Source organism: Pithys albifrons, chromosome 4, assembly GCF_047495875.1.
Source record: "Pithys albifrons albifrons isolate INPA30051 chromosome 4, PitAlb_v1, whole genome shotgun sequence".
Classification (NCBI taxonomy): Eukaryota; Metazoa; Chordata; class Aves; order Passeriformes; family Thamnophilidae; genus Pithys; species Pithys albifrons.
The window spans coordinates 55997575-56130273 of record NC_092461.1 but is presented as its reverse complement, the minus strand read 5'-3'; the positions used below and the strand labels follow the sequence as shown (position 1 = coordinate 56130273).

At 40.3% G+C, this 132699-nt stretch overlaps 7 protein-coding genes across 10 annotated transcripts; 3 read left to right on the top strand and 4 right to left on the bottom strand.

Moving 5' to 3' along the window:
* Positions 1-7432: 7432 nt before the first annotated feature.
* Positions 7433-24760, bottom strand: LOC139670922 (ATPase family AAA domain-containing protein 2-like). Its single transcript, XM_071553071.1, has 14 exons — positions 24692-24760; positions 23066-23175; positions 21299-21473; positions 20574-20662; positions 20099-20258; positions 18611-18701; positions 18146-18443; positions 16249-16354; positions 14768-14951; positions 13122-13307; positions 11238-11373; positions 10880-11004; positions 8535-8663; positions 7433-8332 (listed from the first exon to the last, which is right to left on the bottom strand). The coding sequence occupies exons 8-14, from the start codon at positions 16302-16304 to the stop codon at positions 8240-8242; spliced, it is 909 nt and encodes a 302-aa protein (XP_071409172.1). The 5' UTR covers positions 16305-16354; positions 18146-18443; positions 18611-18701; positions 20099-20258; positions 20574-20662; positions 21299-21473; positions 23066-23175; positions 24692-24760; the 3' UTR covers positions 7433-8239.
* Positions 23249-24634, bottom strand: LOC139671426 (endogenous retrovirus group K member 8 Gag polyprotein-like). The gene has a single exon (XM_071554251.1). It carries the CDS (start codon positions 24632-24634, stop codon positions 23249-23251), a length of 1386 nt encoding a protein of 461 aa, XP_071410352.1.
* Positions 24761-34432: 9672 nt separating the features above from the next.
* On the bottom strand, positions 34433-41418 carry SLC7A13 (solute carrier family 7 member 13). The gene is made up of 4 exons (XM_071553070.1): positions 40612-41418; positions 38030-38161; positions 35993-36357; positions 34433-35255 (listed from the first exon to the last, which is right to left on the bottom strand). Exons 1-4 carry the CDS (start codon positions 41333-41335, stop codon positions 35010-35012), a joined length of 1467 nt encoding a protein of 488 aa, XP_071409171.1. The 5' UTR covers positions 41336-41418; the 3' UTR covers positions 34433-35009.
* Positions 41419-46406: 4988 nt separating this feature from the next.
* On the top strand, positions 46407-65748 carry LRRCC1 (leucine rich repeat and coiled-coil centrosomal protein 1). 2 transcript variants are annotated; one of them, XM_071554256.1, is made up of 19 exons: positions 46407-46557; positions 46702-46841; positions 47203-47268; positions 47947-48114; positions 50042-50211; positions 50312-50521; positions 51324-51523; positions 52262-52448; positions 52782-52930; positions 54054-54258; positions 55277-55416; positions 56650-56851; positions 57862-58047; positions 59235-59409; positions 60133-60296; positions 61532-61740; positions 61934-62071; positions 64729-64864; positions 65446-65748. In XM_071554256.1, exons 1-19 carry the CDS (start codon positions 46508-46510, stop codon positions 65566-65568), a joined length of 3018 nt encoding a protein of 1005 aa, XP_071410357.1. In that variant the 5' UTR covers positions 46407-46507; the 3' UTR covers positions 65569-65748. The 2 variants fall into 2 exon arrangements, with proteins under 2 accessions (XP_071410357.1, XP_071410356.1); XM_071554255.1 differs by having other exon boundaries at positions 46636-46841.
* A 4549-nt stretch (positions 65749-70297) lies between these two features.
* Positions 70298-84477, top strand: E2F5 (E2F transcription factor 5). Its single transcript, XM_071554252.1, has 9 exons — positions 70298-70507; positions 76188-76297; positions 76512-76675; positions 77940-77981; positions 79763-79827; positions 80807-81071; positions 81776-81976; positions 82391-82435; positions 83742-84477. The coding sequence occupies exons 1-9, from the start codon at positions 70382-70384 to the stop codon at positions 83849-83851; spliced, it is 1128 nt and encodes a 375-aa protein (XP_071410353.1). The 5' UTR covers positions 70298-70381; the 3' UTR covers positions 83852-84477.
* RBIS (ribosomal biogenesis factor) lies at positions 82448-90629 on the bottom strand. Its single transcript, XM_071554254.1, has 3 exons — positions 90486-90629; positions 85940-86056; positions 82448-84602 (listed from the first exon to the last, which is right to left on the bottom strand). Exons 1-3 carry the CDS (start codon positions 90600-90602, stop codon positions 84534-84536), a joined length of 303 nt encoding a protein of 100 aa, XP_071410355.1. The 5' UTR covers positions 90603-90629; the 3' UTR covers positions 82448-84533.
* Positions 90630-91378: 749 nt separating this feature from the next.
* LOC139671424 (carbonic anhydrase 13-like) lies at positions 91379-110424 on the top strand. Of its 3 annotated transcripts, XM_071554248.1 has the most exons (8): positions 91379-91497; positions 96502-96558; positions 97652-97849; positions 100634-100752; positions 103991-104086; positions 105198-105260; positions 106149-106304; positions 108390-110424. In XM_071554248.1, exons 1-8 carry the CDS (start codon positions 91467-91469, stop codon positions 108501-108503), a joined length of 834 nt encoding a protein of 277 aa, XP_071410349.1. In that variant the 5' UTR covers positions 91379-91466; the 3' UTR covers positions 108504-110424. The 3 variants fall into 3 exon arrangements, with proteins under 3 accessions (XP_071410349.1, XP_071410350.1, XP_071410351.1); XM_071554249.1 differs by lacking the exon at positions 96502-96558; XM_071554250.1 differs by lacking the exons at positions 91379-91497; positions 96502-96558 and having other exon boundaries at positions 97779-99584; positions 100634-104086.
* The last annotated feature ends 22275 nt before the right edge of the window (positions 110425-132699 follow it).

Here is a 132699-nt window from a genome sequence, read left to right as displayed (position 1 = left end):
ATAGTCCTGCAAGAATCAGACCGGGAACTGTTTGCATTTACATGAGGAGTGCAGTATACCTTTGCTCAACTTCCCCAGGGATATCAGTATTCAGCCACCCTCATTCATTATACTCTAGCTCAAGAATTGGCCCAAACTGCCCCAGAAGAGGAGGGCAAGATTTACCAACATAGTGATGACATGCTAACTGGTTGCCTAGAGGTGGAGGTGGTGGACCAGACTCAGACGAAAAAAATTGCTCATTGGGAGAGTTTGGAACTCAAAATCCGGACTGAGAAGGTTCAGCTCCCCTCCTTCAAGGCAGAATTCTTAGACATTTGGTGGAAAAGCAGGACAACTAGGCGTTCCCGCCAAGACATGTACCACCCTGCATCAGATCAGGACCATTTTTCTGCTAGAAAATGAAGGAATTGCAACATGCGGTGGAACTATTACTGTTTTGGAGAAAACACATTCCCAACCTTTACGTTAAAGTAAACAATTTTCGGCAGAGAGAAAGGACTTCACCAACAAGCTTATGAAGTTTATAGTGAAGACCTTTTATTACACAAAGCACACAGTTTATATAGGGTTAGGACTACAGCTTATTGGCTAAAAGAGTTAACACACCACCACACCAGATACTTCAATTGGTTAAAACCTATCTCTCACAAGTCCCATGTTTATATTATTTCATCCAGGCTGTTTCCGTGCACCTGCAGAGTCCTGTGAATTCCTACTAAGTGAATTCTTGGGGAGTAGCCTCCTCCCTATCAGCCAGCAGCAGCTGAGCTCTTTGCTGCTTCTGACTGATAGCTGAGTCTCACAGGGTTTTCTATAGATCTGAATTGCTCACTTTTGATTTTACTGTACAACATTATGTAATTGTCCATTCCCTATATGATCTGACAAGGAAAAAGGATGTTTGGGATTGGACAGAAGTCCAAGAAGAGGCATTGAAATTACTTATCTTTGAAGCTGGGGTATACCAAGCTCTAGGGCCCAAACATCCCACAGACCTCTTGCACATGGAATGGGGTTTTGCCATCCGTGGGTTATCAATTTATATGTATCAACAGAAACCCAGAGGGCCTACATGACCTACTGAATTCTATACTCAAAGCTTCAAAGACAGAGAAAAATCATGTTCAGCTCGAGAAAAGGAGCTATTTGCACTAAGCATAGCTTTGCAGGAGGCAGAAAATTAAATGCCAATCCACTGTGCTGAGAGGCCCCTTTAAGGTGCTTAAAGCAGTGACAGTGAGTACTTCAGCCCCTCTGGAGCTGGCACAACATGAAACTGCCAGAAAGTGATATGCTCAGACAGAACACCAGTGTCACGCCTGCAATGTCAAAAAAGGCCCACCAAAAGACCTTCCAATACCAGAAGTACTAAACATTGACCCTGATGTATTCCCTGTACATTCGTCCATAGAAAGAGCTCCCTTAAGTAACTCCCAGAAGAAAAATGTATGGTTTACTTACAACTCCTTCAAAGGAGAAGGTAAGATACAGAAATATTGAGCAGTTACTCTGCATGTTGACTCCAGGGATAGGATAACCACAAAGTGGAGAAGGACTGCCCAGGTGGAGAAACTTATAGCAGTTTGAAGTGCTATAAAGAATGAAGCCAAGCACATTGACTCCCAGTATGTCTATACTGATTTATATGTAGTCTTTATGCACAGAATGGTTCCCTTTCTGTGAGCAAAATGAACGGAAAGTGAATCGACTACTCACGTGGCAAAAGGATAAGTAGGAGGAAATCTTGAAGACTGATTGAAAAAGACCACATAGGTGAGGTGGGTTGCTGCACATCAAAAGGGGGATAACACAGCCAACTTCTTAATAATCAAGTAAACTCTCTTGTCTTGCTGTGGCAATTATCCCACATAAGGAAGAAAAGGATAGTCTCCCCTTGTTAACAGAGTCAGGAGATAAGTGGGAGACACTACTGGAATGGTTCCATGTGACATAAGGCCACTCTGGAACAAAAGATTTGCTAAGGGAAGCCCACAGCAGGGGTTGGCCAGTGACTCCAGAACTCTGTACTCCAACCATTTCAGCATGCAGTCAGTGCCACTGACGCCTGGGCCACTAGCCCATGCAGAATCCACCCTTTAACCTAAAGAATAAGACAGGCCTTTGGGAAACATGGCAAATTCATTATAGTGGTCCTTTTAAGAAATCCAAGGGGAAGCAATATGTTTTGGTATGAGTGGAGGTTGTATCTGGACTAACCCAAGCAGAAGCCCTTAGTGGACCCATAGGCAAACCAACATTTCGGAGACTTGTTTCAGCCAAGAAGAATTTATAACAATCACCACTCCTGCTTCTGGCTTGTGACAGACTCTCAACATAATTTTCACTGGTTTAAGCTTTACTCTAACTGCATTATCTTAAACAGCAGTGAAATGATGTGGAAGCCCATGGTGGCATACTTTGGTGGCAATGATTTGAATAAAGAGAAGGAATCACTTCTCTACCACTAAATACATTGAAAGAAAAGAGTGACTCCCAGCTTTGTCTCTTGTCAAGTCGAACAGGCAAAAAATTGTGGAGATTTAACAGGCCAACCATGTCATCCAGTGCCTTTGGAGGGATCCTTTCTCCACCTCCTCCAACCCTTAATAAATAATTTTTGTAGGAGGCATCAGTTGCCAGCAATACAAAATCAAGCCTGGCCCCTTTTACAGGACCTCATCAAAACTTCAAGGGTGCCACTGCTGATGGAGATGAGAATAAAGGCTAGGAACCAGCCTTGGCAAGTGTTTCTGAAAACCACAGAACTGAAAAGCAGGTGCAGGCTGGAGGGTGAGGCACTTTATAAAGGGAGACCTCCACTGTCTGGCACTCCCAGGGAAGTAGCCTTAGGACTGACCCGTGAGCATGCATAGGGCCATCAGAGCCACACCAAATCTTTCTGTTCCACCCTCTTCTCCAAAATATTCTGTACACAGAGACAGGGATTGGGTGATGCAAAGTGAAGACAGCTTTTTTATCAGAGGCTGTGCCCTGCATGGCAGTAGAAGTGGCAGCTCCCTTAGCAACAGATTTCCATTTACATTACAGCAATGAGGCAGTGTGATGAACCTGCAACAGGCACTTAAGGGCCTAAAGGGGTACCAAACTCTAGAAAAAAGGAAAGTTCAGGCAAAATAGCTGCCCAATTCCTACTCAGGCTGCTGAAACAGTAAAAGAAGTGATGGTAGATAAAGGGCTCATTCCTGCTTCCTAGTTGTATCAATTGGTGTGTTTGTGTCACAGGATCTGTTTTTTCTGAGACTCCTCCACTGTCATGCAGCACCCTTGTTTTGGGAACACATGCTTGAAAACTCACATTGTTTATCCAGAAAAGCAGATTACAGCACCTACTGATGGCATGAGAATGTGTGAGAACAGTGGCAGAGTACTAAATACTGCAGTAGTAACTGGGAGACTTCGGTGCACAAGGAGATTGGAAAGAAGAGATGTTATGTGCAAGTATCAGTAAGAAAAAAGCAGAAAAGTCTCCAAAAATACATTAAGGAAAACTTTCAACAGACAAACCCGGGTGTTAAAAGACATTACTGCAACAGATTAATTTTAAACAATGTCATTTGGTTTGCTACAGTATAAAGGGATAAATGCTCCTTTTTCATATATAAAAATATTTTAGGAGATGTATTTTTGTAAATTTAATGATAAAGTTTTAGAAACTTGAGAAAAAATTTCTCAAAGAACCTTAAAGGATTAAAATGTAGGCAGGATGTTCTTAAATGCATTAAGAGTTATGTGAAATGCAAGTTCAAACAAGACCCTACCATCTTACATATGATTTATGGCAGAGATGTATAGCTTGTGAGGTAATTCAACTGAGCTGGACGACAGGGACAAAGAGCAGAATGCAGCACCCATAATCCAGGAGGAAACGGTTAGTGACCTGCTACACCACCTAAGATATCCATAAGTCTATGGGCTCCAATGAGATCCACCCAAGGGTACTGAGGGAGCTGGCAGAACTTGCCAAGCCACTTTCAATCATGTACTGGCAGTCCTGGTTAACTGGAGAGGTCCCAGTTGACTGGAAGCTGGCAAATGTAACATCCACCTACAGGAAGGGTCAGAGAGAGGATCCCAGAAGCTACAGACCTGTTAGTCTGACTCTGGTGCTGGGGAAGGTCATGGAGCAAATCATCACACAGCACACATAAGGCATTCACAGGATCAGGCCCAGTCAGTAGGGGTTTATGAAAGGCAGGTCCTGCTTTGATCAACCTCAACTTTTATGAAGTGACCCAATTGGTGGATGAAGGAAAGGCTGTGGGTGTTGTCTACCTGGACATTAGTAAAATCTTTTAACACTGCCTCCCACAGCACTCTTCTGGAGAAACTGCTTGCTCATGGCTTAGACTAAGAAAGTAAAACAGCTATCTTTAAGCTGATTCCATGATTCTTTGCAAGGAAAAATAAAAACAAAACACAACCCCAAGGCCTTCTTCTTTAGCAGTCTTGAAAGTAGTAGGAAAATATATAAAACTAATCCATACAACTGGAACTCCTGAAAGAGCTCTCCTGGAGGGAACCAGTGAGAGACAAGACTCACTGCAAGGCAGGGCTTCGCTGAAGAGCAGACCACTTCTGAGTTGGGTATGGCCTGCCTTTATTTGCCACAGAAATGCAGGACAGCCTGCAGAGAAGAGCCTGACTTGGAAGGTGCAGAGAAAAGTTTTAGCTTTTGGCAGCTACATTAAAAACACAGAACTCAAAGTGAAATGAATCAGTTATTGACTTAGTGACTCTGAGATGCTGGAAGCACAGGCTACTTGACACCCTTTACAGTCATATTTACTTTTTTACTAGAGCAGATCAAGATTATAAAAAGCTTAAGAAACACTTTCACCAGGTTAGGTTATCCACTTTAATTAATTACATGAGTCCCAGTTTCTAAACATTTTGGTTTTAAACCATTCGAAGTAGTACACGTGACTAAGGAGTATTTCACAAGCACTTTAAGCCAGCTAGAATGCACTCAGAATCACATATATTTTGTGCTGAGCACTGGTTTTTATGCATTTTTGTCATCAAATGGCAAGCACTTTCTCTGTGACCATTATCGCAAATAAAGCAAAGCAGTCTCCAAGTTAATCTTCATAAGATAACTTTTCAGATAAGAAACTGAATCAAAATAAACGGGGAAGGGAAAGACAACCCACCAAACCATGAGGCGATGCAGGAGGTTTATGTTCCCAGGGCTGCAGGTGCCCCAAGTGCTCCCAGCACGCTGCCACATTCCCCGAGCAGCAGCACCGACTAGAGTGGGGGCGGCCGCGACAACGCCGCGGGAGCTCACCCCAACACTCCATTCTCCCTGCTTTTCTCCCTCCACGGGACACCGAGCATCGGTGCGGGGACACAGCTTTCCCAGCACCTCCCAACAGCTCCCAAAGGCTCCCGGCCGGCACCGGCACCCCCAGCCGACGGCTCCACCGCCGCCTCCCCGGGCTCACAGCCCGGCGGCTCCCGCCGGGCCGGGGCTGCCCCGACCCCGACCCGCCACTCACCACCCCGGCGGCTCTCCTGGCACCGCTGGATCCCGCGGCTCTGGCGCGGCCGGGGCGCACCCGGAGAACGTCCAGATGCGGCGGCTACTGAGAGGGGGGCGCCTCCAAACGCGCGAACTCGGAGCTGGAGCCCCGGAGGTCGCCGGCAGTGCTGCCCACCCTGTGCCACCCTGTTCGCGCCCGCACCGCCCGCAACTCCTGCTCTGGGAAGGGCCGGGGGCGGGGACGGGGCAGGCGAGTGTCCCCACCCAGGCCCGGGAGGCGACGGGGCAGCAGGAATCGCAGCGGGAGTGCTGGTCTGTCTTACTCCTGACCTTTCAGCTCGCTTCTCTTCATTAGAAATTAAGTTAGAGGTAGAAATTAAGTAGTTACCGTGTCTTACAGTGACAGATTCTTACAGAATCAATACCCTTTAGAAGATTTTCATGCTGTTTTCATGAAAACACTGTTATTCCAAAACGCTTTCTTTCACCCAGTGTGCAAGAGGCCGATCCACTCACAGAGTCAAGGTATTTATTTGCAGTTCTGTGTAGAAAAGCATGGGGTACATAGTAAATCCACAAAGCCAGCATACTGACTATCATAACTTTTCACTAGTTTTAGCAAAGGCACATTCATTGGCTCCAAATTCCATAGTCCTCCAATTAATTAGTATCCTATTGGTGAAATGATTCTATCACTTCCTCACTAATTAGCCAAGATGCTCAACCTTCTTTTGTGCTGGTGCCCTTTTCAGATGGTGCCTTCCTTTCTTCAGATAGTGCCTTTCTTGAGCCAGTGAGCACGATCTGCTACTGTCAGAATGACCCTTTACCTAGTTTGAAAAGTTGGCCTTATTTTGTTCCTTACAATCTGGTGTTATCTTAGTCATTTCACCGTGTTGCTGGTTCTGTCTGGTTTCAGTTAGGGACTTAAAGAAGTTTCTTTCTTCTATTCTTTTTTTCTCTATCTGCTGTAATTACTGAGACATTATAAATAAAGCTTATCTATTGGGGAGCCATATATGAACCTAAGAGTATGTCAAGTATGCCAGAGTCAAGTATCACAGCCAATAGAAGGCTGCAATCTCTTTCTTCATGTTCTAATAAAAAAAAAAAAAGATAAATTAGGAGTCAGTGTGAATATAAGCTTAAGAACTCTCTTTATTTCTTCATCAAAGAATCAGGAATATACACATACATGCAATTGTTGGTAATATTTAGCCAATAATTGTGCTACCACCATCACAATGACTGACTACATCCACTAGTTTCAAACACATCCTTAGGCATACCAAATAGTTAGGCTAGAGAGACTGCAGGGATCTGTATCAAAGAACGATGGATCTCTATCAACAGTGCTTCGAACAGTGAGAAAGAAGACAGTTCCTGAATAGCCACAATTGAAAGCTGGAACTGTTCTGTTCTGCATTCTCAGTAAGTGCTTGTTAAAGTCTCTGTCTTCCTATGGTAGAGGTTGCTCCTGACTGACTCACATCACCACTGCGAATAGAAGGTACTTTTTTGTTTAAGCTTAAGGCAGAATAAGAAAACAAACAAAGAAATCAAATCCAATCACAAAAGCTGACAAGCCCTGATATAACACAAACAAATCCCTTCTTGTGCTAAAACGCATCAATATGCTAGATGAGAGAAGGGTGCATTTTTCAGGAATGGTCTCCTTGAATCCAAATAATTCTCAGTGCTTCACAGTCATAACAGACCATCCGTTCTAACTCTTTATCAAACATGAAAGCAGAGATCAAGATGACAAGGGCCAAAAAGAAGAGGCTACCTCTTTTTTTTTTAAGGCAGACTGAGAGACATGAAGAATTTCATCTATTCTCAGGCAAAAGCATCTGAAAGACAAATGGATTCAAGGATGCTGAAGACAGACCATCCAACCTATCTAAATCAACTTAATACTGAGAATGCATGACTGGGACCATGGATGGCTGTGGAAGATTTCTGCCAGGTTCTGACAACTCAGAAATCCTCTCTTACAGGAAGAGATTAGAGAGTTGGACTCTCTAATCAAAACGTCATAGGCAGAAAGCTCCCCCCATGTCAAATTAAAGATACTTGAGTGATGTGAGTTAAAAAGAAAGTCTGATGAGACTGGAGAAAAGTCTCAAATTCTTGTAAGGTTTCATACTTAATTTTTTTTCAAAAATGGAATGACAACTATGCAAATGTTACCATGGGTGACTGCCTGCAAGGGGAGAAAGTGGCAGACTAAGAAAAAAACCCCTCCTTTTTGCAGCCCTCCACCCCTAAAAAGGTCCTGGAGAAGACAGACTGACATTCATTGCTTTGAGAGACCTGTGTGGGTGGACCCATTGTCTTCAAGCCTTTTCCTGCTGAAACTGCCAACAATATTAAGCTGTTAGAGAGCATCCAAAGGAGGGCAACAAAGATGGTGAAGGGCCTTGAGGGGAAGCTGGATGAGGAGCAGCTGAGGGCACTTGGTCTGTTCAGCTTGGAGGAGATTGAGGGGAGACGTTGTAGTCAACAACTTCCTTGCAAGGGGAAGAGGAAGGGCAGGCACTGATCTCTTCTCGGTGGTGACCAGTGACAGAACCAGAGGGAATGGCCTGAAGCTGTGTCAGGGGAGGTTTAGGTTGGATATTAGAAAAAGATTCTTCACCCAGAGAGTGGTTGGGCACTGGAACAGGCTCCCCAGGCAAGTGGTCACAGCACCAAGCCTGTCGGAGTTCAAGAAGCATTTGGATGATACTCTCAGGCACATGCTGTGACTCCTGGGGTTGGTTCTGTGCAGGGCCAGGAGTTGGACTTGATGATCCCTGTGGGTCTCTTCCAATTCATCGTATTCTGTCAATTATGCCAAATACAACAACAGTTTTGCAATATGGATAAAAGCCTTTCAGACTAAAATGAAAAAGTCTTGTGGCACAGGCAACTAAGTAGTAAAGATGAATGTTAAATAAGCATAATGTACATGCTGCACAAGGCATAATACACACACACACAAAACAGTGTGTAACATAAAGAGCTATAAGACAAAATAATTTACCATCACTAATTCAGTTTTGTCGGCATCATCTCGATGTTGGTAATTGCACCGGCTAAGGACAGAATATAGTTTTGCCATGCTTGATATACTGGCATTCTCAGTTGCCATGACGATAGAATCCAACAGTTCCTGAAGAAAAATGCGGAAATTACAGTTTAGAGTAGCACAAGATATATCCTACTTTTTTATATTGTTAAATAAAAGTGGCACTTCAGAGAACTGATTAAATATCTCATAAGATTTAACTGGAGAAAATGGTTCATTTTTCACACTTTGGAGAAAAGGAAGGCTTAAGTTTAGACAATATTTTCTTATTCATCATTCTATGATGTCAATAATCATAATTGTCAATAAACTGCCTCCAGAACAGGGAACAACACAATCACTTTGTCATAGAATAGCTGACACAGAAAAGCCATGACTGCATTTTGTCAGAAATACCATACAGGGCCCTGGAAAATGTGTCTTGAAGCCAGGCTACAGATCTTCCAGATACAGCTGTGCCAGCTGGAAATGGAAACATCCTTAGTGCTCACCTTTACCCATTAGACTGTGTAATGTATACTGTGCCTAACATTTTTCAACTCAAGAGTGGATAATCTAGCAGAATGGTTCTGTGCAGCAAACTACCAGTCTCTCATACAGTGCCTTCTGTTAGCAAAGATGTGAATGCGATAATCTCTGAGAAACCAACACTAAGCATGCCAGCAGCAGCACTGCTGGGGCTATTCAGTAGCTCTGTGTTGTGTGAGGCTGCAAAGATGTAGCTTAAGGGAGCAGCCACACTAAATGAAAACATTACTGCCTTAAACTGCTTGCATTAACTTGGCCACTCTCAGGTATCTGGCACAAGATTGGAGTAGTCCCCTAAACCTTGTTCTATACAAAAACCACGCAGTGTGGTTTCAGCTGCTGCAGACACAAAAGTTGGGATCTGACAGAGGTCTGTGGCCAACATCCCAAGTGAAACTATTTCTAATTGCTGCTACATAGGTCACTGCTCTTCTATTTATTCATCAAGTTCTACTCATATTACCAAGCAAATAACCAAAAAATCCAGCAGCCAAACAAACAAACAAAAAAAAACAAATAAACCCAAACAAATAATTAAAAAATGTACTTCATTACAAAACCAAACAGCTATAAGAGGTTCTTTGATCTCATTAACTTCAGGTAAGTTCCAAAGAGCTTCTCTGGTACAAGCAGGAAGTTCCAATGACACCCATGTTAAGGAAACAAGTTTTCTAAAAGGACACGTTTCATGACTGTAGCTCTCTCCTCACAGCAGAAAAGTATATATAAGCTGAAACATCTATAAGTGCTCTACCACAGGGTTTTCCTCAGTGGGCAATAAGTTCACCTATGTGGCTTCTCTCTGAACACAGGCAGACACAAACAACAAAACCTCCTTAGGACACCAGCCTTAAAAAGTTAGTTTCACCTCTACAAATTAGGTCACAGCTTAAAATGTGACAGAAATTGTGTGAACAATCCCCTTCACCAAAGGGGATTCCACTCTTGTCACATGCTCCCAACACAGAGGAAGCATCCGAATAATACTCCCCTTCTCAGGCAAGTAAACAGCAGCCCATTCTGCTTTGACCAACCTCCAGGACTTCAGCCTAGCAATTTCCCAAATGATTGTCACGGAGATACACCCTGAAGGTCAGGTCCTTCTTCCACGCTCTCCAGTTCATGCAAAGGAACCTCTTTTACCCCCTTCATCTGGGCCCATTTTTGACCCTTTCTCCAACTCTAGCCTAGGATAGAAACTTCTCTGTTAGAGGGGACTGGAAAAACTTTATGACACTGTAATTGCATGAATGCAAAATTCTAACACTGGATTTTGAAAGAATTTTGGAAAAGCAGGTAATAATATTTTATCCAGGATGAGCTTTTGGTCAACCTGCTAACTTCAGGTTTAAAGCTGGAACTGCTAAAAATCAAGGTCCTTGTCCAGTTCCTAATAAATGAAAACATGCAAACAGCAAAACAAAAAAACCCTCCCCCCAATACATCTTAAAAACTGGTAAGACATGAATAATCAGCAGTACTAGCAGGTTGTCAGTGAGCTATTTTAAACTTTAACAAGTCATTTTTCATTAAAAATTAGGAAGTGAACCCAGTCCTCTAAAATACAATTAACACAAAACCAAGAGAAGCAGTCTACACCAGCTGTGGAAACAAGTCATAGTCCATTGCAGGTTGGATTACCTCACAAGCTGTATATCTCTCCCATAAATTATTTGAATTGGCATTGGTTAACAACCAACTTAATTTACAACTGTACAGGTAGAAAGAAAAATATCTTATGCCAGTATTAAAAAAATTGAAATTAGACTTACTTTGAGCTCAGAGAAATCCACAAACACTCCTCGTGAGCGAATTTTCATTGCTTTGCTGTAACATACTTGTGGTTGTTCATCCACCTGAGAGCATCTTGCATGAGACACACAGGGTACCCGTGAACCTGGAATGACACAGATTTCTTAAGTCAGGATTTCTCTTTATCTGGAGTACAGTATCAGTGACTATCCTGTACCTGGAATAGAATACCTCTCTTTAATTACAGACAAAATTTTTATTCAATTGATGGTATTCAAACACAAGCACATGAAAAATGATAGAAAATTATCACCAAAGCAACTACCGAATTGGCTGTTAACTTACAGTAGCAAAGTTTTATTTGTAGAATATCCTCACCTGTATTGGGTTTTGATGCAGGAGGTTCAGCAGCTTGCTTCATTATCAAATCCTCAAAAAACCCTCTTCTTTCAGCACAGGTAGGTGGGGGAATTTTGAAAACTTCTTCATAATTATTACTAAACAAAGCTTTTATCTAGAACATGAGAGAAAAAGCCATTTCAGATATAAAGTCACACAATTTTTGTTTTCTATTTCAAAAAGATGAGTACCTTTGTATATTAAGCTGAATACTCATCTGGATAAGACAAGCTATGAAAACTTAACATCCTGATCGTAAAAGACTAGATTTTCATAGCATCACAAATTAAAATACCTTGTCTAAGGAAACTTCTAGAGTTTAAGCTCCATGAAAAAAAGTGTATGATAAACCAGGGAAAAAGAGGTGACATTCATGTCCTAGTTCAGCAGGAGGGGCCAGCTAAGCCTGTGTGGGGGTGATCAAAGCTGTGTATTCTACCCCCTCTATTCATTCCCCAAGGTCAATGGGCCATTAGCAGCAACTGCCCAGGGAGCCATTATCACCTTCACACCCAGCCTGAGTTGGGCGGAGCTGCTAATGGGCCATCAACAGCTCAACACCCCCTGGCTCCCAGAGTTAATCACCCATTGTGTGAGTCCCTGCCCAGGGGGAGGGACTGGGTGCTCCCTGAGGGTACATAAGTGGTGGGTAAGAAGACCTTGGGAACCTCTCGTCGGATCCAGAGGAGCAGCAGCAGGACCTTGACAGGAGGAGATCACCGCTCTCGCCCAGACCACAGCCCTCGCCTGCACCAACAGGTTATTTCTTTTCCTTTTGCTCTGGACTTGGGGGAACCACATGGGTCTCAGCACAAGGGCAAACAAACCCCCTTGGGTTTGTGCCCCAGGACACTGGGTTATACTGCTGGGGTTTTGTGAGTTGAAAGCAATTTCCCTTGTGTGTCAGTGTTGTTATTGTAATATTATTATTAAATTTTAGCTCTGACTTATCATCTCTCTTGTGGTGAGTTCATTTCCCCTGCTGGTTCACCTTTAAACCAGCACAATTCACTACCCCCAAGGCTGCTTATTTTGTATTTACCTACCTTGCTGTCCTTTAACTTGAATCATTATGGTAGCTACAGAGGGCAGGCAAGGCTCAGCAGACAAGTGCCAGCTTTTTGGTAAGGTGGAGGGTTTTGGGTTTGGTTGTTTGTTTGTTTTTTTTTAATTTAAAAAGCATTTCTTTGCATCATGAAAGCTTCTGTTACTGAGACAAAATAATCAGAGCAGCATATTCACATTTTGAACACCTTCCTTTTATGCACACTCTCTGATGTCTTGAAAGCTCAGTATGTCCTTTTAATGACTTTTGTTAAGAAATAAAGCTAAAAATTGATTTCCAAGTTACTTAAACAGAATTTGGAGCTTAACTTTTTAATTTGTAAAGTTTTCACCTAGATGAAGAAAGACATTGAATTTTTTATTAAATAATTTCAATTTGAAATTACAGTCCATCAGTAACAGTGTGGCCTCCACCTTTTTTTAGTAAAAGTACCTTCCAGTTTTTCAATAAAAATGTTTTCAGAAAAACAATTTTTCTAGCTACCTTTCAAACACACTAAGGACACACCTAACCATCTTGAAACCACTGAAATTGTTGTTGGAAGTAAATCTATACATCTGTCAAATAAGCACATGTGTGAGAAGCAAGAAAAAGTTGATCAAAGTCAATCTCTTCACTCAGAAGACACTTTAGACAAATACTTTCAGCATCATTTTGTCTAAGCAAATGTTATACTGGGTTCTGGGTGTCTGAGTAATAACATTATGAATTTAAGAGCAGCACAGTATGCCAATTTTTCAATTCTAAATGAACAAAAAACTGAGTAATAAAGGAAGAAAAGTGTTGACAAGAAATACCCCTTCTGGGAGATCTTCATGTTGCACATCAGATGTTGCAAGGAGCAAAACTGGAGCAAATGCTGGAATGTGATTCAGCAGTCCTGTAATACCAGCTTTCAGAGTAGGTCCAACCGCCTCCCACCACAAAGGGATTTGTGGGATATAAATGATACTTGGTACTGTTCTTTGAGCTTCTCGTATCAGCTGGTAAAATGAAAGCTTGGATGAGAAAGCTACATCATGTGGAACAGGTCACTAAATAACTACATATCAGCCAAACTATCTTATGAAATAAGACTGCATAAACCAAGACATCTAGAGAAACCAATCAAGAGCGACCTAAATATCTGTCTCATTTCAAGATTCCTTAGGTGTAAGATAACTTCTAAAGAACCTCAGAACTCAGCCAATGTGGTGGTGTGCCTGAAAAAATTGGAGTAAGCCTTCAGCAAGCTGTATTAGACTGGAGAAATTGCTACCCAGCTGTGATTGCACTCTTTTCTATTCAGAGCGGGCACATACCCGTGTTAGGCTGGAGGACAGTTTGAACAAAGACCTATACAAAAAGGTGAGGGCTGACACAATAAAAGAAGGCTGGTTACAACTCATAATTTCAGGCTTATTTTACACGAGCTGACCAGTCCTTAGGTTGCTTAAAGAGATAAATCACTCGCAGCCTTTCATTACCAAAGGGTTCACCAAGCCAAATGATGTGCCTTGGAAGATAACAAGCCACTGCCTAGATATGGCACCTCAGTCACACAAGAAGACATGCATCTACTGCTTGAGAGAGGTGGCAACAGTCCTTTCACATGCAGATTTCTCCATGAACCCTTTCAGACTGACAATATTCAGGGAGTTCCCGTCACAAGATGAGAAGGAAGCACGTGGTGTGTCTAGGCAGTGACTACACTAGGAAGTTATAGGACCACAAATGCAACCATGATATAACAAAAAAGGAATTGTTCCTCCCATGTGACAAATGAGTATCTAGTCATGTAATGTGTTTATGCTGACTTGTATAGGTCTCAAATGCTGTTGCGAAAGGTCAAAATATTTTAATACAGTGAAGCCAAACAATGAAATCAATTTCCTGCTTAAAGGTAAAATTTAAAACAGCACTGATCTGCTTGTATTTCATTTTTTTAGTTAAGTAAAACACAATTTACAAATCTAAGTGTTCCATGAATTTTAACGTTTATTGCACGTGCCACGGCAGTACAAGCTGTATATGTATATGTAAAAAAAGAAACCTTTTCCCTGAGACCTTGGCTGCCTACAAATGTAATAAAAAAGAAGGCTACAAAAGGTGCATGACACACCATCAAGCTGATGTAGAGCCATCTACTGGGAGCACAGAGACTTAAGAAGCAATGAAAAATTTCTGGGTCCCACTGAGATGAGCATGATTTCTTGCCACAAAGTGGGATTTATTAGCAGCACATGCCATCTTCCCAAGCTGCTAGCAACATCCTCCCTGTTTTGTTTCAAACGTAAAACACAAGGACATAAATATCCTTATGCAGTGTCATTCCATCTACAAGAAAAGTGGATTTTCAGACACAATTAAACATAGCAGCACATTCAAATCAGGCCACCTCCATTAACAGTGGATTTTGCTCACTTCACTAGTTTATATAGAGTTCACAAAACCTATGAGATACCTGTGAACACGTTTCTTCCTGTGATGTGCTGCTAACAAACAAGTTTGAGAGGTCTAGCGTATAAGTTGGAAACTTTTCCAGGGTATGTATTACTGCAGATGCCAAATCAGAACCTTGCCCCGATCCTGGCTCTTCAACTATTAAGAACCGTGGCCTGAAAGATGTTGGCTGGTAAGGAGGATTACTACAACAATAAGAAGAAAGCAAGTTTAAAAATGAATGATGATGATGCACAAGTTTTTTTCCCATACACCTTTTTTTTTTTTGGAAATATGCTCCATGACCCCCCATAGGCTGGTCTGTGATTAGGAAGACTATCAAAGCCTATTTTCTCAAAAACTGGTACCATTCCTCAGCTAAGAAATCCTGCCAGTCCCTAGCATGTCTGCTATTCCTTCTGCTGGGTTAAGTAACAGCTCTTAAATTCCACAGGTGTCTGTCCAGCCAAATACAAACACAACAACTGGTCAGTAACCTGATGCAGAATAGAATAACAACTCTCTCAGCACAAACCAATCTGAGTTTCTTCATAGTTCATATGCAATCATCTTCAACATGTTTTTAGTTTAAATAACTGTGAGATCTCTACACCTGCCAAGTTTAGCTGAAACTTTGCCATAGTTCCTGGAGATGGTGAGAAGGAAGGAGCAAAAGAACATTTCTATGAAACACATTAGCTGTATCTGAAGAATCACATGATTTTATTGGTTAAATTATAGCACTACACTAAATATAAAGTTTATTTTATTCAGTCATTCTAATGGTTTCATCTTTGACTTGTGTATTAATTTCATAGTAGTCTAGCTTTACTAGCAAGAAACACGCTTGTGAAGATGTTTGTGTGTTTTTCTGCCACAATACTGTTGTACCTTTTCTTGCTGAAGTCAAAGATCCTAGAGACCTAACCAAACTTTGCAGGTCACATTTTCTGAACAGCACAGCAATAGAAAGGGAGAAAAATAACTGACAATGATTATTTTTTCAACTGTTGTCTCATCAAAAAAATAACAAAAACTCAGTAGGGTAAAGGTACAAAAGGCAGATGTTGCTTAAACTTTTCTCACAGTGGTTTAATAAACCATTTTTGGTTTTTATACATAATTCACAACTGGTTCAACAATCTTGGAAGGTACAATAGCAAAAGATGGCTACACAAGTTCAAAGAGGTTTTATAAGCTAAAAGGACAGACTGCACATTTTTTGGGTCTTGAGTCCTTCATGGAATACCATGGACTAAACCAACATGTTCTAATAGTCTGTGGACCAGTTTGACTTGGGAAATGAAGTCTGGGTCATTCAGTTTAATGGGTCAGGGCACTGTACTCAGAACCTTGGTACCCAGTTGGATCTTCATGCTTACTTCTTGGAAATATTGGTTACCCACACACACACTCTTAACTCCATCTAGCATCCCTCACACAAAAACAGTTTACAGACCTAGCCATCTCAAAAATGTAGCCATAAAGGGGACAAACATGTACCTGATAAAAGTGTGTAATTCTGCCCTTTTGCTTTTAGACATTTTATGAGTTGGCATCTTTCCAGAGACTGATGATGATTCTTCAACATTGTTAATCACATCATTTCCTAAAATAGGATTTAAAGACAGGAGAAATTTGTTAACTAGTTCATATCTTGCTCTTACATTAATACACCTTTGAAATTGGTGCTGGAAATCATTTCTCTTGTATTTTGTCATTTGGATGCCATTTTCTGAAGATTTCGTTCCACCACAGGTTGAAGGAGATTGCACAAGTCTATACAAAGCTGTCCTACGTCCCCTGATTTGAATTAGGTATTATCTCTCAGTTGACAAAAACTTGTGATATTTTTTCTTACAATAATCAGGAACAACTTCTATAGATCCTAGACACCAGAAAAACCCTTCTCCCCTCACTTAAGCATTTATTTACTACATTAGTAATAATATTGACTACATCAGTGGACAAGATCAATGACATCAGATGTCATTTATATCTAGACCTCTCTAAAGCTTTTGACCTCATCCCACACAACATCATTCTCTCTAAATTGATGACTGATAAATTTGATGAGTGGACTGTTAGATGGATAAGGGAGAGGTTGATGGTCACATCCGGAGAGTAGTGGTCAATGGCTCAGAGCCCTAGTGCACATCAGTGACAAGTGGTGTCCCTCAGAGGTCTGTTTTGGAACCAATGTCTCTTAGTAATGACACTGACGAAGGGATCAAGTGCAGCCTCAGTAAATGTGCAGATGAAAGCTCAGTAGTGTAATTGACACACCTGAAGGATGGGATGCCATCCAGAGGGACCTGGACACTCCTTAGAAGTGGACCCATGGGAACCTCTGAGGTTTAATAAGACCAAGTGCAAGGTGCTGCACCTGGGTTGGGGCAACCTCAGGCTGATACAGGCTGGGGGATGAACTGATCATGAGCACCCCTGCCAAGAACTTGGGGGTGCTGGTGGATGAAAGGCTGGACATGAGCTGGCAATGTGCACATGCAGCCCAGAAAACCAATCATGTTAAGGGTTGCATCAAAAGCACTATGGCCAGCAGGTCAAGGGAGATGATTCTGCACCTCTACTTTTCTCTGATGAGACCCTATCTGGAGTGCTGCACCCAGCTCTGGAGTTCCCAGCACTAGAAGGATATTGACCTGTTGGAGCAAGTCTGAAGAAGAGCCACCAAGATGATTAGAGGGATGGGTTACCTCTCCTATGAGGAAAGGCTGGGAGAATTTGGTTTGTTCAGCCTGGAAAAGAAAAGGCTTAGGGGTGACCTAATTTTGGTTTTCCTGTAGCTGAAGCAAGCCTACAAGAAAGATGGAGAGAGACTTCTTACGAGAGCATGTAAGTGACAGGACAAGGGGGAATGGATTCCAACTAAAATACAGTAGGTGTAAATTAGATACTAGGAAAAAATTCTTTACTGTAAAGGTGGAGAGGCACTGGAACAGGCTGCCCAGATTAGATGTCCTGTCCCTGAAAGGGTTCAAGGCTAAGCTGGATGAAGCTCTGAGCAACCTGGTCTAGTGAAAGGTGTCCCTGTTCATGGCAGGTGGGTTGGAGCTAGATGATCTTTAAAGTCCCTTCCAGTGCAGGCCATTCTATGATTCTATGATTTGGAAAGAAGTGCCTCATGTGTGAAACCTTAGATCCATCTCTGAAATTATAAATGTGATGTTAAGTATTGTGAGAAATAAGGGGCTCTAGCGGAGAATGCCATAGTTGTCTACTGTATATTGTGAGTCATTGACAGGTCCCATTCTGCAATGTGCACATGTAAAGTACAAAATTTTACTGTCATTACGGCTGAGAGGTTTTTATGTTGATTGCACAAATCAGAAGTTTTTGCTTTGGCAGAATTTTAAACAAGTAGATGTGACTGTTATACCTTGGTCCTTTTTCAGTGCAAGCTCTGCATGGGGAAATGCTCTCTGCAAGGCTTGTAAATTTCTTTTCTAACAGTGGCTTTGAAATAGGTGGTAGTGCTCGTCCAGGTAAAGTCCCGGCTCTCTGTGAAGCTGGAACAATCTTCTGCATGGCCATAGCAAAATCGTGTGCTGTTACTTTTACTGAAGTGGCATCTATCCTCAGTCTCTTGTCACTTTCACGGATCTGAGGATAGCAGCAGCACAAAGCACAGAGGCCAGCTTCGACACATAAGGCGCTAATATCAGCACCACAGTATCCTGAGAAACAAAACAAGAATCACGTGTTATGGAAATATATGTGCATCGGTTGAAAACTGTCTGGGTCACAACAACCCCATGCAGCCCTACAGGCTGGGAGAAGAGTGGCTGGAAAAAGGAAAAGGACCTGCCCAAAGGACAAGGACCTACACTGTTTTCAAACTCACCAACATGTTTCTCAGCCAGTTCTTCAAGTAAGTTGTCCAATGGCTGCAGGATCCAGCCTCATGTGTGAATTCTGAAAATCTCTTTTCTTGCCTGGTAATAAAATGGTTGCATTTTTAGTTTGCCCTATGTTTTTTCTTAGAAAAACAACCACAACACAAAATCCCCAAACAAATATTTTTCTTATCTGCTAAACTTCTAAGTGTTTTAAAGGTCAATTATTAATGCACTCGCTGCTTCTTCAAGCAGAAAATTTAGTAATTCTCCAATTTTTACATTAAACTCTTCCTGAGGGATGCAGAGAAATAAAAGGCATGTACATCTTCCACAAAAAGACAAAAGAGTTTTCACAAGTATGAGACCTAATGCTGCCAAAGAAAAACTTGTAGTAAAAGCCTTATCTACAAATAGAGATTTTGTGCCAAAGAAAATTCTCTCAAATTTAGCAAAATTTCACTGTGAAGGTCTCATTAGTTCACCAAATTTGCTTTTCTTCTAGTTCATTCAATGAAAAATAGTTCTAGTACTCCATTTCAAATTGCTATGGTTACTACAACAAATCAAAATTATGGCTCAAACCACTATCACTCATCCAGAAAATTTCAAGCATCCCCTGTCTTCATCTCTGATCTTAGCAAGACTTTCATTGAAGTATTTCCTGATAACCCAATTAATTATGGTAGATTTCTAGAATTCTTCCACAGTAGGGAATTGTATATTAGATCTGTTTCATGGCACCTCATCTCCTGTTCCTGAGAGCAGATAAAAATTGGATATAAATGTTTAGTGCACATTTACTAGCTCTCAATCCAATAAGCCTTTTATTGTTTCTCCAAAAAGTGCTAAGGAGTATCAGTAATAGCCAGACAAAACACCACAAATTCACGGTTCTGGTTTTGCACATTATCTCCCTCCCAGCCTATCCCACCCAAAATATTTTTTTGTTGCTATAAAACCATTTTTTCCATTGTTTAGCTATTGCAATGAACTGGAAGCTTCCCAAGCCTTGCACCTGTGCAGTGTGCTTCACCTGTTAGTCCCAGTCCCTGTTAATAAGTACCAGTAAGAATGTCAGACCCAACACACCTAATTTGCTCCAGCACCAGCCCTGATCAAAGTTTTTGCTACCAAAAAGGAATTCTTGTGTTCACAGCACTTCTTTCACCTTCAAGATGCTACAGCAGTACTTTAAAATTAACTCTACATGCATCCTTTCTAAAACATTTTGATGATTAGCAGCATGCAATTTTCTTTTCTGGTCACAGTGAAACCAAAACTAATTAGAGAAATACCTACTTGTTGAAATCATATTATTCATATATATTCAGTACAAGGTCTGCCCTCCACAGTACAATGCAATTTCTCCAGATAGCCCTCTTTTGTCCAAGCTGTACATTACTGATGGAGACTTGCACTGCTCTGAAATGCTGCCTTGCTAGACGGGTTTGGACTTTGACACATAAGCATTAAGGTGGAGCTGAAGTTCTGACCTCTTTGTTTGGCATGTTGAAATGGAATTCTCGCTCAAAGCGTCCGGGTCTTCGTAAAGCAGCATCTATAAAATCCAGTCTATTGGTGGCTCCAATAACCACAACCTCTCCTCTGCTGGCTACACCATCCATAAGTGCCAGAAGTGTCCCCACAACAGAGCTAACAAAAGAATATAATTTTCATTCACCAGTTTAGTAAATTTTCTTCAGTTCCACATAACCCTCTTCACTGATCTCTCAAAATGGGCAAGCCTTTATTGATGAGATGCTGTTAAGACATAACACAGACCTTCTGTGGATATCAAGCTTAGCAAATTTTTTTTGATCATTGTTCTTTAAAAATTGTCTGAAATTCAGTAGCACTGAATTACTAGTTTTGAGGATAAATGAATGAACCACATCAAGTTAAATAGGTTGCAGTCTTCTTTTCACAAAGATCAAGCAGCTTTCTACATAAATACAAAATGAGTCCTACCTATGAACTTGGTCTTGTTTACTGGACCGTACAGGAGCAAGAGCATCAATATCATCAAAGAAAATAATTGAAGGTCGCTTCTCGTAGGTCTACGATGAAAATGCAGGAATATTGACATCAAGAAAACAGCACCATTTAAAAGAGAAAATGCATGAAAAACATTATGACTGGAAAGGCACTGGAACTAGATTTTTCAGACTAGCATCAGGGACTCCTTACTAATTGAGCTAATGGAGTAAAGTGGCACGAGTAACAGAAGACAGCAGCCTATGTCAACCCACTGAGACCGGGTGACAGAAAACAAATCATACCTGTAGTTTTTACATCTATTTGGCAACCACCAAGAACAGAGACAGGACTAACTCAGTTACACGTCCTGGAAGCAACCTTCCATTACCAATTTAAATGAACATGCTTTCAAGCCTACATCTGTTTCCCTCTGGTCTATTGTCACCATCTTTTGCTTCTTAAAACCTTTTCCGTGATTGTTTGTGATGTGAGTTATGATGGAGGTTACTTTGAGTGTGGTGATGGTGGTGATTTTCTTATTTTCTTTACTATTCTTTTACAATATTACCTCAAGATTTCAAACCCCTAAAAACCCACTGAAAAAGGGTTCCATTTCAGTGGAAAGATTTGACAAAACACAAGAATGAATGAGTTCTTCTCAACCAGAGAAAAGTAGTTACAACTCGGACAGAACACGTGGCACGTTTCAATCTTACCTGCTCAAACAATAAACGAAGCTCTCGTTCAGATTCTCCTATCCATTTACTCATGCAGTCGGCAGCACTTCTTGCAAAAAAGGTTACTTTCCTTTTACCTCTACTCCATTCATTAGCAAGTGCAGGAGCAACCAGTGTCTTTCCAGTCCCTGGTGGACCACAGAAGAGACAGCCTCTACAATTTGAAAAAAAAAGTCATGAAACAAAAGAATATCATAGGAAAGTACATATTACAACCACCATCCCTAAAATACGCAACTCTGCTCTCCTAAACTAAACACTTAATGAATAAGAGAGAAGTAACAACTGAACTGCATGAAAAAAGTCGTGTTCCTATGTAATTCTACAAGGCAGCAAACAAAATGAATAAAGAAGTTCATGGAGATGTACAAAACTTTGAGAAAAGATAGTAGCATTCTAGAAGGATACTTCCAAAACTTCTGACAAACCAGCAGATGTGGAGACAAAAAGAACAACTTCCAACATAAAATCTGAGACTGGGCTAACTTAGGAATCACCAGTTCATTTTTCAATGATACACTGCATATTCATTCTTGTTTTCATAAATAAAGTAAACTAAAAATAAACGGTGGAGGAACTGGACTCCACACAATCTATGACATTCATAGTGAAGACATTTTATTACACATAGCACACAGTTTATATAGGATTAGGACTACAGTTTATTGGCTAAAAGAGTTACACACCACCATGCCAGATTCTTCAGTTGGTTAAAACCCATATCTCACAAGTCCCATGTTTATATTATTTCATCCTGGCTATTTTTGTGCACCTGCAGAGTCTTGTGAATTCCTACTATGTGAATTCTTGGGGAGTAACCCTCCTCCCTAACAGCCAGCAGCAGCTGAGTTCCTTGCTGCTTCTGGCTGATAGCTGAGTCTCACAGGGTTTTTCTATAGATCTGAATTGCTCACTTTTGATTTTGCTGTAACAACAAATAAAAGACAAGATTTGAGAGTAAAGCATTTACTTCTCCCCTAAAAAGCATTAGGTTACTGGATCTGATCTCCCTTTTCTGGTGACAAAGGAAGAGAAAGTAGTCTAAAACTGGGAAGGTATTCTGCATTTCTGCATTCCCATCAACTAGAAAAGTCAATGCACTGCTGCTTCAAAAAGAATTTCAATGAATAATGAAGGAAAACAGATTTTCTTTCAATGTTTGTAATACTTTTAAAGTTACTGAAAGCAAAGAATTTAAGGTCAAATTTTGCTGACCAAGAATATATAAAGGTCACAAATCTCTAATAACTTAATTTTGTAACGCAGAACTCGCTTAGCTGTGTAAGAAGTAGACAGATTCTTGTTTTAGCCCAAGTACAAAAAACACTGCAAGTTTCGAGTTGCAAATCCTATCAAATGTAAAACTGATATTTGAGCACTTGAAAATAAAGAAGAGTTGGTGGGAGAGAGAACTGGACTTCCACTAACAAACTACAGTTTACTACCAGTAGATAGTTCTTTCCTGCTTACAAACTAGTCAAGTCTACTTGTACATAGGACTGTAAAGAAAAAATCTCCAACTCTGCCTTTTAAAGGTAAGAGACTTTTAGAGTCTTGCCACACAGTAAATCTTTGAGCCTACGTATGTGCTGTATTCTATCAGTGTTTTAAAAACTTTTTACTCATGCTAAAAGTCTCCATCAACACAACTCAATTTTGAGACATGAAAACATATTGATACCTCAGTTGAATAGTCTCCTGAAAAGAGATGAATTCTAACTTACAGCTTTAAATGATGTCTGTTACCTGGGAAGTTTGAGTTTCATTATCTCGAAAACATCAGGAGAAAGCAACGGCCAAATGATCATCTTTCCTGAAATGTGCTCAGAAAGACCACCCACATCATCAAATATTACCTAAAGATCAAGCAAACAGAACACATTTTATATGTTAAAGAAAGCTGCAATCTTGATAAGATCCTATCAGAAATTAGATGTCAGCACAAAGGAAGCATTCATGGCAATTTTCAGCGAACCTCATAAAAGGTTCGTCTGGCTCTTGGCAAAATGAGGTAAATGGTGGCGTCACTTGAGAAGCCTCAGCAATAGACTGCAATGCTTTAAAAGCCAGATTCTTAGTAGTGAGCAAGTCCTGTGGGTCTATTTTTACTTGTTCAGCATTAAACGCCCGTTTTCCAATCCCAAAAAGTATTTCGATTGTATCCGGAACTGTTCTGTTTGTGCTACCTGACGTCTCGTGAGCATACTTGCGGACATTGGCATGCCATGTATCTAAAAACATGGTTATCTCCATATTATTTAAAAGTGTCCTGGCCAAGTCCTTCAAGTCATTTGGTGTAAATGTAAAGGCTTGTAAAAGAGCACCAATAACACCCAGAGCATATGCAGAAGACAGGCCGTACTCTGTCACTGCCTTTTTTGCATCTTTAATTAGAGGAATCAGTAAAAGCTCCCATTGTGGGTTATCGGCACGGTCATAAAATACTGTAAAAGCTTGCACTGCTTGCAGATCACTAAGATCTTTAGCTTGTACGGCAGCACGTTGCATACGAGAAAGGCGAGGCGGTTGATGACAAACCACAGACAGATCTGTGGTGTTATGCGTGTCTTTAAATGAAGGATTAAACAGATTGTTTGGCGATAGGCCGGTAGGCTTCTGGTTTGGGCCTAGTCCATGGGCGCCGCCATCTTGGGCTGGATGTTGACAAAGGGAGGGGGCGGGGCCACCGTGGGAAAGAGGAAGTTGGGTGCGGCTTAAGGGCTCACAGGGACTGCCCACCACAGAGATCGGCTCCTCCCCTTTTGACACCACACCCAGAGGGTGGGCATCAGCTGCCTCCTCCCCCTTCCCCCAACCTCCATTTTGTGGTGGTCCTTCACCACGCTCTCCGTCGCCATCTTGTGGGGAACCAACACGTGCACGTGGAGAGGCCCCAACGGCGGCTGTCACCGTGCTAGCAATAATTCCAGGGTTCGCCGGTGGATATATGGAGGGGGGCCCCTGAAATCGCGACGCAGGTACCGCGCTTCGACCGCAACTCCCTGCACTACTCTGTCCTGGGGCCCCCTGGATCCCTGCGGCCTGGTCTGCTTCTAGGATCAAGTGAATCAGTGACCATGCTATTAAGGCATGCAAGGCCTGTTTGCTGTTTCTGTTAGCCGCCGCCCTTAATTTTCGGCCTAAACAGTCCCACTCCGTTGTAGTAAGATGAAACGGCAGGGAGTAGTCCTCTTTAGACATATATTTCATTAGCGATTTTACTGCTGCCTTGTCCACTTTACGGTTAGCGTGAGTTAGCAGGGACTTCAGGCGGCGGTAAGTCTCTTTTTCTCTCTTAGAGAGAATTTTCCCCATTTTTAATAAATGAAATAAGGGTGATAGGGAGCAAGGTCTGCTTGGAGGGCTACCTACCCAGGGTAAAGGTAGGCTGAGGGTCAGTCCTTCGGTCCCACGTCGAAACAACGAGGGATTGCCAGCCGATAGCTGAAGAAATGCCGAGGTGCTCTGCCCGATCGCTTCCTCCGAGGTCCACTGATGACCGAGGGACTCACCCGTCCCGCGGCTTATGCTGCTTCGGCGTAGTGGATACCACCACCGCGTTGGGCGTCAATTATCAGCGGATTGTAAATGACCACTGATACGGTGGAGAGGTTTCTGCTTCCAGGAGCAAGGCTAGGAAAGTGGCAAGCAGGGCTCCCCTAGGATCAGGCCCCTTAGAAGCGAGGGATGGCTCCTCCCGCCCCCGGCCCGGCAACTGCCCCGAACGGAACAAGTCCGCACTTGCCAGGAGTCCACGAGGAAAAGCCCCGTTTAATGCTGCGCGCTGGCTTATAAGGAGAGCATGGGAATTCCCCGGATGTAGGCGGGGAAGAGGGGCGGAGACGGGGCGCAGTAACGCACTTCATTGGGTGCATGCAAACGAAGGGAAGGAGGGAGGGGAGGAGCGGCAAAAGGACCAATGGGAGAATGAGGTGGGCGGGGAAATTCTACTGTAGGGCTTCCGGCACTCCGAGGCAGGGACACCTCCCACCCGGGATCCAGCAGCGCCTCGTAGGCAGCCCTGCCGGCAACTACCCCCATGGCCGGGTTGGGCCAGGACAGGGGGCTGCGACCCAGAGGGTTTTGTGGGAAGAGGAAACTTGGATAAGGAAAGACCACGGGAAAAATAACCAGGGTAGCCACATTAATGGTACAACATTCAAACTGGGGAAACATCAATATAGGGTGTGAACTTATTAAAGTCCTTATAAATCTCTCGCAGAGCTTCCATATTCCGGGAGCCGGGTTCCTGGACTTCGGCGTCCTCGTCTATCCATCTCTTGTAGTATTTTTGCCACTGTGTAAACCCCAGGTCTCCTCCGACATATATTAATCTCTACGTACCATCAGTCTAAAAAACTTTGGCCCTATTATTCAGTCGTGACTGACAACACTAATGAGAAAGGTGAACTATAACTAACCATGCACCGACCTTTTAGGTTTTTTACATGAATCTCTCTGACAGGTGAAGGATGGTTGGAAGAAGTTGGCATGTATTTAATCTCATCTGTTGAAAGCAAAAAGTTTAGGATAATGTTACAAAAAAGTTTCAGAGAAAGCAGGATGGTCGAAAAGGCAAAAAATGGGACATGTATTACCCATCTGTAAGTTCAGGGACAGTTTCAAGGAGGGGGAGGTTGGGTGGTTTGAAAGTGAAAAATCACACACCTGGTTTTAAGGAGAACTGAAACCCACAGGAGTAAGATTATAAAGTCTCTATAATTGCTGTTCTTTCAAGGATACATAGCTAATGTTTTTATTGATAAAAAAACTCAAAGATGCCAAACAGCAAAAAACAAAAAAAAAAAGGACAAAAAAGGAAAAAAAATTGAATGTGTACAGGACGCATGCATTTAATAAACTTTACTGGCAGAATGAAAGAAGGAAGTGTAAAGAAAAGTTGTGCGCATGTCTTTTCATTTTAAAAAAAGAAAAACTCTCACTTCTATGCAAGAAATTAGTGCTCAAGAGAAATTGTGCCTATAACCTACTGCATTGGGTTTAGCTGGGGTGAAGTTCATTTCCCGACAGCAGCCCTCACAGTGCTGTGCTTTTCACAGGTAGTGAGAAAGGTGTTGAGAACACACTAGTGTTTTGACCACTGTTGAGCAGTGATCCCACAGCATCAGCACTGTTTGTCCAACCATCTGCCCCCTCATCAGTAGGCTGGCAAGATCTTGGGAGGGGACACAGCTAGGTCAGCTGACCCAAACTAACAAAAGGGATATTCCATACCATACGGATCAGCTCAGATATAAAACCTAAGAAGAGAAAGAGGAAGGTGGGGCATTTGTTATTTACAGTATTTGCCTTCTGGAGCCACCACTACATGTACTGAGGCCCTGCTTCTTGGGAAGTGGATGGGCTTTGCTTGCTGATAGGATGTAGAAAATGAAATCTTTTCCTCTTTGCTTGTGAGCATTTCCTTTACTAAACTGCCTTATATCAATCTACAGGTTGTCTGTCTTCCATCTTTTCTCTGCCCTTTCTAGCTGAAAAGTGGCATCCACCTAATGCCAACCCAGCCCACCCAGACCTACTTCCAATACAGCTTGATAGTGCTCAACAGCTTTTCTCTTTCGAGTGGAGCGACACAGACCATCACCTTCCTTTGCTTCACATCCTGATGAAACCACTGCACATCAACATAATGTTAAACTGTGTAAGTAATGTTTCAAATGATGATATATTCAAAACACACTATATGACATGTATTCCTACTGTTCACAGCCTTTTATCTTGTGTAAGCATTTTGGAAAAACATGGATTTTTTTTCTGTGAATACTTGTTATGAGTTTACTACAGTACAGCTCTAGAGCCTATGGCTTGTAATGTCAGTAGCAACATAGATTTTTTTAATAGGTGAAAAATAACCAGTAGTTCAGCCCATCTCAATTGTTTAAGACAAGGCTTTTGGCCAGAACATAATCAGGAAAATTCAAAATAGAACTAGCCTACAATGATACCTGGATTGTCAGCTTCTTCTGTGTTAATTCTTCCCATATTGAGGCTTTCCTAATTAAAAGAAACAAAAAAGATTTGTCACAAATATGCAAAAAACCTGTAGGAATATATTTAGTGCTTGTATAGTAATGTTATCAAGGCACTCCATGCAGACAAATATTAAATTAAGGCACAGGAGGAGAAAATAGGAACATCACTCTGGCATATAGGATTAATAACAAGCATTTCTGCTCTAAAATAGGGTTTAGTACATGTGATAGTTACATTTAACCAGATACAAGACAGAGAGTATCAATTAATACCAGGTAAATAATCCAAGAGTTTAGTAGAACAAAGGACAAAGCAATCCTAGCAGACAAAAAAAGTCATCCCGGCATTTGGGAGAGGATATAAAAAGTACTATGGACAATTTTGGTTTCATTAAAAAAACAATCAAACAAACAAACAAACTCCCCACAAACCCAAAACAAAAACCAAACCACAAAAGAATTCAGATCTTAAAAAAAAACCCCTAAACACTAAACCAGAAACAAAACTATCAAAGCAGACTATGAAGATGTTAAAAAACAAAGCACCTATCATCAGAAGGGCAGTGAACTAATTTAGTTTACTAGAGCAAAACTAAGTTAGAGAGAATATGGTTGCTGTCTATCATTTTAAGGAGTTCCTCTTGAGACAAAGGACCACTTGGGCTCACAGGCAAGACTGGCACAAGAACAAGCACAGATAAATCAGGTATCAGTGAATTCAATTATTAATAAGATTTGAAGTGAAAACCTAAGCCCTGAAACAGTTGTTTGTAAGCAGAGTCCATTCAAAAGTTGTCAGGCAATTCAGAAAGCGTAGTGTAAGACCTATTGCAGCATAACACTGAATATCTTCTGAAGAAGGTATTTCTTCAATCCTTAGAGTGTTGGGTGGCATAACTGTAAGAAGTTAAATTATAATTGGAGAGCAAAAATAGTTTTCTAGACTACACTATGCTTTGCAAGACGTTTGTTCAGCTAAATTAATATTACAACCAAATAATTTCTCTGTGTAAAATACCATGCTCATCTTCTCCCTGTCATCCATGTTTTGCAATACTGCTTCTGCAGTACTAAGATACAAAGTTAACATGTAAGAGCAAAGATAGGCAAGTACAAAAAAACCCATTGAAACCAGCACACATGATCAGTATGACATATCAATATAGGGTGCACAAAGCAAGAGTCATTGACTGTTAGCAAAGTTTTTCAACCTACTTAAAAATTAGGTCAAATGTTGACTTCTTTATAGAGAAATTTAAGAACAAGCAATTGAGCATTTACAACCATACACTGTTTTCAGGTTTATTTTTCCCTCCTGCTGAACACAGTAAAAAAAAAATCCCATTACCAGGAAAAAGAAAATAATTCTGAGGATAATAAGAAGAAAACAGAAATAAATTATGGAAGTTTTTCATAGTACTTATCTGCATGAGAGCATGAAGTCATTTTTTTAGTTCACAGGCTTCTTCAGACACCAGGTTGCTTATTCTTCTCTTAACTGGAATTAAGGTCTTGTGCCAATTTTCTATGACTACATATGCTAGAAAAAGCATCTCACTGCTGTTACACTTTGCAAACCTTTCTGAAAACAATGTCAATTTGGGCTTCACAAAGAGAATTAAGTCATGGAGACAGACAGAAACACTAGAACTGCTTCACTTTGCCTTTATTCAGCTTTCTGACATAACTTGACCAGGCATTAGAAAATTATTCATAAGCATGAGAGAAAATTTAATCAAACATGCAGACACTTCTGATGCCAAGAAAAGTGATTTTGAGGGCAAGTTAAATCTACTGAAAGTGACAACATAAAGTGATTGGTTTTGTTCACAAGCAGCAGCCCACACGTAAAAGATGCTCCTGAAGATCTCTCTGCAACTGGCAACCCAAAAATGAAGATACTAGTGGCCAATTTAAGCACTACCTGTGCCCAAATTTTTTACACATGAAGCACCTGCCAAATCCCCACTTTGGCACACACTCTGACCTGGAAGGCTTAAACAGCCACAAGCACCTGTTTAAAAAAAATGCTCAGGTTCCCGAACTTGTTATGAAGTGCAAAGACCTGCACTTTATATTTGTCAGCACATTAATAATGACTACAGAACATACCCATGCAGGCAGAATGACAGAGCGGGACCCTATGTGACCAACTGCAATGGAGTGTTTACAGAGAATCTATGGGGTTGCTTGGCAACACCCCCTCTCCAGAGTTCCAGGCTTGACCACACCCAACCCTGATTGGACTCTACTATGGAGGCCACCTGCAGCCCACCACTTCACAATCACAGAATCACGGAGTGGTTTGGGCTGAAAGGGACTGTTAAAGATCATTTGATTCCAACTCCTCTGTCATGTGCAGGGACACCTTTTGCTTGACCAGGTTGCTCAAAGGCTTATCAAACCTGCCTTTAAACACTTCCCGAGATGGGGCATCTACAACTTCTCTGGCCAACCTGTTCCAGTGCCTCACCACCCTCACAGTAAAGACCTGTTGTATGTGTAGTGGTACGTAGGGGAGTCTCAGCCTAACTTAGCTCTTGCTGCTGGGAACAACAATATCTTTTTCTGTTGTCAAAAGAAGCAGAAAGTCCCTAGCCAATATTATGCATATAGTCTTGCTAATAAGGCTCATTTTAGTAGCTTTGCAAGATGATGAAAAATCCTAGTCTCTTATAAGTTTGCCAAACAAAATGGATTGATTTGTAGTTGTGTAACTACTTAGTCGAAGTCTGAAGCTTTGGTGGACCTGAAAATCCCATTTTCTTCATCCTTTAATCAACCTATATTACAGAAAATATAACGTGAAACTAGTCTGATAAGATTATTTTCCATGAACACAAATGAACTGGCATTAATTCTGCTACTTGCTTTTAATTCTTTATTAATTCAGTTTCATATTATTTGTTCCATTATTTTTCCAAGGATTTATGTGACACTAACAAGTTTATAATGTCTAGGGTCATGTCTTTCATTCTTTTTAAATACTGGCATGTTACCTTTCTTTTGCACTGCTGAAATTTCCCCTGTGTAGCATGAGCTACTGAAAAACAACATTAATAGTCAACTCTTCAACAGTGCCTTTAAACCTGTAGGATACAGGCTATCCAACATCCTAATTTAAAAAGGTTTCATTTCCTGTTCATAAGCAGCATAGAAACAGCTTCAGAGTTCCTGAAGGACATATATCTCTTACCTCTCCAAATCAAGCCAGTAAGAACTGGAAATGCTCAGGGTCCCCCATTGCTTACAATAAGTCATAGAGGGCAATGGCAAGAATAATTTCTAACTGTGATCCAGAAGAGGTCACAAGCAAATACTCATTGACCTGTAAGTTGTTAAAACACAATTGTTTCTGTTTTAGCAGATGTGGAAACTGAGATGTGGGGAACCTTAGCAACACCCACAGAGCATATATCAGATGAGAGAGTACAAGTCAGAAGGTCTTAGCTCTTCAGGCCTAACAGCTATATGCAGCTTCTCATATACCCTCCCCTGCGTAACACAGAAGTTCCAACCAAAAATCACCACATCAAAGTACAAACAAAAATGTACAATTGTTCATTATTAGTTGGTTATCTTTTTACTGGAATCACAGTGAACACTAACTATGAGAAGGGAAGTGAATCAATTCTTTGCTGGTGTTTTTTTTTGCTTCTGTACAATTGCTGAGTTTTGTCTCAGAGTGATTTCTTTTTTTTGCTAAAGCAGTTCAGCACACATGGAGTTAACATGATATATAACTACAAATAATTTTTAAAATAAGACTGATTATCATTTGATATTTTGTTTTGTCTTTTTAAGGAGGTAAAGGACAAAAACACCCCAGATGATGCAGACATACATAAAAATAATGTGTTAGAAATCTATAAAGACAGCTAGGGAGGCTACATGTCAAAATGGGCCACTACAGCATTGAAAAAAAATTATCTACATTCTATTTTTATTTTTTGTAAGGTTGAACTGAAACATGCACATATGCATGAGCTTAAAAGAATTATGAAGTCAAAGTTAAAAAAATAAAAAATTAAATGAATGTCTGATATAGTCTAATACTAAAACAGGCACCCTTCTATATAGCATTTTCCAAGACATATTCAAGCAGGAAAGCAACTGAGACCAACTAATGTCACTGAAAAAAGCTATAATGCTGAAATATTGAATTTGTCTTGGTCAGAGTAGCCAATATGAGTTATAAAATTGAATTCTGTTCTTTTATGCTTATTGCTTGGAAATTTGGCAAAATCCAGAAACAATAAGAAATCTTTATAAATTTAATAATGTATTTGCTTCTTTGTGCTTTAGCATTCTAAAACACTCAGGCAAAAGTGAGGCTCCATTAAGAGAATATCAGTGACTCCCATTTAGAAGATCAGCAATACTATTTCTGAGATTGTTTTATAATGCTAATTCAGCTCAGCTATGTGAGTCCCTTTCCAAACAGTGGGTCATTTAATAAGAACTCTTGGATCTGGGAACAAGTCAACAGTTTGTGTTGAAGAAGATGCTAAATGTGAGCTAGCCAATCCCTCATTTGCTGTAGAAGTGGAATTTGTTGTAGTGAATGAGGTAGCACTTGCAGAATGGTTTCTGGATTTAGGAATTTGAGTATTGAAGAATTAAAACTTCTTTTTCGCTATAAAATTCCAAGGCCATACTGGAATATTTTAAACCATAATTTTTAAAAAAATTGTTATTAATTGTTTTCTTCATTTTCTATACCAAATTTTAAATCCTTCCAGCTTGATTTGTGGAATTTTAAAATCCCATCGTTGTAATTTAACATTTAATAGACCGCAGCTCTTAAAAGAATTGCAACTACACACAGTCAGAAGTTGAGCTATAGGATACCTGCTATTCATCTAAACCAAAGTGACTGTGATAATTTGTCCTTCTTTCCTCTTTTACTATTCTTCAACTTAATTCCAGGGGACTATAGGCAGTCTGAACTTATTAACTACTAGAAAAATTCAGGTCCAAGGTACCCCATCTTAGGCATCCAAAGTTAGTGAGCAATTCTGGCCATACTTCCTTGTTTCCACCCAAAAGATGGAAAGAATGAAAACTGAAATCTGTATATAGCATCTGAGTAGCCATATAAGATTTATGTTCACTGATTCCTTGGCTCTTTGTTCTGCTTCCTAATATAAAGAAACATCCATAGTTGGACCTGGATCTCCATCAGTCATTCTCCGTCCAGGGGTTTGATGTGAATTGATGGATTTCAGGGAACATCACAAAATGCACTTGTGCAACCTACATATGAGCTTAACTTTCTTTTGGCAAGCAAAGATGATAGCACTGTCTCAGCTTATGAGAGTAAAGACAAATCAGTAGTTGTTTGTGAGATGCACAGGTGCTGTCATGAGAAACACTGTAGAAGAATCTATAGGAAGTTACAATGTCTGTCAAGAGCAGCATCTGAGCAGAGAGTGATAAAGTGCAAGGTCGTGTGTTTAAATGAGAGGAAACTTATTAGTGAATTATCTGTGCACCATCCATTCTATCCAATAAATGAGGTAAGGGTATATAAAATGTTCTCATCTTCACTGATCCTTTGACAATAACCATGTACATGCCTGTTTATGTGCCATTTCCTAGATTTTCATTAAAAGCAAAACTATCTACTTCACATTACAAAAAGATACATAGATGCAATGTATTTCACATTACATTTCAATGGAACTTTTGAGTTCCCTAATTTGTTGAAGCTGCTAAAAGACTAAATTCAAAGTTTGTATCATTAACTGATTCTTGCTCTGATTACCAAGCATACCCTGATATATGTAATCACTAGGTACCCAGCTTATTATGGAATTGAAGCGTAGATACACTGACAAGAAATTACATAGAAATAATATATTCCTCCTCATGCTTGCTTTTCCTAACCATCTGGTCTAAAACACAATGTTATTGTTACATATGCTTTTTTTTTATCTTATGACTTTGGGTTTTCATTTACATATAAAATATGGGTTTAAATAAATGACTTGATCAAGCTCAGTTGAAAATCTGTGGTACTCTCATACCTGCACTTAGAAATCACTGATGGGTGTTTTGGTCACAGTACAATCCTTCCTTCCTTTTACAATTCAGTTCTTAAAATATTACTTCTATAAAGTTTTGATGAGTCTCATGATTTCTAAATTTAAATAGTAAGAAAAATGTTTTTCCAATAGCACTATTGAATGAAATTATTCATTGATTCCTGTCTTGTTCTCAGCAGAATTTAGTCTCCAGCTCACTTGTATTCACCACACTCCTCACTTGCACAGACTTTTCTTCCTACAGCATTTTTAAAAGCATAAATTTTCCTTCAAATTTCATTCTATGTACATCACCATCTGTAAGAAAAACCACTTTCTTCATGCACTTGTTTTCATTTGGGGCTTCATTCCAGTGCAATGTGAAACCCTCTTAAACCCTTGGTTGTTTCCCAGCCTTTATTGATGTGTGCTCCATGATTTGCGTAGCTATGAATAAAGTCTTTATCCATTATTCTTACCTCTAAAATTTTGGTGTATCAGGGAATCAAATATTCTGACAAGAATTTTTTCATTCTACTGTGCTGTAAAACTGTTTCACTAATACAACATCAGCAGACCAGAGTACCACGGTATTAGAGAGATATCAGGCTGGGGCCATCTACTGGTTGTGTGGCTGATCTTTTATTGACAGATTTGAAAAAACACTTTACATATGTAATTCTATTGTAATTATAAAATAGCAACATAGATTAACCACCTAAGTACATCATGTTCCTTGTGTACAGGTTAGTTTTTAATTTTAAAAATTCAGTGAACTTACTATGGCCCAAATATCAATAGAAAAAAGAATTCATTTATCTTGCTTTCATAATCATAATAAAAATGAAGGGGAGGAGGCCTAGAAAAGCTCTTACTTCTGAGTAACACCAAAGAGAAAGCAAGGAATAAAGTAATATTAATGTTAAGATGTAAGCAATTTAGTAATCCATATATCTTTAGTTTTATTGCTGTGAGAAAGAGGACAAATAATTATCATTGCCTTACCTGAAGCTTTGTAAGATTTCACCGTGAATTTTTATTTCTTGTTTTAAAGTAGCTAGATGTACCATTAATAAAAAATATCGCAGTCAATCTTATGATGTTCTTCAAAGGTTTTTATTAAAAATAAATCCTGAAGAAAAAAAAATTGAGGAACAGAAGAATAAAGCCTTTAAAACTGGAGGTTCTAATAAATGAGCTACTGAAAACTAGGAATAATCCATACAATTTAGTTTAGAGTCCAAAAGTATATTTATATGATGCTGTTAAGTATGTATTTCCTTATTTATTGTGTGACAACATTGATAATTATTTGTGCTGTAACTGAGTCTTATTTCTATTATGGCAAAACTATGTGCAACTTTTAAGTGTGTTTTCAGGAGCAAGAGAGAGCATTTTACAGATCTTCCAAGTTTGAGATCTTTTGCACCTAATATGGATATACACAGACACACAGAAATATATACATATTAACTTATGCTGATGCCCGTACATATATATGTGTGCATGTATATACACATATACATGCATGTATGTATATATGAATGCAATATATGGATAGTCATGTATATATGTATGTATCTGTACATGCATGCACCCCTATTATAGCACATCCAACATCTAACTTGTCCTGTGTTGGCTCTTAGTTGTGCTAGTATTAAACATTTGCTGTTATTCACATTTGCCCTCAGCAGATCCATGAGCAGGAGAGACTTCTAACAGGAGCTGTAAGTGGCAAGTAATTTTATCAAGAAATGCAAAATGCAATTTAAAATGTATAAAAGGCAGATAAACAATAACACTTCCCAGCATAAACAGGAAAGCGTAAACATATTGCAGATTTGGAGACCAGACTATGGGAGCTAAAACTAAGAAGAAAGACATTGCCACCATCACAAATGGAACTGGTAGAAACACCTGCAAGAGAAAGAAAAAAAAAACTGGTTTAGGAAATAAACTGACTGACTGTGATTTCACACCTCGTTCATAACAATAACAATGCATTCTTAGCCACAGTAGAGTACTACGCTGCTACAAACTCACCGAGAACAAGAGTCATCTGACCTCAAACTGCCTACAAGATAAGCATCGTTTCTAAAATATTTGTTCAGGCTCCCTCTATCCTCAAGGGGGAGATATAGGCAGTACCTGAAATCCATTTATCAACATGATATTACGTGTTTCTAAAAGACATTCAGGGCTGTGTGCCTAGAAGAAGGCTTCACAATGAACATACACTTCTAACCCAGCTTTCTGACTGCTAGATTGAGAGGAAATTCAACCTATCTTTGATGTCTGTGATTGTGTCAGGAAAGATGAGAGTAGAGATCAAGGTTTAATTAACGGTGAATAGTCAGGTAGGGTCCTACACTGCTCCACACTCGTATAGTTTCACATTTGCACATCTCCCCCATTCTGCATATAACCATCACCTGTCTTCATATAACTTCTGAAAGTTCTCTGAGGCAGAGGCCAACTGTTTGTTTCACTTCCTTTTACAGTGAAGCAAAGCTTTTGAATAAGGCTCTAAGCATTGAGATAATTATTTGTATTTTTAAAACTATCCCTTTTGACTTGCACTTTGTCTGAAACTTTTGCATGCTACCCATGATTCAAAAAAATTCTGTAAAAATATTTTGCTTAGGTCCATTTACTTTGTATGGTCGATGTAGATGAGGTTCCCGGTATCGAAGTACAATCAGGCTTGCACAAGTCAACCCAATCATAAGCCAGGCAGAAAATCCAAAGTAATTTGTTAACGTAATAAGATCAGAGGGGATGATAAAAATGGAAGCAATGGTGGTTGAAAAAATCATGGCTGGTGCTGGAGTACAGGAGTGGACATTAAGCATGGATATTAAAACAGGTAAATGTCCTGATTGACTTCCAGCGTAGCTTAATCGACCTAGTGTGAACATGCTGCTGTTGAGGGCACCAAATATTGAGACAGCCACAGAGAGAGGAATGATCCAGGAAACAGAGGGGATCACTCGATCAGCCCAAGTGACAGCCACAGCAACTGCAAGAAAGCAAAGTATCAGTATAGCACAGGTACCATGTTCTGAGTCACTGACAGACTCAACAGAAACAAAACTTAAAATACAAGAAACACCTATATTTATTGGTAATGCCTGTCATTTTTTGTTACAGTAGTCAAACAGTAATCTAATCCTAAGGGCTTCTACTTCATGAGCTAAAAATTTCCCAGGGGATGATAGCAAGGAGTGCTGCCTGCCAAAGCCAGCCAGGTAAACCTGCTGGGGCCAATACCACAGTAATGAACTACCCAGTAGGAGCAAGCTGCACCTCACTGCCTTGCATCACAAAAGCACACGCATGGACAAGGAAAGAAAATTAACACCTTAGTCCCCAGCATGACCATGGTGGTGACATTATCTACTGTTACAGCAAAACCGTCAACAGGAGCACAAGTACATGCAAAAATGGGTCAGCAAATGTTCTGTTAATGAGATTTTGCTTTGGGTAGAACTAAGAAGTGTGAAATATTATTACTGAACAGAAGATACTCAATATTACCTGAAAATTAGCTATAGCGAATATTGAGTGAGAACTAATATTTAGTGGATCTATAACCAAATGCCATGAGGAACACAGAACTTGCAGGGATGTGCACAGCATAGGAAATTATTAGAGATGGGGAAAACAGCACCCCTGTCCCCCACAAAAAGAAAAAAAATGTAATGAAAGAAAAAGAACCACAGCAATACATAGCAATGTTTGGAAAAGAGCTATAATTTCAAGGCTATCTCCTCAGCTGGCACAGATAAACACAATTCCCCTGGTATGTACGAGCTGGTTATGCCAGCTGGGTAGCTGCTATTTGTGGATAGTCTGATATTTGCTGCTTCTTTCCTTGTAGGATAGATCTGCAAAAGTATCCATCTCTCCCAGCAGATAACCTGACAATGGCTGAACCATAACACCAGGTTGCTGAAATGACAGCTGCACCGCTTCCATTTATGTTACTGTGCCGTTTTCACAAGAAAAAAATAATTGATCTATACCAATGAGGTATGTTTTTTGTCATGCCTGTAGGCAAAGTCTGACGGCTCAGTCTCATTACAGAGGGATTTAGAAGGTGCTGTTTGGACAATAAAGGAGAAATACAGCTCCCCTTGGGCTTATTCATGAACAGCTTATTGGTACAGGATCTGAGAAATGCTTTACATACACTGGACTTTTGTATAGGCTCTTCTAAGGAATCATAATATTTATCATTAATAACCCCCAAACACATACTCAAAATGGCTACATTTCTGTGTCCATAGTCTTTTCTATATCACTGACATGTTACACTTGTCTACCTCCTAAATAGTAATGGCTTTAACTTGAGACACCATGATACAGGGAAAGAAGGAGACAAGAAAAATAAAGGTTGTCACTACACTTGGGACCTTTCACCTGGTTTTCCAGGTTTTAATAGACTTCTGATTTCATTTTTAGTCAGGGCAGATATAAGCCAACATTTTCAACATCTAATAAACTCTGTCTGCATTCAGTCCAACTTGTGTGATACAGTAAAATTAAAGAAGAATTCTCTGTTAAAAAAAGAATGAACCCAAACTTCTGGACTGTGAAGTTAGGTGAGCAGAAGTGACCCAGTACATTAACATCAGATGGGTATGCTAATGGACCATGACTTGTTAATTAAAAAATTATGATATTCATACCTGAGGAGACAATTTCCTTAGGCGTGAGGACAGTCAGATATGAGATGTTCACCAGCAAATAAAACACAATTACTGCAGGAACAGCAGTCATCACAGTTAAGGGGATATTTCTACTGGGGTTTTTCATCTCTTCTGAAAAATACAATTTAAAAAGACAAAGCAAGCTGTGTAGCTTCAGTGAGTATATTTCAGTGGTGAATCTGTGCAGAACTTGACAAGACTGATACCAAAGTTCTGTCCCAATCCCTAATCACATCTACTAAATGATGCTACCTGTGAAGTCCTACAGTTGTTCTCAAGTAGGTTACTATCAAAGATTCCTAAATAATTTATTTTTATTTAGCTACTTTTTAACTATTTTGCAAGGATGGATGAATGAACAGCTGATTAAAAAATTACAAAAGGACTGATAGTTTCTCTTTGACTTAAATAAGAACATATTTGACTTGCATTAGAAAATTGATTTGGTAAGAAATTCTCAAGTAGCCTTACTAAAATCATTACCTTAAATATACCTTAAAGTCAGATTATTTATTCTGACATTGCCTCATGAGTTCTAACCTGAAACTTTCTGTATGTATTTGCCTATTCCTAATCAAAACCTTTTTCATTGCCCTTATATCAGGAAACACAGAAAAAGTAAAAGACTGATGCTATAGACAGAAGAGCAATAATGCAATGGCTTTAAAAGGGGCCACTTCCAGCTGGATTCCGACGATTATTACCTTTTCTAGGGCAAAGTTGGTGGATGAAAACTGTTTAGTGCTAAGCCTGATAGCTTAGAACTACTCTTATCAAATAAGAAAAAAACTCCAAATTATGCCAGTGAACAATTCAGTCATTGGCACACATTCCTGAGCATGTGATAGTCCCAACAAAAGATGGAGCTGGTTTCCAGAGGCCTAATAAGTCATCCTCATCTCAATCAAAAAGGGTCTTTTTCATCTCTTCCGCTTTTCCCCTCGCTCTGTCTCCTCTTCCCACTTCCCGTGGCATTTACAGAGTATCTCCTGAGTATTACCAGTCAATAACTCACAAGAGGGAAGAAAAGCCAACTATGTAGCTTCCTTAAGCTCTTTTCAGAACATAGAAATCCCTTTCCTCTCTCAAATACGATTTCTACCTTCTGCCCAGAACATCAGCCTTGAGCCTGTCCCAGCACTGGCTGTAGTGCACAGAGTCAAGACTGAAGGAACACAACAGTGGAACTCAGATACTGACTATCAGAGAATTTTGGATTTATTTCAAATTTAAGAAATACACTTGGTAATTTTGAGCCCAGAAGATGACAATTACCAAAAATGCCAATTTAAATTTATCTTTTCATTTGTTTCTTTGCTCATTACAATCCTGCCATCCAGCTGGTACCTGATGCTTTAGCTGAAGCTCACAGAAATGAAGTTATTGATAAAGAATAAGAAACTCAGTTCAATTCAGAACTATTGCATGGGTTACATCTGCCTAAACATCTGTGCGGCCGACTGTATGGTAGTTATTAGTACTACTAACCAATCAGAAAATAAATTACTAATAGTCATGTATTTTCTCAAGGTTACAAAGCTAAGTGCTTGTCTTCAAGAAATCCCTAAGATTTCAAAACTATACTTTCCTTATTTATATCACCTTTTTTTTATTCCAGAATATTTTTAATGCTGGAATACATGTATTGTAATGATAACAGCAAGTTTTTTAAATATTAACCAAACTTTCACATTGTTCTCACCATTGAACTTTGTATTATGCATTTAACACATGCATTTTACTTAATGTTTTACATGGTAGACGTCGATGGATACATATGTTTAAAGATATAAGAGCAATATCCACTTGCTTACAACATAATTCCATAAATCTGATCATACTATAAAACACTTAATTTTCTTGTGACATGAATAACTAAGATCATGAACATCATCTCTGTGGCTTTCATGAAAAACTACTCTAATTAATGCCACATGTCATCAGACACAGAATAGAGTAAGTAAATAGTTATTCAAAAACAGTTTGAATGTTTAAAATTGAGTACAAGTTCTACAAAAGTAAAGATCCCTTTCTTTAGATCTCTCTTCATCTTCTGTGCAAAACTACAATATCCCAAGAAAATATGTCCCATAATATTTCTATATTTTACCAAAATTCATAATTAATTTGTCCATATACAAACCAGCTGGATAACATCAGAGAAGGCACAGATATTTAAATAGAAATATCTGCGTACTCATAGTTTGGCATGGATAACTTAACCCTTTCCTAAAAATGTACTGACACAGACACTGAGAAAGACAAAATGCAAATTTTTCATGTATGAAAAGTTATATTTATGTATGAGATTTTAAATTAACTATTTTGATTTCTCTTGTACTCCTCTGGAAATGCCAGTTTGATTCTGGAGACTGTACAAAAAGCAGGAAACTCCCTTAGAGGGGGACACCATCTCTTCTGCCAACCCCAACAACACAGAACTTGCTTAAAACATGTGAGACCCATATAGTCTTGAAGGAGAGACAAGTTCTACCAAGACAAGCTGAGGAACACAAGAATGACACCTGCAGAACAAAATCTGAAGAAGAGGAGTGAGATACCTGCCATATAATTGAGGGACCACCAGCCTCCATATGCGTACAGTCCTTGGAAGAAGGCTTCGGCAACCTGTGAGGCGTTGGGGATCTCTGAGCTGAACATGTCTTCAAACCTGGCCAGACTCTCCTTTTGCCTTGCAACAAGGAGAACAATGCCACCGACAGCAATTACAGACAAGGCTATCATTTTCAGCAGAGTGAAAACTGTCTGCATCCATGTAGCCATTTTGACGCTGCAGCCATTCAAAATCCCCAGGAACCAGAGAACAGCCAGGGCCAAGCATTTTTTCAGCACTTCTGGTGGAGGGCAAATGCCATAGAAGGGTTGGGTGGCGTATTCAGCAAACAACAAGGCTCGAGCAGCGTTCGATGCTGGCTTGGTAAATGTTGATGTCCAAATAAACACAAAGGCAGGGAGGGATCCAAGACCTCTTTTAATATGGCTGTATTCGCCTCCAGCAAAGGGCAGAGAGGTTCCCAGTTCGGCATAGCAGAGGGAACCCATCAGAGAAACCAGCCCGGATGCAGTCCAGATTATTAGTGCGAAGCCAACATTGAGCAAGGAATGCTTTAACACCCCTGTGGGAGACACAAAGATCCCTGCCCCAACAATTGATCCTATAATAAAACTTACCCCCTCAAAATAACCTATATTTCTTTTGAGTTGTATCTTGGCTTTTTCTTTTCTTCGCACATCTTTGGAATCATCACTTTCTCTTTTCCCCATTTTATTATGGTTTCTCACAGCAGATTTCACTTTGTTGTTAGCAGTCTGTCATGGCCCTACTTGCTAGTGAAATGTTATGGAACGCTTGGCTTAATCATTCAGAAAAGAGAGCATACTTTGGGTTTTGGTGTCTTCTGTGTGATGATTAACCAAATACTTCAAGAAACACTGGCAAATCATGTACATGTTGGTTTAATGTGTACTACAGAAATTATTAAAGTCTGCAGGTATTTTTAAAGAATATAGCATAAAAATTATGCAGAGCAAGTACTCATTTCTCAGCTGATTTTCATCAACAGATTTCTGTTTCTTTTATGTGTCTCTTCAGAGACAACTGTGAGAGGTGGGTAAAAGTGACTTCTACATCAGACCTAGGGAAAGAGGTAGGATATGGCAGCATGAAGATGGAAATCAGCCCTCCTTATGTTATTGACAGTGACACGGGCATTAGTTGAACAGCTTAGCACCATTTTTCTATCATCCATCCATAAAATGCACAGTGATAACCAGTGATTATCAGTATTTTTTGCCAAACCCCATCATTCACTGGGTATATGGAGCTTGTTTATATTTCACTCATTAAACACTGCACTAGAAAGAAAATTACCAGTTTATTCCCAGTTTTCTCTTGAGTGCTATTACAACCCAACCCAGAGGCAAATCCTGCAAAGTGTAATCTCTTTCTCTCCCTTATACATTTTTAAGTGTTATTTTTTATGCTTTAATATTGCTGTATTACTATAGATGATAACAACCAAATGGCTTGAAACTTTAGAAACAAGTTTTCCTTTGAAATAAAATTGTTCTAAAATAAGCCCTACATGTGTCTATATACACATATGATGGTAATCCAGGTTCTTGTTAACAAATCCCTTGGGGTGGATTAGAGTGAAATGACACTGAATTGTCAGTGTTTTTAAGTGGGATAATCCTTTTTATTATGCCAGTGTCCTTCCTTAAGTGATGACTCAGCTGTGAAAACCCCACTGTGGAGCACTGAAGACATTCACACCTAGCCTGGCCTATTCATCCTAGATGACAGACCATAATGTAACATGAATGATGATGATGTAATAGACAGCTGTAATGTGTCAGTGACTCATGGCATGTAGCCTGACACCATAACTTGTAAAACTCCGCAGCCCAGGGTAGATGCTAGTTGTTCCCACCTGAGCTTGAGTATATATAACTTGATATATAATCTTTGAGTTTGGTGGGTTTCTCCCACCCCCAACGGTCCCTTGACAGGACTACTATTATAAGACAAATCAGTATTACACTAAATCGCAGATTAAAGTACAGATGCAATTGATTTGGTGACGCTATGCATCCTAAAGTATATTAATTTCTAGTACAACAAAGATATTTCCAAAATATCCCAAGCAGCAGATTAAGGATTCTTTACTTCTGACAAAGCTGCCTGATTTCAGACAACCTGTGTTTTCTGCCTGCCTAAGGAAAATAGGATCCCTCAGTTTGCTCCACAGGGTGTTTGTTGGCTGCAAAGAACCACACCTGAAATGCTTCTATACCAACACAGGCAGCATGAAGAACTAGCAAGAGAAGCTCAAAGCTTTTGCCCAGTCCCAAAGATTTGACATCACTGGCATAAGTGACACGTGGTGTGATGAGTCCTGTGACTAGAGTGTCCTGTTGGATGGTTACAGGCTCTTCAGGAGGGATAAGCAGGGCAGGTGAGGTGGGAGGGTAGTGCTGTATCTAATGGAAGTACTGGACTGCATGGAGCTTACAGTTGGCAATGGCACATTTGAGAACCTCTGGGTAAGATCTAAGGGACAAACAAATCATGTGGATGTCATTGTGAGAGGAGAGTCTGCTATAGACCACCTCACCAGGACAATGATGCTGATGAAATATCCTTCAAGGACATAAGGGGCACCTCCAAATCAACTGCCTTTGTCCTTATGGGAGACTTCAATTTGCTGGACATTACTGGGAATACCACACAGCTGGCACAGGTCCAGAAGATTCCTAAAAGACCTGGATGGTAACTTCATGGTCCAGGGACTAAGGGAGCCAACTAGGAAGGATGTCCTCCTTGACTTGTTGCTTGTTAACAGAGAGAGTCTCATGAGTGAAGAGTGATTGGTGGCCATCTTGGCCACAGCAACCACAAAGCAATTGAGTTCAAAACCTCTGCATGACAGGAGGAAAAGGGTCAGCAAAACTTCAGCCCTGGACATGAGGAGAGCATACTTTAGGCTGCTCAGGAAATTAGTAAGTAGGGTCCCCTGGTAAGATGCTTTTAACGGACTGGGGTTTATCAGTGCTGGTCACTCTTTAAACATCACTTCCTAAAGGGCACAGGAGCAGGCAATTCCAAATGCTGGAAGTGAAGCAGACAAAGCAGAAAGCTGACTTGGCTGAGCAGGGATCCTCTTTTGGAGGTAAGGCAAAAAAGGAAGGTGTATGCCCAATGGAAGCAAGGGCAAGGTGACATGGCAGGAATATAGAGATGCTGCTTGCTGCTGTAGGCAGAAAATTCATGTAGCCAAAGCTCAGCTGGAGTTGAAGCTGGACAGTATTGTGGGGAACAATAAAAAGACTTCTTTTACATACATTAATAGCAAAAGGCAGTACAGAAAATACATTAGCCCATTACAGGATGCAGATGGTCACCTCACAAACAGGGACATAGACAAGGCAGAAGTGTTTAATTCTTTCTTGCCTCTATCTTCAACATGAATGACAGGCTAAAGGGGATCTCAGCACTATGGCTGTGAGAATTATAAACTCCCAGCTGATCCTAAACTTGTGTGGAATATGCTGCTTCAACTAGATCTCTATAAGTCCATGTGGCCTCATGGGATTCATGAGAGAATACTCCAAGAACTGCCTGAAGTAATTGTTAAGGCCTCTCTCAATGATTTTTGAAAAGTCTTGGAAACCTGAAGAGGTCTCAGTTGATTGGAAGCTGGCTAATGTTGTCCCAGTTTTCAAGAACGACAGAAGGATGACCCAGAAAACTACAGGCTGTCAGTCTCACTTCTGTGAGTGGTAAAATTATGAAGAAGATTATCCTCAGAGGTATTGAAAAACATCTGAAAGATGATGCAGCCATTGGTCACAACCAGCATGGTTTCATGAAGGGGAAGTCCTGCTTGTCAAATCTAATTTGCTTTTATGACAAGGTAAGACACCTAGTGGATCAAGGGAAGCTAGATGATGTAATCTGTTTGGATTTCAATAAAGCTTTTGGTACTGCCTCTCACAGGATCCTTCTGGACAACACAGCTGGATAAACATATCATGTAGTGGGGGAGCAATTGGCTCATGGGTGAGGCACAAAGAGTGACAGTGAATGGGGTAACATCAGGCTGTCATTAGTCACCAGTGGGGTTCCACAGGTTTCCATCTTTCGCCCAGTGCTCTTAAACATCTTCATAAATAACTAGGATGCAGAACTTGAAGGGATGCTGAGCAAGTTTGCCAGTGATACTAAATTGGGAGAAGCTGTTGACTCCCTTGAAGGTAGGAAGGCCCTGCAGAGAGACCTCGACAAATTAGAGAGATGGTCAATCACCAACCATATGAAGTTTAACAAGGAAAAGTGCCAAACTCTGCACTGGGGACGGGGCAACCCTGGTTGTGTCTATAGACTGGGGAATGAGAGGCTGGAAAGCAGCACTGCAGAAAGGGAGCTGGGTGACTTGGTCGATGGCAAGTCGAATATGAGTCAGCAGTGCCCCGACAGCCTGGAGGGCCAACCCTGTCCTGGGCTGTATCAGGCCCCATCGCCAGCTGGTAGGAGATGAGCAAGATTCCTCAGTTTTGGCCAGCAGAACATCCCAGCAGCTCAACAGAGTACTGGGATTTTTCTGCTGTTCAGCAAAGGTCACATCATGCACAAATATTGATGTGGGAGCCCCAGAGTTCAGCACATTGACCCTATGCAGGAAGGCCCATGGGTAAGTACTGAACCAAAGCTCCAAGGGTTGCCAGGGCTTCAGTGCATTAGGAAATGCCTCTTCTTCAGAGTCAATCAGTGGCTCCAGATGAGGCCAGGCCAGGCCCAGCCTGCCTGAGACAGTGGCAAGATCTGAGCTTTGAGTGGACTAAAGTGGTGGCCAGAAGGTCCAGGCCTGTCCTGGGGAGCATCAGGCAAAGCATCCCCAGCTGGTTGAGGGAGGGGATTGTCCTGCTCTGCTCTGCACCGAGGCAGCCTCACCTTGAATATTGTGTGCAGTTTTGGGCACTACAATATAAGAAAGGTATTAAGCTATTGGAGAGTGTCCAAAGATGGTGAAGGGCCTTGAGGGGAAGCACATGAGGAGCAGCTGAAGGCATTTGGTCTGTTCAGCCTGGAGGAAACTGAGGGGATACTGCCTTGAAGTTACAATTACCTTGTGAGGGGAAGGGGGCAGGCACTAATCTCTTCTCTGTGGTAATCAGTGACTGGAGTGAGGGAATAACATGACGTTGTGTCAGGAGATGTTTAGGTTGGGTATCAGAAAGAAGTTCTTCACCCAGAGGGTGGTTGGGCACTGGAACAGGCTCCCTGGGGAAGTGGTCACAGCACCAAGCCTGGCAGAGCTCAAGATGCATTGGGATGATGCTCTCAGGCACATGGTCTGACTCTTGAGGATGGTCCTGTGCAGGGCTAAGAGTTGGACTCCATGATCCTTGTGGGACCCTTCCAACTCAAACAGTTTATTTTGTGATTCTGTCATTCTGTTAAACTCTTAATACTGTGTGAGCTCTAAAAAAACAAAGCTCCCAAACGTCCCGCCGAGAATTCAAAGCAGTCCAGTCTACAGACACAGCCGCGTCGCTGTGGGCGACCCGCAGGGGCAGGAGGCGGCAGGAGGAGGGAAGGAGGCAGCAGGAAGGGGCAGGAAGCGGCAGGAAGCGGCGGGAAGGGGCAGGAGGCGGCAGGAAGGGGCAGGAGGCGGCAGGAAGCAGCAGGAAGGGTGGGAGGCCGCAGGAACGGGCAGGAAGCTTCAGGGGTCTCGGCGGCCGCGCTGCGCGGGCTCCGGGTGGGCCGCCTCCCCCTGTGACCGCGCCTACTGGGGCAGGGAGCGGGAAAGCGGCGGGGAAAGCCCGCGGGGAAAGCGGTGCCCTGAGGCGATCGTGTCCCGGCCGTAAGGCGGGGAGCGTTGCCGTGGGAGGAAAGTTTGCAGCGAGGTGCGGTCTGCGCGGGGGCCCGGCGGCATGGCGGGGGTCGGCGGCGAGCTCAGCCTCATGGATAGGGGCGTTCAGAGGTGAGCGAGGAGCGGGCCGGAGGGTGAGGGGTCCGGGAGCGGAGCTGCCCGCCTGACGGCAGCGCCTCTCCTACGCAGCCTGCGGGATGTGCCCCTGCGCTCCGACCTGCACACGCTCAACGCCCACTCCAACCGCATCGCCAGGATCGAGGGGCTCGGCCACCTCCGGAACCTGCAGCACCTGGATCTGTCCGCGAACCAGATCCGCCGCATCGAGGGGCTCAGTGCCCTAGCCAACCTGCGCACCCTGAGCTTAGCCTGTAACCTGATAACCAAAGTGGAGGGTCTGCAATGTTCATTTCTGCCCATTTAGCAACTACTGAACGTTTTCTGAGAGTTGTCTTAAAGTTTGCTTCTGAAATGTTTGCATAAAATTAAGGTTATACAAAGTTAGTATGGGTTACTAACCATATTATAATGTAGATTTAAATATATATATATATACAGTCTTTGTAATCTTCATCATAAAAAATCCTGTAATTTAGAAGGAAAGCCTGATTTTTATTTTATCATTACAGTTTAATATACTCATATATTGTCATAATTTGTTGTTACTATTTTGTAAGGTTCACTTTGCAAGCTTTGATGAAAACAGAGCATTTTTCTGAAAATCTTCTGTTTCTAATTTTTCCTCATTTTGTTTAGGATTGGAAAAGCTCTTTAATTTAACTGTGCTGAACTTGGCATATAATCGTATACATGATCTCTCTGGTAAGTTACTTTGCCAAGTGCAGTAAAGTCCAAAGCATTTGTCTAACTTTAATTTTGAAATGTATTTTGAGAAGTTTCTAGTACTGAAAGCGCTAATTTACCGAATAATTCTAATAAAAGTGGCAATTGTTATTACTCTCAGCTTTCAGGTTTCTAACACCAAGGATTGTTCTAGACTGGAATTTATTCTCTTGTGTTTGGCAAGGCCAAACTTGTTCAGCAGGTAGCACAGTAAACATTTCAAACTTATTTCCAAAAATGCAACTTATGGAAGTTCTTATCTATGTCTGTTGAAATGGTCAATTGTTGCTTGTAAGATTTTATGCTACAGAATCAAGAGAATTTGTAATAGAAAATTAAAACAAACATTGGTAACAACTTTGTTAGTGAACTGAGTTACAAATTGAAACTTCAAGGAAAATGTATATTTTTGCATGTTTTTTAACAGTCAGAAACTAATGTATTTCTTTAAGGTTAGCTCTCATAACTTGCTTAAGTGTTGTACTCTGGTAGAGTACCATAGCTAATTAACATATATAGGCAAGATATGGAACAAGTGTTGTTCTGTCATTTCTGACTGAATATGTTTCAACAAGATGCCATTTGTTCTAAATCTCATAGTCCAGGACTGGAGCAGAAAACATTACTTTGTGCTTGTTTTTTTTTCTCAAATTTCAGGACTTCGATCCCTTCATGGAACCAGACATAAGATTAGCCACATTGAGCTTCACAGCAACTGTATAAGCAATGTTGTTCACTTACTTCAGTGCACAAAGGGGCTGCACTGTTTGTCGAATCTCACACTGGAAAAAAATGGAAAAGCCAATCCAGTTTGTCATACAGCAGGTATGGATCTCATGTTAGGTGGAATTTTGTGCTCATTAGGTTAGTGATTTCCTTTAAGCTATTAGCCGTGTTATGAAGCTTGCAAATTTATTCATAAGCCTGCAAAATCTAAATTCTGTCAAAATTAATTAATTTTTCCCTGGAAAAAATCTTTTTTTTTTTCGCTCAGCGTATTCTCAAAATTGTAACATGTTGTATGGTTCAATAAGACTCAGCATTTTCACTCATTAATCCAGAGGAGAGCCGCCAAAATTAGAGGAATGGAGCACCTCTTTTATGAGGAAAGGCTGAGAATAGGGATTGTTCAGCCTGGACAAGAGAAGGATTTGGGGTGACCTAATTGGGACCTTCCAGTACCGGAAGGGAGACTACAAGAAAGATGGAGAGACACTCTTCCCAAAGGCTTATAGTGACAAGACAGGTGGGAATAGCTTCAAACTGAGAGTTACATTTAGGTTAGATATTAGGAAGAAATTCTTTATGGTGAGTGTGATGAGACACTGGGACAGTGTGCCCAGAGAAGTTGTGGATGCCTCATCCCTGGAAGTGTTCAAGGCTAGGTTGGATGGGGCCCTGAGCAACCTGGTCTAGTGGATGGTCTCCCTGACCCTGACCATGGTAGGGGCATTGGGAACTGGATGATCTTTTAAGGTCCCCTCCAACCCAACCCGTTCTATGAGTCTACGGTACTATTTTAGGTTAAGGTGGGAGAGTGATGGAAACAGAAAGTGTTGCAGAAGTAGGAGGAAATGAGTATTAATATTATAAAGTGGGTAGGTGGAGAATTCAAAGAAAATACGTTGAGATATTGAACTACATAGAAAGGGAGCAGACACGGGAAATAGTCTGCTACTTAGAGACCACAAGTGAAACATCAGTAGCACAATTAGCTTGTCCTTTTCTTCTCACAGCTTTGGTTAACAGCGACAGACTCTAGGAAACTCTGCAGTAATTGGCCTTTGTATCTAAATAGTAGGCAGCATGGAGACTTGTTGGAGACTGCATGTGGATACATCACTTTCAGTTGGGTTGCTTATGCTATTTAAATGTTACACCCTGTTTTCAAGCAAGTTAATGTAGCATCAGATGTATGAGAGGGGGAAATGTACAGAAAGGTAGAAGCAGAGGATTGATACTTCTGGGGAAGCTCAAAGATAATTTCATTGCGAAGAGTAGAACACTAGGAGTAAAACAATAATGTAAAATAGCAGCTATATCATGAGCATGTAACTGATACAGGTGTGATATGTGTACAGTTAGAAAGACACCTCAGAGGTAATTGAGGAAAGCCAAAAAAGGTTTTGAGTCATATTTTCAAAAGCAAGTGTTTTACAACTGCATTCTGGCACTATAAAACAGTAACAGAAGTATTAAAGGTATCTGGATAACTTAGAAAATTCTACTAGTTTTCTTCAGCAAGTATTTACACACCTCTTCATATGTCTGGTGTGACTTACTTTCAAGACTGCAGTGTTCAGAGTCCCAAACTCTTATTAACTCAAAGAAAGTTAACTTCAGTGCTTCACAGTTTCATAATGTCTTATTTCATTCACTGACAAAGAAGTTATCTAAGCTCTTTTAGAACTTGCCTTTCCGTTACATTTGTCTGTCCTTCCATTTGGTACAACTGTGTTGGTGCAGTAGGCCGATATGAAAAGGTTGTCTGTGCAACTGCAGTGTGCTGATGGTTGTTGGGAAGTCCCAAAGCTGACCAGGACAGGCAGGCAGCTTCCCAGTTAATTTAATTTTGTAATGCTGTCTGTTGAATGCCATGGGTGAGGAAAGGTGAGACAATTGTAGATAACTCACTACCTTTTTTTCTTATGTTAAAAATGCAGTGAATCATTTAAGATGCCAGGGTACCTGAAATACACCAGACATCTCCTTAGGAGATTGATTTCAATTTACATGTGGTCTTTTTGTCAAGGTTATAGAGAAACTGTTCTTCAGTCGTTGCCCCAGTTAACAGCTCTGGATGGAAGAAGTATTTCTGGTGAACCAGCGGACCCGGAAGAAGAAAACTGTTCAGATTTGCAGTGCTCAGAAGATGTGTTGGGCTCTTTGGTTTCATCTGGGTGCCCCTCATCCAGAGATCAGGTGCCATAGTTTGTGTGTATGGATTTTAAAATTGACACATTGTATTTTTATATTGTATGCAACTCATTAATGCTACAGGGGTTGTCTTTCCTTCTGACAGAAAAATGTCGTCTTACCACTGGTGACACCACATATCGACCAGGCATTGGCTCATTTTCATCAGCGTACAAGAATACAAGTACAGGGTGCCACCAGCTCCTCCACAGAGCTTGTCTCATCTTCAGAACCAGAGAAGACCACACTTGATAAATTATATAGTGAGATGAGGATTAAAAGAATTGAAGATCAGATTTCACAGATACTGCAAAAGGTGAATTTCTTTTCTGTGATTGCACAGAAAGTTTTGTTTGTTAAATGAGGTGTACCTTTCTGATGAGACAGAAGTCTTCTGGAACTGTCTGGGGTATTTCTGCTGGTATGGGCTGACTATGCTAATGTGTTCTTAATCATTTTGAGAAGCTGGGAATAAAATAAAAACAAGTCTTTAAAACTGTTTGAATTCTGAAAACTTTCATACTGAATAAAAACCACAGTGTATAGAACTAGCAGAGCTATGTGATCATGTTATATTAGAAAATATTTTGTTTTTTACCTTGAAGTCATCAATATAGTAACTGAACCAGAGTAAAACATAAAATGCACCAGAATACTTGGATTATACAGTCAGTGAAAATTAATTTCACCAATAAGTCAACTTGATCTGATATATTTATCAATTATATTGTTTTGTTAACATAGGTAACATACAAGTTTGTTGTGTTTGTCTTGTAACAGTTGGTGGTGTTTGAAAGGCTTTTTTGGTTTTAAGTGCTGTATTTGTTTTATATTTTTCAACAACCTTTTATGCCTAAGGATTTTACCAAACTTTAGGAATTTCAAAAGGATACACCTACATGTTCTCGAGCACGTTGGGTTTATTTTATCTTTAAAACAATGAAATATTTTAGCAAGGAGGGAAGGCATTGTAAAAGTAAAAAATTGGAAGCAATTATTTACTTTTCTCTTAAAGTTATTTTGTGTGAACTTTTTTAAAAATAGCACCTGAATAAGTGTTAGAAATTAGACAAATAGAAATGGTAAAATTTATAGATAAAATTTTTATCTCTTCTTAGGTATCTGACAGCTCAAGACAGGAAGCTCCAAGTACTCTCAAAGCTAAGAGAGACACAGATCCAACTTCGGAGAGTGAAAATGAGAGTGGAAAAGAGAACAACAGAAAGGTCACGAAAAGAAGCAAGATCCCTACTCACCAGAGAACTTCCTTATCTTCTAAGTGTCATGCGAGTCATCTTAAGAACAAAGTAACTGACAGGTATCCTGATGTTTGCCATATAAAGCCAAAATCAATTAATATGAATAGTCAGAGTGAATGTAGTACTTGAAACATTTTCTAAAAGTGGTAGGTTGGGTAAATTAGCGCTGTCATTAATGCGCTGAAAATGAGTAGCTACTGAGATTTCATTCTGTCATTTCTCTGTGTGAGCAGTTTCTGTCTTTAGGTAAGAAAGAAATTGAACTGAAGATTCTAAAACAAACACTTTCAGAATTCTAACAGCTTATATTTCCATCTTTGTTTTAAACTGTGGTGACCGAAGAATTCTCCACAGACAGAACTGAGTTGTTAAAAATAAAAATGCTGTCAGAACAATGGTCAAGAACTGTCCATATTTTCTGATGAAGCTGAAGATGCCATAGTGATTTATTTGATTTATGTAGTAAATATCAGGAGTGATGAGTAGAAGAAGATACAATTTGGAATATATTAGTTTAGTCAGCCACTGCAGCTCTACAGCTACTCTCTTTCTTCAGAATTGTTTCATATCCATGTGATCATAAGATGTATTTCAGATAGCATAAACTATTTCAGATACCATTTTACAGCTGAACGTTTGAATTTAGCTGTTTCTGCTATGGCCTGCTTGCAAATTATTTTCTGCATGATTTTGAATTCAGCTTTTGCACTGAACTGTAAAATTTCATCCTATAAAAGTGTCTGAATCCCTTAAACTCTGCATATTCTTAAACATAGCTTGATGTCCTGCTAATACAGGGAAAAGAAGAAGAGTTCCTCAAAGTGTCCAAACTCCAATCAAAGAGACTCTCATGTTAATTCATCATCAGATAATCAAGACTTGAAAGTAGTGGGAAGAAAAGCTGAAATACTAACTGGTAGACAGAGCAATATAGAAAAAGTAGAAGAAAGTAATTCAAATCCCACAGAGGAATCAACATACCGAGTAGGTTTTGCATCATTTCAAGTTAAATATGACTATGTCTTCACCTGAAGCCAAGTATATGTCTCCAGGTCAGGGTACAATTGGAGGTGACAAAAACAATTGTGTGTAGATAGCATGAAAAGTAGTGGTCCTCTTGTAGTATCAACTGGGAGAGGATTTATTTTGTTTCATTTTTATAGGAGTTTTTGGCCTGGTCACTTGCCCTTTGCTCTGTCATCCATGAATTTCAGAAAGATGGAAGGGTCTTGTTCTACAGTTATAAATATTGTTTGTCATTTTTGGCTATGCTTGAATGTTTCCTACTAAGTTGATACTTACCACATTTTTGTTAAGGCACTGATTCAAGAACTGGATCAGGAGAAAGAAAGGAGGTGGAAAGCAGAGCAAGCAGAGAAGAAATTATTAGAGCATGTCAAAGAGCTACAGCAGCATGCAAAAGAAGAAAAGAATATTCAGAGTATGGCTGTATACACTACAGACAGGTACGGAAACAGTGCTATAAGAGGTTTTGGGGGGTTTTTTAATTCACAAAAATTTTCAATTTGTAGGCTTAAGAAATGAGAGCAGCTTTAAATAAAATACTTTGAAAATAAGACATCAAGAAGAAGTGCCATAATTTCTTTCAGTATTACCTAATGAAAATCCTTTCTGCAGCTTTATTTCTTTTCTTATCTTAGAACAGTATCAGTATGTCACTTAGTTCCATTTCCAGACATTATTTTCCCAACAGTCTGTATCATAACTGTACTTTCAGTTCAAGCTCTAGTAGTGGTCTCATATCATGCTTTCACCTTCTGTTTCCCAATCCCTCTTTCCCTCTATACCTACAGCGATCTTTGTGTTTTTCCTGCTGTGTCCTGGAACAAAGGCGTTTCTGGCCCACAGGCAGTACGTTGTGTGGGGCAGGCCTAGCGCATCTTCATCCTTGTGTAAGTTCTGAGCAGCAGCTTTTTTTATATAAAATCTCCCCTTTTAACAAAGCATTGTTTGTCATCAGGTATTTCTGGAGTTATCTGCTCTACTTGTCTTTTTCTTAACTGCATTTTATTTATCAAAGATGCATTGTCTTTCTTGTAAGAAAGAAATAAGCCAGGTACTTCCTGAGTTACCATCCATGACTGCCTTGGATCCTTTCCCCTTTTTCCCTTTTTGCTTTAGGTTCATTTCCCACCTTTACCCGTTACCTTTTTGTACAAGAAGCTTATTATGTTCCTTTTCTGTTGAGATAGATCTTCTATAAAAAATATTAAAATATTTAAGAATATTTCAGAGTTTGGTAAAGGTAATTATTAAACTGATACTATACATTCAACTTTTGTATAAAGCAAAATGATACTGGAATGTCATTTCCTAAAAGATCTATCTGTGAGGTTGTCTCCAGCACAGGTTTTTTGAAACGAAGCTCTACATAGTAATGCTACACATAACTTCAGTAATAGTTTGCATGTTTTTAAACGGTTTTACATGATGGCTGCAAGTAGTAAAACTCAGTAAAGAACAAGATATGGTGCTACAAGAGCTACTAATGGTTTTTTCCTCAATGTATTTGGCATCCAACTAAATACTAAAATGTTTACAATATAATTTTATGGCATGCATTTTTAGGCTAAAGGAATTGATATTGAAAGAGAGAGATGACAAAGCAAGACTGGAAGCAGATGTCCAACAGTTGAAAGGTGAAACTGAAAAACTTACTAATGAATTAAATCAGGCAAGAAATAAAGAAGCAGAACACCATAAGGCCATGCAAGCTTTAGAAGAAACACTGTCTAAGATGGAGATGCAGAGATTGCAGCAACGAGCAATTGAGGTAATATTTTTCAAGAGCAAATAGAACAATGGCAACAGGGTGGCTACTATAGTTCTGGATACAAAGAAACAGTAGATTTTACAAGTTTTAAGTCTGAGTTTTCCACAATAATAATAGCTAATAACAGGTATCCAGTTTAATTGTCAATTAATGTATTTTATAAACAGAAGTATGTCATGTGATGCAGTCTTAAGATAAAGGAGAACAAGTCCTATGTACTTAACACTGTGAGCTGGATATTTTCTGAAAATATGCAGTAACAAAGACAAGGCTTTTTTAAAAATCAATAAAGATCTTACTACTGGGATGGAAACCTGGTTCTGTTTGTTTTGCTGATCTAAACAATTAAATGCTTTTAATTGCAACCAGAACAAAACAGTAATTGCTGAGAACTTACTTTAAATATTCTCATTGTTTTGGGTGGGGTTTTTTTTGTTTTGTTGGGTGGGATTTTTGGTGGGTATTTTTACATCTAGAGAACATAATGATGTTTTTGTTGTTGGAGGTACTTTGTTCAGTGTACAAATGCAGAAGATCAAGATGCTGGACCAGATATGCCACTACTTCTGTCTGAGAAGTTAATTGCTGAATTTTCAGTGTCCTATATCTATTCCTTTTGGTTTTTTATATTCCTATATTAGCCCATTCCTGTGTCACTGAACATACAGAAACTGAATTCTAACACATCCATCCTGAAAAGTCTCTCAGCCTATAGTGTGATGCTCTAGGAGCTGGTGTTGCTCAAAGGAATGAGAATCTGGGCACTCCCTGACAGCAAACTGCAAGTGCCCATTCATTTTTTGTGTTGTAGTAAGTTAAGACTTCATTTTAAACATTTATCTTAAATTTCTTCAAGTGATACAAAATATACTAAGAAAAAAAAATAAAACCAAACCCAACAAAAACAAACAACAAAACCCCTAAAAAGGACCTGTGCCTTTGTATTCCAGGCTAAGGCATAAAGACTAGATTGCAGCTTGAAGAAAATCTTGTTCTTGTCTTTATGAATTCCACACAGATGAAACAGGTGCAAGAAGCAGAGCTTAAAGCATCAGCAAATGAAAGAGAAGTACAGTTACTTAGAATATCCTTCCGACAACAGAAGGAGAAGGTAAAACAACTACATGAACTTCTTGTATTAAGAGAGCAAGAGCAAAGGTATGGGGTCATCTATTTTCTTTACATAAGTTAATAGAGATGCTAGTATTGCAAACGTATTTTGTTTGGATTTGGTTTGTGGCTTGGGTTTTTTTTTAATTAATGTGAGAGAGAGTCTTTGTTAAAATTTAAATGTCTTCCCACACATTTTCCTGCTTATTTAAGAATATCTTTGTGTCTCATACATTTCTGACTCATAAGTCCATGGAGGCAACTTCCATTTGATAGGTTCTCATCATGTTATATGGCTGAACTCTTTATTTGAAATACTTGATCTGTAATCCAGGAAAAACCAGATAAAAACAAAATTTTATCTGAATTAGCATCTGAACAACTGCATGTAATAACAATAACACAAAGTATTGCAAAAAATAAGTCACCTTCTACAATATATTGCTTGTGGGTGTGTGGGTGAGTTACTTGCCTGGCTGTTTTCCTCTCTGAAAATTTCCCTTTTTTTCAGAATACTTGAGCCTAAGTTCTATACTCTTCATCTAATACAATAAACTATTTGTATAAACTAAAGCAGTAAGTACCCTGTGGGATAGTAGTCTGTGAAAAAGGTTATTAATAAAAAAAGCTGGCTAAATTTTCCAAGGGCAATTGTATTCAGATACCAAGATAGTTGCATGTTTAGATGGGAAGAATCTGATAGCTGTGCTTTGAGGACTTCCAATAATTATCTCATAAATCTCCAAAAGATGTAATGTGAAGGAGAGTGGATAAGTTTTTTTGCTTTAAAACCAATGAACAGAGTTGGCTGGAAGTCCAGGGTACTTTTGCTTCAGCATTCTCCTTTTAGGTCCCTGTTGCTGCTGCTTTTCAGGTTTTGGGTCTGAGTGAGAAGCCACAGTTGCTGGTTGGGTGATGGTTAAGAGAATGACTGCAGAAGAGGGTGCCTGGCTGTACAGGGCATTTCTCTGATTCCAATGTCACTTCCAGATGTTTGTTAACAGGAAAGGAAACAAGTACTAACTAACAGCAAAAAAGCAATTGAATAATTTCTACAAAAATTGAATTAAAAAATAAGGATATTCCTTTGGGTATTTTATCAGTAGTCAACAGAATTTTCCTCAAGGGAGGGTCTTTGTCATAGAATTCTGTGAGATTAAGGAATTTGTCCCATTTATTATGGAATTCATTATCCTTGTTCAGTAACACCAAGGAAATGAATTAAAACAGCAGCGCGAGATACTGCAGTTTGTATCTCAAGTGTGTGTTTGATAACTTCAGGAAAGAACTTGAAAAACGAGTTGCTTTAAATGGACCTGAATTTCAAGATGCTTTGTCAAAAGAACTGGCTAAAGAGGAGCAGAGGCACAAAGAGTGTGTTAAAGAATTTCAGGAGAAAATTAGCATGTCATATCAGAAGTACAGAGAGTTAGAAGAGGAATTTCGTTTAGCTCTAACTATTGAAGCAAAACGGTTTAAAGAGGTAAGACTTAATCTTTCATCTCATGCTAGGTCAGGGTTGTAGTTCTCTTAAATGTGCTTGGGTTTGGGGCATATTTTTGGGCGTTTCTTTTATTGATGCTTTGTTGAGTGGGTTTTTTTCATCTTTATGGTCTTTTCTTCAAGGATTCATGCAAAATGCTGGTAGTAGGCTTTGAAATATCAATGATTAGAACATCAACAGCAAATGCCAAGTCAGCACTCAAAAAACACAGCGTTTTTGTTCATATGTAGAAGTTAATCAAAAGAAACTAGGAAAAACCTTCTGTCTGATGTTACAAATTTCTTTTAAAGTATGTTGAGATTCTATTAGACTATATTCAATTACAGTAAAAATGCATAGGTTTTGACAAGGTTCTAGTTACATATATACTACTGAAGTTACTAGTGAACTTCCTTACTGTTCAACTTTTCAAAATAGAATTTTGGATAAGAATTTTGAAATCAAAATTCAAAACTTGCATACTAAACTTCTAAGAGAACTTATTTCTGTGGAGAGTATTTACATTATTTTACATGTTAAATAAAATACTGAATACTTCACCTTCACTTTGGTTTTCTCCACTTTAAATCAGTTTTAAATAGATGGGAAAAGAGCGGAAAGAAAAGACAGGTTTTACCCTTCAAATCTTTCTGTTGCAAGAAAAATAAAAAATTGAATTAACTTTAACTCCTTTCAAAATTTTAATGACAATCTTAGCATTGAGATGAAATCAAGGCATTATTTTCAGTTCTCAAGCTGTGGTTTTTCTGCTCTGCTTCCCATCTGCCCATGTATTTTTTTGTGTTGTTTTTTGTTTGGTTTGGTTTGGATTTTTGTTTGGTTGGGGTTTTGTTTTTGTTTTTCTTTTGTTGTGTTTGGTGTTTGTTTTGTTGTTTGGGATTTTTTGTTACAAATTTGTAGCTGGTAGAACTGGTTTCAAGTTAAAGTGCGACCAACAAACCAGTAGAAAACCAGTTTCAAATACTCAGTTTTGTCTTATAAAACTTTAGGTAAAAGAGGGTTTTGAAAATAGTTCTGCTGATCTAGTTAAATATAAACAAGGCCTCTTTGAGTCTGAACAAAGGGAAAAAGATATGGCAAGTCTGATCCAAGATCTGACAAGTATGGTGGAAGAACAGAAGGCAAAGATTGCAGAATTAACAAAATCAAATGAAGAAGCTACAGCAAACCTAAAGGTACTTGTTTCAAAGCATTTCAACTACATATATATTTTTTGTAATATTTAATCTATAAATAGTGATTCCATATCAGGTTGATTGACTAAAAGACATGTTTCACATTGCACTAAAACCCAATAGTACCCCACATCAGCCTTTATTCTTGCAACTTGCACTTCTGTTTCTAACAGACCCTGTTCCCTAGATAGAAAAGGACTAGTCTAGACTCATTTGTCTTCAAAAGTGCACTCCTTGCCTAGTGAGCACTAGCTGTTTGTATATAATCAGGTGGTCAGTCAAAACTACAAAACCTACATTACTATCCCCAACCTCTTGTAAATTCCAAGGCATGTGTTGATCAGTGTATGTGAAGTAAAAACTAAATTGAACAAAAAATGCAGTGTAGTTATTAGCAGCTTAATATCTCCTACTTGCATAACATTAGCAGTATTATTCATTATCTACTTACTGTTGAATTTTAATGTTAAATACTGTGGGCACAGTTGCTTTATGGTAACATTCTACTACTATTCTATTACCCCTAAATAATTTTTTAAAATCCCAGGAACATAACTTTTAAACAGATGTATGATCTAGTCCATGTATGTATCCAGTTCATGTTTGTGCTAAAACTTGGATGCAGAACAGTCCCTACACTGTTGTTTCTACTCTCCTCTCTCCACATTGCCGTTGGGGAGTCCAAACATTGTGTTGCTATACAGAATAGGATTCTGCCAGTCAGTGATGCTGCTAAAAACAAGACTGAAAAATACCTATATTAAATAGTAATATATAAAACAAAAGGTAGCCTGTATATATGAAGATAAGTCTTTATCATTGGAAATGAAAGTTTATCCCAGTTCTGTTTCGTTCTGATTTGGTTTTTAACATCTCTGCTTTCTCTTTTGCTTTTTTTGACCTGTGAGTTTGTAATTCTAAACAAGGTTTTTATAATTGCACTGATAATTTAGGGTGGTTATTTAGAAATCAGCTTTACAGTTTTCTGGGATTGAAGTACGTCTACTTGAAGAAAATTTGTATTTTGTAAGTGGGAAGAGATGCAAATAGAACCCTGAATGCAAGCAGAATATTTTTCAGTTAACTTAGTTTGCTGTATTTAAGTATAACCTTCCTAGCCACTTAGTACTGATTTGAAATTTGTTTTAAGGGATCTCATTGTCTTTTTCTAATGTTTATTCATAAAGTGTCGAACTGAAGAACTTGAAACTGTGATTAAGGAGGACAAACAGAAGGCCGCCCAAGTTGAACTTCTAAAAAAGGAAAATGGAAAACTTATTTCTCAGCTGACAGCCCAGGAATCTGTGATTGATGGGTTAAAAATGGAAAGAAAAATATGGGGACAGGAGTTGGCACAACAAGGTAAAATAGTATTTTTTTCTTTGGCAGAAAAATGGTGGTGCTCAATGTCTTACCTTTCAAATAAACATTCCAGTAGAGCTGTGATCATGACAGGGTCTCTGGATGCCTTCCTGATCTTATCCAGTTGTGAAATTGATGTGCAAAAACATATCCTGTAGTGCATGGGTCAATACAGGATCTGTAACAGCAGTTGTGGGAGTCAGTTGCGAATGCAGCTTATCTATTTCCTGAAAATGTCAAAATACCATAATGTTGTACAAAGAGCTTTTAAATATACAACTAGGAAAACAAGGATTTGTAAATAGAGTTACATAATTGTACTTGTCTATCAGGTAAGTCTAATGTAAAAATTGCAGTATATATCTTTTAAAAGTATTAAATATCGGGGGCGGAGGAGCAAAAACTTTGGCATTTTTCATTTTTCTCTACCCATGTGAGTCAGCATCACCTTGTGGGTTGAGATTGGCTGGGTCTGTAAGAACTACTGTTGACTTTTTTCAGAGAAGTTTTCAAAGGATAAAACAGACCTTCAGTTTTACACTTCCACCTAAGTGTTACCTGCCTAGAGATTAAATCCCTACAGTGTTTCCAGTGGACAAAATAGTCAATAGTTTGGTTTCTAAAGTGGTTCTTACCTTCACCTCCACCCCATTTGCCAACATTCTATATCATGAAGTCATCTGTAAAATGAGTCCTGTAGTGTGAATGTCCTGTTTTGCCTAGGAGCTCTTCTTGCTCAGGATCGGGGAAAACTGGAGGCGAAAATTGAAGTTTTAACAAATGAGATTGAGACATTAAAAAAGCAAAAGGAACAGGACAGTGATACCATAAGAATTAAAAACAAAACACTGGATGATCAGACAGAAACAATTAGGAGATTAAAAGAAGTAAGTGCCATATCTGACAATTTCTGTGCTTAACTTTCACTGCAAGTCTTAATTTTAGCTATTGTTTAGCCTGGAGAAGAGGAGGCTCAGAGGTGACCTCATCACTGTCTATAACTACCTGAAGGGAAGTTCTAGCCAGGTGGGGGCTGGTCTCTTCTCCCAGACACTCAGCAATAGGACAAGGGGGCACGGGCTCAAGCTCTGCCAGGGGAAATTTAAGTTGGAGATCAGAAAAAAATTCTTTGCAGAGAGAGTGGTCAGGCATTGGAATGGGCTGCCCAGAGAGGTGGTGGATTCACCATCCCTAGAGATTTTTAAACGCAGATTGGACGTGGCGCTGAGTGCCATGATCTGGTAAATGGACTGGAGTTGGACCAAGGGTTGGACTAGATGATCTCGGAGGTCTTTTCCAACCCAATTGATTCTATGATTCTATGATTCTATTGTAAAGGCTGTAATGAAAGCTGGGTCTGCACTCCTCATTTACCAACTCAGAAATGACAAACAGGCTATCAGTGGCAATTGATTTCATTGAGGGCAAAAGAGGGCTTTTTATTAAATTGATGTACAGAGATGCTACTTTGAATCTCTCATTGAACTATATTTATGTACAGACTTTCTTCTCTCTGACTTGCTTCAGGTTAGTCTTGAAAATTATTTTGAGAGGTGTAACTCGGCATAATTCTTACTGAATAAAGGAAAACAATTTTAAATCTTTGCTTCATGTTTATTTTACAATGTAAATGTTTTTTCCTTTATTCTGTTTTTGTAAATCAATATTTTGGCAGCAGAGGTACTATGTTTTTTTCTATTCATTCCATTCATTCATTTAGAGACGTAAGACTTGAGCTTATTAATCAAAATTTATAACATGTTATGTTAGTCAGAGTTAGATGCATTACTCACTGTTACAGAATGTGAACTCAGTGACTTATGTAGAATAGGTTGTTCAAAAGAAAAGGTTGTTCAACTGTTATGTAGAATAAAAACTCAAAATAACTTTTTTTGTAACTTGCTTTCAATTTCATATTTGTTTTGGTGATTTTTTCTTATTATGACTTTTTTCAGATGAAGTTTGATTAACTGGCTATCACTTTACTAAGTGGTTTTCATTACATTAGAAGAGTGAACTTTCACATGTTCTTTTCCGCTTTATTCCACCATAGACTAAATAAATACTCTTAAATAATAAAGTTAAGGGTGTTTATGTGTTCTAAAATATTTACCTTCTAAAGGGCTTACAAGAAAAAGATAAACAAATCAGAAAACACCATGAAGAAAATCGGGAAGCTCAGAAATTGTTTCATGGAAAGTTGGATGAAAAAGCTGCTGAATGTGAAAAGCTAAAAGAAAAATTAGAAAGACAGCTTGAAAGAAAAGAGGAATTAAAGCAACTGCTAGAAGAAAAGGAAGTAGAACTTGATGACATTAAGAATGCACACAGGTGATACACTCAAGTCACAATAATTCTTTCCAGTTGTACGCAATGCTGCTCTGAAGTTATTCTATGTTTAGTGAGTATGTTCTTGCTATTAAAACCCACAGAAATGAGGAAAAATGGAAGCGTGAAAAACTTTTTCTGCCCCCCTAAGGGGTGGTATTTGTATTCATTGTAAATATTTGCATTTTATTTTCAGTGCACTGAAAAAGAGGTGGCAAGGTAAAGGAGAGATACTAAGCCAGCTGGAGGTGCAAGTTAAACAAATGAAGGAAAACTTTGATATCAAAGAGAAGAAGCTGATTGAAGAGAGAAACAGAAGTCTTGAAACTCAAAGGTGAACACCTTAATAGTTTGTGACTGCTCAGTTACTATAGAGTTTCACTGTTAGTAAGTATACAAAAAGGTTTGATTATATGGCAAAATAATTCTTAAGACTTTTTTAGTACTTGGTGAGGCCAGTTACAAACTCTGTATTCTCGCTATACAGGTGACGTACTTAATGGAATTGGCATTCACTTACAGCATTCATCATTTAAACTTAGCTCTGTTTCCATTTTCTTTGAAAATAACTGGAGACTACACTTGTTCCTCCCTATTACATCCATTCCACTACAATGCTTTTGGTTTACCTCTGTGAGTAAACTCCATGTCACTTAATGACAGGGACTCTTCTACAGAAATCACATTTGCTGGCTGGAGTTGTGCAGTGAAGATGTTTGTGCACATGAGTCACAGCCGGTATTAGGTTTCTTTGAGCATGAACCTCTCAGCTCTCTAGCTCATGACCATGATTTGTTCCTAGCTCATGGAACAAATTGGTTGCAAATCAGAGATCAAGCCAAGCAACTGTGGGTGGTGCACAAGGAAGGGCACAGTGCTTTCACATATGTCTGTGCGGGATAAAGTAAAAATACCTCATGCACTGTGTAGGAAATGGAGGACAGATCCTCAATACTTGCCACAAGAATATTAATAAATCATGGAATTTTTTAGGATGGAAAAGGCCTTTAAGATCTATCATATCCAACCATTAACCCAGCACTGCAAAGTCCATTACTGAACTATGTCCCTAAGTGCCACATTTACAACTCTCAAATACCTCCAGGGATGGTGAATCAACTACTTAGCAGGACAGGCTCTTCCAGTGCTTGACAACCCACTCATTGAAGCAATTTTTCAATATATCAAATCTAAACCTTCCCTGGCACAACTTGTGGCCATTTCTTCTTGTCCTGTCACTTGTTACCTGGGAGAAGAGACTGACCCCCACCCTCATTTAGGTTGTTGTAGAGAGTGATAAGGTTCTCCTGAGCCTATTTCTTACCAGACAAAACAACTCCAGCTCCCTCAGCGCATCCTCCTAAGACTTGTGCTCCAGACCCTTCAACAACTCTGCTGCCCTTCTATGGACTCATTCCAGCACTTCAGTCTGTCTTGAAGTGAGGGACCCAGAACTGGACACAGTACTTGAAGTGTGGCCTCACCAGTGCCGAGTACAGGGGGACAATCACTGCCCTGGTCCTGCTGGCCACACTTTCTGATACAGGCCAGGATGCCATTGGCCTTGTCCTCCTGGGCACACTGCTGGCTCATGTTTGGCTGTTGACCAGCATTCCCAGGTCCTTTTCCAATGGGCAGCTTTTCAGCCAGTCTGCCCCAGTTCTGTAGTGCTGCCTGGGGTTGTGTTCTAAATGTAGGATCTGGCACTTGACATTGCTGAACCTCACAAAATTGGCCTTGGCCCATCAATCCAACCTGACCCGATCCCCCTGAAGAGCCTTCCTGCCCTCCATCAGATCAACATTCCTGCCCAACTTGTTGCCTGTTAATTAATTAATTACTGTTTGAGTCTGTGACAAATGGACTAAGTTACCTGTCATTCTCTTCCCTTGAAAGTAGCAACAGATTTTTAATTTTCTTGTTCCTCTTGTACTGTCAACTTTTTTGATGAATTAATAGTGAAATATGAGGTGATACAGAAAAAGGTACTCATAATCCAGAAAATTATTTCATATGCTTCTAGTATGATGGAGAAGTGTGCTATTCTGCTGCATGTAATAAGCTTAGATTCTTAATATGATTTTTCCTTTATTCTTTGGACCCCTTCTCATGTTTTTGTTTCTTCCTCACACCTATTCTTGAGAAAATACCAGCTAGTTAATAGACTGCATAAAATAAATTTATATTTATTTAGCAGTGATAACCATGTTGTTACTGAAGGAATAAGTTAGTATGACTACAGTTTTTTGCTTTACGTTTTAAATTAAACACTTTGATTAATTATACTTTAGCTACTATTTTAAGGAAAATTATCTGATTAATAAATGCAGGAAAATACCTTGATGGTCAAGTTTGATTTTAAAACAGCCAACAAACCAACAACAAACAAATAAACAAAAAATCCCCAACCAAAACCAACCTCCTCAATTAGTCAATAATACTGGGTTTTGGAACTGTTGGAAAATCAATAGTGAAACTGAAATTTTTTCGAAATAATTCTGGTTTGTGTCAAATATTTGTTGTAAATTAATTCTGTAGTAGAATAATTTGCTTTGCTTTTTGTTCATATGTATTTTAGAATCACTTCTTAAAAGGAGAATTTGCTTGGAGTCAAGAAAATGCTTCACTACTGTGAAGCGCTTTTCTGACACAGGCTCACAGGCCATTTACAAGGTCATACAGTTGAGTCGTTCACTTCTTGGAAAGCAAAAACATAATCAGTAGATGCTTGAGAACAGGTGGAGTTCTTATGCATGTTGACAGTAGCAAGCAATCTTCATATTCTTTGCTAGTGATTAAATGCTTCTGCTAAGAGGAATGCCAGAAGCTCTAAACACATAAAACTAGAACATGTACTTGAGAAAATGACATCTTCTAATGCTGATGTTGGTATAATCATGCCTATGTTTTTAAAATCAAAGGCAGAACTGGACAAAGCAAATTACTTCTGTTGTTTGCAGGAGTGTGATTTTTTTTTTAAATCATTTTTAGGATTGCTGTGGAAAAGCTTCATGAAATGGATAATGCGTGTAGGAAAAAACTTGAGTCAATGTTGGCAGCACATCAGGAAGAACTACTGCAGCTGGCAAATGAAAAGGAAAAACAAATTGAAGCAGCAAATGAAAAAGTAATTCTAATACTAAATGTATATATTTATTGTATTTTTATTTTTATTCTACAGCCACTACAACAGTACCTCTCAGGCTGATCTCTGAATGGAAGCAGCCCTGGTTTAGTACTCAATTTTTGCACAGCAAGAAAATCTCTGAAATTGTGCCATTGTGAAGTTTTTTTTTCCAGCAAAGTTAAGCTCCATGCTATATAGCTGTTATGAATCAATAGCTAAACATTTCCTTACCTACACAGGCAAGAGTAATAAGGATTATGCTAGATAATCCATTTAACTCACCTCTGCCAGTGTTAACAGCTACTATTGCTGTCATATACTGTGTTATTTCTTGGCATGACAACTGGTGCTTTTTCTCCATAAGTTTTCTGGGTTTGATACATTACTTGCTATCTCCTAGAAGGTTAATACTTTTTTTAAAGCAAAATTCTGCTACTGCATCCAAAGTCAAGAGTACCGGGTTGCATATTTAAACATAAGCATGTAACTCTTGCATTGCTTATCAGTGTTAAAAATTGCCAAGATTATACGGCTTTAGGTGTACTAAGAAAAGCAAGAATTGTATTTGATCTCTGTTTCAGGTTTACGCTGTTGAAGAAGAAATGCGGGAGCTTCTGCAGGAAATGGCAAACAATAAAAAAGCCATGGAAAAAAAAATACGAGTACTTACACATGCACTGAATTATATTCAACAAGATCTTTGAAGATTATTTATATTTACACTAAAAATGTGTATTACATAAGCTTAAGCAATCTCATACACTACAATGCACTTTTCCTTGTTTTCTAGAGAATTAAATCTTTGTTGTATATTTTGATGGTTGAGGGATCAGACATAAATGTCTTTATGTTATTTTCATAATAAATAGTAATTTCTAACCTTTTGTTATCTTTAACTGCTGTCAAAATGGATCAAGACAGGTACAGATGAAAAGCATCATATGAAATTAGGAGTTTGCATGTTCAATAAGAGAAAAGAAAGTTGGAAAGTTCTAAGCCAAGAGCTTGAAGCTTTACTCCACTGGGATAAAGATTCTTCTAATGAGAGGTCCAAGAATGTTGAATCATAGAATGGCTTTGGTTGGAAGGGAGCCTAAAGACCATCTAGTTCTAACCCCCCTGCCATGGACAGGGACACCTTCCAATACATCAGCTTGCTCAGAACCCCATCCAACCTGGCCTGGAACACTTCCAGAGATGGGGCATCCACAACTTCTCTGGGCAACCTGTTCCAGTGCCTCATCACCCTCACAGTGAGGAATTTTTTTCTAAAATCTAATCTAAACCTACTGTCAGTTTAAAACCATTCTCCCTTCTCCTGTCACTACATGAGAAATGGACTTCTCTCCATCTTTCTTGTACCTATAAACATGTTTAATCTGCCACTGTTGAAGAATTCATTACTATTGCAACTTAGAGTGGCTCTCTGGCAGCATAGTTTGGTTATCTTGATAGCAATAGCCTTCCTACCAGGCTTTTGAAAGATAAGAGATAACTGAAACGAATCATAGAATCGATTGGGTTGGAAAAGACCTCCGAGATCATCAAGTCCAACCCTTGGTCCAACTCCAGTCCATTTACGAGATCATGGCACTCAGCGCCACGTCCAATCTGCATTTAAAAATCTCTAGGGATGGTGAATCCACCACCTCTCTGGGCAGCCCATTCCAATGCCTGAGCACTCTCTCTGGAAAGAATTGTTTTCTGATCTCCAACTTAAATTTCCCCTGGCAGAGCTTAAGCCTGTGCCCCCTTGTCCTATTGCTGAGTGCCTGGGAGAAGAGACCAACCCCCACCTGGCTAGAACTTCCCTTCAGGTAGTTATAGACAGTGATGAGGTCACCTCTGAGCCTCCTCTTCTCCAGGCTAAACAACCCCAGCTCCCTCAGCCTCTTCCCATAGGGCTTGTGCTCCAGTCCCTTTACCAGCCTTGTTGCTCTTCTCTGGACTCACTCCAGCACCTCAATATCCTTTCTGAACTGAGGGGCCCAAAACTGAACACAGTATTCAAGGTGAGGCCTCACCAATGCAGAGTACAGGGGAAGGATCACTTCCCTGGTCCTGCTGGCCATGCTATTTTTGATCCAGGCCAGGATCCCATTGGCCTTCTTGGCCACCTGGGCACACTGTTGGCTCATGTTAAGCTTCCTGTCAATTAGTACCCCAAGGTCCCTTTCTGCCTGGCTGCTCTCCAGCCACTCTGTGCCCAGCCTGTAGCGCTGCAGGAGGCTGTTGTGGCCAAAGTGCAGGACCCGGCACTTGGCCTTATTGAACTTCATCCCATTGAAATCAGCCCATCTCTCAAGTCTATCCAGATCCCTCTGCTGAGCCCTCCTGCCTTCCAGCTGGTCGACACTCCCGCCCAACTTGGTGTCATCTGCAAATTTGCTGATGATGGACTCAATCCCTTCATCTAAATTATCAATAAAGATGTTAAACAGGACTGGACCCAACACAGACCCCTGGGGAACACCACTAGTGACTGGCCACCAGCTGGATGCAGCTCCATTCACCAGCACTCTCTGGGCCCCACCCTCCAGTCAGCTCCTAATCCAGGAGAGGGTACACTGTCCAAGCCATGGGCTACCAGCTTTTCCAGGAGTATATTATGGGAGACAGTGTCAAAGGCCTTGCTGAAGTCCAGATAGACCACATCCACAGCATTCCCCTCGATCATAAGATAGGCCCTATGTTAATATATTGTTTTATTTCTTTCATATTGGAGGCTTTGCCATCTCCACTGTACTCAGGCATTTCCTGCATTTGCTTGTTCTCAGCAGATCCTAAACTGTTACTGAATTACACTGTACTCAGAAGCATATCATGCTGCACTAGTAAATAAAACATGAGTAGTAAAATCGGGTACTGGTTGTTACACCAGGTGGAGCTATTCCTTCCCACCTTGCACCTCACAGTAGCTGAAGCAGAGTCCTGTTGCTCCAACAACTTTACCATCAACTCATTCAGGCATTTTTGTGCCCAGCGGCTTCTTAAAGGTAAAAGGTCCTGGCCTTTGGCTCTGTGAAGCTCACTGGCCTTCTTATCAATGTGTTAATGAAAGCTTGTTGTGTGAACCAGAGCTTGATACCAGCTGCCTCTTGTTATGGTTATGAGGTGCAGCCTAAGTGTGGGATGTAACAAAGGCCTTGAAAACATGGGCACAAGTTGAAGCAGAGGCCCCAGCAGCAAAAAATGTGCTGATGGGTCAATGACTGGTCTTTCGCAAAGCATAATTTTGAGAGCTTCAAAGAGACTGTATTTGTTTTAAGAATGGAAGCAACAGCAGCAAAACAAAATAAAAGGCCGCCCAACAACTGAAGGAGGTGCCTGCAACAGCTTGGGAAAAAACCTCCACTCCATTTCATAGTGTTACAGGTGGAGGGCTGGGAATTGTCCAGAGATTATAAAAGGGTAAAATTCCAAATTTGTAGGAGGGAACAGAAAGACACATGCTTCAGCTCTGGTTCCTTGAATCCAGAGTTCCCACACCTGACCCATGAGAGCACCAAGAACAAGCCATCAGCACTGACAGGGAGGTGTCTGCACTGTGGTAATTCCAGGTAGAATAGGTACTTCTAAGGTAGGATAGAACTGTTGAGGACTGTTTGCTTGGAATCTGTGCCATTGGTTGATAATATGTAAACATTAATACATAGTGGCAATGGTTAGCAAGGTGTAGAACCAACGCTAATTAACCAATGTTAGTCTAGTAAATTTTGCTGTTAAGTTTAAAATGAGCTTTATTTATTATTCTAGAAGAATCCTGGTGATCACAATTCCATGAGACAAATATATCAGTTGTCTAAAGGCAGAAGAAAATTACTTCTTATTCTTGTGCTCTATACACTCCTTCAAAAACCACAGTATTTGAGGAAATACTCATCTGGAAAACTGTTCTATAGTATTCTCATGCATAACAGTGGTACAGAAAAGGTGCACCACTTGAGAGTGCTTTTCTGTCATATTTATTGAGTACTTCCTTCGGCATTTTTTTTTGCTTATTATTTGACAAAGCTATACTTTGGGTGAAGTAATTGAGTAATTGGAATGCACCAGGAAATTGCAAGAACTCTTACGCTGATTCAATGTATTAATATCTCTGAGTTTTTACTCCAAAATTTTTGTTCTGAAACTTGTTTTCTGACTTCATCATAGGGAGTTGTTACAGTTTTTAATGTAAATTCTTTCTATTCCTTGTTCTTTGCTCAGGAAGCTCATACTGCAGTACTTGGGTATGTGCACATGTTAGTACTGCCTGGAATATTTGCTTTTCTTGTGGCTAACTCTGGCATCGTTTCCCTCTTTAATCCTACATGGCTCCCTTAGATCTTTTAAATAAGTGTTTAAATGACTTCTACCTTCAAAACGTTAAAATAATAAAAATGTGGTGCAGGTGAAAGTGTGCCAAATTTACCCATTCATAAGGATAAATTTCAACCTGACATTACTGAAAGGTATAAATAATAAATAAATAAATAAAATATAAACAAAATGTGAGCTCTGACCTTGTCAGATGCAAGGCATACTCTTTTGCTTTAATCAGAACAATTTAAAATTGATTCCATTATTAGATTTTGGTTTCATTCCGTGACAAGATAATGGATCTGTTTTTATCACTATTGAGTATGAAATCTGTTAGGAAATTCCTGTTACTCGATATTAAGAGGGTCTGTGATCCCAGGTCCAGAGAGAATATGTAAATAACTGCTTGCTCCTATACATACTTATACTGCCCTGCACAGTGCAGGGCCCGTGTGACACGGTGTGACGTGCTCCGCTGCCTCCCATGATGTGATGGCACCTGAAGGTGTTTTCCCGGCAGCATTTCGTCCTAGAAGAGCATCCCTTGAATTCTTATGCAGCGTGGACCTTAAGGCTTCTCTACTTTTATTCGATGGTAACTGAAGGAAAGAGCTGTACCTGCAGGAAGGTTAATGCCGAGTGTATTTAGACAACAGCGTGAGGGACGGGGTCAGCATCCGAAATTCCAGTGCCTCTAGCCAGACCATCAGCGCGTTGTGCCTGACCTCGGCAGATGTGAGCACATAGTTTACAATTAACCTAAGTGCTGTTCTATCAAATGCAAGCGGTGCCATGAGTGACAAGGAGCTATCGTGTCGGGGAGCATGGGGCACTCGAGCCGGCCGCCGACGTCCCGGCCCGTCCTGAGGCGTTCTCCGGGCCTGAGCTACCCGTCCTGGCGGGGCCCAGCCCGGCCTGGCCCACGCCAGCCAAGTGCCCTTTCCGTCCCGCGGGGCCGCCCGTCCTGCCCCGCCTCCCGTCCTGCCCCAGCTCCTCCGGCTGCAGGTGGGCGGTCTGTGCGGCGGGGCGGGCCCGGTCCAGCCCGATCCCCGAGGTCCGTCCTTCCCCCCCCGCTGCCCAAACACGCCGCTGTCCCGGCAACGGCGGCGGCGTCACTTCCTGCGGCGCCGCCCCCGCCGCGGCCGCGCTGTGCCCGGGGCCGCCCTCGCAGCTCGGGCCGTTGCGGCGGAGGCGACACGTGGCCCCGCGGGCGGCATGGCCGCGGCGGCCGAGGCGGCGGGCGGCGGCAGCGGCCGCCACGAGAAGAGCCTAGGGCTGCTGACCACCAAGTTCGTGTCGCTGCTGCAGGAGGCCAAGGACGGCGTGCTGGACTTGAAAGCGGTGCGAGGGCAGGGGGGACGCGCCAGGGCCCCGCCGTGCTGCGGGGAGGGCGGCGCTGCACAGCGCGGGGGCCGGGCCGGGCCGTCCGCGCCCCCCGCACCGCCCGCCCGAGGCGGCGGGAGCCTGGCGGGGGCTGACAGACGCCGCGCTCGGCTAGGATACGCGATCCGGCGCTTTATAAAGAGTATAATGGGTACCATGCATTAAATATAACTTATTGAGGATGTTTTTACTGTGTCCAGTTCTCGGCTCCTCAGTACAAGAAAGACAAGGAGATACTGGAAAAGGTCCAGCGGAGAGCCACAAGGGTGATGAGGGGTCTGGAGCATCTCTCCTACGAGGAGAGACTGCAGGAGCTGGGCTTGTTCAGTCTAGAGAAGAGAAGACCTGAGAGTGAATCTCAGTAATGCATATAAATCATTTCAAAGGCAGGTGCTAAAAGGATGGTGCTATATACTCTTTTCAGTGGTGCCCGGAAACAGGACAAGGAGTAATGGCCATAAACTAAAAGACAAGTAGCTTTACCTCAGCATGAGGAAGAACTTCTTTACACTGAAGGTGTCGGAGCACTGGAACAGGCTGCCTAGGGAGGTTGTGGAGTCTCCCTCTATGGAGACATTCAAAACCCACTCGGATACATTCCTGCATAACCTGCTCTAGGTGACCCTTTTTGGGAGTTGGATTGGATCATCTCCAGAGGTCCCTTCGGACCCTAAGGATTCTGTGATTTTTTTTTAACTGCCCTACATTGCTCCCTGCACTGACTCAGTGTACAGGTTGCTGTTTAAACCTTTCTCACTTGCCCCCTTGATGTCACCTTAGCAAGAGAAAACCATGTTGAAAATCACACCATCACCTTCTTAGTACTTTTTATTACATAAGCATGAAAGATGCTGAATTGGCAGGGTGGGGGAGCAAATTCTCATCACCCACCTGTGCAGCCAGACCACCACCTCCAAGCCGTGAGGGTGTTGGGCTGCAGTGGCTGGAGCAGCTCCCCAGTGATGCCCTGGGACCACTTCACCTTGACAGGCCCTCATGCTGGGAGGTCATTCTATTGCAGGAGGGATCCTTGGCTCTGTATCCTGGTTGCCAGGTCCCTGGAGTGTGCTGTCACACTGGCCCTCTGGGCTATTAGGCTGTCGGGGTGTGCTGTGCGTTTGAGGCAAAGGTGCATAAACCTGACTGGTTAAGTTCGTCAGCAAACTGCTGAGTTTAGCAAAGTGCAGTAAGAGACTGGCTTGGTGCTTTGGTTACTTGAAGTCCTTTCTGGAAAACTGGCCTATTGGTTGATTACTTTTAATGGGCCCTGGGAAGTGAAAGATGTTCTTGGAGGTTTTTTGTGTGTGTCTGTTCAGAGGGGAAGCACTTTAGTGATGTTACTGTGGCTAGTGAGACTTCAGAGTGAATAGAGAAGGACACTTTTAGGTTTTATATTCCTCCTTTAGTTATGCTTGGTCTGTATAAGTTGATTAGCTTCTTAGTATTTCAACTGCATCTTTCTTAAGCAAAAATTGAACTAAGCTGTCCACATCTCAGGATTGTTGTGCCTCTTACTGTATTGTCTTTCATGTTATGAGAAGTGTTCCAGGTCAGTCTGAAAAGCAAAACACACTCAGTTTCTAAGACATCAGGCCAAAAATCTTGGGCTTAAAGTTCTAAAGAGGATTGATTTAAACAGTAGAAGTTGGGCTGTGTAGTGGGATGGAACAATGTTTCTTGTTCCCTTTAGCGAGAGCGAGAATAGAAGGATTGATGGCCAGGGAAAAGTAAGTGCCCACGGCAGCCAGTCACAGACATTTGTGGTCAAGACCTGCTGGATACTGGTTTCTGAATTACAGGTTACACTTCACTGGAAATAAATACTAACTGGTGGTACTTTCAAAAACAGTAACAAGTTTTCTCATAAATAAGCCACATAGCTAAGGAAAAATTAAAATCAGCATGCATGTGTGTGTTATGTCGGTGTGCTCAGGGAACTGAAGAACAGGGCAGACTTGAAATGGAACAGAGCCTTTCAAGAAATGATTCACACAGTGAACACCTTCAGGTATCTCCCTGTTGACAGATACTGACCATCTGATGTTGTGCTGCTGATAAGTATTTTTGTAGCAAAACTAGCACTAGGAAGAAAATACAATCTGGAAACAAGTGTACTTCCAGCTATGTAATGTACCAGTTGAGGTGGATAATCTGTTTCTGGGACATTTTCTGGTCATCTTTTAGTACATCTATAATTATAATTTAGTGGCCTGTAAGAGGACGCTTTGGAAATGTTTTGGTGCTGGACGCTTCTCTGGTAACATCTGACAAATTTTGGAAGTGAGAATTTTCTTTAGTCAAAGTTTGAATTTTACAATATTTACTTTAAAATCAAACAGCTATTCTAAAATAATGACATAATTGTCACTGAATAACCCTGTATAAAAAATCTAGTTATGGGATTAAGTTTAAAACTTTAAGGGATGAGGAAGAAGGGAAAGAAAACAAAGTTCCTATTGCAGCAACCCATGAATTGCAGGGAAGAGAGAAAAAGAGCAAGATGAGTGAATAAGAGATAAATCACCTGAAATGAAGCCCAAAATATTGTGCATTCATTCGCTTCATAGCATAAAATTGCTTCTGCCTTGATTTCTTTAATGGGCTTTGTTTCGAGCAGAATGCCATCCCTGCAGTAGTATGATGGTTAAACAGTGCTTCTCATCATCAGTGCGAAACATCAGGTTACTCTAAGATCTACTTCTTAGAAGTGTATTGGTCAGGTGCAAATAACAACTGCCTTACACTTACCCTACTCCACAGAGGAAGAAAGAGCTTATCTGTTAGATTTTACATTCCTTTAACTTTTATACATGCAATCATATTTTACATACAGGGTGACATGAACACCGTTCAGTTGAAAACTCCCACCAAACTGTTGACAGCTCTCTTGCGGAGAAAATGTTGTCGTCTGCTAGGGGCATAGTTCAGAAGCTGCAGGACCTCTCCTTTGACACATGCTTTGTTAAGTTTCTCAGTAATCACTGCGCCACGGTGCTCAGTGGAATTCCTCTGCTAACGCATGGAGTTTGCAGCAGATGATTCGCAGCTGATGATTCACGCTGCCTTTTGTCAGCTCCCAGGATGCCAAGGAGTTATTTCTTGTCACAGGCTGAGAAATTACGAGTTTTGACTGTTTTTGACAACTGGAGATTTATCTCTTTTAATTACTGAAGTCATTAGTGTGTGGTTTGTGTGGAAGACTGAACTTAATTTCTGACCCATGTACATACCAGAAGGGGTTACTTTAAAACTGTTAGAATGTCAGTGAAGGAGGAATTTTTACATTGTTTTCTAGAATATCTGTGAAACACCCCATAAAATTTTTAGCAGATCATTAGTTAGATTCCGGGGCCAGCACCAGAAAGATAGTGAATGTCTGGATTAGACTTCCCAGTTTGGGAACTGGCCCCAACTTCTTTGTTGGAATTCTTGTTGTAAGTACTTGAATTTTGTAGCAGTGATTGAGTTATATACAGGTCTAGTGAGGCCAAATACATATGTAACTGTGCCATTCATTTTCCTGTTAAATGAACCCCTATCCTGTGGTTCTGGAGCTTGGTTTGCAGCAGTGGTGAATTTCTGTTGCTAGTGTTAATGGGAGCTGTGCTTTGAGCATACAAAATGCAATAGCATTTAGTATAGAACAATTACTCCAACTTTCAAACATCTGAAATTGGGTATTTAAAATTAGTGACTTTTTTAAAAGCCTTAAGCTTTGGTATTGTAGCTAAAAATTTATGTACATTGGTATCTTTTACTACCAGTGCATCTTGAAAATACTTTAAGATTAGTAAAGCATTTATATTTTGTAGACAGGCCTTTGGGAAAATCTCAAGAGGTAATGAAATCTGTTTCCAAAACAGTTTCTTCATTGTTCAAACTATGAGAGGTAGACTGAGTCCTCAGTCAGTATGTAGAGCAATAGGAAAAGAGCAGAAAGTTGAGTAGCAGCTGTTTAAGGGTGCATTGTTCATTTGTTACACTAAGTAATGTAAACAGCTTCTAAAAATTGTGCCTCTGAAGACTGTGAGATGTGATGTATGAGGTGCTGATTAAATATTGTGCAGGTGGCATCAGTTTTGTCACTTGTTAGGTTTTTAAGGTTCTCTTGCAGTCCTTGGAAGCAGCATGTATGTATACAGCAAAAATAGCAGGTTAAGATAGCAGGAACGTGCCTGCTGATACAAGTGATTGAAGAGCCCATTTCCTTGGAGAGAACTACACTATGCACTTTTTATGTATTTGCACATATTTTGTTTGTTAGATAAGAAAAGATTTTAACAGACTGCTGCAGAAGATCATATGAAAGGTAAATGTTGCTATGGTATCAGCAGAAGCATTGTTTAGAGGGTACATCACTGTCAAGGAGAAGGAGCAATGTTTATACTTCATGGCTATAAGAGGTTTTTTAAAAATCTCTATTCTCTCATTTTGTCCTTTCAATTTTACTTCAGAAAAAAATGAAAATTGTACTACTAAGCAAATGGATTTGGTTTTCCTTCCTATTTGTGGTTGTCTCACAAACATACATACTTACAGAAAAACATTAATTTAATAGATGCTGTCAAAACTGAAATAAATCATTATGTTCCTATAGTGGAAATTAGTTTACCTTATGCATTAGTTCAAATTTGCGATGCAGAAGTCTTCGCCACCTATCCTTCTCTTTATTATTCTTCTCTTTTAATTTGTTTAATACATATAATCCCTTGTAATAATTGTATTTAAGTGTCCGGAGTAGCTAGAGTCAGACTCCTCTTTGCTAATATTCTTTGAACTTGAGCTGCTTTTCAGCATCAAAGAGCTGAGGGTGTGGAAGGCACAACTAGCTCAAGTTTGCTTACTTTATCTCACCTCTTTGCGTCAGGTACATAAAAGTCACCACGGAGAGAGCTAAGGCATGAAGCAGAGTTTCCTCTGCCTGACACTGCGTCGCTCTGAGTGCTGAGCTGTGACAGCCCTCAGACGCTCTGCACAGACAGCTGTGTGTGAGCAGGACATCCCCGTGAGCTCTGCCAGGGTCCCTGTGCCTTTGAAACTGCTCATGGTGCTCAGTGTGACAGAATCAGTGAGTGCTTGTACACTGTGAGGTGGATTTGTGCAAGGACAATGCTGCCTTGAAGTACTGCAGCTCTCCTTCAGCCCCTTTTGTGAAATTACACCCCTGTGGTTTTGTATCACAGCACCATTGAAGCTAAACAAAAGCTTCAGTACTTTCAGTGTCAGCAGAAGGGATGGTAAACTTAGTATGTCCTTGGCTTCAAAGGCTTGCCCCACTGCAGGGTGTTGCTTTCTGCCTTCCCTACTTTTTCCTACATTCCGGATCGGGCATTGCAAACTCCTCCATGCAGCTGAAGAGCACGTGCTCCAGATACTGAACATGGTCTTGGCAACCCATGTGAACATCCTCTCCTGTCAAGGAGTGGCCTCCTGGCCTTGAGCAAAGTGACTTCTCTGTGTGCTTTGTAGCACTGTCTGCAGTTGCTGAACTTCAGAATTCATGATGGACTATCTGGCTCTTGAAGAGTGGAACCTTCTCCCTTCAGAAAGATACTAGTTGGCATTTTTCCACCGGAGTGGCTTAACTGTCTTTTCCTATATCATGCAAGTTGCTGATACTTCCTTATTCTCTTGACAGGCTGCAGATACGCTTGCTGTGAGGCAGAAGAGAAGGATCTATGATATCACTAATGTTTTGGAGGGGATTGATCTCATTGAGAAGAAGTCAAAAAACAGCATTCAGTGGAAGTAAGCCATGTCAATTCTGCAAAATTTTCACATGCTCAAGAGGAACAGAAATTGCCACTTACTACTTCTAACTAGATATGACACCATAAATGCTCATTTCCTTCATATTGAATATTAGTAGATTTTTAAAATGTTGAAAATGGTCTTAAGAAATTATTGCGTGTTTGCTTTAGATTTTCACTTTTGGTTTCATGAACCCTTGTACCTTTTTAAGAGGAGTAGGTGCTGGCTGCAATACAAAAGAAGTCATAGACAGGCTGAGGTATCTGGAAGCTGAAATTGAAGATCTAGAGCTAAAAGAGAAAGAATTGGACCAGCAGAAACTGTGGCTTCAGCAAAGTATCAAGAACGTCATGGATGATTCTACAAACCACCAATATCCTTTTAAATTAATTGTGTGCATCTTGAAACTAGAATTAAAGCAACAGTTAAAGAGTAGGTAATGGAGAAAGCATAGTTCATTTTATCCAGAAGCAAGGTAAGGCAAATATTTTTTCAGGTTTTTCTTCAACTAAAGATATAAATCTCATTTACATGACGTTTTAGCTTCTGTGACTGTGATTGTTAACATGACAATAATTTAGCATATATGTGTATATATGTATGGCAGTATTTTTTAAGACTATAGAATAATCCTGGTGTCTTACTTTAAATGAATTGTATTCCCCCCATTCACTTAAGAGTTGGACTCCATGATCCTGAGGGGTCTCTTCCAACTCAGAACATTCTGTAATAGTCTTACTGCTTTCCAGCACTTGAATTTATACTTTGTTACCACAGCTTTACATGAATCTTTTTTGTATTGCTGTGTTCTCTTGAAAAGACTAAGCTATCACCCAAAGATAAATGGAGTAGACAATGTCCTGAAACCGGAAACAAACCTCCTGCGTATAAATACCCCGTGAGCAGGGTTCCAACTGCATTGCTCGTCAGTGTGTGTTTAGCTGTCTTGCCAGATATTGAACAAAACAGACACCTGAGAGTGGGAGCAGGAAACTGCCCTTCTTATCTGTAACACCAGTGATAAGTATTGAAACATTAATGGAGTTGCTATACAGAAACTGTTTCTGTAAAATGGGTTTTGTAGCAAAGGAGATTGAGGGTAAGTGTTAGGAGAAACTTTGCTTTGGTAGAGCTAGCATTGGAATTGACCTCTCAGGGAGGTTAATTATCCATCATTGGAGGTTTTCCAGAAGAGAGGAGGCAAACATCTGTCTGGAACGTCTGAACAGTGGGTCCTGCGTTGAGGCAGAGGAATGGAATGCTAGATGAACTCTGAAGTTCCCTCTAGCAGTACTTTTATGTGGTTATAGGAAGTCCTGATACATACTTGAATTCTGTAGTGTCAGTGAGCTAAATGGTGTTCTTCAAAACAGGATTTTACATGTTCTACCTTTTAGGATCTTTTCTTATCCATGCAAGCTACACAACGTTTTTTTTTCCTTTTTGTATTTTCTTTTAAAAATAGGAAAATTGTGTCTTTTAAAGAAAAAACCTGTATTTGCACTGTCCATTCTGAAAACCAAAATGATGCCTTGATTACACCTCTATTTAGGCTCAGTTTGGACAAACTTCTTTTAAAGGACAACCCATACTAGTTTTATATTGCTTTAAGAAATATGTTCCTTGACATAAATTACATTTTCATATGTCACCCATGAAGATATCTGCAACTGCTTCAATGGTAAGTTGCTGCTGCTAGGCTGTATTTCTAAAGTGAGGGATTTTCTGATGTTCCTCATGAGAAAGGACTTGCTAACTAACCTGCTTTATCCTTTCAAGGATTTGGAATTTTGAAGTACTCAGTAGCGATCAGTTCTAGGTAGATGTTTCAATGTTCATGACTGCTCAAGTTCTGGCATCTCTAGTTGTAGTTACAGATTGTACAGAATGGAAGCTCAGCTGGAATCCTGGTTTTGGATGCCTTTTTTGGTTTTCATACGTCGCAGCTGCTTGCCTTGGACCATTAATGGAACCAGAGACGTGACGTGTTGGTCCAGCCCACCAAAAGAGCCAGGCAGATCCATATTTCATAGTTTTCCTGGTGGCAGCTATGGCTAGAGTTCCTGATGATGCTGTATAAATGGAGCCAGCTTAAGTTCAGTGTTGGGGCTGCTAAGTTAAAAAGTTTGAAGATTGCCAAGAATTGATGGCAGAGGTTACTTCCCTTGACATCCTTTTCTGATGCTGGGGTACCCAGGGGAAGATGGTTGTTCAGCCTCCAGTTAGGCTCAGGACCATCTTTTCTTTGCCACAAGAAAGACTGCTTTTTAATATAAATGCAAGATTAGGAAACTACTTCACAGTTGAACAAAAATGAGCTGTAACTAAAAAGAGCTGGTCGTTATAAAATGTGGAGGCACCTGGTATGGCACTCAGATAGTACTTCAATTAAGTGTCTTGTAGGATGAGACACAAGTGTTATTTTGAACGAGTTATGGACAAAGGGAAAATGATGTGCAGGAAAGGCAAGTGACTTGCAGTGTTGTGTCAGTGCTCTGGAAGTAATTGTGATCCCCTGACTTTAACACATTTTAATGTGCATAGTAAGCTACAGGTGAGTTTGGTAGCCAGCTGTTAATGTCCCAGTTATATGTACTGCAGAACCATGTGCTAAGATATTGGAAGTGCTGGCTCTGAAGATGATCCCATTAATCCCTGTTAAATCTGTAGTACCACCATTTGTCAAAGTTACAAAGAGAGCTAGACTAGAGAGCTGGTTTAGGTGAAGTAAGTCATATGAGGAGTGGCTGAAGGAGCTGGGGTTTAGCCTGGAGAAAAGGAGGCTTGGGGGAGATCTTATCACTCCCTATGACTACCTGAAAGGTGGGGGTTGGCCTCTTCTCCCAGGCTACAAGGGGAGACATAGCCTCAAGCTGTGTCAGGTGAGGGTCAGGTTGGGCATCAGGCAGAATTTCTTCATGGGAGGATTGTTAAGCATTGGAATGGACTGACCAGGGATGTGGTGGAGTCACCATCCCTGGAAGTGTTCAAGAAATGACTGGACATGGCACTTAGTGCTACGGTCTAGTTGAAAAGATAGATGGTGGTCAGTCAGAGGTTGGACTTGATCTTGGAGGTCTTTTCCAAACTAAATGATTCTTTGATTCTGTGAAAAAAATGTACTTAAATATTGTCACCTTACATTACATACACAGTTAAATATTTTCACCTTATGTTACATACACAGTTAGAATACAAACAGGAAAAGGAAATAGTTGTACTGCTGTGAGAAAAGGTTTTTGCAACTATGATCTAAATATTGGAATTCTGTGATTTATATTATGCATTACAATTGGATCTTACAGGGACTATGCAAGTCTTACCACAAGTTTATATATGCTAAATTATGCAGTATTTTAAGTAGTCTTGGAGAATTACATATCTCTCATTTGAGTGGATACCATATAAGACTTAAGAAAACTATGCACACTTAACCTTTCTTAAAAATTGCTCTTTAATCAGGAGATACACTTCTGGCAATTCAAGCACCTTATGGTACACAGTTAGAAGTACCTAGACCTGAAATGGTACGTACTGGTTTCTTGTTTACCTAAGGATTCTAGAGGGATAGTGGAAAAGAAGAGCTGTGTTAGAGTGGAGGATTTATCTCTATCCATGTGCAAGAGGAGGTGGGGGAAAGGATTAGGATTGTTTCAGTTGAGAAGGGAGAGGCTGGATGGGAAAAAAGTGGGTTTTGTACACCTAGATGTTAACTCTGCTTTCTATTACAACCAAGATACACTAGTGGGGCTTTTTACTGTTTCTTCTGTCTTGCTTTTAAATGTTGCAGTTTTCCAAATTATGCATAATTGTCATGAATTCCCTTGAGAACTCATTGACAGTGACTTTCATCTGTCAAGTTTCTCCCTTATTGTTAAAATGGATCTTTTATGAAAAATCCTTTTTGATTTAGTTGTAAGTTTGGTTTAGAATTAGTTCATGTAGTCTCATGTTAGTAGAGTAGATAGAAAACCAGACTGCCATCCTGCTTTAGCCAAAAGGCTTAAATAGGAAAGATTAAAGTAGGAGGCCAAATTATTTTCCTCTGTCCCCATCTGTGGTAGTTTTAGGCCTAAAACTACTATATCATCTTAAGCTTTTTTTTTTTTTTTTGCTGTTGCAGTCCTCGGTTTTAAATAGTGTTTACATAGTTGGGAGAGAGCATTTGTATGAAGCATGATAGCCACTGTGCTTGTAGAAGGCTGAAATTCATCCTAGAAGTTTCACCAGCTATTTTTAGTGAGGCTAAGCACAGTCTAATACTGTAAAAGCATCCATAATTAGAGCCATGAAGCTGATCAGTGGTACCATCTTTGTCCACCTCTGCTGAAATCAGTTCAGGCAATGATAAGGTTCTCTGCAAGACCCAAGTTAGCAGCTGTGATTTTGGGCTTTGGTTTTTTCCTTTTTGTTGAGGACTAAAACAGCTAATCTTAGTCTTCATCACCTTGTAACAGTTTCAAGTTGTCAAGGAACAGTAACTTTCATAATACACTACCTTTACAGGGACAGAATGGACAGAAGAAATACCAGATCAATCTTAAAAGTAGTTCAGGACCTATCCATGTGCTCCTTATAAATAAAGAATCAAGCTCCTCCAAGCCCACGGTGTTTCCGGTTCCTCCGCCTGATGACCTTGCACAGCCCCCATCTCAACATCCAGCTCCAGTGACTCCACTTAAACCCACTACAGCAACCCAAAATCCACCAGAACATGACCTGAACCAAGGACAAGAGTTACCGCAAACACCAGTTGCAGACACGCCATCAGGTGGATCCAGGGTTTTTCTTACCTCCAGTGGGTTGGGGAGGAACGCAACTGGAGGGAAAGAAGAAACTGTTAGGAAAGGTGGTAGGCAAACGAAGGTTCAAGAATTTGCACAGCATAGCAGCTGTCTGTTGACAGACTACTCCAAGGGCTTACCAACACCTCTAAGGAGGTTGCAGAGACTCCTCTTCCTCTCCTGTGTGGTGAAACACATGCTTCCCTCATAGCTTGTACTGAACAGGTTTTGGATGTAATCCTGGTAATTATTTTGAGCTGCTTCTCCAGAATGCAGTATGGAGCAAAATTGCAAACCTCTGACAGAGAATATGATTTGAATGTGTACTTTTTAACAAGACCGATAATACAGGCACCAGTTCCAGCTCTTGTGCCTCATGGTCACTTACCTTGTTCCATACACAGTGAGTGACTGCCTGAATATCAGGTATTTTTTTCATAATAGTAGGGTAATGGAAAAGATTTAAGAAAATTGTATTACAACTGCATTTCTGAAGAGTCCTGATTAACTTTTATTTATAACCTTTAATTAATGAACAACTAATTAAATTGTGCCTGTGAACTCTGGAAGGTGCTGTACCTCATCGATGTTCTCATGCTGGCCATGTTCTCAAAAGACAAAGCTGGGTGCAGATGCTGGTTCCAGGTCTCCTCCGTAGCAGACTCCGTAACACACCTTTCTGTCTATGCAGATGGCAGCGTGCAGCGGGACAGCGCAGCCCCCACAGCCCCTTACGCCACCATTCCAGAGCCGGTGCTGTACCCCGGCCTTTCAGGAGACGGTGCTCAAGCCTCAGCCAGCTCCAGTGACTACCAGGGCTTGTTGCCTCTGGATGTCAACTGTATTCTCAAGCCAAACTCATTTGACATCGCAAAGATGGAGGAGCCTACAGGTAGGAAGCAGTAGTTCCTGTTTCAATGTTTATACTGGCTTCCTGAGCACTTCTTTGTGACTGATGAGATATGCAGAGGAAGTGACAGGCCTCTGTTCATCTCCAAGTGAAGGCACTGAGCTAGCTCTGAGTAGCAAACTCCCTTTGAGCAAATGAGTTTCTCAGCCACTGAATAAGCTTCATGTTGTATATGGTTCTAAGAGATCAGTGGGAGAAGCGTACTGGGGGAGGGGGGGGAACTGAGGGATACAAAGATAAATATATTTACATGTACATGGCATGCTATCTCTGCAGCTCCTACACTGCATGAGCCATACTGTACTTTGCAGTTCAGTGTTTTAATGCAGACAATATGTGTTGACTTCCATAAACAAACATTAAAAAAAACCCCACATGTGCTCCTGTCTTTTACAGGAAATATCAGTGGGGATATTATTGATGAACTCATGTCTTCTGATGGTAAGTATTTAGCACCTTTTCTAATAATCACAAGTAGCAGTGTGTTTTTTGTGTGAACAACACTTAGGAGGCATCTCTTATATCTGATAAAAGTCAGTATGAAACTTTTTTCCCCTGTGTTACCTCCTCTGTCATTCTTGTCTTTGCTCCCCTTTCTATTCCCTGCAACAGTTTAACAGTGAAAATATGAAAACCTTAATCCAACAAGCACGTACATGCATGAATAACCCATCTGTACGTAATTCAGGAACAAAGAAAACACAGGCTGATGACTAGTGTGTTGCCTTAAAAAAAGTCAAAAAAATCTTGTTTAATTCTGTTCTGCCTAAGGCTTCCTGCAGGTGGTTAAATAAGTATTTCACAACAAAGTTACATACCTGTGTGGAGACTGATACATGGCCAGCTGTGGTACACTAACACACCAAACCCTACCCATTTCTGCTCTTGCACCTCAGTGGCCATAAGACTGCAGCACTGAATCACAGCTACTAAATTCATGTGTTCTCTGCCTTTCTGCTCAGTCTCTCTGAAGGGCCAGGCAAAGAGGTGAACTCAGCTGGTGTTGTTCTTTTGCCCTGTGCTCTCTAAGCAGCCTAATATCTGTCCTTTGAGCAGACAACCTCGGGGCTCATCCAGAAAGACATATGTAATTAATTGTAAGATACAAGGGGCAAGATGGGAGTCTGTGAATAAGTCAATACATGGGTAACATGGAAACAGTCTCCACTTCTAGTGCTGGTATAGCGTGCCCAGCTCATCTATGCTATGTTAGAGTTCCTACAGTGCAGCATGAGGGCCAAGGCTTCTCTTCTTGCATTCCTCCTACAAAGACAGCTTCAAGTCCATGCTTGAAATGCACTACACAGACAAGCTGTTAGCCTCCCTTTCCACTCTGTAAAACAGGGATAATGGTAACTTCCTTATTAATGTGAAGGCAGATCTGTGCAATATTATAATGAGACAAAGGAATATAAATATAAGTTATGGCTTTCTGATGAAAGTTTTCAAAAGCTGCTCAGGAGATCCTTTGCTGCAGGAGAAATTAACTCCATATTCCACAGCTGCCGCTCTGTTCCAGCAAACTCACTTAAAGTACCAAGTAAAAAATGGTAGATAGGTCACTGCCATAGTTTGAAAGCACTACAGATATTCACGGTATGTATCCTAGTGTGCTTGTGAGATTATCAAAACTATTTTAATTATTAAGACTAACCTTGATACTGGTAATAACAAACATACTGAATGACGAGATAGGTCTGATATTCCCAAAGTATTTAATTTAAACTAAACTATTCCTGCTTTACAGTTTTTCCTCTCTTACGACTCTCTCCTACTCCCGGAGATGACTACAACTTTAACCTGGATGATAATGAAGGAGTCTGTGATCTCTTTGATGTGCAGATACTAAATTATTAGATATTGTGTCAACCAGACTACTTATCTACCTCTAACTATAACATTCTAGACTTCTTCATAACCTAAGTATTTGAATAATGAATGTATAACTTCTTAGTTCACTGACTCTGGGAGTGTATTTCCTTTTACTTCCATTAACTACTTCACAAAACAAATTCAAGAACAAGAAAAAAGGGCTCATCAAAAATTCTGCTACTTTTTCACCTGAGTGTTCTCTGTGTAATCCAATTATTTGGAGCTTTCTTTAGTAAGAAAAGTGAAAATACCTTATAGCCTTCTGATCATTTTGTAAAAAAATGATTAGGCTTCTTGCTAACAGTTAACAGCATTTTCTTTGAAGCTTTACTGCCAAGAAGCTTTCTATGTTCTTTTTTAATCTTTCAAACAATTTTGAAGATTTCACTGCCAAGTTGAAAAGTGAAGGGTATCAACTTGTCTTACGCTAAACTGTTTCAGTGAACCAATTTTGTGAAGTGCCTTCTGTTTTAGCACTTTATGTTTCTCACACTGACTTCTGACATTCCACTTTCCTAGATGATAGGAAAGGTCTGTTTTGTAGTTTGTATTAAAGTGTGCCAATACTTGTATATTAACAAGATTTTTTTTAATAAAATTCTGCAAACAAAGCCATCAGTATTTGCGATCTTTCATTTCTTTCAATCCCTTCATTGTCCATTTTGCATTACAATTGAGATAATAGGTTTGTAGCAGCATCCACGTTTGCTGGTTCCTCTTCCAAATTTGTGGAAACCTGATAAAAAACAAGTTTCAGTTTAAAGTAGAAAGCAATTTCTTTTTACTCTTCTTTAAAATAACCCAAACTAATAAATACCCATTGTCTAGAAGATTAGTTTATCTTCTATATGTTTAATTTTGGCTAATTTTGCAGTCATAGTTCAGTAATTTGGAGGGGTTTCAGGATTCACTGAACTTGACAGGTACGGTGATAATGCTTTACACTGTAGGAGAAAGACAAAGTGTTCATACAGTAATACAACATACATGACCCAACTGAGACAGGCTCAGCTTTTAGTTCAGAACTGCTCTCAACATTTTTGCAACTTTGGAGAAAATACTATTACAGCCTGAGGGATCTAATTCAGCATTGTCATGTACAGCCCTACTAGCACAGAGGCAGAAGTCAAGTCTGAATTCTTGGAGAAATAAATAAGCCAGCAGGGACAGGGTTGCTGGCACCAACTGCCTTAAAATCTTTGCTCAGCCTCGTCCTGTGCTTGCAGCACTGTCACTTATGTTTCATTTTCCCCTCAACCTCTCGTTAAGGTATTTGACACTGGTTTTATTGCTCCCAGCCACACAGAAACTTGATCACCTCAGGCACAGTAAGGAACACTGAACTCATGTCCACTCCTTTGTCCCTCAACAGCCAGGATGGATTCATCTGTACCCCATCCTGGCCCGCCACTTTCTGTCTCCCTGAAACTGTGCCCAGAGCATCAGAAGGAGTCAGCATAAAGAGTTTATATGGAGGAACTTGTCAGGAATTAAACTCTGAACTAATTCTTATGCAAGACTGCACATAGCTCTGTATAAAAAACTAGACTGTGGCACAGGAAATACTGTCTTGAACCTTAAGCACTGAGGCAAAACCTAGTACAGAAATTGCTGATTTAGGTGGTGGTACTTCTGATGAGGGAATATGAAGCCTTAGGAATCAGGAACAGAGAGAGGCAGAGCTGTTTGTTTCAAAGCACTGTCAGGTGCTTCAGGTAGGAACAGCCAGGTTCATCTCTCTCTGTTCATGGGGAGACCTAAGTCTCAAATCAAGGAGCTGGAACTAACTTTAAAGAAATCAATCAAAAACCAGCTAGAATGTAATTTAAAAATACATTTTGGAAGTGTGCTTCAGCTTGGCTGCCCACCCTCTTCTCTCTCTGCTTTAGAAGTTATGTAGCACTAGAACATGCTAACCAAGTTTCAGCATTACTGCACAAATGAGAATACTAAAACTGAGTTTACACCTTTAAAGTAATTGCAGGAATTGCCTGCAGTCTTAGAGCCATGATATAATGCTTTAAATGTGCACATTCCTTTCATTCCCCTCAGATTTTTACAGAGGGAGATTACCTGGTGACTCTTCTGAGGTTCTGCTGTGGTGCCTTTCGATAGCTGCTGTACTTCTTTCTGAACTTCAGCAAATGCTTTATTTATTGCATTAACTTTTTCAGCATTTTTAATGTTTATCTGTGAGGGAAAAAAATACATACATTGGTATTTTTAATAAAAATTCCACTGACATGAAATTGCACCATTTTTCTACAAGTATTATGCAGCCAGTGTTATATGCCTATCTTCCAATATTGCTTTTCAGTACATTTATCTGTTACTTAATTAGGTCATCTAGTCCTGTACTAATAAATTTAAAATTAAGAAAGCAGTTTAACTTGTTCTATTGGAATGAGAGCCCATAGCGATCCAGAAACAGAACACGGAGAAAACAAAAGCCAGGCTGTAGACAGGCCCTGCTACAGTGTCCTCATCTCCTCTCAGCTGGAGTGGAGTTCCAGGAAGGGTTCCTTCCATCGTCTCTCTGGAGGGTTGACCCTGGGTTGACCCTGGCTGGATGTCAAGTGCCCACCAAAGCCACTCCATCACTGCCACCTTCAGCTGGACAGCAGAGAGGAAATCTAACAAAAGGTTCATGGGTTGAGATAAGGGCACAGAGAAATCACTCACCACTTGCCATTGTGGGCAGAACAGACTCGAATTAGGGGAAATGAATTTTATTTATTGCCAGAGAAGGGTATTGAGAAGTAAAACCAAATCTTAAAAACACCTTACCACCTACCCCTCCCTTCTTCCAAAGCTCAACTTCTACCTCTGCTTCCGTAGCAGCACAGGGGGATGGGGACTGCAGTCAGTTCATCATAGTTGTCTCTGTCGCTTCTTCGTCCTCAGTGGAAGGACTCCTCACACTCTGCCCCTGCTCCAGCAGGAGGTCCCTCCCATGGGAGGCAGTCCTCCATGTCCTTCTCCAATGGAAGTCCTTCCCACAGACTGCAGGTCTTCACAAACTGCTCCAGCATGTGTCCATTCCACAGGGTGCAGTCCCTCAGGAACAGGTTGCTCTAGTGTGGGTCCCTTGCAGGGTCCCAAGTCCTCCCAGGAGCCTGTTCCAGCACAGGCTTCCCACAGCGTCACAGCCTTCTTTGGGTATCCACCTGCTCCAGTGTAGGGCTGCAAATGGGTATCTGCTCCACCGTGGACCTTCATGGGCTGCTGCTCTGACACCTGGAGCATCTCCTGCTCCTTCTTCACTGACCCTGATGTCTGCAGAACTGTTACTCTTTCAAATTCTCTCTCCTCTGCTCTGACTGCTGCTGGTGTTGTGCATGTGTTCCTCCATTTCTCAGCTACTTTATCCCAGAGGAACTGCCAGTCACTGATGTGCTCGGCCTTGGCCAGCAGCTGGTCCATCCTGGAGCTGCCATTTGCTCTGCTGAACATGGGGGAAGCTTCTGGCAGTTTCTCACACGAGTCACCGCTGTAGCCCCTCAAACCCAATGCAACTGGTAAATGATTTTACCATTTCAACTTTCTTCCAGTATTTTGCCTTTCAACATCACACCTTGCATCCTACTTCTTGGGTGGGTCTGCCCAACAATGTCTACCAAATTTTGCCACAGTGTTTAAAGAAACTGTGGCTGTAGCAGACCAGGATATGATCTCCAGGCATCTCAGCCTCACTTTTTTAGCCCAAGTCTGCCTTTTTAAGTTGATTTATAAGATGCTTGCTTTTAAATAGGAAGAGGTAAAATATAGACATGTCTTGTGCTCTGGTGGCAATTATCCATGGTAGTGGAGCAGGGTGGATGCAGGGGGCATAAAGTCCTTTACCACTGCAATAAAGTAACATTCAACTGGTCTTAGCCCTAGCACTTGTTGCTTCCAAAGACTGGAACAGGATCATAGCCAGGTAATGGCCTATTACATTGGAAATGCTCCAGCAACACACTCATAGGTCTTCAGGCAACCTCAAATTTCAGGATACCTAGAGGTGACCTCTATAATTCACCTCTCAGCAATTTACACAGGCAGAAGCAAACCACAAATGGTTACATATACTCATTTTGCTTTCAGAGCCTCCATAATTTCAGAGCATGATTATATTAACAACAATTCCATTTATTCTGAGTGACCAAGAGAACCAGTAGTAAGAAAGCAGTGGCAAGGGGCTGATAAAACAGGCCTCCTCAGATTGGCACTTTAATCCATAATAATTTGGGCAGTAACTGGAGGAATAAAGACCCAGCTCCCAGCCTGGATCAGAGTGGGTGTACTGTGAGTAACACAATGTACAAACCTTTTCCCTTCACCACCTTCCAGCTCCACAGGGGTCCACTCAGTTTCAATACCCCCTATCGACATTTACTCAGACAGGACTCTTGCACAGAAAGAGGCTCTATAGCTAGCATGGGTATCTACATCAAAAGTTGTCAGAATAGTTTGTTATGGGTTTGGCCAGGCGGGCCTAAATTTAGGTTTTAAAGTTCAGCTAGACCTGGAATTGTCAGCTAACTTGAGCTGGGCTGAGCTAGCTAACAGCTGACCTCTTTTAGCCAATGATACTGTATTCCATACCATACTACATCATCTCAAAGGGTGTAAAATCCAGTGTGTGGGAGTGGCTTGGTCAGTTCCATCATGGCTGCAGTAAGAGGAGGACATCTAGCAGCTCTTCTACTATGCTAGGCCCTGGTCCGGCTGCTGCTGCTTGCATTTTGTTTGGATTCAGGGAAGTAGAAATATTTTGTTGTTATCCTTTCTCTTTCTTGCGGGGTGTCTTTTAGAGTACTCATAGATTTAGAGTAATACACTTTGTATTTACTGGGGAGTGGGAAGTTATTTCTTGTTATATATGTATAACTTGTGTGTGTGTTATATTGTAGTTTCCTCTTAATTTTCTCTTTTCTGTATAAATACATGTAGGTAGTTTCAGCATAAACATGGTTTTGAGGGTTTCTTTTTTTTCTTCTCCCTGTTCTTTTCCCTTAGCTAGTTGGGGGGAGGAGGAACCCTTTTCACTCTGTCCTGGACAGTTGGTGTTTTTTGCCAGCTCAACCTAGGACAAGTTATACTAGGATTTTAGCTATTAGAGAATAAATGTATTTTAACCAGTTTTTTTCTGAGTGTCTTTAATGGTAAGTAAATCCCATTAAGCCCAAAGGCTTAATGCATTAAAGAATACAGCTTCAAACACAGAGAATAAAATTGTACTCCTTATAAGCTACGGACTTTTCATGAATATGATTTTAAACCTGTTTTTCCCTTTACAATACAGAACACTCTACACTCAGAGGAGATGTGATGCCAACAACATGAAGTTGTTATTTCCAAAGTTTGTTACGTTCCTGTCTGTCCACCATGTTAATTTGTCAAGTGTCTTTGGCTCGCAGGAGGGAATCTGAATAGCCTTTTCTGTAGAGGTGTTTAACTCTTGTTTGTCCAGTAACTGCATCGAATAGGAACAATAAGCCATTAACGTTCTGCTTTTATTACTTTTATTACCAGATGCCTTCCTAGACAGACAGCTAACTCTCAGCAGAACACACACCTTGAGCGAGAGGCAGGGTTTGAGGAGAGATACCATGTAATGACTCACTGCTACCAGTAGGAAAACTCTTCCTTACATCACACCCATCCCTGCACTGCTATCAGCTCTGCGACCCACTCTCTCCCTCCTCAGAGCTGTGCTCCTCTCCAGACATGAAAATGACAGAATAATATTTTTGCCTTTTTACTTTTTCATTGCTTCAGTGTGTTAGATCAGCTCACAGAAGCATCTGCAGAGCATCACAGCCCATGTAAGACACAAGAAGGGGTCAAAGAGGAATTAAGAGCAAAACATACAGCAGGGTGTGCTCCTAGATTTGTTCACTGCACCTCACTGACACCATTTTACTTGACACTGAGGCAAATAAACAGCAACTGGATCAGACAAAGCTCCATTCTTTCTGATTCTTCATCAGAATGTTTCTCCTTGCATTCATTCATAAATAAGCTTGTTCAACTCACCAACCCAGCCCATAAAAATCCAAAATGCATTTTTAATTGCTTTTGCTGCTGATTTAGCAAGTTGAATCACCTAACAGGTGATAAGTTCCCAAGCCAGCATCAAGGAGAGCTGTGGGAACAGAGCCCAGAGCCTGGCAAAGGGGGCCGGGCTTGCGAACATCATGGAAAGGCGCAGGACGAGCTGCCTATACGGTCCAGGGCAGGTGAAGTCCCTGAATTGCTAATGCTCCCCTTCTGCATTGCATTCCCTAAGACACCCTGAGATGCCATCGGACACTTGCCAAACAACACCTGAGAAGAGGAACAGCTTGAAATCTTCTTTGGCGGATGCCTGCGTATCAATCAAATAACCTTCTCGGGCTTCTCTTTTTGCAGATGATGACATCCACATATAAACCTCATTTTAGGGTGAAACTGGTGCACCTTGCCGCTCTGTGCCCGGACGCACACTGTCCCTGAAACACCTCGATTTAATCAGCCCCGAGCGCTTCCGGGCCGCAGTGAGGCCTCGGAGGAGCAGACCCCGCGGGGCCGAGGCCTCCCGCCGGCCCTCCCCGCGGTGGGATGGCAGCGCAGCCCGGCGCGCCATGCCACTCACCTGCTTCAGCGCGGAGGTGACGGGCCTGGCCTTGCCCTTGGCCTTGGCCCTGAGGGCGCCGCCGCGGGCGATGCGGAACACGCTGCCGGTCTTGGCCCCGGCGCGGCTCTTCCCCATGGCGGCGGCTCCTGCGGGCGGGCGGTGGCGTCACACCCGGGGCGTGACGTCGGGGCAGCCGCCGCTCCACCCCCAGTGCTGCGGCCGGGCGGGGGCAGAGCCGCGCGGGGCCGCCAGGGGGCGAGCGGCGCCGCCGCCGGGCCCGGGACAGCGGCGCCCGTGGAGCGGCCGTGTCCCTTCCTTGTCCCTTCCCCTGCCCGCCCCGAGCCCGCCTGCCGCTCCCGCAGCCAGTTTTCCAGCACGGAAAGGCTGAGAGCTCCTTGCCGAGCGCCCGCCACCGGCCAAGGGCGCCGTGTTCCCCCAAGCACATGCCCACGGGGAGGCCTGGGAGCGCTTGGAGAAAAAGAATAAATTACCAGTGGGTTCTGGGACACCCCCCTGCCTCACGGGCCCCGCCTGGGAAAATCTTCCTACAGCCGATCGCAAAGGGAATTGGGTCCGCTTCCCTGGGAGTAAGGTGGGAGGAGATGGAGCGGTGCGCACTTGGCTTTGCTTTCGGGAGGGGCGCGGTGGCCCCAGGAATGGACACACTTCGTGCTGTAGCGGGACGGGGGCTGAGGGGCAGCACCTTTCCCTCTGCTGGAGGGGCCCTGGAGAGATGGCAGTGAGCCGCCGGCCGGGCGCTGTCCCCGGGCCGCCCCCACGGGGCTGGGGGTCCCTGGGCGGCGGGGGGAGCCTGGGTCGAGACCCGGCACAGAGGGGCCGGAGCGCCGCAGGCTCCTTATCAGCGCCCGAGGATCGGGGCGTCGCCGCCCGTCGCCTTCAAATCGGGCGCAGCCGCCTCTCCCATTCCAGCCCGTCCCATCCCATCCCATTCTGTCCCAGCCCGTCCCGACCGTGCCGTGCCGGCAGGATTGCAGAGCCATGCTGCACTGGGGATACGACGAGCACAATGGTAGGGCAGGGGCGGGCGGGCGCCCCCCGCGGGGTCGGTGTGGGGTCGGCGGGTCCCTCCGCTTCGAGGGCACCTCTCGCCGCTCGCCTCGGCAGCTCCCGCGCCCGCGGAAAAGTCGCAGGAGCTGAAATGTCGTCAAGGCTTGTCAGGCTGAGAGCGAGCAGATTTTTTTTCTGGGCATTCTGCAAGGCAGGCGGCTGAGAGGGGTGTCCGTGCGTGAAGCAACGCCTGCAGAGCCTGCCCGGAGCTTGGCTCCGAGTCGCGTCTGTCGCGCTCCCGGTCGGGATTTCGTTTGCTTGTGTGGCTGAGCAGTTGCGTGTGCGTATCGAGTACTTGTTCGACAGTCACGCTGATCGGAGCTGCTGTATCAGCAGTGCCTTACAGATTCCAGCTGTGTTCTGCCTCTGGTACACGGTGGGAAAGCCTAGTTAATAGAATCGCTCGTTTAAATGTGTAACTATGCACCTAAGAGGAGATGCTTTAGGATTTTAGTTGTTCCACGGTTTCCTTAGTCTTGTCGGTCTTTGAAGTCTCAAGATGTGCTCATCAGTAGTCTTAAAGACTTTGCTCTGTTTTGCATTTTAAGTCATGCAAACGCTGCCTCTATGTGCAGACGGTCTCACAAGTCGTGCAAGTAGAAATGAAAGTGATTTTGTAAATTGGAGGCTCAGTGCTGGTAAAATACATGGAATAACTTATATTGTCTGTACACAGAGAAATAAAACACTATGACAGTAAAAGGAGACAGCTATATATTTGCATATACTAATGCCTGTAAGGATATGCTTTGTGTATATTATTGCTTAGACTTTGGAATACTGTTTGAGCAAGTACTACCTTTCCTTTCTGGCCCTCTTGTTCCATCTTTTCTGGATGGATGTACTTTTCCTGAAAAACAGGGTGGTGGTGGCTCACAGCGATGATGAAATGATTAGGTGTGTTATCTGCTGTTGTGCAGTCTACTCTACCCCTCTCCTTAAGACGTAAATGGTTCTTGTTTTTCAAATTTGTTTTTCCATGTTTCTATGCTGTGAGCTTCACCTGCACTGTCCAGATAAGAAGCCCTCTTTCCCTCCCTTATCCTATCTGTCCTTGTTTGCTATTCTCAACTTCTAGTAAGGGGAGGCCACCAGAGTTTCTACAGGGGTGACCCTGGACCTTGCTTGAGGCTCCATTTTTCCCATAAAACTCTGTTTACTGGCTGAGGTGGAATTTGCCTTTCACTGTCTTCTTTTTTGGAGCCCCCAGCAGCTGTGGGGTGGGTAGTTCCTCATCAGTCCATCCCCTTCCCCCTGCTTCTCACAGGACGCTAAAGCAGAGAGGCATGGATATCAAACACTTCACTGCTCTTCAGTTTTAGTTCTCGTATTTTTCTCTGTTTATGCATTTATGTTATTGGTTTTGCTTCTTTCTTGTTTGACTGCGTAGTAGATGAAGGAAGTTGCTCTGGTTCTTGAAAAATGTTGCTGCCCTTCATGGCCCTGAAAATAGTTTCCCTGAAATGAAGATTAACTTTTGCAATTCATGAGGCAGAAACAAAGTGAATTTAATTAAATCTGGGGCAGTTATATATATAGTTGATTGCCTGAAGAGTTGAAAAGACATATGTGTTCACTCTGGGTTCTGCATTTGTTACTTGCTGCAGTTGCAACATAAATCATTGCATGCATAAAGTAAACTGTCAAATATGACACATGTGTCTGCATATATGGTATATCTGTGTATAAGGACATGGACTCATTGTTATAGACAGAATTAAAAATGTAGTGATTGACCCTGTCTGGGCAGGGTCCACAAAAGTAGCTCTATCACTCCCCTCCTCAGCTGGACAGGGTAGTGAAAATAGACTGAAAGGCGTGTGGGTCGAGATAAGGACAGAGAGAGATCACTCACCACTTACTGTCGTGAGCAGAACAGACTCATCTTGGGCAATTAGTTTTATTTGTTGCCTATCAAATAAGTAGAACAATGAGAAAATACAATTAAATCTTTAAAACACCTTCTTTCCACCCTCCCTTTATCTAAGCTTCAACTTTACTCCTGATTTTCTCTCTGTCCTCGACCCCAGAGGCACAGGGGCCAGGGAATGGGGGCTGTAGTGACTTCAGATGATGTCTCTGCCTCTCCTTCCCCCTCAGTGGGAGAACTCTTCACACTCTACCCCTGCTCTAGTATGGCGTCCCATGGAAAGACAGCCCTCCATGGACTTTTCCAATGTGAGTTCTTTCCACAGTCTGCAGTTCTTCACAAACTGTTCCAGCATGGGTTCCCGCAGCTTCTCACAGAAGACACCCCTGTAAGCCTCTCTGCTGCCAGTACCTTGCCATGCAAACCTAATGCAGAACTTCTCAGTTGCTTTGATGCATTTATTTCCAAAATGCAAGGGGGCATTGCTTTCTTGCCACTTTTTTATGTCACAGTTTTGATGGTTTTTATTTATAGAGGCATGATATTGAAATCTTGAAAACTGGCTTCAGTGTGGTATCATGAGTGCTTTTCACTGCTGCTGGAGGTTCTTGTCAAGAGGGGAATGTGCTCGCCCCTTCACAGGAACTGTCCTTTTAGTTTACTGATGAATTGCCTTAGTTAAAAAACAAATCACAGAACCTGTAAAGTTGGAAGGAATCACAGAGGGAACTCAATTTCCTTCTGTTTACTATTTGTTTAATGAAATATATGGAAAGTACATACATTGTCTTTTACTGCAAAAATGTCTCAAGATCTAGTTACTGCTGTAACACTGAGGCATTTTATAAATAACATGGATTTGAATTCATAGAATCATTTAGGCTGGAAAAGACCTTTAAGGTACTTTAGTCCAACTACAACTTCTTATACATCATTTTGATATCTACTTTAAAAAAAGGCACTTAATTTTACCCATTAGTATTTTTAATTGCTTTTGAGTTAATCTTATTGTAACCTACTGTGCAACTAAATTACTTGCAAACCTAAGTTTATAAATTTAAGCACTTTGTGCATTATAAACTGGGCAATGGATTCTCTTTAGGAATAAATGAGGATGTGATCTTGCTGAGGTCAGATCATACTAAAATAATGAACTTTCTATATGTAATAGCAAACTGTCTCTCCACCCCCCCAAAAAAAAAAAAAAACCAAAACAAAGCAACAACCCAAAACCCCACTTTTTACCCTGTGTGTGCTCTATTTATGCTCACTGGAACTCAGCTGTATCTTGCAGTGTTGTCACTGGGGTTGTCTCAAGTTAGTCTATCTTTTTAATGAAATTAATAATCTTTAACTGCAGCTGGATCAAAACACAACAGTATTAGGTGCTACAGTGAGATCTACTTCCTGGCAAATTCCTAAATGCCTTGATTATGACATCTGTTTGATGAACTGGATGTGTGCAATGCTGGTGAGTTGTATATGAAGTGATAATCTAACCTAAAAGTGTCAGAGGTGTGCATAGCATTTGGTAATGCTGTGTCCAAAGTAAAGGCATGAAGTCTTCAGAGCAGATGGTTTGATATTTTATGATAAATCGTTTTCACAGTGACTTTGGTTGTTAAGAGCTTCTAGGTAATCACCTCTAGCAACAGAACACTTTCCCAACAAGAGCAAAGAATTCCATAAGTTCAAAAATTTGTATATTAATCACTTTCCTTCAGTAAATAAAAAACAAATGGAGGTGAATAAGTGATTTATGCTTCCCTGGGTATGTGTTAAAGTACATATTTTGAAAACTAAAATGTATGTTAAGTTAATATGGAGACATCTAGTTCAGGTCCAAATTCAGAAGAAATTTTCACCTTGGATATCCCATTGGCTTAAATCTGGTTGTATGACATGCATTTGAGCATCTCTTCCAACTGTAATAACTTTTTTCCAACAGCCATACACAAAGTTTGCATTTGGGGTAGGGTCTATAGTAATGAATTGAGTCAGTTTTTCTAGAGTGGTAAGAGAATGATACTTGTATTAGATTGCTGATATATTACCTAGTAAGGAATACTGCTTGATGGGACCTAGTGGTACAAAATGAGCTGAAGTTTCTTGATTTATTCCTATATATTTTGAAAGGTCAGATTTCTGGTAGTCTTGTTTTACTGAATCACCATAGCAAAACAGTATTTTGATCAGCTAAGCCAAGAACAAGTACAAAAAACTACTACAATGTCTTTTTAGAACTGAAGTTTACTGTTAAAAAATTAGCTAATGATAGAATCAGAGCCTTGGGTCCTCTCTTAGATACCTTCGCGTTATTTCTGAATGCAAATCTTTCATATTATTTGATGTACAATAACTATAGTTATTTTGAAGACAGAGTAATAGGACTAAGTAGTGAAGCACCTAAATTTGTTTTGCCTTTTCTCAGTTAAGGAATATCAGAAACATTGAAATTAAGTAGCAATAACCTTTTCATAAGCATCCCAAATCACAGTAGTTAGGTATAAATCATGGAGTGGTGCTTCTTATTAATAAAATTTCACATTACATCTCTAACTACAGGGTACTAGGATGCAAACACAATTAAATATATGCTAAACTGTATGTAATTAAAATATTGAATAGCTTTGATTACCATTTGTGAATTGAGAAGAATTAAGTTTAAACAGTTTTATACTTCAAACCAGTAGGATTTTTATCTTCTACATTAGAAGCTATTTCCTTGATAAGTTTAGTTAATGAAGTCATTAACAAAAGGACTTTTTAACAAATTCAGTACTGAAGGCTCTTGCCTTTGTTCTGCCTGAGACTGAGGTCTTAGGCTGTTCTTTACAAGTTGTCCTTCCCTCTTCCATTTTTTGGTACTGCTCGAAGGAGAATCCTTCTCTGCCCAGGTGGCTGTGCAATCTGCTGCCCTGTGGCGCTGTGGGTGCGCCCTTCCCTGATTTACTGCTGGGGCACTTTCAGCACCTGTGAGTTTCTCAGCTGTGTTTACTTCTATTAAAGTTGAGGAAAGAAAAATTTCTAGCCATTTTTGATGCTAGGCTATTAATCATGGTGTCATACATTTCAATCCTTTTTTTTATCTTATAGAATATGCTCCGCAGGCAACTTACTGTTCATATTTTCTTCTTTGGCCTCTTTATCCAGGTATGGTTAAAAAATTGAATATATGTTCTTACTGAGAACTCTCTAATGTTTAGTAGGTAGCAAAAGATAACTCACATAACTCATCAGTGAAACTTTTCTTACTATTTTAGAATGACACTTGCCATTTTCTCATATCCATATTATTGTTTTATTAGCTCTTCAGCTGACATTTGACTTAGCCTGCATGGAGAGAGGAAGGTTAACTTGAGATCACTCGTATTGATTAACAGTTTCTTTAGTCCTTTAATTTCTACCTAACTTTGGTGAATGGTTCTGCAAGCCTGTGTCTGGAAGATCTACTCTCATTTATCACCAGGAGGTAGTAGAAATCCAAATGTCATGCAGGCAACACTGTTCTGAGTGTTCCTGCTCTTGGATTTTGTCAGTGCTACAACTGGTGTGTGTGTGTGTGTGTGTGTGTGCGCGCGTGCATAGATTTTATGCTTAAAGGGTGACAGTCTTTTTCATTGTGACAGCCAGTGTGCAGAGTTGGTAGGCTGGGAGAAGGTGATCGGTGGTGCAGCATTGCTTAGGTTACAGGCACTGCCATCAGGCTCCAGAAGAGCCTATGAACCCCTCAGCTTTTTTACTGGCATCTCCTCATCTCAAGCAGCATAGTCAGCAGAATATGCATTCTCAGGTCTTTTGCAGCAAATGAACAAGGTATAAAAAAAATCGTTAATGCAGGGATCTTGATAAAAAAGAGGCATAAGACATAATGAGACAAAATAATAGGAAAAACTGGCATATCAAAAATTTCTTGGGGCATAGTGCCTGTTGGATGCAGGTTGCTTAATTTGAATGAGCATTTATTGTATATGTCTTATACATACTTGAGTCTTATCTGTGAATCATTAAGTATCTACATACTGTGTGTGACCTTGTGCAAAGGTACATGCAAGATACATGAAGAGGTCCTGAGAGCTGCTGTTGCAATGTGATGCAGCAAAAGTAGCTGAGTATTTTGTTCTGTGTTTTCCTGTTGCATCCTTTTTGAATTTAAAAGATGCAAATGAGAACAATTCAAGTGGTTTTCTTTCATAAGAACGAAGGTGCTGTCATCAATTTAGACTTCTCCTCCAATGTGTTGCAGGGCCTGCCCACTGGAAGGAGGTTTTTCCTGTCGCTAATGGAGACCGTCAGTCACCTATTGACATCAAAACTGAGGAAACCAAGTATGATCCCTCCCTCCGTCCTCTAAATCACAATTATGATCCAGCTTCTGCTAGAATCATCCTTAACAACGGGCACTCCACCAGTGTGGAGTTTGATGACACTGTCAACAAGTCAGGTTTGTTCATTTTCTGTTGCACTGTGTGTTCCTCCACCATTTCCTAAGCAGAGTGCAGAAAGCCTGGGCACATCCCACTACTGGGTATGAACTCCTTATGAACGATAAGGCTTTGCTCCTCCAGATGAGAAATTCCCTTTTTCTGTCTTTCAGCACGGTGCAATGTGGGAATATATTTGAACATGAGTTCGAGATTGTGTTTCTGAGAAAGTGCTGGGATTCCCTATTCCAGGGGTGGTTTGATTCACCCCACCCTCCTTGGTTGTGCCAGCCACCCTGTTTGAATGGTGTTGTGTACAATTTTTCAAATGCTGCTCTCTCTCTCACTGCGGATGAATCCTTTGTGTCTCATTACAGGTTCATTCCAACTGAATTGCTCAAATCTCTTATCTGAATTTAGCTGCAGGTTTGGTTGTACGTTTTTCCCCTTTTTACGACCCATACTTAGACTTCTTGTGTTAGGAAAGAGCCAATACAGAACAAGTGAAATATATCCCAAGCGATCCCTTTTCTTCTCTGAAGAGTGTTATGGTCCCAGTCTTTACCAGGAGTATGTATCTTCCCTTTTTGCAAGCAATAGTTCTTATTTACAAGTTTTCTGGTTTAGCATAGTCTTTGAAATGTTAGTGCCTTCATCTTTAAAACCTTCTCTTAGATGTTGGGTAATCCAGCATGCCTCTCCTTGAAACTGTAGGCGTGCAGAATCTTCAAGTAATAAAATCATCTTGTGCCTCTGTGAGGCTTAGCTGAGTATTCAAGCCCATAGGATGCTTTCACAAGGGTCAAAGCTAGAGGGGAACTAATTTTTGATCACCCTATCCATTAGTCCTGAGAAATTGTTACCTTATAGTTTCAACAGGGAGAGAAATAGATGGAGACACCATCGTGCTTTGGTTTCCTGGACAGTCTTAGTTTTAAATTTTCTGTCAATACAAGCAACATTGGATGTTGCCTGAGAGGCACCAGAGCTGACCATCAGTGATCGATCTGACCTGGTGTGCATCAGATGCCATGGAACTTCCCAGAATTAATCTCTACTTCAAGTCTAGTAGGCACTGGTGAACTAAAGCACATCTCTTAGAAAAACACACAGTCTTGATTTCAAATTTTCCAGCGATGATGAACCTACCACAGCCTTTGGTAAGTTGTTCTAATTGTTCATTACCCTCACAGTTAAAAAAATTGAAGTCAATTTATTCCTGATGTGAGTTATATCAACTCAGCCTTTAAACTCCTTTTAAAAAAAGGGCAATGAATGTAAATACACCATGAACCTCTTCCACTCTCTTAACTCCATCCATGGAGTGACAGAGCCTGAATATAGTATTTCTGCAGCCTTACCATGGTACCAAAGCAGTGGTGATGTGATGACCTCTTACTGCTTTCCTCAGGCCATATATTCGAGAATACAGTTCATGTCATGGCAAAGCACTGACAAGATGTTGATCAGATAATTCACAGATGTAATCCCCAGTCTCCTTCAGGATGATCCATGTCTTCTGTGTGTGGACTAGATTCTTCAGGCCACATCTGTAAACTGAGTAATTCACTGTTTTCCCTAATATTTGTCACTGACAAACTTTATCAGTAATGTTTTTGTTTTCTTTCAGGTCATTGCTCAAAAAATACTGAATTTTCTAGGGCCCAAATTTGGCTTCTGGGGCTTCCCTGTGAAGCAAGCACTTCTGCCATGTGTTTGTTTCATGAAAAAAAAATCACATTAATTGGGCACTAGGTACATTACCATATTTTTTAGTACATTATTAACTGACTTCCATATGAACTTTTTTCTCACTTTGCTCAGCATTTGAACTGGATTTTCAAGTCTATAACTGTTTTTATAAGTCTGTTTATGCTCTTTGTTACTACATTAGCTCCATTCTTTGAAATTGGTCTATGGATCTTCTTCAAACATTTTTCAAAATTTGAGATAATGATATTTGCCTGAAAAGCTTCTGACTAACCTCTTCCTTAATTACTATTGGAATTAAAGGGTTTTACCATCACCGTATGATGTGGCACAAATATATCATCTGGCCATTTTCCACACTTTTTCAGCAGAAGTATTTCATGTTGATGCATTTCTACGTAATAGTTTTCCCTCAGCCAGTTAAAACACTGATCTTTACACATTCCCAGGATCATTTACCTCCAAGTTATCAGTCCTTGAAAGAAGTAATTGTTTTAGCAGTGCCACTTCCCCATCCTCTCTGTTCACTAAGTTTATAGGCTGTGTAAAAGCATGTTTTTGAGTTGGAGCTTCTTCCCCTCAGACAAACAGTCCCAGTTCCTTTTCATTAGCCAGGCTACTTGAGTTAGCAGATAGGCAACTTAAAAATTCTTCTTTCCTCTTTGTTTGGTGTATTTTTTCCCTAACAAAGTTTAGGTTTCGGACTAAACCTAGAAGAGAGAAAAAATCGCCATTGTCCTCCCTACTGCTCTTGATTTAAAAACCATCTGGTTAAAGCTCCTCTCATTTCCCCTTAAGATTTCTGTAATGAGCCAGTAAGCTATCCCAGAGTGATTCCCAAACCCTCACAGGAGATGCGGAACCGGGAGTGGAATGATTTTTTTTTGCAGAGAATAAGGAATCTTTCTAAATGTGGTTCACTTTCAAGACAAACCTGGACAAGAGAGTGTTTCTGTAGTACTTCCAAGAAATAGGAAGCCGTCTAAGACAGCTTTTGAGAAGGAGCAAAGGACTAAGTCTGGTGTGAGGTTAGAGGATGTGGATAGAGGCTCCTGTTCCTGCAGCGAAGCCTTTTTCTTTGCTTGGGTTTCCAGTGCTGACTGGGGGGCCACTCAGCGGGACATACAGGCTGCGCCAGATTCACTTCCACTGGGGGTCCAACGATGAAGCCGGCTCTGAGCACGCAGTGGATGGGATGAAGTACGCGGCAGAGGTAAGGCTTTCCATGGAGTCATTTGTACCTCTAGGCTTGCAACTAGTTTTTCCATTGTAAGAATAATGTTGCCCCTCTTCTTCATGCTTTTCATCTTCCCTACATTTTATCAAAAGCGGTCTTCCTGAAGTGTTGCATGTTTGGTCCTTTCTCAAAGGAGAACCTATTTGAAAACTTTGGAGAGAATTAAAAAAGGAGTACAGAAGAGAAGAGCTTGCTAAGAGCAAGATTTAATGTTCAAGAGTTATTTTAAATTTTGTCTTTCACTATCTCTTCCATGGAGAACATTTTCAAAATCAGCTTCAGTGACAAACCACAGAATTATTTGATTTGGGGCCTGTTCAGTGTAAAGTTTATGCAAGACTTAGAGTGTTGCATTTTGTGGCGCACTTAGCAATGTGATGGTTATTACTTTAAGATCCTCATTTTAGTATCTGTGAGGTGTCTGCTGTCTGTGGGGTACTGTGTTTCAGTGGAAGTGGTGTGCCACAGGGAGACATGCACGATCTGCTCTGGCGTGGAGCATTGGCTCCTGCTCTGTCTCCTTTGGTGCATTTGAGTAATCTGCACTAAAAGTATTCAGTGTGTGATTCCTCCTTGTGAATGGAAATAACATGGAGTATTTTGATGACATCTTTAACAACAGATAATTCTGAGAAAGGAAGAGTTTTTGGGGTTCAAAAGAAGTAAAAGTTTAAAAATAAATGGTAATGGACAAATAAAAGTCATAATACTGCAGAAGAAGAAAAGTGCAGTGTATACACAGTGGTGTGCAGATTTTACTGGAAATGCCATAAGAGATAGTGGTCAGGAAAAAAAGATCATTATTCTAACACTAATGGGGAAAAGTGACATTTGCAGTGTTTAAAGGCTTATGTTTTCCACAGGAACCAGGTGAGATGGAATATAAAGAATTAATAGAGGTGCTTTAAAACCATTAAGTACCAACCCCAAATTTCTAGCTGAGAAAAAAAGTATGTTTCCCATCTAAGAAACCAAACGGAAGGAGAAAATATCTCTGAATTTCTAGCCAATCTAAAAACCTTTCTGTTACCTGTTGGTTGGGTAACCCTCCACAAGAAGCTCTCTAGATGTCACTTTGGCTTTGGGATAAGCAACCCAGAATTAAGATCAAGGCTTCTGAGCATGGTTCACACAAAAGAAAATACCTCAGAAGGAGACATGAAAATGGTTTCAGTGCTCACCTTTGTAAGGAAGATGTGCAAGATTTCCAGAAAAAAGCATCCTGAGTTGGAGAAAGAATTAATGTACAGGTAAAGAAGACTACAAGGTTTGGCCTCTAAGCCCACCGGAAAGGAGAAGTGATCCATGGCAACATATGGTCTGATCAAGGTCTCTTCACAAGCTGCAGTGACAGAGCGGTGGTAAGACGGCATATATTCCTTAAAGAGAAGTCACAAGCCATTGAGAATGGGTCTGTACTCAAAAGTGTTTCACAGCTCTGTTTGTTTGGGGTTTTGTTTTTTTGGGTGGGTTGGCTTGGGTTTTTTGGGGGCAAAGCTATGAGGGAGTGGGAGTGGGCTTTTAGTAGCTGTGGGACTTTTACTTTCTGTTCTTTGTTGGCCTTTTTTTCTTTTTTTTTCAAATCCACAATAAAAGTCAATTCTGACTGAGAGTATCTGTTTCCTTTTTTTGTGTGCAATGAGGTAATTGTTTAAAAACTTGTTCAGTGTAGCTTCTGTGAGCTTATAGTAGTGAGCAGTGCAGACGCTAGGAGCTCCAGGACATTAATGCACTTGAGGAAGATGTAGTAGACTATATTCTCCTCCTGGTTTAATTTAAAATATTCCTAGCAACTTTCCTTCAAGGATTTCTGAAGCTATGAGCCAGCATGTGTGTCTTTGTGGCCATACATGTATTATTATTGACTGCAATGGGATTCCTTACTTGCTGGAAGTCATGTTTCAGCACTTTAGAGCCCAAGTGCTTAACAAACATTAACAAAGTAAGAGGTATGAAAAATTGAAACTCAAAAGAATATTGAGATTTTGAGCAAAAATCTTCATGCTCCTAGATCTCTATTTGAACCATACAACTATGTTGCTTCCCATAGAAAACCTTTAAAGCAAGTTCCAGCTTTCCTAAATCACTCTTTGTTTAGATGTCTTGTAAATGCTATATTTCAAAAGGAAGCTGTTTTTTTCAGGGGTTCAACCCAGTTTAAGTAATTCAGTGAAGGTGCTTTTCAGTACTGCTAAAGAGTTCAATGTCTGCAAAGATGGCCACCAATTTTAGAAAAGCCAGTCTCATGCCCTGCTTCTGAGCCTCTCTAAAAGCTATGGGTAATAAGATTTACTAATCCATTGAGGATTTGTGAAAGTAATTAATGTCTGTGAAGTGCTTAGATGTAAGTGCTGTGTGAGTGTTTGTACTCTCTCCAGTTTGACAGTCGGACCTTTGCTCAAGGCTGGGACATCCCGGCACTTCTCAGAAATCAGGACCTCCCACCAGGAAGTGTGGTCAGGAATTAGGAAACCTGGTTAAGCATGAGGGACTTAGGTGGCATGAGAGTAGAGGTCACAGGCTTTTCTTTTTTCCACCTGGCTAGGTGATGTCTTTAAGCTGCTTAAGCAGGTAATACAGGAAAGTTCCAGAATAATGCATGTTGGAAATGCAAATGCTCAAACCCAAGATAACCAAACTGCTTGTAAGGGCCTAACTACTGGTAGTCATAGAAAATACACTTGGAAAGTATAAAAAATTAAATGTTGAGTTTAAGCTTGAACCAAGCAAGGGAAAAGGGGTCAGTGGAAGTTTAATGTGTGTTCCTCTGGCTGTTTTCTAGCTATTTATGTGGCTGATTAATGTTGCTGAAAACTTGATTAAAGAAAAGGAGGAGTAAAATACTAATGACATCCTCACGGATTTCAATCACTTTTAAAAATCAGCTGTACTAAATATGGATTTAAAACCTTTAATTAAGTAACCATTGGCTTTCTTGTCTTAATTTCTCAAATCAAAATCTGGGGACCCAACAGCAGTTTGCCAGGCACTGTGGTGTGCTACTTCCTGCTATACTTTGAATAATCCCAGCCACTGGAAATGCTTTTGCAATTTGTTTGAACTATGTATTTACCAATTTCATGAAATACCTGCATTGAATGACTCTGCATATGAAAGAGTGAAGTAGAGTATTAAATGCAGAAAGTTGTAGTATTCGTGTGCCACTACTTGAGTTCAGCGAGAGTTGATGCTGTCTGTGTCTTTTGCTTTTCAGCTTCATGTGGTCCATTGGAATGCAGAGAAGTATTCCAGTTTTGTTGAGGCAGCTTCTCAGTCAGATGGATTAGCAGTCATGGCTGTATTTCTGAAGGTAAGAAAATAATGCTTCATTCCTCCCAATAAATCTTCATTATAAGCCCAAAGAGATAATGATGATGGTTGATGTAATTATTGCTAAAAAGATACTTGTTTCCTTCATGGTGTTTAACTGTCAATATAGAAAACTCTGCTTCCTTGAAGAGTAAAAATATTAGATTAATAGATTTCTCAAGACAGTGAGACTCTTCTCTTTGCCTAGTTTGCACTCCAGTACAACATTAGATTGTAAAACTTAATTCAGCTGCCCCTGCGTCAATCCAAATAACCTGTACTTGACTAACAGGTTTCTTTGTGGTGACAATCTGATTTGATTCAAATGCTTCTTTCGTGCTTTGCTTCTGAGCTTGTAGTTTATTCTAGAAAACAATAATACTAAAAATCCCCAGAAACTGGAGAATTTCCTTATAATTCTTATATATCTTTTTGCCTTCTGTACCTGTTCTAAGATGAAACTGCACTTGAGCAACAGCTTCACTGACTTCTGTATGAAGAAGCAGATGGAGAATTCACACCATACATGGCAAAGGATAGGGCTTTGGTCAAATCTGTGGTTTCTGGTGACTGCCACAGCTTCCTGAGCACAGCTAGTGCTGGTGCTGGCACAGTCAGGAAGTCATTCCATGCAGCAGTTGCAAAGAAATGCCCCAGTAATTTAGTCTTTCCAGTCTGCATTATAGTGGTTCAAGGAAAGTGTCACTGGAGTTCATAGCAGACAAATTCTGCTTGGGACACATAAGAACAGTGTTTTTGATGTTTTTAGTAATTTAAATTTTAGATGTAAGCCTCCCATTTTAATATCCTGCATATTAAAACATGAAAAGTAAAGGTTTCTATTCAGCTGTAGTGAAAAGTTTATAATTCATTTGTAGCTGAAATAACTACTAAGAGTAGCCAGAATAATTATTGTCAGCAAGGGAACAGATTATCTTTATGACTTTATCTTTCTAAGGGCAATCCAGTCATAGGCTTATACTCACAAAATCCATCAGATCTCAGTCATTTAAGTACAGTTGTATAAAACAGTTTCATTATTGCTTTTTGATTATTTATTTTTGTTATTTTCCCTGGAGCTCCAGTGTTTCTTTTTTCTCTGGTATTAATAGATTGGTGAATGCAACCCTCAGCTGAAGAAGATTACTGACCGCTTAGACACCATCAGAATCAAGGTGAATGAGTGCTTCTAAAAAATACTAATATTGCTAGTTGCTTTTGTTGTTTTGGTGGGGTTTTTTTATTTTTTGAAACCTGGCTTCTACCTCTTTTATCTTCATGTTCCCCAATCCCTAGTATCATAGCTATCCATATCTGATTTGAGACAGTTCCAGAGCATTCTTGTGAGGTTGAGAACTAAGTAGACAAAACATAACTTTTATACAGTAAAAGACATGAGGAAAAGACTAATTCCTCACAGAACCCAGTCTCTGACAAAGGTGTTGCTATGGGAATAGTAATAGAGGAAGAACATGCTTTATGGACAGCTGTAAAAGAGATGAGGGAAAGACTTCCTCTCCTGTTTTGCTGAGGTACAGGGTGAGAAATAACATATTGTTGTGTGAGATAAATCAGCTAGACTCTCAACATGATGTTTTTTACAGTCATCTCTGGCCTGGTAGCTGGAACAGGGAGAATCAGTAGCAACATGTGGACCTGGGAGGAGTGAATGGGGAGAGGAGTTCCTGCACCAGCTCCACAAAGAAAGTCTAACATCTTCTCTCTCATCGACTTCCAATTCATGGTCATTTGTAACTCAGGGGAGCCTGTGCTAAAATGACACCTTTGATGGTGTCCCACTATAAGCAAGGATGGCAGCAGCAAAGCTGTCAGAGAGCGAAGACCTCGTCAGAATGGCACTCATGAGGACCTCCTGTCATCATCCAGGATGCTGCCAGCCCACCTGGTAGTGAAACAAGCTCCACCTCCTTTGGCATGATTTACCTTGGCCTCTTGCTTATAAATAACATTTCCCCTTTTTTTAATTTTTATTTTTACTTTGAAATAAAATTCTAAATATACTTAATCTAGCATTAAAAAGCGTGTTTTCTTTTTCTTTCCAGGGTAAAAAAGCACTGTTCACAAACTTTGATCCCAGCTGTCTGCTTCCCAAGTCCCTGGACTACTGGACTTACTTTGGCTCTCTGACTGTTCCTCCTCTTCTTGAGAGTGTCATCTGGATTGTTCTGAGAGAGCCCATAAGTGTTTGTTCTGAACAGGTACTGTTTGATTTTTCAGTGCTGTAGAAATGTTGCTTTTTTAAGACTTGAAATTGTAAATGACACCCAAAAATATGTTATTGCAGACTGTACCAGATTTTCAAAAGGCAAAATTTGTATATCAAATTCATTCTGACTTCTTGTTGCCTTTCTTGCTGTAACAGCTATTTATTATTAATTTTTAAAAAGAATCTGCATACTGTAAAAATATTAATCAAAAATAACCCATAAGGAGCTTACAGGAAAAAAAGGGTTCTGGTGATGCAGAAATTCTGGAATTTCGTTTGATTTGATTATTTGCATATCCCGCTCAAACCTCTTCTATGACATTTTTATCTGACAGATAAATTTCTTCTTGCATTCCAGATAGGTAAAACTTAATGATTTTACTAGAATTGTGAAATTTGAATAAGTTGCGGCTTATGTTAGGGTGTCTTAGGAAAGCTGTGATACTACATAAAAGAGCCTATTTACATTTCTTGTTAAATTAAGCTTTATAAGTATGTTAAGGTTGCAACAGCGACACCCAGCGGGCTCATCCTCTTGAGGGTAAAGAGTTTTTCTGACGAGAGACCACATACTCAGCAGAGATGGTGACCTCAGTCTTTGTGCAAAATGTTAAGACAGTTCCCTGAATGGCATGCTTCTTAGTCAGGAGACCTCAGATTCTGTTTGTAACTGACTTGAAGTAATTTATTTGCTCAATGTGTGCGTTTTTCTCATCTGTCTTCTCTACTCCCCTCAATCTGGCTTTTTAAGACTCCATATAATATGTACGAGTCTAGGATGGAAAATTTGTGTTAAGGTATCAACTTTCTAAAGATAAGCTATTGTTCAGGTTAAAAGCTTCTTATTTGAGCAAATATATAATTAATACATTCTAAAATGTGAAATGCTTTATATAAGCAGCCACATGTAATAGGTTCAGAGAACATGGTGTGGGAAACTGTCAAGTGCAGTGATTCTTGACTAGTCATTCCTCATAGACTTTAGCTATATCTTATGTATTTAAGTAGAAATATGCTATATTCATATAAATATAAAGATGCATGTAGCTAAAAGTGTTTATGTCCAGTGATGTCCATCATTCTGATTGATCAGTCAGCGCCATGGCTGATACTGTTATGCCATTTCATTTTATTCCTCAAGTTTGTGTCTGGGGCCTTAGAGTTTACTACTGACATTTTGTGGTACTTTTCAGGTTGGAAGAAATTTAAAATAGCATTTGAATTTTTAGAAACTTATAGAGAGCTTGAATTACAAATTTTAGCTTTAGAATGGGGTGAAGCAAGTCAGCATTGACTTTTTTGCTCCTAATGCACTTAAAATGCAATGTGCCGTACAACTAAATGCTTTGTTATAATGGAATGACTTTTGTGCTGTCCTCCTGCCTTTGGTAACCTAGAAGGCAAGTAAAGTGATATATGGAAATAGTAAATATTGGAAATATTAGAAATTAAACGAAATACTAACCTTAAGTCAGAAATTGGGCTCAAATTTCCTGAGGTTGCAACATGGAGCTCTACTGAGATCAGCATATGCTGAGGTATGAATAACTGCTTGTTCTGTGTCTTCACAAAGGGAGAATTTGGATTCTCTCCTGATTTTAGTAAGTGCTAATTACAGAAGCAGTCTATAGCACCACACCTGCAATTCCAGGTTAATTGTGAATATACTCTTTGAGCAAGAAAACACACAGCATGTGTGTATAATAAGAAACATAATCTCTAATTTTTGGCAAAAAATGTTCCATAATATCCAAACTATGAAATCCAGATGAAAAATATAAACCCTCCTGATTTAGATCAGGTTATGTAAGAAAAGTGTGAATATAGGAAAAAAGTAATCCTTATGCACTGTTTCATGCTGATATGTATTTTGGGGAGATTTTTTCAGTAGTCATCCTTTTTCATTTACAAGGACAGAAATGGTGAAATTGCCATTCTCCACATGCTTTAATAAAATACAGTTCTGTTCTCCCAAGTGGGAAAAAAGTGACAAGTATCTTTAATATTTACTACATGTTTTTTCATTGGTATCAACATGAGGATTTTCTGCTGAACCTTATGTCTATTTTGGTTACAGCTGGCCAAATTCCGCAGCCTCCTGAGCACTGCTGAGGATGAGGTCGCCTGCTGCTTGCTGAGAAACTACCGACCTCCCCAGCCTCTGAGAGGACGAGAAGTCAGAAGGAATTAAAGGAGTAAAGCCAGAGCAGTCTTCCTCTGAACCAAAGGCTGAATTAATTTTAATATTTAATATACTTTGTGATTTTTATTTTTCATGAGTTGTAGCAAATAAGTGTTGCTTTATTTCTGGTTATGATGCAGTCATTTCCCACAGACAAGTATGTTCTGAGCTGTTGCAGGTTCATTGATGTTAACAGGTCTGACTGTGAGTTCATTTGTTTGGGAGCACAGAGGTGACTGATGATCATAAGGGTCAGATGTGGTGAAGGAGTTGCCCAGAATTTGCCACAAAATTACTAAACAGAGTCCCTGGCATTACTGGCCATATAGGATGTTTTGAGTTTAATCTTCTAGTCTCTCACATATCATTTAGCTTCTATATAAGACTGCACAATGCAATTCTCAAGTTAAAAATATTTCAAGGATGATATTTAACTTTTCTACAAAAAGCAGTAATGACTAACAGCATTTAAGTAAAACAGATATTTACATGAGCCTGTTATTCTTGCTGCTTCATAGCTGGAATCCAATTGTCCTGAAACCTGAAAACTGTAAGGTGGAAGGGCAGGGAACTGTTTGTGCCTAAACCAGTCTGTTGCATTTTGTGATCAATAAGGAACTGTAACACTATATACACTATACCCATGTAGCATTAGATTTTTACCAGTTAGGAGGCAGGGGGAGCTGTTGCTCCAGACTGTTTCATACTAGACACATTAAGCTGCAGTGTGAACCACTTGGTGCACACCTCACACCATGCACTGGAGCACAGCACTGCTCAGGTATGGCAGGTCTCAAAGTACTGGCTGATGTTCTGCTGTCATAGTTAAACTTTTGTGTTTCAACTTATCTTCCAAGACCAAAGAACATTCAGAGCAAGCCAAGGAAATTGGAATCAAGTCAATACCTAATAGAAAGCTCAGCCCTCAATAGCAGTATGTTGAAACATCTGTCTTTATGAATTGACTTCAGCCTGTGTTTCTCTCCAGAGTTTCTTTTTAATCTGGATGTAATTGTTTGTTTTATGCCAAATTTATTTTTATTACTTTTAATGAACTAGCCATAGGATGTAGCTTAGAATAGAATTAGATTTACTCTCAAACTGTGAGAATTACATAGTGAAATCCAATGCTCCCTGGAAGAGACAGCTAGAGGCTTCTTGGGCAGCAACTACCATCAGTCTCTGTGGTACTTCTGACCAACTCATCTTCCATGAATTCATTTTTTATAGGTTTTATAGGCTCTTCCTTTTACCTCAATAGGTGTTTTTATCTTAGGTGGAGAAACATGAGGGAAATCACAATCAGGATTGACTTTGTATGCTGTCTTATAACAATAAATTAGGCATAGAGATGTAGGTAGTTTAGTTTAGTTTAGTTTAGTTTAAGAAAGGTGGACTTGTTTGTTTTCTCCTCCCCAGAATGTAACTATTATACGCTGCAAGGCCTCCCAATGCTTTTTGAATGTTTTCTGAAGGAAAGAGCACAAATAGACCTCAGAGAAATAAAAGGCATTTAGCAGCAGCAGCAGGTACAAGTATCAACCAAAGGGAAAAACTCTGTAGGCATTTTTTGTTTCCTAGCACAGGGAGAATGCAGCTAAAAAGACCTCAAGACAATTCATTCTGAAAGGGCATGTCAGGAAAGTGTGCGTGAAGAAAGTGAGAGTGTGTTGTATGTTTTCACACCTTTTTTTAAACTTAGTGTTGGATTTGATATGTCTCCCTGTCACCTGAGTAGCTGCAGAGCATGAACAAAATGTTTACAAAGTGCAGAAAGGATACGAAGTTTGCTTGCCTCAGAAGACAAAGCAATAAGGCTACTGCTTCATCTTGTAAACCAAAGTTTTACATGTTTCTTGCATATTGAAAACAGTGGAGTTGATCCATTGCTTTGATATTTATAAGGATTTTATCAAAATAAAAAAATTTGATTTTATGAATATGTCTTGTATTTTCTTTTGAAGACCTTTAAGTTTTACAGAGAAGGTTTGGGTCTGGGCAGTTGGTTGCATCCTCAGTCACTAATTTCCTCTATGTCCAGGCTGCACTGAATCTCGAGTACCCGATGTGCTCCCAGAGAATTAAGTCTCAAGTATGAACTCCATGCTGTACTAAGATTATTCAACAGCACACAAGGCTAAAATATGTCCTCACCACCCCACGCAACTGCAGGTCTCTTTGATCAACTCTTAACCCTCTGACACATTTGGAGCCTTTATACTTTGAAGAATTAAATGCTCAAAGACCAGAAAACATAGAGTGTATTTGCTGAAAATAGTAGCTGTCAAGAATTGTGTACTACTGGATGGTTGATCACCCATACACTTATTCTCAGAATTAAAAAAAGCACAGTAGAGCCCTGGGGTCAGCTCTGCTGGTTTTGGCGCAGGAGGGAAACAGTGTGCTCTGCTGTGCTCATGGCCTTTGTCAGTCATGCTTGTGATGTTTTTAATGGTGCATGTGTTTAACATCAGCTGGGAATTTGCTTTTCTTCAAAGAAAAAAACTTGTCTTTCCTTCTGGAGTACAGTGGCCTGAAGATGCGGTAGACACGTGTTTGCTTACATAAACCCCCTTGCTGAATACCTGTGCTTTCTCTGCTGCTTTAGATATTTGTCTCTGTGGCTTCAGCAAACAGGATTTAGTGGCCTTTCAGACATGAACCAGGACCTAGAAGAATTCAAGGAATCAATCTGAGGTTAAAAACCCAAGTCAAATAATCAGTTTCAAAATAGCTTAACAGAAAAACAAAAGTGGAATATAACATAGGAATAAAATAATACAAAAGAACTATATATGTTATACAGTTTTTATAAAATCAATGGAAAGGAGATTTGGGGTTTAGATTCTTGTAGCTTCAAACAGGCAAGGGACAGATTGCTAGAGAGCAATATTGTGTAGCCTTCGGTTGTTAAAAGCTGCAAAAACTGAGGTATTTGGAGTACCTTATGGTTATATGCTTAACATGAAGGTACAAATGCCAGAGGGATCTTGCTCTAGGGATGTGGTTTCTTTCCTTTATTATCTATTAACTAGGCTAAAAAGGTATAGTGACAGTCTTTCTTATCGTTCTGCTGCTTGATAGACTACATCTAACTGATGACCTGTTACCCCCCCTCCCTGCTCTGCTCAGTCTGATCTTGCTTTCTAGTTATAGATGTGAAATAAAGGGTTTGTTTCATTTTTGGTTTTAATTACAGTTACTTGACTTTGTTCATTTTTCTTTGAGTATTCTTGTCTGGCATCTCTTTATGACTTAGGAAAAAACTTAAAAGACATCCTACAAAAATGCTGTAGTGTTGTACTTCACCAATGTTCTGCACATATAGATAGGCTGCTTGGTTTTCATATCAAGTCTTGCTGCTACTTGTTTTACAGATGTCGCCTAATAGAAATCTGTTCTGGGAATTAAGCTCTTAGATCCTGTTATTTCTATACCTTTAATACAGATGGCCTTTTCTGTGTGTCTGCTGCCTTTGTGAGACAGGAGTTAATCGTGAAACACTTAAACAAAAAGGTTTCTAAAGTCATGTTTTGTCTTTTGTCTTCTATTTCTGTCAACTTCTCCATCATTCATGCCAAGCACAAGTTTTCACTGTGGTGAAACATTTACATGTGTGATCTCTCTTCTCTGGAAGAGTATTTGAGGACAGGGAACGTGTCTGACAGGAGAGTACTGGATTGTCATGTGAAAACAAAGATGCTCTGCCTCTGCTTAACAGAACTGATGTGCTGCACAGTCAGTTCCTGCGTCTGTTTCTGTTTTGTCAAATTTCACCCACGTACTTGGGTAGATAAATTTGAATAATTTTTAGATACTCCTGACAGTTTCATTTTTCAGATGTAAATCATACAGGAGACATACAACAAGATATATGTATTTTTGTGAAGATCTGATTTTTTTTCTATCTGTAGTTCGAAAATATTTTGAATAAAGCTTCAGCTGTTTAAATGTCAACATTTTACTTCAAGTTCTTTTCTACAGTTGTATGAACACTGAACAGAAATGTGGTCTTGATAATTTTTTTAAACAGCACTTTAGTAATTTTGAGGAAGAAAATTAACCCAGTCATTCTGGGTGTTTTTCAGAGTTTGTTCTTGATTTCAGTTTTCCTTTTGTAGTTTATGGTTTCATGAATAAACTATTTACCTGGAAATCACTAAAAATTTCAGCATCCAAACTTATATTCCCAAAGTGTTTTAAAATTCCCATGGTTATGTAGAAAGTATAGATATCTATGTATGAATGAAAGAATGCTGTGTCCCTAGATCTGAAGATGGCAAAGGCAATCCAAAACATGAAGATTTAAATAGTGTCTATTACCTATTTCATTGCAAATCCAGTTACAGATAAGAGCAATATCTTACTGTTGTAACAAACACTAAGATATGGTACTATGCTCTTCAACAACATATTGATTTTGAAGTCTATTAAAAATGTCTGCAGAGATTACCCAAATAACTCCCAGCCTGTTGGCCCAGTGCCTCAAAGAAACCTTGAATCTCTCAAAATAGTTTAGCTCATCTTCCTGACTGGTTCAGGGGACCTTCATGAGAAGAACAAACCCAGCAGCAAAGCCCAGAGCAAAGCACTTCACCAATGTCTGTTGCAGCAAACCTGTTTGACTGAATTAGTTTTGAATTGCCTGATACATAGGAATAGCTATATATAGCAAAATAAAAGCAAAACATTATTTATTAATGAACATTATTTGAGTAGTTGTAACATGGTGTGTAGTGTTTTCAGCAGCTATCCGGAGAAAATCCTTGAAATATTCTCTTCCATACTCACAGTCTCATGATGTTAATGTAACTAATGTTCCTACATATTGTTCGTAAAATTTTTAGCAACTATACTAAACTACATACATAATATTCTCTCTGCAGATATGCTTATCAGTAGATACAGGATATACTACATGTTACATATATATGTACATATACACACACACTCTGTAGAATGTACAGTAAGAGCTGGAGGATGACTCTAGGGCACAGTGGATTCTGTTGAGTTCTGTGGAACTGAACTGACCTGACACTGAACTCCACCAGCTTTCTGGAGTCTGCAAAGTTCTGTGCCCAGAGAGGCTTTCGCTTTTGTGTTTGGATGGTGTCAGTGTTAGCTCCATTCAATAGGTAGGTATGTTGGAATGCTGACTATGTGATGGTGAGATGATGCTGTCACAGCAGAAGCTGTGTCTCCTGGATGTTGGAAATGGCCAGAACTCTTACATACACTGGCAAATTGTGCTGATGATATAAAATCTTCCTCTGTTTTGACATATACTCTGGAAATAGATGGATGATTGTCTTCAAACAGGAATACTGGGTCTGAAAAGATGATTAACTGACTAAGCTATATTGAGTAATCTGAGATGTTGAACTGACTGTGACAACTGAGTAGCGAGATGTGAAGATAAAGAAAAATGCCAAAGATAGGAGAGCAAACACTGAAGAAAACTTCTAATAGGAACAAATACCTTTGCAGATGGCTTTTGCCGATAGATGTCACTGTAAATAAGTCAAAGGTAACCTTCACGCTGACAGAGCAGCCTCAACAAGACCCACAGTGTCCTGAAGGATCACCCTGTTAAAAAAGAGTATGCAGTATAGCTCAGGTAGTAAGGATGTGTTGTTGATTGTGATTCACTCAATTTCTAAAAAGTGAAAAAAGGATTGTGGAAAAAACCCCCAGTTAATTTTCTGATGCATAAAAAAAAGACATTAAAATTTAAAAGATTGTATTTAGATGACGCTGTATTTAAATTCTCCCCTGCTTTCCATAAGCAATTGTCATCATATAGTTTCACACCTGCCTAAAGCCACATGCCAGAAACAACTACTATTGGAGCAAGGTAAGCTTTTCTGTGTTTTCTTCTAGCTGGAAGTTTCCCCAGGTGTTAAAAAAGAATATCTAAGTTATTTGTGTGCAGGGAGGCTGGGTGGTGCTTAGCCATGTCAGCACTACCAAGCAGGCTCTGTAGGTGTAGCACATTCTGGCTTAGCTGGACTTCCCCAAGCATATGGAAGGCCACGTGGCAAAGCATAGGCAACAAGGTCAGACTATGCCAGTGCCTGAAATTTTGGCAGCAAGCTCAGGGCAAATTCACACATGCAGTAAATACAAATGAGCGTAGGTAGATCATCATTAATTGATTTTGTTTTTGTTTTTTTTTTTTAAGGGAACAGTAAAAAATCACACAAAAAATCTGATCAGTTATTTAAACCAGTTTCTGCTTAATTTTCTAGTTTGATTCAAATGAATGGTAGTGTTAATTTCAGCTGTGGCACCACTCTCACCTCACTTTCTCTATGAGGTTCCAGAAAGTGTTTACCTGTCAGTTATGAGATATCTAAATATCATGGCTAGGTCTCAAGGCAGTCTCCTTGGTTCACACAAGCACACTGTATATCTAAGTATGTGTTAACTGGAAAAAGATCTTTGTAGTATTTCAAAAGCCATGTCAGTCAGGTGAAGTCCCTGGTGTTAGGAAAAAAAGAAACATTGCACCCATTTTTACAAAGGGCAGGAAGAAAGATTCTAGCTGACTGATCTGTCAGCCTCACCTCTGAGTGCAAGAAAATCAGCGAACAGACCCTCCTAGAAGCTTTGCTTAAGGTACAGGGAGGACAAGGAAGTGATTTGAGACAGCCAGCATGGCTTCACCAAGGATAAGTCCTGCCTGACTAAACTAGTGACCTTCCAGGATGAAGTGACTACATCAGGGAACAAGGAAAGGGCTACCTATATGATCTTTCTGGACTTCTGTAAGGTCTTTGACACAGTCCCCCACAACATCCTTCACTCTAAATTGGATAGAGATTGATTTGATGGGTGGACTGTTCAGTGGATGAGGAATAGACCAATCACAGTATCATTCAGAAGATAGTGGTCATTAGCTTAAAGTCCTGATGGACATCAGTGACAAGGGGTGTCCTTCAGGTGTCTGTACTGGGACCAGTACTGTTCAGGATCTTCATCAGTGACACAGACAGTGAAATCAAGTGCACCCTCAGCAAGTTTGCAGATGACACCAAGCTGAGTGGTGCTGCTAACATACCTGAAGGATGGGATGGGATCTAGAAGGACCAGGACAAACTCTAGAAGTGGGCCCATTGGGAATCTTATGAAGTTTAATAAGACCAAGTGCAAGGTGCTGCACCTGGTCGAGGCAAGCCCCAGTATCAATGCAGGCTGTGGGATAAAGGGTTTAAGAGCAGCCCTGCCAAGAAGGACTTGGAGGTGCTGGTGGATGACAGACTGGACATGATCCGGCAACGTGCAGTTGCAGCCCAGAAAGACAGTTGTGTCCTGATCGGAGTATTTTTCTTTTTTTTTCTTTTTATTTTTTAAAATTTATTGCATGTCTGTCACTTATTGCTCTGGGCTTCACCATGTTTCAGTGCACAGAAGGTGCATACAGCCTACAGGGCCCCCACCTCTGGGTTATGGAAATCAGGATGTAATATAGTAATCTACCCCTGCAGCGTGGCCATCTGATAGCAGAGTGGGAACACCCAGGATATCAGAGCTGGACAGCACTCGGGTAAACACACTGCTTAGGTGTGATATTGCTTAAATAATACAGAAGCCTCATGGTTGTGCACCACATTTCCCTAAGAACTGGTGCACTGCATCATGACAATGTGTTCACAGGTGTTGTTAGGGGCATTTGCACTAAGGACCTGCTAAAATGTGTAGAGATTTAAAAAAAAAAAAAGATTAAGGAATTTCCTCTTGCATCTTGCATTCAGTAATTCATGCAAGAGGAAAACATGACTGACTGAACTGCTTTATATTGAAATAGAGAAAGCTTTATTTAATTTTCTGAAAAGTGTGTATTGCCATTTATTTCTGCTGTTATTTATATGTCTGTAATGGACTTGTTTTGTATTATAGCTTAAGGTTATATTCAGTTTCTTCAGAACCAATAATCATCCCGGCCTGGGCACTGGGTCAGCTATTCAGCCTGTACATCTTTGTGTGCTAAGGTGGGCTTCACTCCTAATACTTAACACTCTTGCAGTAGTAGGGACTGAACAAATCTGCGCTAAGGCTTCTTACTGGCACTAAGAGTTACCTTTCTCATCTGGCAGGCAAAAAGCTACACAGCCAAGGTATAAAAGCACTAACCAAAAGAATGGCCAGATGGTTAAAAAGAACTAATTTAGTTGCATATTCTTGTTTGCTGCCACTTTGTTTTCTGAGTTTACAAAGAGGCAAGATATCACACAACGTAAGTGCTACCAAGTTACATGAGTGAAGAGTTCTTGTTAAAAAACAGTCCAGTTGTTTCAAAGTCTGCCCATCAAGGCACTTGCAGAGGCAACAGGGGTCCCTCAGGCTGAGCAAGGAAATGCCACCTACTTCTTAAATGAATGTGTTGGCTACCAACACCCCCTGCTTTTCTAAAGGGAGTCAAGCATATCTTCTGTGCTTTGCAGTGAACATATTATCTGTGCCTCTTGTGGTAAATAAAACAAGCCAGGACTCATATTCTGTTCCTGGAATAAGGGCCAAAACATGTCCGGAGTCTGTACAGCTGAACTTTCTTGCATAGTTTATTCCATATGGTCTATTGGAAACCTAGATCACTCTTGCAGACTCCTCTAGCTGACATTTGCCAAAACCACATTGGGGAGATTCCATTTGACCATGGCCAATACCTGTTCTTCTCCAGTTGCTAGTATGGGCACGGCTGGCACTCCTGGTGCATGCTTGGAGTGCCATGTCCAGCAGTGTGACCCAGGACTTCACCAGCATCTCTCTCCTTTTTCAATTCCACTGGAGTGGCTGTGTGACACCTTGTCCTCACTGTGTCTGTACACTTAAGTCTCCATAAACTGGCTGCTGTGTGGGCTGTCCTGCACAACAGTGGTATTTAGATGTCTCATAAATGAGACAGGCAGTCTGGCATCTGCTTTCTGGAGTTCTCTACTGAATTTAGCCACTGGCATTCATCCTAAGTTTCAGTATAGTTGCCAAAATGTAACTTCTGAATCCTATTGTAAGTTTTCTTGTGCCTCTCTTTATTTGCAAAATGGTGCATTACAGCTTGTTCCATTCATTGTTGGCTTTCATGTTGCCTTCCAGGAGAAATTAAAGATTTTTGTAACTTTCTCATCACAGAAGCCAGCACTTAAGTGAATGCTGTTTAGCGATGGAAACAGTTACGGTCTTTGTTAGGTATGTGGACAAACTAGAACTCAGTGGTCCTGTGATCAGAGCCAAGAGCACGTGTGTGAGATTAGGGAGGATAGGAGCACTTACAAATTGAGTACCCTTTTCTTTCTGAATGAGAAAAGAGGAGCTTTCTGATTTGCAGTCTGGAAAACTGGATGTGTACAAGGAGTTGACTTTATCCAAGGACAGGTCATATATCTGTCTCGGGGAGAGCAGTGGAAGGTGATTTTGGAAAGCTGTGTTTCAATGGTAAGTTTGCTCTAGGGGACTACCTAGTCCCGTCTAGCATGGAAGCCCTGTGCAGAAACTCTTTTCTGTTCCTAATTTTCTACCACTTTTCTTTGTGGCTTTGCAGTAGTCACATCACATCATTATTTCCAAACTGATACCTAACTCCTTGTTTAGCCATTTAAAAAGATGCTTTTAATCTCCTTGAACAGCTGACTACCTAAAAGATCTCCTAGTTAATGGAGACTCCAGCCCTGTGGCAAATGAGTGACTTCTGTTCTGATGTTTAGAGATTTTAAAGCATAACCTTTAGGAACAAGGGCTCAAGAGTAGCTGCTGAGTCTTATTATTAGTCTAACCATCTAACTGGAATAACTATATCCCTGTATGCTTACAGAAATACAGAAGAACATGAGTATGAGCACTGTGTATGTCATAGCCTTGAACACAATTAAGTTTTAATATATTCTCCTTTATACTTACAATATTGTTCTACACCCCTTTCAAAACTGACACAACTTGCTGTAGTATCACAGAAATGAGATCTCAGAAGCTTGAGCTATAGCCTGATATCCTGTATGTAAGTGTCTGGTCTTGCAAGTGTTTGAGCCGAATATCTGTTCTCTGCCTCCCTCCCATCAATCAGATGTTATCAACTGAGTTAAAATGTCACTTGAGGAAAGAAATATGCATACATCAAATACTTGGAAGGAGGGCTAGGGGGTCAGGATAGGACAGCAGTGTTCATGCCAAGGGAACCTAGAAGGCCAGAAGCAGGGTACAATGAGTGAAATAGGAAACAATTCTGTAGGTCTTGGCAGAGCTTTTGCAGCCTTTGCAATAATTATCTAAAGCTGTCTGGGGGCTTTCTCTGGAGCCTTTCTCTTTCTTGACCCAATAACAAAACAATCCATGTTCAGACTTTGCTGTGGGATATATAAAGGGAATGCAAAATGCAATCTTGTTAGCCTTATTAAAGTCATGTCTTGATATTAATCCTGCAGGATCTGTCCAACAGCTAAATGCACTCTGAATAGCTGGACTGTGGCCATTTCAGGCATTCCTCTTAAATATGTGCATTTTCACGGACGCAAGACACTGGATCCATGGGACTGTGCCTCTAAAACATGTTGCAGAAACAGTCTGTATGATTCCATGAAGATAATTAAGAATTATGTTTTTTGAGAGGATATTAAACCACACTTCACAATGATGTGAGTCAACGGAAGAGCACATAGTTTGGTGAGGGACAGAGTGGAATGTGCAGACCTGGCCTCCCCCTAAGGGCTGCAAGGGAAGCTCAATCACTTGCACAGAAGGGGCTGTGGATAGCCCTCTCCTTGCTCCTCCTCATGAGGAACTTCCCGATAAGGCAGGGTGGTTCTATTGCATCAGTTGCTGACAGCTTTTTGCGCCACTACTCCCAAATCTGTCCTAACACATTTTTAAAGGGTAAATCTAAACACTTCCTGATGTCACATTGTTAGTGTGCCAAGGGTTAGTGTGTCCTTATCATGAGGAAGCAGTTTGGTTTCAAGGGGCGCCCAGATGACCAGATTGCCACAGGCCTCAGCTCTCTCCTGGGGAACCCACTCCAGCTGAGGGATCGAGCCTACAGCAGGGCAGGAGAGGGTATGCCCAGAGGTACCATTTATAAAAATACTGGCAGTGCATGACTTGGTCTTTATATTAAAATCACAGAATCACAGAATCATTTCAGTTGGAAAAGTCCTCTAGGACCATCAAGTGCAAACATTAGCAATTCACATTATTACATTGCTCTGGATACTGAATGTCCAAATACATATGAGATATAATTGCATTAGATTTAGTCACGCCAGACATGAATTTTTTCCAGTCTTTTGATCCCATTCACTGCTTTATCCCATAGAACTTCAGTCAAAGGGCAGTTTGCTAAAGACTCCAGTGAGAATAAGAGCAGGACAATCACCACCAAAACACAAATTTGTAGTGCCTAAGGAATGTGTGTCCTTGTGCCACCAGGTTTCCTGTGAAGAACTGATGCTTTTTTGACCAAAAGGTCAGAAATGGTGCTGAGGAAACTGTCTTACCTGGTGTTGACAAAGCCAGCGCTGATGCCCACAGAGGTGAGCTCAGCCACCGGCAGGTACAGCTGAAGCTGTGTTCAGTGGTGTGGGTCTGGCATGGGTCACCATGCTGTGTAGCAGCATTTTGGCAGACACACACTGCTCCCCTGCCCCAGTGTATCTGGTAACAGAGGCATCACTCCAGCAGCCATATTCCTGCCTAGTGAGATTCACCAAGGGCTGCCAGGCATGTGTCATGCTAGGTCACCCTTCAGCCATCCTCTGGTTTCTCTTACTTCGGCAGGATGGATTTAAGATCACTTGTGTCACGAGAGGGGGCAAATGGTGTTCCAAGAATACATGAGGAAAGAAGCTGATTCCTCTTGGGGTGTGAAGACAGAAGGAAGTTTGGGACTTTTCCTAGCTTGCTCCTGAATTTCCACCTTGGTGTGTGTATGTGTGTTTTTTAGAGAAATTAAGCAGAAGTTACACATCACTCAATACAGTGAATACCAGGGACAAGATAGATATCCATGGAAATGTTCAAGGACAGGTTGGATAAGGCTCTGAGAAACCTGGTCTAATGAAAGGTGTCTCTGCCCATGACAGGGAGGTTGGAACCCAAGTCATGCTATAATTCCAAGATATTCCAGCCTCTCGATTTCACAGGTTTATCCAAATGTGAGCTGTAGCTCTCTGCAGATAAAATGGGAAGTGAAAGCAATGGATATCTAAAAGGGAATCATCAGGTGGCAATAGAAGGGTAGTGAGGGAAGTGGTTTGTTTCAGGCTGCAGTTTTTACAGTATGATCTCTCTCATGGTCTTCCAAGAGCATTGCAAAAGACTTAAGGACTTAAACAGTTGAAAAACAAATGCATTTTATTTGGGCTCTGTGTTAATGCAGAAAAACTTTAATAAGGCATTGCAAGGAAGCAAGAATGCAGTACCCTAACATAGGCATCAGTATACCAGGAATCCTGATGGGACTTGTTCCAGCAATCCTTTGCTTTTCTTTGATAATAAATGCAATCAAGAAATTCAGAGTAGCTAGGGATTTTGTTTATTTTGACAAGCAGTCTTGCGTGAAAAACAATTTTTAAAGTTTCAAGATGTAGTATTACATCTGGACATTTTCACTATGGTCAAGTACAACTGACCTCAGTTTTATGTGTTTTCTTCCATGGCCCAGCATTATTGCTAGCTGCTTCCAAGTCCCATGTTTCCCATCGTGTGCTGCCAGTCTTGCCCAGCACTGCAGCCCTTCATTGCTTCATCTTTCATAGATGAGATTAAAGATACAGAGGATTCCCAGAAATTGCTGTGAAAGAAGTGAGAGTTCTTGTACAAGGCCTTTCCTTTCATGAAAGAACCACAGACTCTGCAGTAAAATCCCTGAGCTGCATCAGCAGCTGCTAGCTAGCTCCCCCCGGGCTATCTCATCTACAGGGTTTTATCTGGGCATTCTCAAAGCACACTTATCGGTTGACAGCTTTGTGGTTATAACTTGTTCCCTCAACATGAAAGAAAAATTAAATTAGGAAGGATTTTCTAAAGCAAAAAAAATGTTGAACATTAAATAGTCCAATTTTGTCTTATGACCTGAATGAAGGAGTCCTAGTTAATGTTCCCAGCAGAAATCAAGATGGGAGACCTTGCTGGAATCAGACCTGAAAACCATTTGGCTGATCACAAGCTAAATGTGAAGTGTTAACTACTTTTTCACTCCTGTCAAGCTACACAAGGGAACTTTATTTTAACCTAGTTACTATATTTTGAAAGTCTTTGCAAGGTGAGAAGTTTAGCAAAAGTTCTCTAGATGAGTTGTATCTGTGGTAGCTTGCATTTTCCTGTTTCTTTGTCATTTGGGACTCAAGGTGATTTGCTGTGGGGTTTGGCTATAGATGCACAGCACACAGGTGCCAGTATTTTTATATACAAGCAAAACATGGAGCAGAAAATGGGGATACAATTCATGATGTCAAAAGGACAAAATAGCATTCTTAAAATAACACAAAATATTTATATTTTTCTGTGTCATTTCCTCAAGTCTCAGTGTTGAGAAATCCTATTTTCAAACTACTAGACTGGGTAATTTTCTTTTCCATCTCTTTCATATTGCCAGTTAGTCCCATGAGATGTCAACATAGTGATAGCTTTATGTACTAAAACACAATCCTATTTGTATGTTCTTCTCTTTCTTTACTACAAAAATAAGAGAACTTTCCTTCACTGGTAGTTGAAAAATGATGGGTAATCAAAAATGAATGGTAATAATAAAATCAAAAAATCCTGTGAAATGAGCTTGTCTGTCCCTGATCAAGTTAAAGACATTTCCTTTGCCTTGCCATTCCTAGACTATGAATCACTTAGTCATTTTCTTGGTTGTCATAATTAGGTCTATTTGATTTTCAAAATTGTTTCTACTTAATGTTTTCACTTGTATTTTATTAAAGTAACTTCCTGAAGAAGTTGCACAAAAGGATGCAGGATAAAGTAATTTATGTTGGAGACAAACTTGAGACATACCAGTAGATGCAGCTGCCCAGTTCCTGTCACCCTCATGCACACATGCAAATGTCTCCAGCTGATTGAACCCACAGGTCTGCAGCTCAAGCCCACTCTAAATCTGATAAATTACAGGAGATAGCTCAGTACACTAGTTAGAGAGATTTTTTAAAGAGATTCTCACTGAAAAAATTCTGTATAGGAAGCTTTTATTCTGCCTAATAGATTTATTTCCCTTCTCAGTGGTGTTCCCCTTGTTATCTGTCGAATTTTAAATTTTTTTTGCCATCAAAAGGAAGATAATTCCTCTGATACCAGTCAAACTGATGTAGCTGTGCCTCTGTTCTCACTTTTTCTAAGCACCAATAGAGTTTGGGTTTTTTTCTGGAGAATCAAGAGGAGTGAATCCCCAGGATTATTCTCCTCTTCATGGCAGTAAAGGGATGATGAAGTTGTTGCACTGAGGCAGAGAAAGCAACATGGTTTCAGCATTGTTCATTAAGAACATATCAATTACTTCACAGAATTGTTTGCCTCTTCAAAACTCTTTTTGTAATCTTATGGACAGAAAGAGGAATTTTACTATCTTTGTTTAATAAAAATAGGACTGAATACGTATTGCTGATGAGGATGGTGGGAATATCTGTATGAATGTTCATTTGCCTGTTAATTAGCACAGAAGTGGACAGCGCTTATGAATACTGAGTTCTTCATTCCCATGTTCATGGATGAGCTCCCATTTTGTTCATTAGTCTGCATCAGAGGTTGCTGTTATTAGGAAAATATGCTTTTCTGACAAAAGGGAAATTTTTGCTCATCAAAGTGGAGGTCTAAGACTAAATTGAAGTATTGCGTTTTAGCTGCCGTGAGCAAATCAGCAGTCTGTGCTTACTCTTCTGCACTTTCAATTAAAAATATTTTCCTTTAGTTCGAAGCTAGAATAATAAGGCTAAATGCTCTCTCTTTTATTTTTTTCAGGTGCAAATGGCTTGTGGTATCTCAAACCCTGTTTCATATGGAAAGCTAGCATAAATGCAGTGTTTTGGAATGGAACAGAAAAAGATCTTGGTGCAATTCCACTGTGTTTCTTACAAATGCATTGCATTGAATTAAGTTAGAGTATTGACTTTTCTGTCATCAGGCATAACAGGCTACACAGGCCTAAGGCAGCAAGGCTACAAAAACCAGCTGGGTATGATTGCATTTCACATGTTCTGATATACTTGCTGCTACTGTGTTGTGGTGGCCAGTGACTGACCAAGGCCTTATTGATCCATTTTCTGGATACACACTTTGCTTAGCACCAAAAGTGGTCCTGTGAGTATGTCCTGCTGAATGCAGGTGATTGCAGCAGAGGTGCTACTTTGTATTTAAAATAATTCAGCTTTTGAATATGTTGGGAACATGAATCGGAAATGTATCTGTACTTTATAATGAAAGCATGAGGACATGTAAATGTTTACAGCACTGCTGTATAGTCCAAGGCACGCAAATGTAAAAGAAGAAACTCTATCTGTAGCAACGTGTGCTGCAAAACCCCAGCAGATAATGGTGACTTACATTATTTAAGGAAGATACTTCATATCAGTCAAAAAACATTTAAGTTATATTAGTGGGGTCAAGTGGAAGCCTAATTTCTGTTCTAATTCTTTATGTTGTTCCTTGTAGAATTTGACTTTATCTTCTTCAGACCTTTCCCAGTGCTGGCCATTAAGTAATTCAGTTGTCATGGCTGGAGCCATTTGTAAAGCTGAGAATTGCTGTGCTTGAGAAATAGCGAAATTGGTGCTGTGTGTGACTCAAAGGTACAGGCAGACTAAGGATCTTTATTTTTCCATGGACATACGTGGAATAGTTATTACATCTGCAGGTGACATAAAACAGCAATTATCACACAATTCCTCTTAAAGCATGGATAGCATAGAGCTGTTACAATACTGTTCCATTGCAGATTCTATCCCAGCTTACCTTGTGCTTTTATGAGAGGCTTAGTGGGAATACTCACTGCATTACAAAAAAACTTAAGAAGAGTGCATTTCTGGTGTCATGTCTTCTCCCTGGTTTTTCCTTCCCGTAACTGAGTGAAATTTCAGTTTGGTCATTGTGAGGCTGTGCTGGTGATAAATACCAGGAGTAATTTTAAATAGATAAATGGTAGCACAGAATTAGGTAGGAACTGTGAATGGTGAACTCTTCTACTCAAAAAGCCCATATCTATCTACAGGATGGAGCCCTAACAATGCAAATTTCTTATGAGATCCCATAAACTCATGCCCAGGATCAAACTTTCAGGTCTCATATCTCAGAAGCCCTATTCAGATGAACACCTGCACTACTTTGAAGTCTTCAAAAAGGCAGATGAGAGACAGTGTAGATTTTAATTTAACTACTATCTATGTTATCATGATCAGGCAGTGATTATTTTACCTTAGTCTTTACTGGATCCAAGGCTTTCAAGACAGTCTTCAAGTTTTCATTGCATAAGCCATGCTGTAAATGAAAAAATACTTTTTAAATCCTAAATACTTAATAACAGTTTTATTCTTACAGAATCAAGAAAAAGAATATGATTTATAAGTGTTGATTAGTTGAACTTTGCAAGCTGTATATGAAAAAACCAAAATTAGGATTTCTGAGAAAACAACAGGAAGTTTTCTTTCTTCACAGAGTAATGCGAAGAGTCATGCAAAAATCTTTGGTTCAGAAGTATATGGTTGCATTGATCATTATGTGCTTATCCTTAAAATACGTTTTGAAAGCATTTTGCTGGTATCATTTTTCAATGTGACCTGTGAGTAGTTATATTTTAGCAGTATATAGTAATGTATAATACCGTGTTATGATGTTCCTTAATATAAAAAAAATCTTTAATAATATGGAATATTTTTTCCTGCCACAGTTGTTTTTTAAGGGCTACATATGTCATGTACATTGATTCAGGATTTCTTGGAGTTCTGATTTAGAATTTTCTTTTCTTATTGGTAGACAGGAATGCCACATGTTACTCAAACCATCTATTTGAGAAAGTTCACATTGATGGTAAAGAAGTGGAAACCAAACAAAAAAGGTGTGAGCATTCCCTGTCACAAAGGTGAGTGAAACACCACAAGTTCACTAGCACAGAAGCTTTAAAGCACAGCTCTTGAAGGGTCTGTGGACTAAATGGGCATTTGGGTAAAACATCCATCTAGAAGGGAAGGAAGAGAAAGATCTGTGTTTTCAGTTTGTCAGTAACTGTTCTCCAGAAAAACTGTGACAATTACCAAGCCATCCAGCTTGTTGAAAGCCTCAGCTACATTCAAATACTTGTCTACATTTCAGAGAATGAGATGAGGCTAAAAAGCAATTACCCGGATCAATTTTGCTGCTTATATTACAAAGAAATGTCACAATTAGTGTGAAATATAACAGCCACTACACACTCTTAGGGTCTGACAATGAAACTGAGAATATGCTTGTGAACTCCTGCAGATTTATGGTGGTCAGCTGAATTGCCCTGGCATTGTCCAGACTCACACCCAGGCAAAAACCTGGGGTAGGCAGAACTTCACATTTTCCTGAAAGCAGTTTAGGGGTAAGTACACAGAGATGAGGAAAATCACAACTTAAAAGGGACATATAATTTTCTAACTCAATTTCTAACAGTCTCCTGTGCATGTCTTTATACCCATGTCTTTAAAAACACAGTACCTTAAATAGCATTTTAAGGAGTGTAACCACTGTATTGCACACATGGTGCAATATTTATTCACAATGGTCTCATTTACTGAAAAAGATTGATGGTATGGCCATGAATGTTATGGCTGTGGATGGCTTATATTCTATATAGATCTTTCCACAAGTATTTGACTGCATTTGCTTTGACAGAGTTTTAAGGAACTTTTGTTCAGCCTGGCATTTTGCATATTGGATCTTGAGCTATTTGTTGTTCCAAAACTTACAGAACTTGGAGATCATAAGACTTTCTTTAAATGCCATCTCACCTATGAATATGCTTAGAAAATATGTAAAAATTATGTAACTCTGTGGAAATAGCCTAATCCTGGATTTATTGTATAACGTTTCAGCAACTTCACCAGAGAAAATATAAAAACTTCTTAAAATACAAGGAAAATATTCCAAAATATAGAACATGGAAATTATCATATAATGCACATAATCCTAAAATTTGGATTTCTATCTCATTTTTTTTTAATTCTTGTAATTTTAAATCTGAATTGCTGTCTTTTCAACTTAACATCTTTACTGTTTCAACGTATTTTAAACTATTGATTTAGAGCAAGCTATTAAATACTTATGTGCAACTTAAACACAGCTTAAGTGCACTATCTCTTTACAACAGAAAGCATTTCTAAAGGGACATCCCTTTCTTATCTTGGCTGTATCAAGTGGATAACTTCTGACAGCAGAAAATTTCCTATTAGGAAGACACTTCTGTTTGTGTGTTCCTAATGCCTAGATAAAAAACGTATAATCCATCTCCTTAGTTTGTCATGTTGCAATGTTCATGAAATCTAAAAAGCTGCCAAAGATATTACGTGGATTGAACATGAATAGTTTGTAGCATGTTGATGATTATTAGCAGGACACTAAGGAACTGAAAAAGAAATAAAGCCTGTTACTTTAGTTTTTTGTAAATCAGATCTCACTTCGTTATCTGAAGATATTTAATATACTGGACAGCTGCTGGGGCCCTTTCTAGATAACTTTTTTTCTTCTTTGCTTCATTAATTTCTTCTGGGTTTCCTTCTTATTAACTGCTCTTGAAAGTCAGGAATAAAGCCAACAAACTGAACCACCTTACAGTGTTCAGCATGCTTGTAGCTTTGAGCAGCTCCAGCTACAATTGTAGTGGGACATCAGGGGATCAGACTCTCGAAAAAGCAGCTGGCGTGGTATTAATGTGATTGTACTTGCACAGCTGGTGTTGTAAAAATCTAGCAGAGGTTACTTAATTTTATACCAGTACCTTACAGTCCTATTTCGTTATTCAAATATGGATTTAGATTACCTAAATTTAGCTTAATAAACACTAACAACTTTGCTCTTGCAAAGTCAACTTTGCACATTCAGAGATGGTATCCATTTTGCAAAATAAAATAACTATGAAAGTTATATACATAGGCTTTTGTTTTGTTTTCCGCCTTGGGATGATATATGTCCCTGTACTTTGAAAACTTGTCTTTTCTTTCATTGATTGTACCTTTGAGGCACATTTTTGTCCATCCACTGTGTGCTCTGAGCTCACCAGTTTGGACCCAATGGAAATGAAACTGATGGAATGCATATATATATTCTGGTGAGAGGTCCTCCTGTCAACACTGCAAATGCATGAAGCATAGAAACCTTCATCAACCAAAAAAGTCTTCCTGACAGGCAAGGCATAGATTAAAAAGATTTTTATAATGTGCAAACAATTTTCCTCACAGTAACATCTTTTTATATGAGATTATTTTTAAGTATCTGGAGAAAAAACCTGACATTTTATACAGTTTTAAGTCATTGAAGGTTTTAATTCTAGGTATGCATATGAGTGCATTGTTTATAAAAAATCTGCATGTCTTCTTGACACACTTCCAAAATTCAGGTGAAATGTATGCTAACACACATTCTACTCTGGAAAGAAAACAAAAGCAAAAATAATGCAGAAACCCATAGTTAACAAAGATGAGGAGAAGGCTGAGGTACTTAACACCTACTTTGCCTCAGTTTTCACCAGTAAGACAGGTGGCCCTCAAGACAACTGGCCTCTGGAGCTGGTAGACAGTGAGAGGGAGCTGAATAGCCCTCCTGTATTCCAGGAGGAAATAGTGACTTACTGAGCCAGCTGGATCCTAACAAGTCTATGGGACCAGACGGGATCCATCCCAGGGTGATGAAGGAGCTGGCAGAAGAGCTTGCCAAACCACTCTCCATCATCTTCCAACAGTCCTGGCTCTCTGGGGAGGTCCCAGATAATTGGAGGTTGGTGAATGTCACCCCAATCCACAAAAAGGGCTGCAAGCAGGACCCTGGCAACTACAGGCCTGTCAGCCTGACCTCCGTGCCTGGCAGGGTTATGGAGCAGATCATCCTGAGTGCAATCACACAGCACCTGCAGGGTGGACAAGGGATTAGACCCAGCCAGCATGGGTTTAGGAGGGGCAGGTCCTGTCTGACCAACCTGATCTCTTTTTACGATCAGGTGACCCACCTGGTGGATGAGGGGAATGCTGTGGATGTGGTCTATCTGGACTTCAGCAAGGCCTTTGACACTGTCTCCCATAATATACTCCTGGAAAAGCTGGTAGCCCATGGCCTGGACAAGTGTACCCTCTCCTGGATTAAGAGCTGGCTGGAGGGTCGGGCCCAGAGAGTGCTGGTGAATGGAGCTGCATCCAGCTGGCGGCCAGTCACCAGTGGTGCTCCCCAGGGGTCTGTGTTGGGTCCAGTCCTGTTTACCATCTTTATTGATGATTTAGATGAGGGGATTGAGTCCACCATCAGCAAATTTGCAGATGACACCAAGCTGGGAGGGAGTGTCGATCTGCTGGAAGGCAGGAGGGCTCTGCAGAGGGATCTGGATAGACTTGAGAGATGGGCTGATTTCAATGGGATGAAGTTCAATAAGGCCAAGTGCCGGGTCCTGCACTTTGGCCACAACAACCCCCTGCAGCGCTACAGGCTGGGCACAGAGTGGCTGGAGAGCAGCCAGGCAGAAAGGGACCTTGGAGGACTAATTGACAGGAAGCTTAACATGAGCCAACAGTGTGCCCAGGTGGCCAAGAAGGCAAATGGGATCCTGTCCTATATCAGAAATAGCGTGGCCAGCAGGACCAGGGAAGTGATCCTTCCCCTGTACTCTGTGTTGGTGAGGCCACACCTTGAGTACTGTGTTCAGTTTTGGGCCCCTCAGTTCAGAAAGGATATTGAGGTGCTGGAGTGAGTCCAGAGAAGAGCAACAAGGCTGGTGAAGGGACTGGAGCACAAGCCCTATGGGGAGAGGCTGAGAGAGCTGGGGTTGTTTAGCCTGGAGAAGAGGAGGCTCAGAGGTGACCTCATCACTGTCTATAACTACCTGAAGGGAAGTTCTAGCCAGGTGGGGGTTGGTCTCTTCTCCCAGGCACTCAGCAATAGGACAAGGGGACACAGGCTTAGGCTCTGCCAGAGGAAATTTAAGTTGGATATCAGAAAAAAATTCTTTCCAGAGAGAGTAATCAGGCGTTGGAATGGGCTGCCCAGAGAGGTGGTGGATTCACCATCCCTGGAGATTTTTAAATGCAGATTGGACGTGGCGCTGAGTGCCATGATCTCGTAAATGGACTGGAGTTGGACCAAGGGTTGGACTCGATGATCTTGGAGGTCTTTTCCAACCCAATCGATCTTTTCTAAACAATCCTACTTAATGGAATTAATTTCCACTATCTGTATTATTTATGTCAGTATTTTAAAGGTATTTTTCTTGACAGAAGTAACAGTTATAGGTACTTGATGTTTTCTGAATTTAGGTTATGAACTGCCACAGGTGTATACAGATGTTATTGACACTGCTTATTGGTCATTATAATTAATTCCTTGCTTAAAAGCACATAAATGTGTTTTGATTTCCACTGTGGTGATAGGCACCTGTAATTGTGCATGATGCTTAGAAATATGTACCTGGAGTTCTTACGGCATTTGCAAAATTATACATGAGCTGAACAAAATCTGCTTTGCTAACAAGGTAATAAGATTCTCAGAAGAAAACAAACTAGTCCAGAGTGATTCCATATAGAGTTATAGTGTAACTTTGACATACTTATAAATCTTCTGCTGTGGATGAAAAAAAAAAAACAAACCCAACCAAAAAACAAACCACAACTGAGTGACTGTGTTTAGCAAGTCTCCTCCTGGAGGTTTCCTGCTGGGAAATGAAAGGTCATTTTACCATTGACACAAGAACATTTGCCAACAAGTACTAATTTTAAAGAACATAATTTGGATTTTCTCTGACATTTAAAGGATGCTGACAACTGGTATAACAAAATTAGCAAGCATATTGTAATCTACATAAATACTCCTTAAAAGCAACTAGTTTTGGTTTCTATATAAATTAGAGAAAAGAGAATGAAAAAAGAAAATGTCTCACATTCCCCTCTTCAAGCCCTATTTTTACCAACCCCATGGGTTGTCCTTCTCAAATTTCACATGGAAAGAAAGTCCAACACTGATGATCTTTTAGCATGTGGAACATTTATGAAAGATCCAGAGAAAACCCTGAAATGGGTATTTTTTTACTTCCTTGGTTTTAGTATCTATAGGAGACTGAAGGTCTCTATTGGAAATAGAGTAAAACTTGTGCCAGTGGTCAGGTCCTAGGCAAAATAAATAATTGAAGTTTTCTACTTCCAGTTTTGTACCAGCTGTGAATTGATGTCACTTTCCCTTTGAACCACTTGTATACATAAAGAGATACTTGATATGTTAATAATCCATGTTACTGATGTTTTTTATAATTAAAAGAAATAAATATGTTATAAATATACATTATTTTCTATTAAAGATTGCTTTACCATTGCTGTTTTTATAACTCCAGCTCCAGCTTGCCTTTTTTTTACTTTTTTTTAAGGTTCTGTCTTTACAAAAAAACACTACAGGTGCAGATGAAAGATGTTAAGAAAAGATCTCTGCTTTTCTTCTGAACTTCTAACCTATGTTTTATCTGGGCTTTTATATGTCTACTTAAACAGTAAAGAGAGCAACACTTTCTAACTAACCTTTATTGATTCCATATGATTTCAGAACGGAACAAGAAACTGTGATAGAAGAAAGCATTGTAGTAAGGAAATAGTGTGGTTTGCAATCTGTTTACTTTTTGATTCAGTACATATATTAAGACAGATATGAGTTGGATGCCAAATTAAATATAAACAATTCTAACTGTTCCAATGTTGTCCAAAGATCTTTACACTAAATAATCCAAAGGATAATTATGCTATAAAAATGAAGACCGCACAGAAAGCGGTGAATGCTCAGTGTTTTTGAAAGTCCATATCAATGATTTAAGAAATCTATATGTAGATTTTAGAACACTGATTTTGACAATCACTAAAAAATAGTCAATCTCAGTAGCTTTTAGTTATGGAAAACAATATCAGTGTTAAATAAAATAGTATATATGTTGTTATACACTACATTAATACAACTAGCGATGTTCTCAACAAGAAAGGAGGTCCAAAACTTACTGAGTCCAACCAGTTTCAGATGTTTTGGGAATGATCTCAAGCCTAAGAACGTAAGTTGTGCTAACCTAAGTTCTGGGGATTTTCCTGACTTAAACTCTGTCTCTTACATGCTTAAAAGCAGGATTGCACTTTTAGGCCCTTGTGCTTGACAAGTACTGCACATAGTTAAATAGTTATAGTATTATCTATATTTGTAACCATTTGAACTGAGTGTACAGAGTAATTATTTTTATATAAAATAAGGTTTATCAGAGATTATATAAGCCTTGCCTTGCCTTCCCATGTTGCAAAACTGGAACCTGTTGACATTTTCCTGTTTTTCTTGAAGGTTATTCTCAGTAACAGGAAGCCACCGATATCTGCCTTCGCAGATGTCCACAGCTGACGTCAGGAATTTCAGATACCATTGTGCAAATAGTATTATAACCTGTAAAGCTTGTGGCATTGATGCCGACGAATACGGCAGTTTTTAGGTACATCTCAGTTACTGGTGGATTGCAATTTTCTGTTATTTTTCTTTTCTTTGTTCAGAAATTATGTTTCATCAGAATAGAAAATGTTCAAAGGAAAATTATCACCCCAAACCTCTGCTGAGAGACAACTTTACCTGCTTAATCTCTGATCCAAGTCAGATTACTAAAATGATATCAGCTTTTCATGATGTCATGAAATTTCTGCTTGAAGTGAAAGGTGCACAATTTATGGTCCTTGGGCAACCTTGCTATGCAAACTATGTGAGAAGTGAAAACAGCAAAACAAATAGATCAGCTGGAAATATGAAGTATGATGGACTTGGCCAGTTATTAACTTGCAGTTCTCCAGTCAGTAACAAGGCTTGCACGAAGCCCTCAGCCCGCTCTGGGGGCAAGAGGAACCAGGGGTCTGCTGCTGTCTGGGCTGCCTTGGTCTGCATGTATGTATGTATGGCCAAACTTCACAAACGAAGATTTGGGAAGGGCTCTCCCCACGTGGGGGTGTGCCCTTTGAGCCTGCGCAGTGGATTTTTTAGGTGAGGCACAGCGTGCGCAGAACTGGCC

What these genes read in the sequence shown, in the direction of transcription:
- SLC7A13 (XM_071553070.1), bottom strand. Translation starts at nt 41,335, where the DNA reads ATGGGGAAAAGAGAAAGTGATGATTCCAAAGATGTGCGAAGAAAAGAA. An exon ending in GTCCCTCAATTATATGGCAG is followed by an intron (nt 38,162 to 40,611) that starts GTATCTCACTCC and finishes TGTATTTTTCAG; the next exon opens with AAGAGATGAAAAACCCCAGT. An exon ending in TAAGGAAATTGTCTCCTCAG is followed by an intron (nt 36,358 to 38,029) that starts GTATGAATATCA and finishes GCTTTCTTGCAG; the next exon opens with TTGCTGTGGCTGTCACTTGG.
- LOC139671426 (XM_071554251.1), bottom strand. Translation starts at nt 24,634, where the DNA reads ATGGGGAAAATTCTCTCTAAGAGAGAAAAAGAGACTTACCGCCGCCTG.
- LOC139670922 (XM_071553071.1), bottom strand. Translation starts at nt 16,304, where the DNA reads ATGCCAACTCATAAAATGTCTAAAAGCAAAAGGGCAGAATTACACACT. An exon ending in TGCATCAAAACCCAATACAG is followed by an intron (nt 11,005 to 11,237) that starts GTGAGGATATTC and finishes GTGTCATTCCAG; the next exon opens with GTTCACGGGTACCCTGTGTG. An exon ending in ACAAAACTGAATTAGTGATG is followed by an intron (nt 8,333 to 8,534) that starts GTAAATTATTTT and finishes CATAATTGACAG; the next exon opens with AATACGATGAATTGGAAGAG.
- RBIS (XM_071554254.1), bottom strand. Translation starts at nt 90,602, where the DNA reads ATGGGGAAGAGCCGCGCCGGGGCCAAGACCGGCAGCGTGTTCCGCATC. An exon ending in TCACCTCCGCGCTGAAGCAG is followed by an intron (nt 86,057 to 90,485) that starts GTGAGTGGCATG and finishes TTTCCCTCACAG; the next exon opens with ATAAACATTAAAAATGCTGA. An exon ending in AACCTCAGAAGAGTCACCAG is followed by an intron (nt 84,603 to 85,939) that starts GTAATCTCCCTC and finishes GTTTTTTATCAG; the next exon opens with GTTTCCACAAATTTGGAAGA.
- LRRCC1 (XM_071554255.1), top strand. Translation starts at nt 46,508, where the DNA reads ATGGCGGGGGTCGGCGGCGAGCTCAGCCTCATGGATAGGGGCGTTCAG. An exon ending in AAGCTACAGCAAACCTAAAG is followed by an intron (nt 58,048 to 59,234) that starts GTACTTGTTTCA and finishes TTATTCATAAAG; the next exon opens with TGTCGAACTGAAGAACTTGA. An exon ending in AGAAGTCTTGAAACTCAAAG is followed by an intron (nt 62,072 to 64,728) that starts GTGAACACCTTA and finishes AATCATTTTTAG; the next exon opens with GATTGCTGTGGAAAAGCTTC.
- LOC139671424 (XM_071554248.1), top strand. Translation starts at nt 91,467, where the DNA reads ATGCTGCACTGGGGATACGACGAGCACAATG. An exon ending in TCATGGCTGTATTTCTGAAG is followed by an intron (nt 104,087 to 105,197) that starts GTAAGAAAATAA and finishes TGGTATTAATAG; the next exon opens with ATTGGTGAATGCAACCCTCA. An exon ending in TAGACACCATCAGAATCAAG is followed by an intron (nt 105,261 to 106,148) that starts GTGAATGAGTGC and finishes TTTTCTTTCCAG; the next exon opens with GGTAAAAAAGCACTGTTCAC.
- E2F5 (XM_071554252.1), top strand. Translation starts at nt 70,382, where the DNA reads ATGGCCGCGGCGGCCGAGGCGGCGGGCGGCGGCAGCGGCCGCCACGAG. An exon ending in AAAAACAGCATTCAGTGGAA is followed by an intron (nt 76,298 to 76,511) that starts GTAAGCCATGTC and finishes TACCTTTTTAAG; the next exon opens with AGGAGTAGGTGCTGGCTGCA. An exon ending in TGAACTCATGTCTTCTGATG is followed by an intron (nt 82,436 to 83,741) that starts GTAAGTATTTAG and finishes CCTGCTTTACAG; the next exon opens with TTTTTCCTCTCTTACGACTC.